This window comes from Oncorhynchus tshawytscha, linkage group LG16 (assembly GCF_018296145.1).
Source record: "Oncorhynchus tshawytscha isolate Ot180627B linkage group LG16, Otsh_v2.0, whole genome shotgun sequence".
In the NCBI taxonomy this organism is placed as follows: domain Eukaryota; kingdom Metazoa; phylum Chordata; class Actinopteri; order Salmoniformes; family Salmonidae; genus Oncorhynchus; species Oncorhynchus tshawytscha.
In genome coordinates this window covers 35065512-35209690 of record NC_056444.1, presented here as the reverse complement: position 1 = coordinate 35209690, position 144179 = coordinate 35065512, and the positions used below count along the sequence as shown (strand labels likewise).

The 144179-nt window shown below is 41.6% G+C and overlaps 1 protein-coding gene across 1 annotated transcript; it reads left to right on the top strand.

The window, feature by feature from the left end:
• The first annotated feature begins 32496 nt into the window (after window positions 1-32496).
• LOC112215610 (cadherin-10) lies at window positions 32497-92020 on the top strand. Its single transcript, XM_024374773.1, has 12 exons — window positions 32497-32667; window positions 39143-39502; window positions 58501-58795; window positions 65533-65652; window positions 67837-68004; window positions 68471-68658; window positions 76095-76354; window positions 81329-81465; window positions 87513-87634; window positions 87731-87839; window positions 88020-88268; window positions 90925-92020. The coding sequence occupies exons 2-12, from the start codon at window positions 39287-39289 to the stop codon at window positions 91416-91418; spliced, it is 2358 nt and encodes a 785-aa protein (XP_024230541.1). The 5' UTR covers window positions 32497-32667; window positions 39143-39286; the 3' UTR covers window positions 91419-92020.
• Window positions 92021-144179: the final 52159 nt, after the last annotated feature.

The following is a 144179-nucleotide window of genomic DNA, read 5'->3' as shown; positions in this document are numbered from 1 at the left end:
TCTGGAAGACTGAAACAGCTTTCCCTCAAGAATTTCCCTATATTTAGCGCCATCAATCATTCAATCACATTTATTTATAAACCCATTCTTACATCAGCTGATGTCACAAAGTGCTGTACAGAAACCCAGCCTAAAACCCCAAACAGCAAGCAATGCAGGTGTAGAAGCATGATGGCTAGGAAAAACACCCTAGAAAAGCCATAACCTAGGAAGAAACCTAGAGAGGAACCAGGCTATGAGGTGTGGCCAGTCCTCTTCTGTGGAGATTATAACAGAACAAGGCCATAGATGACCAGCAGGGTCAAATAATAATAATGGTTGTAGAGAGTGCAACAGGTCAGCACATCAGGAGTAGATGTCAATTGGCTTTTCATAGCCTATCATTCAGAGTATCGCTACCGCTCCTGCTGTCTCTATAGAGTTGAAAACAGCAGGCCTGGGACAGGTCAAGGTTCAGGTCAGGGTCCCATAGCCGTAGGCAGAACAGTTTAAACTAGAGCAGCAGCACGACCAGGTGGACTGGGGACAGCAAGAGTCATCAGGCCAGGTAGTCCAGAGGCATGGTCCTAGAGCTCAGGTCCTCTCAGATAGAGAGAGAGAGAGAGAGAGAGAGAAAGAAAGAGAGAGAAAAAGAAAGAATTAGAGAGAGAATATTTAAATTCACACAGGACACCGGATAAGACAGGAGAAATACTCCAGATATAACAGACTGACCATAGCCCCCCGACACAAACTATTGCAGCATAAATACTGGAGGCTGAGACAGGAGGGGTCAGGAGACACTGTGGCCCCGTCTGACGCTACCACCGGACAGGGACAAACAAGGCAGGGTATAAGCCCACCCACTTTGCCAAAGCACAGCCCCCACACCATTAGAGGGATATCCTCAACCACCAACTTACCATTCTGAGACAAGGCCGAGTATAGCCCACGAAGATCTCCCCCACGGGACAAACCCAAGGGGTGGCGCCAACCCGGACAGGAAGATCACGTCAGTGACTGAACCCACTCAAGTAACGCACCCCTCCTAGGGACGGCATGTAAGAGCACCAGTAAGACAGTGACTCAGCCCCTGTAATAGGGTTTGAGGCAGAGAATCCCAGTAGAGAGAGGGGAACCGTCCAAGCAGAGACAGCAAAGGCGGTTCATGCTCCAGTGCCTCTCCATTCACCTTCACACACCTGGGTCAGACTACACTCAATCATAGGACCTACTGAAGAGATGAGTCTTCAATAAAGACTTAAAGGTTGAGACCAAGTCTGCGTCTCTCACATGGATAGGCAGACCATTCCATAAAAATTGAGCTCTATAGGAGAAAGCCCTGTCTCCAGCTGTTTGCTTAGAAATTCTAGGGACAGCAAGGAAGCCTGAGTCTTGTGACCGTAACGTACGTGTAGGTATGTATGGCAGGACCAAATTGGAAAGATAGGTACGAGCAAGGCCATGTAATGCTTTGTAGGTTAGCAGTAAAACCTTGAAAGCAGCCCTTGCCTTAACAGGAAGCCAGTGTAGAGAGGCTAGCACTGGAGTAATATGATAAAAACATTTGGTTCTAGTCAAGATTCTAGCAGCCGTGTTTAGCACCAACTGAAGTTTATTTAGTGCTTTATCCAGGTAGCCGGAAAGTAAAGCATTGCAGTAGTTTAACCTATAAGTGACACAAGCATGGATACATTTTTCTACATAATTTCTGTACAGAAGGTTTAAGATTTTTTCAATAGATAGGAAAAAAGCTGTCCTTGAAACAGTCTTGATACGTTAGTCAAAAAAGAGATCAGGGTCCAGAGTAACACAGCTTTATTTGAGACAACTCTACAACCATCAATATGAATTGTCAGATTCAACAGAATATATCTTTGTTTCTTGGGACCTAGAACTAGCACCTCTGTTTTGTCCAAGTTTAAAAGTAGAACATTTGCTGCCATCCACTTCCTTATGTCTGAAAAACAGGATTCCAGGGAGTACAATTTTGGGGTTTCACCATGTATGATCGAACTGTACAGCTGTGTGTCATCCGCATAGCAGTGAAAGTTAACATTATGTTTCCGAATGACATCATCAAGAGGTAAAATATATAGTGAAAACAATATTGGTCCTGTAACGAAGCCTTGAGGAACACCGAAATCTCAGTTGTTTTGTCAGAAGACAAACCATCTACAGAGACAAACTGATATCTTTCCGACAGATAAGATCTAAACCAGGCCAGAACTTGTCTGTGTCGACAAATTTTGTTTTCCAATCTCTCCAAAAGAATGTGGTGATCGATGGTACCAAAAGCAGCACTAAGGTCTTGGAGCATGAGGACAGATGCAGAGCCTCGGTCTGATGCCATTAAAAGGTCATTTATCAACTTCACAAGTGCATTCTCAGTGATATGATGGGGTATAAAACCAGACTGAAGCGTTTCGAATACAATGTTTGTCTTCAGGTAGGCAGTGAGTTGCTGCGAAACAGCTTTTTCCCAAAAAATTGAGAGGAATGGGAGATTCATATAGGCCGATCATTTTTATATTTTCTGGATCAAGGTTTGGCTTTTTCAAGAGAGGCTTTATTACTGACACTTTTAGTGAGTTTGCTACACATCCGGTGGATAGAGAGCCATTTATTATGTTCAACATAGGAGGGCCAAGCACAGGAAGCAGCTTTCAGTAGTTTAGCTGGAATAGGCAGCTTGTTCCAGTATGCAGCTTGAGGGTTTTGAGGCCATGACTATTTTCATGAATGTGTCAGCAGATATAGTATTAAAAAACGGAAGTGTCTCCCTTGATCCTAGGTCCTGGCAGAGTTTTGCAGACTCGGGACAACTGAGCTTTGGAGGAATACTCAAATTTAAATTGAGTCTGTAATTTTCTTTCTAATGATCATCATCTTTTCGTCAAAGAAGTTCCTGAATTTATCACTGCTGTAGTGAAAGCCATCCTCTCTTGGGGAATGCTGCTTTTTAGTTAGCTTTAGATTGTTCTTATTTTCCTCAATTAAGTTGGAAAAATAGGATGATCGAGCAGGAGTGAGGGTTCTTCGATACTACATGGTACCGTCTTTCCAAGCAAGTCGGAAGACTTCCAGTTTGGTGTAGCGCCATTTACGTTCCTATTTTCTGGAAGCTGACTTCAGAGCTTGGGTATTTTCAGTATACCAGGGAGATAGTTTCTTATGACAAATGTTTTTTTGTTTTTAGATTAAATTGAGTTCCTCAGTTAGGTGGTTAAATGATTTGTGTACTCTGACATTCTTGGGTAGGTGGAGGGAGTCTGGAAGGGCATCTAGGAATCTTTGGGTTGTCCAAGAACTTATAACACGGCTTTTAATGATCCTTGTTTGGGGTCTGAGCAGATTATTTGTTGCGAATGAAAACGTAATAAAATAGTGGTCCGATAGTCCAGGATTATGAGGAAATACATTAAGATCCACAACATTCATTCCACTTGACAAATCTAGGTCCAGAGTATGATAGTGGCAGTGAGCAGGTCCGGAGACCTGTTGGACAAAACCCACTGAGTCTATGATGGCTCCGAAAGCCTTTTGGAGTGGGTCTGTGGACTTTTCCATGTAAATATTATCTGCCATGACTACAAGGTCCGATGGGAACTCAGTGAGGAATGCTGTATATTGCCCAGGACACCTGTAAACAGTAGTTATAAAAAGGTGATTGAGTAGGCTGCGTAGATTTCATGACAAGAAGCTCAAAAGATGAAAATGCAGTCGTTTTTATTTTTGGAAATTGAAATTTGCTGTCGTAAATGTTAACACCACCTCCGTCTTTACAGGATGTGCCGGGGATATGGTCACGAGTGTAACCAGGAGGTGAGGCCCCATTTAACACAGTAAATTCATCAGGCTTAACTTCTTGCATCGAGCAATCCCGTATCCGGGAGCGTAATCATAGCCTCAAGCTCATTACCATAACGCAACGTTAACTATTCATGAAAATCGCAAATTAAATGAAAGAAATATATTCACTCACAAGCGTAGCCTTTTGTTAACAACACTGTCATCTCAGATTTTCAAAATATGCTTTTCAACCATAGCTACACAAGCATTTGTGTAAGAGTATTGATAGCTAGCATAGCGTTAAGCCTAGCATTCAGCAGGCAACATTTTCACAAAAACAAGAAAAGCATTCAAATAAAATCATTTACCTTTGAAGAACTTCGGATGTTTTCAATGAGGAGACTCTCAGTTAGATAGCAAATGTCCAGTTTTTCCAAAAATATTATTTGTGTAGGAGAACTCGCTACGTTTAGTTCATCACGTTTGGCTAAGAAAAAACCCCGAAAATTCAGTCATTGCAACGCCAAACTTTTTCCCAAATTAACTCCATAATATCGACAGAAACATGGCAAACGTTGTTTAGAATCAATCCTCAAGGTGTTTTTCACATATCTATTCGATGATAAATCATTCGTGGCAGTTGGGTTTCTCCTCTGAAGCAAATGGAAAAATGCACGCAGCTGGAGATTACGCAATAATTTAGACAGAGGACACCAAGCGGGAACCTGGTAAATGTAGTCTCTTATGGTCAATCTTCCAATGATATGCCTACAAATACGTCACAATGCTGCAGACACCTTGGGGAAACGACAGAAAGTGTAGGCTCATTCCTGGCACATTCACAGCCATATAAGGAGACATTGGAACACTTTCAAAACACGCTTTCAAAATCTGGGGCTTTTCCTGTTTGAAATATCATCTTGGTTTCGCCTGTAGCATCAGTTCTGTGGCACTCACAGATAATATCTTTGCAGTTTTGGAAACGTCAGAGTGTTTCCTTTCCAAAGATGTCAATTATATGCATAGTCGAGCATCTTTTCGTGACAAAATATCTTGTTTAAAACGGGAATGTTTTTTTATCCAAAAATTAAAAGAGCGCCCCCTATATCGAAGAAGTTAAGCCATGTTTCTGTCAGGCCAATCACATCAATATTATGATCAGTGATTAGTTATTTGACTATAACTGCCCTGGAAGGGAGGGATCTAACATTAAGTAGCCTTATTTTGAGATGTGAGATATCACAATCTCTTTCAATAATGACAGGAATGGAGGAGGTCTTTATTCCAGTGAGTTTGCTAAGGCGAATACCACCATGTTTAGTTTTGCCCAATCTAGATCGAGGCACAGACATGGTCTCAACGGGGATAGCTGAGCTGACTACACTGACTGTGCTAGTGGCAGACTAAGCTGGCAGGCTGGCTAACAGCCTGCTGTCTGGCTGTTCGACAGGGGAGTTACAGGGGAGTTAGTGCCCTGTCTATGTTCGTAGATAAGATGAAAGCACCCCTCCAGCTAGGATGGAGTCCGTTACTCCTCAGCAGGCCAGGCATGGTCCATCCATCATTCCTTCAATTCTGACCAGTTTCCCAGTCCCTGCCAATTAAAAATATCCCCACAGCATGATGCTGCCACCACCATGCTTCACTGTGGGGATGGTGTTCTTGGGGAGATGGGATGTGTTGGGTTTGTGCCAGACAGGCTATGACAGGCTTTCCTTGAAAAAGTTCAATTTTAGTCTCATCTGACTAGAGTAACTTCTTCCATATGTTTGGGGAGTCTCCCACATGCCTTTTGGCGAACACCAAATGTGTTTGCTTACTCTGCAATGGTATTTTTCTGGCCACTCTTCCGTAAAGCCCAGCTCTCTGGCATGTACGGCTTAAAGTGGTCCTATGGACAGATACTACAATCTCCACTGTGGAGCTTTGCAGCTCCTTCAGGGTTATCTTTTGTCTCATTGTTGCCTCTGATTAACATGCCCTCCATCTCTGGCCTGTGAGTTTTGTGTGTGGCCCTCTCTTGACAGGTTTTTGTGGTGCCATATTCTTTCCATTTTTTTAATAATGGATTTAATGGTGCTCCGTGGGATGTTCAAAGTTTGATATTTACTTCTCTACAGCTTTGTCCATGACCTGTTTGGAGAGCTCCTTGGTCTTCATGATGCCGCTTGCTTGGTGGTGCCCCTTGCTTAGTGGTGTTGTAGACTCTGGGGCGTTTCAGAACAAGTGTAAATATACTGAGATCATGTGACACTTAGATTACACACAAGTGGACTTGTTTAATTCATTATGTGACTTCTGAAGGTAATTGGTTGCACCAGATCTTATTCAGGGGCTTCATAGCAAAGGGGGTGAATACATATGCATGCACCACTTTCAGTTTTACATTTTTTTAATGTTTTGCAACAAGTAATTGTTTTCATTTCACTTCACCAATTTGGACTATTTTGTGTATGTCCATTACATGAAATCCAAATAAAAATGGGGCTGAATACTTTACAAATCCACTGTATCTGCTAAATCAGTAGCAGAGAATAGGTTGAATTGAAGGAGGGATAAAGTATGATCATGGCAACAGAAGAATAGCAAAAGGACATCAAGGTAGTAGACAATGGATGCCATTGTGGAAATGTAGTTGTAAGGGAATAAGTCATTCTGGACATGCGTGTGCTAAATTATCAAAATGACAAGTGTGAATGTAAGGGTAATTTTGGAGGATGTGTATGACCATGGCAACAGAAAAATAGCAAGAGGACATAATGGAACTAGAGAATAGACTCATTGAGGAGATGTCGTCTTCAAGGTAATGTTGAAGTTATAAATCACTAATTGTAGCAGCGATAAGACAGCATGACTAGAATTTGATCAGCTTTCTAATCTTGCCAGTCCTTGAGGTGAGCGTAATCGTGGGAGATGAGGATGATTTTGCATATGCCACTAGCCCAGCATCCTTCAGCAAAGTTACTTCACCTTCTCAGTGCTAACTACCTGAAAAATATGGGATGCCAACGATGGATTTTATAAACTCATCTATTTGTATTTATTCTAAGTTATGGAGATCATTTCATATTACAAAATACCACAGAGTGAACAGATTGCTCATCTTAAACACTGATGTGGGAAATCAGTGCTAGAATGTATACTCATCTGACTCACTGTGTCCATTCAATTTTATATCCGGTTTTACACCTAATGTGACATGAAATTATTTGTGAAACAATATCATATGTAATGTCTTTCCAGATCTGTTGCTGTATTTCACTCATGGTCCAGTGAGGGGATGAGAGTTTTTTTCCCTCTTAGAAGTCATGCAGTCAACAGAGTATAAAATACATTATCACATCATTTTCAGATGATACAATTGTTTTTGTTTTTCTCATGATCGGCATGAGAACAAGGACTTCAGAATTCATTAACGTGTCATAGTATAAACAATCTGCTTCAATTTGTACCATTGCTACACCATTGCTCACATCCTCCTTGTGAAAACAGCCTATCCACACATGATTTGATTTATTTCATGCATGCTTGCAGTCCATGAGACTGAATTATTCTAAATGCACAGTTACATTGAAACTAAAGCTTCAAAAACACAGGATACACAAATACATCAGAAAAACTAAATACAGAAAGCAGTAAGGAGGCATGGATGCAGCCGAGGGACTGGGGATGTGTCCAAAATGGCACCCTTTTCCCTACATCATTGTGTTACTCACAATTTGTTGAAAGGGGGCCACTTTGGATTGAGATAGTCATTCAGAGGGCCGCACAGATCTTTAATTTGTTGTACTTTTTCTTCCAATATTATCAATTGAGATCAAATTCAGAGCAAGAGCACATGCAATTGATTTGATATACAACATAGCACAAATATATACACACACACACATCAAATAGATTACATCACATGTTTAAGACCCATATTTTGGGTTTCCTCAGTAGTTGAGGATGAGTGAAAATGTCCCTTCTGCTCATTGACTGAATTCATTCTAAATTGTGACTCACAGCCTGGATTCGGTCTTACGTAGCAAAATGTAAAATGGTGCTTTTTACATTGGATAAAAGTAGAGAAATGGTATATCATACACTGCATTTGAGGAACAATGGGAAATTCATTCTACTTTGAAAGTTGATCAACTTGTAAACTCACTTTTGAGAAAATCCCCTTTGAATATTTATGGTTTCTAGCGAAGAGCTCTTCTTTGTCTACACCCATTCAGCATCGTTCACACCCTCTTATTAAGCTTTAGACCCACCCATCTTGTTTCGCTCTCGGAGCACATACTTGATGCTCTGGCCAATGATTTGTTTACGTCGGAAAAACATGAAAACAGCCTAACCATCTCTGCTGGCAACAATTTCATTACACTTTTTTGCAGATGTTTACTGACACTGGCCATATTCAACTGGTGTTGTACACACGTCAGGTAATGTTAGCTAACGAGCCAGCCAGCTAACGTTAGCTAGTTAAACAACAATGAAGAAAGTGCCAACACTGCCCAATATTAGGCTCTATCTAGAAAAGCAACCAGCTCTGAGAAACGAATAATAACGTCCACTATGGAGACAGCCAGTTAACATTAGCTAGCTAGCTAACAGTACACTTTATCTTATGACATGTAGCTAGCTAGCTAGGTAAACAATTAACCTAGCTAGGTAAATAACGTTTAAGATCACACACACGTCACGTAATGTAAGCTAACGAGCCCGAAAACCTAACGTTAGCAAGTCAAACATCAAAGTGCCAACAATGCCTAACATTAGGCTCTAACTAGAAAAGCAAACAGCTCTTGGAAACTAATAATAACGTCCACTAGGGAGCCAGCCAGCTAACATTAGCTAGCTAGCTAACATTACAATTTTGCTTCAAATCAAATCAAATTTTATTTGTCACATACACATGGTTAGCAGATGTTAATGCGAGTGTAGCTAAATGCTTGTGCTTCTAGTTCCGACAATGCAGTAATAATCCAACAAGTAATCTAACTAACAATTCCAACAAAAAAAACTACTGTCTTATACACAGTGTAAGGGGATAAAGAATATGTACATAAAGATATATGAATGAGTGATGGTACAGAGCAGCTTAGGCAAGATACAGTAGATGGTATCGAGTACAGTATATACATATGAGATGAGTATGTAAACAAAGTGGCATAGTTAAAGTGGCTGGTGATACATGTATTACATAAGGATGCAGTAGATGATATAGAGTACAGTATATACGTATACATATGAGATGAATAATGTAGGGTATGTAAACATTATATTAGGTAGCATTGTTTAAAGTGGCTAGTGATATATTTTACATCATTTCCCATCAATTCCCATTATTAAAGTGGCTGGAGTTGAGTCAGTGTGTTGGCAGCAGCCACTCAATGTTAGTGGTGGCTGTTTAACAGTCTGATGGCCTTGAGATAGAAGCTGTTTTTCAGTCTCTCGGTCCCAGCTTTGATGCACCTGTACTGACCTCGCCTTCTGGATGATAGCGGGGTGAACAGGCAGTGGCTCGGGTGGTTGTTGTCCTTGATGATCTTTATGGCCTTCCTGTAACATCGGGTGGTGTAGGTGTCCTGGAGGGCAGGTAGTTTGCCCCCGGTGATGCGTTGTGCAGACCTCACTATCCTCTGGAGAGCCTTACGGTTGTGGGCGGAGCAGTTGCCGTACCAGGCGGTGATACAGCCCGCCAGGATGCTCTCGATTGTGCATCTGTAGAAGTTTGTGAGAGCTTTTGGTGACAAGCCGAATTTCTTCAGCCTCCTGAGGTTGAAGAGGCGCTGCTGCGCCTTCTTCACGATGCTGTCTGTGTGAGTGGACCAATTCAGTTTGTCTGTGATGTGTATGCTGAGGAACTTGAAACTTACTACCCTCTCCACTACTGTTCCATCGATGTGGATAGGGGGGAGTTCCCTCTGCTGTTTCCTGAAGTCCACTATCATCTCCTTAGTTTTGTTGACGTTGAGTGTGAGTTATTTTCCTGACACCACACTCCGAGGGCCCTCACCTCCTCCCTGTAGGCCGTCTCGTCGTTGTTGGTAATCAAGCCTACCACTGTTGTGTCGTCCGCAAACTTGATGATTGAGTTGGAGGCGTGCGTGGCCACGCAGTCGTGGGTGAACAGGGAGTACAGGAGAGGGCTCAGAACGCACCCTTGTGGGGCCCCAGTGTTGAGGATCAGCGGGGTGGAAATGTTGTTGCCTACCCTCACCACCTGGGGGCTGCCCGTCAGGAAGTCCAGTACCCAGTTGCACAGGGCGGGGTCGAGACCCAGGGTCTCGAGCTTGATGACGAGCTTGGAGGGTACTATGGTGTTGAATGCCGAGCTGTAGTCGATGAACAGCATTCTCACATAGGTATTCCTCTTGTCCAGATGGGTTAGGTCAGTGTGCAGTGTGGTTGAGATTGCATCATCTGTGGACCTAATTTGGGCGGTAAGCAAATTGGAGTGGGTCTAGGGTGTCAGGTAGGGTGGAGGTGATGTGGTCCTTGACTAGTCTCTCAAAGCACTTCATGATGACGGAAGTGAGTGCTACGGGGCTGTAGTCATTTAACTCAGTTACCTTAGCTTTCTTGGGAACAGGAACAATGGTGGCCCTCTTGGTGGCCCTCTTGAAGCATGTGGGAACAGCAGACTGGTATAGGGATTGATTGAATATGTCCGTGAACACACCGGCCAGCTGGTCTACGCATGCTCTGAGGGCGCGGCTGGGGATGCCGTCTGGGCCTGCAGCCTTGCGAGGGTTAACACGTTTAAATGTTTTACTCACCTCGGCTGCAGTGAAGGAGAGTTCGCATGTTTTCGTTGCAGGCCGTGTCAGTGGCACTGTATTGTCCTCAAAGCGGGCAAAAAAGTTACTTAGTCTGCCTGGGAGCAAGACATCCTGGTCCGTGACTGGGCTGGTTTTCTTCTTGTAGTCCGTGATTGACTGTAGACCCTGCCACATACGTCTTGCGTCTGAGCCGTTGAATTGAGATTCTACTTTGTCTCTGTACTGACGCTTAGCTTGTTTGATAGCCTTGCGGAGGGAATAGCTGCACTGTTTGTATTCGGTCATGTTACCAGTCACCTTGCCCTGATTAAAAGCAGTGGTTCGCGCTTTCAGTTTCATGCGAATGCTGCCATCAATCCACGGTTTCTGGTTAGGGAATGTTTTAATCGTTGCTATGGGAACGACATCTTCAACGCACTTTCTAATGAACTCGCACACCGAATCAGCGTATTCGTCAATGTTGTTATCTGATGCAATATATGCTTAAGACATATAGCTAGCTAGCTAGGTAAACAATGAATTTAACAAGGTAAACAACATTTAAGCTCACATACATCATGCAACGTTAGCTAACGAGCCTGCTAGCTAACATTATCTAGTTAAACAAAAATGAACAAAGTGGCAACAATGCCACAGTGCTGGGGGGTAACCAACCATGTACAATCTTAGCTAGCTAAACTTTAACTAGAAAATCAAATGGCTCTGGGAAACAAATAATGTCAGCTAGGGAGCTAGCCAGCTAACGTTTTCTAGCTAGTTAGCTAACAGTACGCTTTAGCTTGAAATGAAACCACTTTCTGTCAAAATTAGAAATGTGTAATATATGAAAATGTAGCTAGCTAACACTAGACTATCCTACCTGCATACATCAACATGCATCATGGATGTGTCTCCCTGTCAGGAATGCCATACCATGGTTGCCCTTAGTCTGAAGATGTAATCCGGAGACAGGTGTTTTCTCCATATTTTTAGATATCATACTCTAATTCCACTGATTTCAAAACTTCAAAATGTGTTTCTCAACGTGATTTTCGTATTTTCGTAGTACAGAACGATGATACAATTTCAATTCAATGTGTTTAGGGCTATGCGTCCTGCCAGCGGGACACCTGTGGACAACTTCCGGTGAAAATGGAAGGGCGTGCAATTCAAATAAATAATCATAAAAAATATGGAAATTAAACATTTAGGTACATACAAGTGTCTTATATCGGCTAAAAGCTTAAATTATTGATAATCTAACTACATCATCCTGTTTATAATAGGCTTTACAGCGAAAGCATGCCATGCGATTGTTTGAGGAAGGCGCCCCACATATTTTTCAACCAGCACAGGTTTCATAAATTCACAAATAGCGACTAAATATTAATTCACTTTTTGAAAATCTTACTATGATTTTCAATCCAAAGGGTCCCAGCTACAACATGTAGTGTCTTTATATCCTAAAAAAGTCTATTTAGTTGGCGCCATCAATTTGAGTAATCCACTCGTTCAACATGCAGAGAAAGGAATCCGAAAAACTACACCTGAACTTTGTTTCAACAAGTCAAAATACGTTTCTAATTATATCCAGGTATCCTAAAATGAAATTAAACTACAATATTTCATATGGAAAGAAGTATGTTCAATAGGAAAGCAAAATTAGCAGGCGCACAGATTTCCAAACGGGTGTCATCGTACTAAAACTCATACTTCTTCTTCATTATTCAAGTTAGAAGCCTGAAACCTTGAAAAGACTGTTGACGTCTAGTGGAAGCCATCGGAATTGTAATCTGGGAGCTGGAATTGCATATTCCCCATTGTATGCTTTCCATTGTAAGAGTATGCGCTCTCAAAAACAAAATAAATTGTGGTTGTTTTTTTTCTTTGGATTTTCTCCTACCATATCTATTGTGTTATAGTCTCCTCCATTATTTTAACATTAATACAAACTTCTGAATGTTTTCTTTCCAATGTTACCCATTATATGCATAACTTGACTTCAGGGCCTGAGCAACAGGCAGTTTACTTTGGGCATGTCAGTCAGGCAGAAATTGGGAAAAATAGACCCTAGCCTAGCTGTTAAGGCTGAATGGAAGCAAGTCCCAGCAGCAATGTTGCTACATCTAGTGGAAAGCCATCCCATAAGATCGGAGGATGTTAAATCAGCAAAGGGGTGGCCAACTCCATATTAATGCCCATGATTTTGTGATGAGTTGTTCAACTAGCAGGTGTCCACATACCTTTGGTCATGTACAGTGCCTTGCGACAGTATACATTTTGGTCATGTACACTGCCTTGCAAAAGTATCAAATCACAATCAAATAACATTTTATTGGTCACATACACATGGTTAGCAGATGTTAATGCAAGTGTAGAGAAATGCTTGTTTCTCCAGTTCCAACAGTGCAGTAACATCTAACAAGTAATTTAACAATTTCACAACAACTACCTCATACACACAAGTGTAAAGGGATTAATAAGAATATGTACATATAAATATATGGATGAGCGATGGCCGTGCGGCATAGGCAAGATGCAGTAGATGGTATAGAGTACAGTATATACATATGAGATGAGTAATGTAGGGTATGTACACATTATATAAAGTGGCATTGTTTAAAGTAACTAGTGATACATTTATTACATCCAATTATGAATTATTAAAGTGGCTAGAGATTTGAGTCAGTGTGTTGGCAGCAGCCACTCAATGTTAGTGATGGCTGTTTAACAGTCTGATGGCCTTGAGATAGAAGCTGTTTTTCAGTCTCTCGGTCCCAGCTTTGTTGCACCTGTACTGACCTCACCTTCTGGATGATAGCGGGGTGAACAGGCAGTGGCTTGGGAGGCTGTTGTCTTTGATGATCTTTTTGGCCTTCCTGTGACATTGGGTGGTGTAGGTGTCCTAGAGGGCAGGTAGTTTGCCCCTGGTGACACGTTGTGCAGACCTCACTACCCTCTGGAGAGCCTTATGGTTGTGGGCGGAGCAGTTGCGTACCAGGCTGTGATACAGCCCTACAAGATGCTCACGTAAAAGTTTGAGTGTTTTTGGGGACAATCCAAATTTCTTCAGCCTCCTGAGGTTAAAGAGGTGCTGTTGTGCCTTCTTCACCACGCTGTCTGTGTGGGTGGACCATTTGAATTTGTCCGTGATGTGTACGCCGAGGAACTTAAAACTTTCCACCCCCTCCACTACTGTCCCGTCAATGTGGATAGGGGGGCGATCCATCTGCTTTTTCCTGAACTATACAATCATCTCCTTTGTTTTGGTGACGTTGAGTGAGAGGTTATTTTCCTGACACTACACTCCGAGGGCCCTCATCTCCTCCCTGTAGGTCGTCTGGTCGTTGTTGGTAATCAAGCCTACCACTGTAGTGTCATGTGCAAACTTGATGATTGAGTTGGAGGCGTGCATGGCCACGCAGTCGTGGGTGAACAGGGAGTACAGGAGAGGGCTGAGAACGCACTCTTGTGGGCCCCAGTATCGAGGACCAGCGGGGTGGAGTTTTTTTCTACTCTCACCACCTGGGGACGGCCAGTCAGAGGGGGGTTAGAGCAAATTGGAGTGTATCTAGGGTATCAGGTAGGGTGGAGGTGATATGAACCTTGATAGTCATTTAGCTCAGTTACCTTAGCTTTCTTGGGAACAGGAACAACGGTGGCCCTCTCGAAGCATGTGGGTACAGCAGACTGAGATAGGGATTGATTGAATATGTCCGTAAACACCCGAGCCAACTATTCTGCGCATGCTCTGAGGACTCAGCTAGGGATTCCGTCTGGGCCAGCAGCCTTGCAAGGGTTAACACATTTAAATGTTTTACTCACATTGCCCATGGTGAAGGAGAGCCCACAGGCTTTGTCCTCAAAGCGAGACAAGATTTTGTTTAGTTTGTCTATGAGCAAGACGTCGGTGTCCGCGACGGGGATAGTTTTCTTTTTGTAATCCGTGATTGACTGTAGACCCTGCCACATACGTCTCATGTTTGAGCCGTTGAATTGTGACTCTACTTTGTCTCTATACTGACACTTAGCTTGTTTAATTGCCTTATGGAGGGAATAGCTACACTGTTTGAATTCGGTCATGTTTCCGGTTGCCTTGCCATTATTAAAAGCAATGGTTTGCCTTTCAGTTTTGGGCGAATGCTGCCATCAAACCACTGTTAGGGAAGGTTTTAATAGTCTCCGTGGGTACAACATCACGATGCACTTGCTAATTAACTCGCTCGCCGAGTCAGCTTATACATAAATGTTGTTATCTGAGGCTATCCGGAACATATCCCAGTCCACGTGATCGAAGCAATCTTGAGGCGTGGAATCCGATTGGTCGGACCAGCATTGAACAGACCTGAGCACGGGCGTTTCCTGAGTTTAGTTTCTGTCTATAGGCAGGGACCAACAAAATGGAGTCGAGGTCAGATTTTCCGAAAGGAGGGCTTTGTATGCATTGCGTAAGATAGAGTAGCAATGATCCAGAATGCTGCCAGCTCCAGTCGCGCATTCGATATGCTGATAAAATTTAGGGAGCCTTGTTTTCAGATTAGAATCTGAAAAAGAAATCCCCAGCTTCAGTAAATGCAGCCTCAGGATATATGGTTTCCAGTATACATAGTGTCCATTCAGGGCTCTATGTATAGAGCTGTCAAGGTGTTTGCTTGGGGGGGATATACACGGCCTTGATTATAACCGAAGAGCATTCTCATGGTAGATAATGCTGTCTGCATTTGATTGTAAGGAATTCTCGGTCAGGTGAACATTGAGAACCTTGAGTTCCTGTATGTTGTTATGATTATACCACAAATCGTTAATCATAAGGCATACACCCTCGATCTTCTTCTTACCAGAGAGATGTTTGTTTCTGTTGGTGCGATGCTTGAAGACACCGGTGGCTGTACCAAATCTGATAACATATCCCGAGTGAGCCATGTTTCTGTGAAAAAGAGAATGTTACAAAATCTGATGTCTCTCTGGAAGGCAACCCTTGCTCGAATTCCGTCTACCTTGCTGTCAAGAGACTGGACATTGGCGAGTAGCATACTCAGGAGTGGTGAGCGATGTGCATGTCTACAGAGCCAGACCAGGAGGCCGCTCCATCTGCCCCTTCTGCGACGCTATTGATTTGGGTCGGCTACTGGGATTAAATCCATTGTCCTGGGTGGTGGTCCAAATAGGATCCTTTTCGGGAAAGTTGTATTCCTGGTCGTAATATTGGTTAGTTGAAGTTGCTCTTATATCCAACAGTTCTTCCCGGCTGTATGTAATAAGACTTAATATTTCCTGGGGAAACAATGTAAAAATAATACATAATAAAATGAAATACTTACCTAAGAAAGCAAAACGAGGCGAGCATCTCTGTCGGCGCAATATTATTATCATCCCCTTGGCGTTTTTCCTATGTTGGCCTGATATGGTTCCCAATCAGAGACAGCTGTTTATCGTTATCTCTGATTGAGGATCATATGCAGGCAGCCCTGTTTCCCACTTTCTGGTGTCGGATCTTGTCTATGTGTAGTTGCCTGTCAGCACTTGTTTGTATAGCTTCACATTTGTTCAAAGGTTCAAATAGGAATGTACGCATACGACGCTGCGTCTTGATCCGATCTTTATAACGAACGTGTCAATATGTTTCAACACAGATCCCAAAAATGCTTGTACACAATTGAGAAACTGTAAATACTGTATAAATCACCACCCCACATATACAAAAAAGAGTTATGAATTGTTGTGGTGTACTCACTTTTGAGGACATAACTGAAGTACATGGTACAAACAAATATTATACAAATATTCCTATTCAACAAATGTGGGGCAATAGGGCTTGAAATTACTGAAAACCTTTTGAAAGATAGTAAAATATTTCACATTTCATATAACTGTAAAATAATGTAATCAAACTTAGTGATAGTACAATATTGGTCACTATTTATTTTAACCAACGACAGAATTTTCTTCTAAATGTCCACTGAGAGGGGCAGAGACACCATTCAAATGTGTGCAGACTCGTACCAACTTCAGCTTTAAGCACAAAGTGGTATAGTGCGTGTGTCACCAAGAGAAAGTGGTATTTTTTAAAAGTCTATGAAATTATTTAGTATTTTTTTCATGTTAAGAGCTCTAAATTTGGTTGAGAAAATCACAGCGAGATGGATTTGCTAGATTGCCACCATCCATATGCTGTTTCCTAGGCTCACTCGCTCAGAGGAAGAGAAAATCGATTCTTTGTTTGGATAAGCCAGAAAATGTGACACATCACTCCCTATGCAAATACGAAGTCTGAAACCTGACACTTCAAGTCAGCTCTGCTGAGACAGTGGGAGAGGAGAGCATACAGATGGGGCTTTCTTGAACTATAAGGCACAGGACCGTACGACGTTCACTTTGTACATCAAAAAGACAGTCGGAACTGGTCCAGAACAGCTTAAATGCAAGCAAAACTAAATGCATGCTCTTCAACCGATCTCTTCCCTCCACCCGCCCACACTTCTAGTATCACTAATCTTGACGGTTCTGACTTAGAATATATGAACAACTACAAATACCTAGGTGTCTGGTTAGACTGTAAACTCTCCTTCCCGACTCACATTAAGCATCTCCAATCCAAAATTAAATCTAGAATTGGCTTCCTATTTCGTAACAAAGCATCCTTCACTCATGCTGCCAAACATACCCTCGTAAAACTGACTATCCTACTGATCCTTGACTTCGGCAATGTCATTTACAAAATAGCCTCCAACACTCTACTCAGCAAACTGGATGTAGTCTATCACAGTGCCATCCGTTTTGTCACCAAAGCCCCATATACTACCCACCACTGCGACCAGTATGCTCTTGTTGGCTGGCCCTCGCTTCATATTCGTCGCCAAACCCACTGGCTCCATATCACCTGTAAGTCTTTGCTAGGTAAAGCCCCATCTCAGCCCACCCATCTCAGCTCACTGATCACCATAACAGCACCCACCCGTAGCACGTGCTCCAGCAGGTATATTTCACTGGTCACCCCCAAAGCCAACTCCTCATTTGGTCGCCTTTCCTTCTTGTTCTCTGCTGCCAATGATTGGAACGAATTGCAAAAATCACTGAAGCTGGAGACTTATATCTCCCTCACTAACTTTAAGCATCAGCTGTCAGAGCAGCTCCCCGATCATTGCACCTGTACATAGCCCATCTTTATATAGCCCACCCAACTACCCCATCCCCATGTTGTTCTTTTTTGTTCTTTCTCTACTTGCACATTCATCTTCGGCACATCTATCACTCCGGTGTTTAATTGTTAAATTGTAATTATTTTGCCTCTATGGCCTATTTATTGCCTTACCTCCCTAAACCTACTACATTTGCACACACTGTATATATACTTTTCTATTGTGTTTTTGACTGTACATTTGTTTATCCCATGTGTAACTCTGTGTTGTTTATGTTGCACTGCTTTGCTCTATCTTGGCCAGGTCGCAGTTGTACATGAGAACTTGTGGATTTAAAAACAAAAATGAAGAATTATATGCTGTAGCATTAAGATTTCCTTTCACTGGAAATAGGGGGTCTAGCCCGAACAATGAATAACAGCCCCAGACCATTTTTCCTACTCCACCAAACTTTAAAGTTGGCACTATGCATTGGGTTAGGTAGCATTCACTTGGCATCCACCAAACCCAGATTTGTCCATCGAACTTCCATATGGTGAAGCGTGATTCATCACTCCAGAGAACGTGTTTCAACTGCTCCAGAGTCCAATGGTGGCGTGCTTTACACCACTCCAGACGATACTTGGCATTGCGCATGGTGATATTAGGCTTGTGTGCAGCTGCTCGTCCATGGAAAGCCACTTCATAAAGCTCCCAACGAACAGTCATTGTGCTAATGTTAATTCCATAGTACGTTTGGAACTTGGTAGCGAGTGTTGCAACCGAAGACAGACTATTTTGTGTATGTCCATTACATGAAATCTGAATAAAAATCCATTTAAATTACAGGTTGTAATGCAACAAAATAGGAAAAACACCAAGGGGGGTGAATACTTTTGCAAGGCACTGTAGCCTATCACTTGTGCACCAGTGATCTCTGAAGAGGAAACGGCAATATGTAGGCTAGTCTAACAACATCACTCGCACTGGTCCTCTGAGATTATAATTCCAAGTTACACATAACAAATATTTAGGGTCTTATGACGGTATGCTTATTCAGCTACACCCGTTGCTGACTGGTGTAGAAAATCGAGCACACAGCCATGCAATCTTCATAGACAAACATTGCCAGTTGTTTCAACCAATAACCTTCAGAAGTCACATAATTAGTAAAAAATAAAGTCCACCTGTCTGCAGTCTAAGTTTCACATGATTTGTCACATGATCTCAGTATATAAAACACCTGTTCTGAAAGGCCCCAGACTGTACAACACCACTAAGCAAGGGGCACCACCAAGCAAGCAGTACTATGAAGACCAGGGTGCTCTCCAAAAAGGTCAGGGACAAAGTTGTGAAGAAGTACAGATCAGGGTTGGGTTATAAAAAATATCCAAAACTTTGAACATCACTCGGATCACCATTTAATCCATTATTAAAAAAGGAAATAATATGGCACAAACCTGCCAAGAGAGGGCCGCCCACAAAAACTCACGGACCAGGCAAGGAGGGCATTACTCAGAGAGGCAACAAAGAAACCAAAGATAACCCTGAAGGAGCAGCAAAGCTCCACAGTGGAGATTGGAGTATCTGTCATAGGATCACTTTAAGCCATACACTCCACAGAGCTGGGCTTTATGAAAGAGTGGCCAAGAAAGACATTTCTTAAACAAAAAAAATAAGAAAACACATTTGATGTTTGCCAAAAGGAATGAGGGAGACTCCCCAAACATATGGAAGAAGGTACTCGGGTCAGATGAGACGAAAATCACAGCATCATGCTGTGGGGATGTTTTTCATTGGCAGGGACTGGAAAACTGGTCCGAATTGAAGGAATGATGGATGGCGCTAAATACAGGGAAATTCTTGAGGGAAAGCTTTTTCAGCCTTCCAGATATTTGAGACTGGGACGGAGGTTCACCTTCCAGCAGGACAATTACCCTAAGCATACTGCTAAAGCAACACTTGAGGTGTTTAAGGGGAAACATTTAAATGTCTTGGAATGGCCTAGTCAAAGCCCAGACCTCAATCCAATTGAGAATATGTGGTATGACATAAAGATTGCTGTATACCAGTGGAACCCATCCAATTTGAAGGAGCTGGAGCAGTCTTGCCTTGAAAAATGGGCAAAAATCCCAGTGGCTAGATGTGCAAAGCTTATAGAGACATGCCCCAAGAGACTTGCATCTGTAATTGCTGCAAAAGGTGGCTCTACAAAGTATTGACTTTGGGGGGATGAATAGTTATGCATGCTCAAGTTTTCAGTTTTATTTGTCTTATTTCACATAACAAAATATTTTGCATCTTCAAAGTGGTAGGCATGTTCTAGGTTGTAAAGCAACAAAATAGGAAAAATGTCAAGTGGGGTGAATACTTTCGCAAGCCAGTGTACATTTTGTAATTTCACTGTATGTTCTAAAAGGTTTGTATAAATTTAAAGTGTGTAGGCTACTCCAGTGATAGGCTAATACATATCGGCTTACTGTAAAAAAAAAACACTGTGTCAAAACTCATTGGATCCCCCTCACCTATTGCACTATACAGCACAAACCCCACCACATCACCCACCAATATACTCCAGCCTAGACCACCCACTTTACCACTGCTTTGATCTCCCCTCAGCTCAAAGAAATCAGACAATTAAATGAGGAGCACTGCGCATTTCGGAAGGAGTTTCATCCCAGTGGCCAGCACTATAGGGGTGGTGTGGGATAGGAGGGAAGGAAAGGTATGTGTTTCACTGTCCCTGTTTGGTTCCTGTTGTGTTTTCTATATGTTTTGTTTAGGCCTATGTGATCTGTGAGAAGTGTTAAGATTTCCTCTTGTCGGACAAACATGAATCTGCATCAGAATTATTTTAACTTTAACGATGTCATGATTCAAAAGTTTAATGTTGGGATTATTTTCTCCTTCATGGCATAAGGAGTGATAGCTCATAAACTGAAGAGTATTTATAGGATAAGATTGTTTGGCTTCTTTCTCTCGTTGATATGTTTCACACTTTGCCAATATAAACCAAAACACACATTTGAGTGACACAGACATGGGAACATAATTACTATAATCTGGGATGTCATGGGTATATTCTCTTGTAAAGCAATAATATTAGGAAACAAGAATTTCAACCTACAGCTGTCAAATGGTTTGGTATAAATAGAAGCAAGCACCAACAGCTTGATAAAAAGTGTAAAACATGTGACTCAATTTCGTGAAACTAGGTGTATGTCGCGCGTCACCACTTCACAGAAGATACTATTGAACGTAAACGTTTTTATTTTTTATTGAATATTTAAAGCATACAATATACTTGCAGTGAAGCCGCTCAACAACTACATCACATCATGGGGCGGCAAGGTAGCCTAGTGGTTAGAGCGTTGGACTAGTAACCGGAAGGTTGCAAGTTCAAACCCCTGAGCTGACAAGGTACAAATCTGTTCTTCTGCCCCTGAACAGGCAGTTAACCCACTGTTCCTAGGCTGTCATTGAAAATAAGAATTTGTTCTTAACTGACTTGCCTAGTAAAATAATTTTTTTTAAACTAAATTAGTCATCTAACAGCCTCCCATCCAGAGTGACACACAGAAGCAACCAGGGTCAATGCCCTGCTCAAGGGCACGTCGACAGATCTTCCACCAGCCCTCCAAGATTCCCAATAAAGTTCCCCAAGAGCTGTCCCTCAACCATCCAAGACCCCCTCCCACAGCCCCCCCACCCCGAGAAAAATAAATAAATACAATAATTCCATTCCCCAAGACCCCCCTAAATCACCAATAACGAACAAAAGGAAAAAAAAGACAAAGGAAAACAGAAAACAACAATGCAAAAAACTAAAAACATCAAGGACCACAAAATAATTTTGCCACGACTTTGGAAGTATGCTTGGTGTCAATGTCTATTTGGAAGACCCATTTGCAACCAAGCTTCAACTTCCTGACTGATGTCTTGAGATGTTGCTTCAATATATCCACGTAATTTCCCACCACATGATGCCATCTATTTTGCGAAGTGCACCAGTCCCTCCTGCAGCAAAGCACCCACACAACATTTTGCTGCCACCCTCGTGCTTTACGGTTGGGATGGTGTTCTTCGGCTTGGAAGCATCCCGCTTTTTTCTCCAAACATAACGATGGTCATTTTGGCCAAACAGTTCTGTTTTCGTTTCATCAGAACAGATGCAAACCATAGTCTGTCTTTTTCATGGCAGTTTTGGAGCAGCGGCTTCTTCCTTGCTGAGCAGCCTTTCAGGTTTTGTTTTAATGTGGATATAGATACTTTTGTACCTCTTTCCTCCAGCATCTTTACAAGGTCCTTTGCAATGGTTCTGGGATTGATTTGCATTTTCGCACCAAAATATGTTAATCTCTAGGATACAGAACGCGTCTCCTTCCTGAGCGGTATAACAGCTTCTTGGTCCCATGGTGTTTATACTTGCTTACTATTGTTTGGACAGATTAATTTGGTACCTTCATGCATTTGGATATTGAACCAAACCAGGATGAATCAGGCTTGTGGAGGTCTACATCTTTTTACTGAGTTCTTGGCTGATTCCTTATCATTTTCTCATGATATCAAGCAAAGTGGAACTGAGTTTGAAGGTAGGCCTTGAAATACATCCATAGGTACACTTTCAATTGACTCAAATGATGTTAATTAGCCTATCAGAAGCTTCTAAAGCCATGACATGCTTTTCTGGAATTTTCCAATCTGTTTAAAGGCACAGTCATCTTATTGTATGTAAACTTCTAACCCACTGGAATTGTGATACAGTGAATTATAAGTGAAATAATCTGACTGTAAACAATTGTTGGAAAATTACTTGCGTCATGCGCAAAGTAGATGACCTAACCGGCTTGCCAAAGCTATAGTTTGTTAACAAGAAATGTGTGGAGTGGTTTAAAAAACAGTTTTAATGACTCCAACCTAAGTGTTTGTAAACTTCTGACTACAACTGTAGTCAGTGGATTAAATAAATAAGTCATCAGATGAATGAAAATAAATTCACAACCTTGTCACAACATAACTAATGGACTCAAACGCATTAAGAAGGAAAGAAATTCCACAAATTAACTTTTAACAAGGCATACCTGTTAATTGAAATTCATTCCATTTGACTACCTCATGAAGCTGCTTGGAGAATGCTAAGTGTGTACAAAGCTGTCATCAAGGCAAAGGGTGGCTACTTTGAAGAATCTAAAATATATTTAGATTGTTATAACACTTTTTAGGTTACTACATGATTCCATATGTGTCATTTCATCGTTTTGATTCCTTCACTATTATTAAACAATGTATAAAACAAGTTAAAATAAACAAAAACCATTGAATGAGTAGGTGTTTCCAAATGTTTGACTGGTACTGTATATGGGGACGTGTGTGTAGTGTTTAATCAAGTGTTGTTTTTTGTATCAGTTCATATACTGTACCATGTGCCACAGAATCGGAACATCAAATGTCTTCCTAATTATTTTGCAACGTGTATGGCGCAGCTGTCATTTCAGACAATTGTATCCTTAATACTGTATATTTCAGACAAACAAGTTTTCTACTTTCTCCCTCTTCCATCTGCCTCCATTTTTGTGGTAATGCAGCAATCAGTTGGTTGTAACTTTGGATTGAGCAAGCATTCCCATATATTTTCGATAGCTGCATATGTGACAAATGTGACATATTACACATCTCTTTATTTCAATTAATATTTTTTTAATCTATCAGTATATTTGAGTTTAACCATAATATTTGTTCTGGCTTTTCTGGAGGATAAAATTGAAATTAGCTATGTATGGTTTGTTTAAAACTTCTCTAGGGTAAGGGGCAGCATTCAGAATTGTGGATGAAAACCATGCCCAAATTAAACTGCTTGCTACTCGGGCCCAGAAGATATGATATGCATATAACTGGTAGATTTGGATAGAAAACACTCTAAAGTTTCCAAAACTGTGCCTGTGAGTATAACAGAATTAATTTGGCAGGCGAAAACCTGAGAAATATCCATTCAGGAAGTTTTTTTAAAATTTTGCCACTACAGTATCCATTAACTTAGGACTCAAATTGCAGTTCCTATGCCTTCCACTAGATGTCAACAGTCTTTGGAAATTGTTTCAGGCTTGTATTCTGAAAAATGAGGGAGTAAGAGCAGTCTGAATGAGTGGACCCTGCCGTGTCAAAGAGCTTTTTCATGCACAGTCCCGAAAGAGGGCCTTTCTTGTTAACCTTTTATATTGACGACCTTATTGTCCGGTTGAAATATTATTGATTTATTTAGGCTAAAAACAACCTGAGGGTTGAATATTAACATCTTTTGACATGTTTCTACGAACTTTACGGATACAACTTTTTTGTCTGCCTGTTTTGACTGCGTTTGAGCCTGTGGATTACTGGAGAAAACGCGCGAACAAATCTGAGGTTTTTGGATATAAAGAGACTTTATCGAACAAAAGGAACATTTATTGAGTAAATGAATGTCTTCTAAGTGTAACAATATGAAGATCATCAAATGTAAGGGATTAATTGTATCTCTATTTCTGACTTGTGTAACTCTTCTACTTGGCTGGTTACTGTTTGTAATGATTTGTCTGCTAGGCTATGTTCTCAAATAATCGTAAGGTATGCTTTCACCGTAAAGCATTTTTTAAAATCTGACACCGTGGTTGGATTCACAAGAAGTTCATCTTTAAACCTATGTAAAATATGTTTTGTTTTCTGAATTTTTATAATGAGTATTTCTGTATTTGAATTTGGCGCACTGCAATCTCACTGGGTGTTGGCCAGATGGGACGCTAGCATCCCACATACCCTAGAGAGGTTTAAGATGGATTGGGCAAGGATTGAAAATGAAACTTTGTTAAAAAAAAAATATTTTACTTTATTTAACCTGCTGAGTACCTGATAGCATTTCTATGTTGAAGATTTAAGAAAAATGCAATGCATTTTTCACAATTTTCAATCCATTTCACTTAGTTTTTGTAATACATTCTTGAATAAGTTCCTCCAATTATTTTCGATTTAACTTATTAAAAAGGCTAATTAACATTGGGATCCAAATGACTGTTCGGGACCTTTAAAGCGTAGGAAGCATGAGTCTTTATTCACCAAAGTAACAACACAGTGCGGTCATAGACTTTGCAACTTAGTTGTAGTCATGATCTGGTTACCTATAACTACAAACAAAGTTATGTTTTTGGGGCTTTACATATTTATGTGCTGCTGCACTCAACAATTTCGGAAAGGTTCTGACCAGAGAATATACAAAAGTCATGGCAGGGACTATTGTACAATCTGTATACTATTGCAAATCCATGTTATACTGTATGTAGTTATACACACACATACACATTGACAACGTCACACACAGACACGGAAACAGTCACACACACATACACATACACTGAAACACACAAACACATACAAATTAGAGAGGAGTATTTAAATGAATCTTCTAACTTAGATGTTATTAAGAGCAGTTGGAGGCCACGGAAGGAGTGTTGTATACAGAATGGTGTTGTCTGCGTAGAGGTGGATCAGAGAATCACCAGCAGCAAGAGCGATATCGTTGATGTATTCAGAGAAAAGAGTCGGCCTGAGAATTGAACCCTGTGGCACCTCCATAGACACTGCCAGAGGTCCAGACAACAGGCCCTCCGATTTGACACACTGAACTCTATCTGATAAGTAGTTGGTGAACCAGGAGAGGCAGTCATTTGAGAAACTAAGGCTGTTGATTCTGCTGACAAGAATGCGTCGATTGACAGAGTCGAAAGCCTTGGCCAGGTTGATGAATACGGCTGCATAGTATTGTCTTTTATCGATGGCGGTTATGATATCGTTTAGGACCTTGAGCATGGCTGTGGTTTACCCATGACCAGCTCTGAAACCAAATTGCATAGCGGAGAAGGTACGGTGGGATTCGAAATGGTCGGTGATCTGTTTGTTAACTTGGCTTTCGCAGACTTTAGAAAGGCAGGGTAGGATAGATATAGGTCTGTAACAATTTGGGTTTAGAGTGTCCCCCCCTTTGAAGAGGGGGATGACTGTGGCAGCTTTCCAATCTTTAGGCATCTCAGACGATACAAAAGAGCGGTTGAAAAGGCTAGTAATGACATTCTAGACAATTCTGTGCTTCCAACTTTGTTGCAACCGTTTGGGGAAGGCCCTTTCCTGTTTCAGCATGACAATGCCCCAGTGCACAATGTGAGGTCCATGCAGAAATTGTTTGTCAAGATCGGTGTGGAACAACTAGACTGGCCTGCACAGAGCCCTGACCTTAACCCCACTAAACGTCTTTGGAATGAATTGGAATGCCAACTGTGTGCCAGGACTAATCACCCAACATCAGTGCCCAACCTCACTAATGCTCTAGTGGCTGTATGGAAGCAAGTCCAAACAGCAATGTTCGAACTTCTAGTGGAAGGCCTTCCCAGAAGACTAGAGGCTGTTATCGCTGCAAAGGGGTGACCAACTCCGTATTAATAACCATGATTCTGGAATTAATGTTCAACAAGTAGGTGTCCATATACTTTTTGTCATGTAGTATATCCTTGCTGTCTCTGCCTGGCCGGTTCCCCTCTTTCCACTGGGATTCTCTGCCTCTAACCCTATTACAGGGGCTGAGTCACTGGCTTACTGGGGCTCTCTCATGCCGTCCCTGGAAGGGGTGCGTCACCTGAGTGGGTTGATTCACTGATGTGGTCATCCTGTCTGGGTTGGCGCCCCCCCTTGGGTTGTGCTATGGCGGAGATCTTTGTGGGCTATACTCAGCCTTGTCTCAGGATGGTAAGTTGGTGGTTGAAGATATCCCTCTAGTGGTGTGGGGGCTGTGCTTTGGCAAAGTGGGTGGGGTTATATCCTTCCTGTCTGGCCCTGTCCGGGGGTGTCCTCGGATGGGGCCACAGTGTCTCCTGACCCCTCCTGTCTCAGCCTCCAGTATTTACGCTGCAGTAGTTTATGTGTCGGGGGGCTAGGGTCAGTTTGTTATATCTGGAGTACTTCTCCTGTCCTATTCGGTGTCCTGTGTGCGTTCTCTAATTCTCTCCTTCTCTCTTTCTTTCTCTCTCTCGGAGGACCTGAGCCCTAGGACCATGCCCCAGGACTACCTGACATGATGACTCCTTGCTGTCCCCAGTCCACCTGGCCGTGCTGCTGCTCCAGTTTCAACTGTTCTGCCTTATTATTATTCGACCATTCTGGTCATTTATGAACATTTAAACATCTTGGTCATGTTCTGTTATAATCTCCACCCGGCACAGCCAGAAGAGGACTGGCCACCCCACATAGCCTGGTTCCTCTCTAGGTTTCTTCCTAGGTTTTGGCCTTTCTAGGGAGTTTTTCCTAGCTACCGTGCTTCTACACCTGCATTGCTTGCTGTTTGGGGTTTTAGGCTGGGTTTCACTTTGAGATATCAGCTGATGTACGAAGGGCTATATAAATAAATTTGATTTGATTTAGTGTACATCTGTTGGGCACAAATACCTTTCACAAAAAGTAGGGGGGGTAGATCAGAACACCAGTCAGTATCTGGTGTGGCCCTGATTTGCCTCATGCAGTGCGACACATCTCCTTCACTTAGAGTTGATCTGGCTGTTGATTGTGGCCTGTGGAATGTCAGCCACTCTTCTTCAATGACTGTGCAAAGTTGCTTGATATTGGCGTGAACTGGAATACAATGTCCTACACATCAATCCAGAGCATCTTAAACCACTCAATGGGTTACATGTCTGATGAGGATGCAGGCCGTTTAAAAACTGGGATATTTTCAGCTTCCGTGAATTGTGTACAGATCCTTGCGACATGGGGCATTGCATTATCATAAGGTGATGGCAGCGGATGAATGACACGACAATGGGCCTCAGGATCTCATCACGGTATCTATGTGCATTTAAATTGCCTTCGATAAAATGCAAACATTTTCCTTGTCCGTAGTTTATGCCTGCCCATACCATAACCCCACCCACCGCCACCATGGGGCACTCTGTTCACAATGTTGACATCAGCAAACCTCTCCCCACACGACACCATACACACTGTCTGCCATCTGCCCAATACAGTTGAAACTGTGATTCATCGGTGAAGAGCACACTTCTCCAGCGTGCCAGTGAAGGTGAGCATTTGCCCACTGATGTCGGTTCTAGACCCTGGTGAGGATGCTAAGTACACAGATGAGCTTCCCTGAGACGATTTCTGACATTTTGTGTAATAAAATTCAGTTGTGCAAACACAAAGTTTCATCAGCTGTCCCGGTGGCTGGTTTCTGACGATTCTGCAGGAGGAGGTCCTGGAATGGTGTGGTTACACGTTGTCTGCGATTGTGAGTCCAGTTGGACGTACTGCCAATTCTCCAAAATGACGGCTTATGATAGAGAAATAAGCATGAAATTCTCTGGTAACAGCTCTGGTGGACATTCCTGCAGTCAGCATGCCAATTGCACGCTCCCTCAAAACTTAAGACAGCTGCGGCTTTGTGTTGTGTGACAAAACTGCACATTTTAGAGTGGCCTTTTATTCTCCCCATTTATACGGTGTACCTGTGTAATGATCATTCTGTTTAATTAGCTTCTTGATTTGCCACATCATTAAGGTGGATGGATTATCTTGGTAAAGGAGAAATGCTTAGTAAAAGGGATGCAAACAAATTTGTGCACAACATTTGAGAAATACTTTTTGTGTGCATATGGAACATTTCTGGGATATTTTATTTTAACTCATGAAACACGGGACCAACACTTTTACATTTGCGTTTATATTGTTCGGTAAAATAAAACATTGCTATAGCCTACACAATAACACATATTATTTTACCAGGCTCACAACATTTCCCTTTCTTTCTGTGCCACCAAATGTTTGCATACTACTGATAAAGTTACAGGTTTAGCTAATACTATATGCAACAATATGGATCAATGTTGTCCAGAGGTTATATGGACACGGACATAAGTCATGCAGCTGAGAGCTGAGTGAACCGAATCATGCGAAAAACACTCTTTCATGCCATTTCAAGACAGCTATGACTGGAAGTGACGTTTTTGTAGCAGGTTAGGAAAACTTACACAGCAGGTTAGGATAATTAGGGTAGCAGGTTAGGAGAATTGGGTTAAGGTTATGAAAAGGGTTAGGGATTGTAAATGCTTTCCTAACCTGCTAAATAGCTGTATTGAAGTGGCGTGAAAAGAGTGTGTCCCTGAATCACATAGTTGTCACAGGGTTGTTACAACTAAGGAGGACACTATGTCCTGGTGTTGTTGCCGTTGATTCTCTCCTTATTGAGTAGACTATATCAAGGTGACATCGAGATGGCTACCAATACTAGTTATTTTTTGTGTAGGCTACTTTGGAGTATTATTCTGTGAGGAAAAAATAATTGGCCACGTTACTAGCTACTGTTGGTGACACTGTGATAGAGCCGCCCAGTGGAAGTGTCTTAGGTCGGCAGGCATCTCGATACAACACCGGTGCACCGGTCAGTTTAATGGCCCGCGAAGTGGTTTGTCTGTGGAATGCGGCCCTGTCAATCCCATTTTTTTATATGGATCATATATTTTGAACTGCTTAGAAACAAGACATTTTGTCTGTAGTAATGGTGAAATCAGAACGGTCATGAATCTGTGCTCAGTTTATTCTCTATGGCACTCAGAGGCTGCAGACCAGATTTTTTTTCTAGGTTGCACAGCATGATATTTACAAGCAATGTAGAGCAGGCTAGCTAAGAAAACATGCAGTAATTCAAATGTTGGCTAGCAATAACGTTATTTACTGTATAAACAAGTCAAGGTACCTACCCAGAAGATGCTGAAAATATTCTTCCATTTCACTGCAGCTCCAGGAAGATATTTACTAAAATAGTCTGAGCTACATGAGTCATCCAACAGCATGAAGGTGGTGCCTGAAACGGATCATTTGAATCTACAGTAGGCATAAGATATTACTGTAAAGAAATACAGTATGTTATAGTACATTTTACAGGAGACTTACCATTAAAGTTAATAACAATATTTTTCAGAATTTTACACATGATGCAGTGCAATCTACAGCATTAATGTTGGAAAACAGATTTACGGTATTTTACTGTGAATTCGACATTGTTTTACTATTGAAATTACAGAAAAGTCTTACAGTGTAGCTACCTGACTGTGTAAGCCGCGCTTCTCTGCAAACACACCTTTTGCGATGTTTATTACAAAGCGGTGTTATATATTCCCCTATATAGTGCCCTATGAGCATAAATAAAAAGTAGTGCGCTATAAATAAGGTGCCAACAATGGTCTGTAGATATTTCACTGAAAGCTCAGTTCGTTGTGTGGTTCTATATTTTCTCTACAGACCCTTTTTGTGTCCCAAATGGAACCCCTTTCCCTACATAGTGCACTACTTTTGATCAGAACCCTATGGGTCCTGGTCAAATAGGGAATCGAGTGCCATTGGCCCTTACACACTACCTCCTGGCATATACTCCTGGCGAGGTCTGATGAAAGATCACAGCTTCAATAAGGATCAGGGAGCTCTGTGGAGGTGAATGGGAGTGCAAGCTGATAGGATGCTGATAGGAGCAGACACAGCGCTGCTACCCAAATGGCACCCTATTCCCTTTATAGTGAACTACTTTTAATGTAGGCTCAGAGGGCTCTGGTCAAAAGTATTGCATTATATAGGGAATAGTGTGCCATTTGAGTTGTAGAGGACAATTGGAATAGCATCCCTGAAATGCACTTACTTGAGATAGCTGTTGCTGCCCCTGGAATAAAAAACGTTGATTAAATGCAACAAATACTCCTCACTACGTAGTAGTAAGTGAAGACACTGTACCAAGAGGCGTTAGAAGAATAGAGGGCAAGTGACATGGATTGGAAAAGAAAACTGTTTGCCAGGCAGTGGAATACTTTTACTAAGCTAGCTACTGATGTACTTAGAGCTATACTGTAAGTACTGCACCAAGGTGAGTGATTTGTTGGCGGTGTGTGAGAGAGTTTTGGTATATTGCAGGTTTTTTTTATTTTAAATGTTTTTGCATGTACATTGATTGATTCATTAATGTTACGCTGCTCAAATATCAGTCACATGTATTTTTCTAAACTTTTCCAATCTGTAACTTGGATTTATTGCACCCGTTACTTGTTGTTCCAGTTTAAATGTTTAATTAAGGTAGTCCCATATCTTAGTCTTCCCAACCCTGGCAGTCATTTTGAGTGCAGGTTGCAGGTGATTTATTTCCTCCAGATGTTGGATATCCCAACTCTGGCTGGATTCCAATAAGATGAGTTTCAGGGCACTGTATTAGGGTAAAACTATGCACATAAAATAAGGCCTTATGAAATACGCATTCTATTGTCTTAAATAATTCAATTTTAATTACAAGGTATTCAAGTAGAATCTCATTGGTGAAGGGCACAGACTGAAAATGAATGAATTCATCAACCATGTCTCTGTCACCAGTAAACATAGTAATGGGTGGTACTGGTAACAACATATTTAAGGATGTAAATGACAAGACAATTAAAACAACTATACTGTTTATGTACAAAATAGCTTGTTTATTACACTGGCTTGTTACATACACACACAAATGGGCACACATCGATACGACATGCTCAGGCACACTCACGTACACAGGCACACGTACGTACGTACGCACACACAGGCACACACACACACACAGACACACACACACACACACACACACACACACACACACACACACACACCCACACACACACACACACACAGTTACCCTATATATCTCTCATGACAGCAGAAACGACAGAACTGTAAATGATGAAGGATGTGGACTTGGCTTCACATCAGAGAAAGGCTACCTCAGTGCCTGTGTTAATTAGTTTAGCCTGTTTGCATTTTTATTTATTTATTTATTAGGTACAATTTGTCTGCATCTCAAGTGGCACCCTATTCCCAACATAGTGCACAATTTTTGGCCCATAGAGACGTTGAGTTAATCATCTATCCACACTGATAGTGGGAGATACAACTTGTGCTAGGATGAGGGCTAGTGGACTGACTGCAGATCCTGAGGGACATCCCATGCATTTCAAAGTTTCTCCATCACATCATTTATCAGCTCAAGATACATGTATGTGTATTGGCATGTAATGCCTTTTCTCTCTCACTCTCACTCTCTCTCCTCAGCATCAAACACCACTGTGATGGTATATTATCTCTCTCCATTTCCCTCTACTAAATTAAAATGCTGTATCACTTTCAAAAGGGAAATAAGGAAAATATATGATGGAGTGCTGCCTGCCTGGACAGACTTCCTGCTCGCACGCACTAAGTTTCATTGCTGGCCGGTTGGCCAAGTCACCAGGCGGCGATGGAGATGGAGGAACATCCTCCCTCTGAGAGGGTTATTTACAACTCATGCCTGGTTTCTCCTTCATTCCACTGTCATTGAAAGGAGATTAGATCGGGACGATTGCTTTAGACATCAAACATCACAGAGTCAATCCATAAGAGTAGCTTACTACATCCTAGCTTAGACTAGTGATCCTCCTCTCCACAAAGCTGCCTTTCCCCCTTTCTCCCTGCGTTCACATGGAGATCTTTCTGTGCCATCCAGGAGTCCACCCCCCTTCAGCCTCCTAACCTCCCCATCCTCAATTCTACTGCTGTTATAGTCAACTGTTGGGAGTAAGGTCACTCTCCTTTCCTTGTCCCCTTGTTGCCATTGCTCCTTTTTCTTTTCTCTCTTTTTTCTTCTCCGCTTCAGTCTTCCCGACATCCACAGCAAGATGTGATGCGAGGGGAGAGAGAGGCAGAGAGAGAGAAGTTGGAAAGACAGAGGGTGGGGGGAAGAGAAAAAAGAGAGGAAGGGGGTGGAGAAATAGAGGAAGGGAGAGGGAGAGTAGCAGGCTGGACAGAGACTTACGCTCACACTCGCTCTCGCAGCACTGTTGTCAGTCTTGGAATGTAAGTGCAGCCGAGAGGATTCAGAATAAGCGCCACCTCTAAGCACTGCTACGTGAGGAGTAGGGACACAGTAACACGACACTCAGAAACACAGATGGACACTACTAAGCTGTAAATACAAAAAGGTAAGGTTTCTGATTTTCTGTTCTCTGTTTTAAAGGATATTTTGTCTCACTTTTCTGGATGGTGTGGTGAAATAACCCACCTGCAAGAGATAGGTGCTGGATTGTTGCGAACAGGTAAAAATCAATGCATTACATGTTAACGTGCAGAATTCTTTACTTTGGACACCTGCCATGCTACAAATAACATATAATCAAGGGGTTGATATCTGGAACCTCTGTGTTGAATATTTTATGAAGTTTTAGTCCGACCAAATCTCTGTGGTCAACTTTCCTCTCCATCTCTGTAAAACCACTGCAGTCTTAGGAAACTCCAAAATAGAAAGTGCTAGAAGAAGGACAGTAGCTACATGTATTCAGATACTTTTCTTAAACAAAATCGGATGGACACAGTGCTCGTGTGACAGATTTACAGATGTGAAGGGCAGTAGCTACACACATTCAGATTCTTTTCCTAAACAAAATAGGACTGGCAATGTGTTTGCGCATGCAGGGGATATACAGATGTGAACGCTAACGGCAGTTTTCTTCCTCCAGTGTATCACTCTGATTAGAAGTGTTTAATGAACGGCCTTTCACCAATAAGCTAAGTGATATTCAGACTTATGTCAGCTGCCAGAGGGATTTGTGTGTGTGTGTTTGTGTGGTAGAGATGGCAAAATGTTACCTGTAATTAAGTGTGAGCAGAATTGATGGTGAGGCACTGTACTACTGATCCTCTCTCAGCTCAAATGCATGGAAGGGTGAAGGGGTTGATCATGGGGTTTTGAGCACTGCACTTAATGAGTATGTTAGGATGTCATATGTACCCTGAAGCAAAGAACGCACTTCTCTGTCCGTCCGTCTCTGTCTCCCTCTCTCTTTTTTCTCTCTCTCTCCCTCTCTTCCTCTCATTCTCTCTGCTGCTGTGTTTTGTGGGGCTTGGTGGAGACAGCTTTATAGTCACACAGGTGATTTATAAGGGTGCATTTTGTACTCGGTCGTTTGTGTAATGCCATTATTGTTTAACACAAATTAACCACTAACATGTTCCCTAAATTATTGTCAGATATGTAATGGCCTTTCAGTGTTGGAATGAAAAATAGCAAATCCCTGCCCTCCCACACACAAAAACTGCATGGCTCTCATACAAACACTAAACCAAATATTTTAACAGCCTCAAATGTAAACATAACGGATGATCCCTAAATTAACATGTTAGATATAGTTAGGAAGAAACCTCTGTAAAAAAGATATATCATGTGGGATGTCATTGTTCGAAATTGCTGGGATCCTGTAGTGAATTTTGTGTAGTGGGGCTCATTCAAAACACATCATTTAAAATATGATCAATAAACTCATAAATAGACTGGTAAAGAAAATTTGAATTAAATTATAATCTTCCCCTTAGTGTGTCACATTTGGATCAAAATTACAGATCTAACTATAACTATCTACAGTGATGATTTATTCAATGGGAATGATATTGTCTGTTTATGGCCTCACATATGTTAGAAGTCTACCCCCAGTCTACCCCCAGTTTTCAAGTTACAATGTGAAGAGAGCATTTCAAAATTGCGGCAGATTTCAGAGCATCTATAAAGGGCTGTCAAGCCTTGCCAAAGACTGCAGCCGGCAGCCGTGATGCTAGCGATTTTGGAAAGGTCTAGGGCTCCACCAAGTGGGCACTTTTACAGGTCTGCTGCTTTTTCACAGCTGCATCACCGCCCTACTGTTAGACTAGGCTTTGTGGTGGTCTGTGAGTGTGCAATCAGTAGGCAAGAGCCACGCAATCTGTAAATCACAAAACAGACAGTTATTATAAATATCCCTTGACCTCAATAGACCACAACTGCCTAAACCTCAAGTGCACATTTTTTGTATAAATGTTTAGATTTTCAAGAAGTACCACGTTTTGGTTTTTGTCAAATATGTATTCAAAACATCCACAGGGACATCATATAAACCAAATATAGAATATGTTGTATTTGACCCATTTTTTTTTAATGACGTAATGTCATAAACACAACATTCTCAAATTATGGGTCATGGGTCCCTTAGTGCCCTTCAATGAGTTTGTTGATGGCAAAGCAAGATACAGTATGTATGATATTAAGTTTGATTATTGCAGAGGGAGATGTGATCATCAGTGTCCACATTATTGTAAAGGTCTAGGGAGCAGTCGATTGTAAAATGGAATGGACCGAGCTGGGCTACAAGTGGTTATATATTCCCTATTAAGGCTGCTGTTGCAGACAGGTTTTTGGATTTCAGGAGAAACGCACCCAGGATACTCATACAGTATAAAGGGCAAGTGCAATTCCACTGACTATGTCTGTTAGGAGTCTAAAAACTTCTGTGTGTGTGTGTGTGTGTGTGTGTGTGTGTGTGTGTGTGTGTGTGTGTGTGTGTGTGTGTGTGTGTGTGTGTGAAATAGTGTTTATTCTACTAGCTTTTGCCAGAATGGACAACCACAAATTAAACGCTCTACTCAAAGACTTAACTTGTTAGAGCATATTTAACGATTTTGTCCTTTCATGCCTCTCTCTGTCTGTTTGCATGCCAAGCCTTTCAAGCTTTCTACCACCTAATCTAATCATAAACAACTTTTATATACTGTAGGCATTTAATGGACTAATCAAGTCTAGATAATTCAGTGAGCGGAGTCTATAGCATCTGGACAAGAAATCCAGTCAGTACACTCTGCTCATCCTTTAATGGAGGGTTTGGAGGAATTCTAAAAAGACACACTGGCCTAATGCTTAATAGGCATGGTGCATCAAAGCTTAATATCCAGAATGCTATTAAAACTCAAGGACAGCCTTGAATGATAATTAGAAAATGCAATCACGGGAATCAGCCCAGATTAATTTCCAGCCAATGTTTCCCGATTTCTGGGATGCTGCGCCCGCCTGCCGCCTGTCATATTCATGACAAACCCTGGGCACATATTGAAGTGATAACAGTACATCATCATCAGTTTATGGCTTACTGGTACCCCATGACATCCCCAATGTTCTTGGTTTCATTCTGTATCTGGGGTTATGGAGAGAGAACCACAATCGATATCAAATGTTCTTGGTTCATACATGTTATCGATCTTATGCTTTGTGAAAAATATGAATTTGTCCTCATGGATTGCCAATTTTTCTGAATTTAGGGATTTTGTATGGTCTGCTGTTTTACTGAGGTTAGACATCTGGAAAACTGGTAGATGGTGGTTTTGCTGACTCTAAATGACCATTAATGGTCTAGTCCCGCTTAATATTTTGAAGTCTTGACCTTGGATGACAGCTGAGACCGTACCAGTATTCCCAATCCTAACTGTCTCTCTCTGATATTGCCATAACCTTTTAACATTTGGATACAAGACATAACCTGTCTGTATGAGAGTTATGGTTTGATTCAGTACAGGCATTAGCTCAATCTCTCATGACATGAATTAAAGAGCTCTTTAAGACTCTTTAATATTTCATTTTTGGATCTCATTAGCTTAATTATTTGATTTGCATTCATGGGATAATATTAATTTACATGTGGCGGTGCTTCAGTTCCATCAATGAAAAACATAATACTAATTTGTTCACAGACAAAAATAGGGTCCTTTGTTCATTCAAATCTCATGCCTTCATTGATATTAGGGTTATTTTTGTTGAACAAAAGTGGGGGAATTATAAAATCGGTCTTTGTTTGTTCAAGGTCCCTCATTAGATACACAATGAAGGCCTTGCCACCAGCCTCTCACTAAATGGGCTCCACCTACCTGTATCCTCCTCTTGTTTCCAAACTGTCTTAAAAATACCCCACTATTTATATATATGTACAGTGGGGCAAAAAAGTATTTAGTCAGCCACCAATTGTGCAAGTTCTCCCACTTAAAGAGATGAGAGAGGCCTGTAATTTTCATCATAGGTACACTTCAACTATGACAGACAAAATGAGAAAAAAAATCCAGAAAATCACATTGTAGGATTTTTAATTAATTTATATGCAAATTATGGTGGAAAATAAGTATTCGGTCAATTACAAAAGTTTATCTCAATACTTTGTTATATACCCTTTGTTTTCAATGACAGAGGTCAAACGTTTTCTGTACGTCTTCACAAGGTTTTCACACACTGTTGCTGGTATTTTGGCACATTCCTCCATGCAGATCTCCTCTAGAGCAGTGATGTTTTGATGCTGTTGCTGGGCAACACAGACTCTTAACTCCCTCCAAAGATTTTCTATGGGGTTGAGATCTGGAGACTGGCTAGGCCACTCCAGGACCTTGAAATGCTTCTTATGAAGCCACTCCTTCATTGCCCGGGCGGTGTGTTTGGGATCCTTGTCATGCTGAAAGACCTAGCCACGTTTCATCTTCAATGCCCTTGCTGATGGAAGGAGGTTTTCACTCAAAATCTCACGATACATGGCCCTATTCATTCTTTCCTTTACACGGATCAGTCATCCTGGTCCCTTTGCAGAAAAACAGCCCCAAAGCATGATGTTTCCACCCCCATGCTTCACAGTAGGTATGGTGTTCAATGGATGCAATTCTTTGTCCTCCAAACATGACGAGTTGAGTTTATGGACATGTACTGGCTTAAGCAGGGGGACACGTCTGGCACTGCAGGATTTGAGTCCCTGGCGGCGTAGTGTGTTACAGATGGTAGGCTTTGTTACTTTGGTCCCAGCTCTCTGCAGGTCATTCACTAGGTCCCCCCAAGTGGTTCTGGGATTTTTGCTCACCGTTCTTGTGATCATTTTGACCCCACGGTGTGAGATCTTGCGTGGAGCCCAGGATCGAGGGAGATTATCAGTGGTCTTGTATGTCTTTCGTTTCCTAATAATTGCTCCCACAGTTGATTTCTTCAAACCAAGCTGCTTACCTATTGCAGATTCAGTCTTCCCAGCCTGGTGCAGGTCTACAATTTTGTTTCTGGTGTCCTTTGACAGCTCTTTGGTCTTGGCCATAGTGGAGTTTGGACTGTGACTGTTTGAGATTGTGAACAGGTGTCTTTTATACTGATAACCAGTTCAAACAGGTGCCATTAATACAGGTAACGAGTGGAGGAGCCTCTTAAAGAAGACGTTACAGGTCTGTGAGAGCCAGAAATCTTGCTTGTTTGTAGGTGACCAAATACTTATTTTCCACCATAATTTGCAAATAAATTCATTAAAAATCATACAATGTGATTTTCATCAAGTGTACCTATGATGAAAATTACAGGCCTCTCTCATCTTTTTAAGTGGGAGAACTTGCACAATTGGTGGCTGACTAAATATGTTTTTTGCCACACAATGTATATATATATGCAAAAAGTATTAAAAAAAAAAGTTCAAGTACCATGCTTGATGAGAATAATTGGCTTGCTGGCAGTGACTTCTAAAGGTACTGTATTATTGGCTTCATGGCATGTTCGATAGAGTACCTAGATGAAGTAAAGTCCCCATCAAGGCCTGACTTGATAGGTAATTTGGGGATTCATACATAATTTATGGTCTTTGGGAAGTTAATCCTAATAAATCTTGTCACCCATTTAGTGGGAGGCTAGTGGAAAGGCCATAGTGCCAGTGCCATCCTGACAAGCATTCATTGTGTATATAACGAGGGAACGTGAACAAACAAGGACCAGATTTTATAATTCCCCCACTTTTGTTCAACAATCTGAAAAAAGAACCCTAATGTCAACGAAGGAATTAGATTTGAACATACAAAAGACCCTGTTTTTTTCTGTGAACAAATTAGTATTATAGTTTCCATTGAGGGAACTGAAGCACCGCCACATGTAAATGAATAGTTTTGAAAGTTTTGAAAAACTGAGTTTAAATGTATTTGGCTAAGGTGTATGTAAACTTCCGACTTCTACTGTATATATGTAGCTAAGTAGCTAGCAAGCTAGCTAACTTCCTTTAATTTAATTCTAGCTGGCTGTATTTATTTACTTTATCGCTACCTTTTTGTTTCTAGAAATTATACACGTGTTGTCATTTCACAACTGTTTAATCAAACTAGCTAGCCAGCTGATAGCTAGCTAGCAAAAAAAACGATGAACTAAACCGCAAATCACGTCATCCAGCTAGCTAGCCAGCTAAATGGTTGTAAGTAGGAATGAGTCAGTAACTTATGTTTGCATGAACTAAAACTACTGTCACATGTTTTTTTTACTAGAACTAGCAGGTTTGAGCTAGCTTATCAGAGCAAATTCGAGATAAAATGGAAGACTGCCAGTTGAAACTAAAATTCCTTTACTAAGAGAATCAATGAACGCATTTGAACAAATGTGTAATTTCATCTTGCAGAGCATATCATTCATAATGTTTTATCTATGGAAAAAAACAGTAGCAATTAAAATAATGGCAACGCTAAACAGCTTAGAAGCCAATTTTCTCTTAATATTGGACACAGGCAGGCGATATTACCTTTGGGCAGATATTGAAACAAATTATGTCTACCTGAATTCAATATCATTGTTGTGTTATCTCTCTGATTCATCCTTGTTTTTCTTCTTCACAGGGATCAATAGGCTATCAAAGGGAAAAGGACTACAATGCATGATTTGGTGGCGTTGCATTCCAGCGTGCATCCTACCAGAAGCCAGAAGCTCATTACCATAACACATTAGTCATACAGAACTCCTTCCCCACGTGATTGGATACCATGATAACCAATCACTTCCAGATTATATTTATGGTCTCCATTCTGCGGCCAATCACTGCCCTGCCCATGGCACCTGGAAATACTGTGAATCTGTTGGGAACATCACCAGAGAAGGATGATGGAAAGATACTCCAGCGCGCCAAACGAGGATGGATGTGGAATCAATTCTTTCTTCTAGAGGAGTACACCGGGAATGACAACCAGTATGTTGGCAAGGTAAGGGTTTTATGTGCCGTTTTTAAGGGACATTCTTTGTAGGCTGCCTAGAGATGATCGATTATGTCATAGTACACTCAGTCAAAAGGACTGTTCCTGTTGTATTGACATACCTTTCAATAGTTAGGACATAGAAATTAGAGAGGAGTGCATCACCTGAGAACTCCCTTAATGTAAAGATCAGCTCCATCTCCCAGCAACCAGCAACTAATTCCAGTCTCTCATTCACACAACAATTCAAAAACAACAGTGGGAATAGAGAATTCTAAATGAAGAATCAATCACTCAAATTGGCGATTTAACATGACAGATAGAGGAGGAATAGATGTTCCCATTTGTGAGGGTTAACAACAGACAGCATTATCAAATTACATCATGAGGCTAGACAAAATCACTGACCCACTACCTCACATCGCCAACGGCCTGAGCCTCCTCTGTCATGTTGACACAGCTCTTTAACTGATAAGACAGCACAAAAACATAAATATTTCTCAGAGCTATAACCCCCTACTTTAGATCAGAAGAGCGACTTGTCAAGCCATCCATGTTAGTGCTAAAAAGAGAGCTAGTCACAGTGTTAGAGATGACGCTACATTTATCATCCTGAGGGAGGGGAACAAGGTGACTGTCGAAAGCCTATTTTCTCAGAGGAAGCTGGCTTTCATCACATGCCTCATCCTCAAGAGTAAACAAGTGTCACGGTACAGGGTGGAGTAGAAGGATATGACTACCAGCTTGGCAGATAGCATCGTCCTGACGCAATGGAGAGAGACAGGGGAACAACAAAAAGAAAAAGATGGAGGGAAAGGGGGTGTTGGAGAGAAATTATGAATCAATCAAGCCAGGCCAATGATATTTCACTTCACTGTGTTATACGTGATGAGGCAACAAAACAGTCCCGGCTATCCATTGAGGCTATCCACTGATGTTGTCAGTGACTGCTGCATTCTGGCTTTCTTCCTGACTCTGATGGTCTCTGGCTGGCATACTGGCAAGTTTCCTGGCATGACAGCAATCACATGCACTGGCCATCGACTCACCCGGTGTCCAATATCATTCACAATCAAACTGCCAGAATGACATGAGGCCGCAATAAATAAAGGGGAAGAAAAAAAACACCCACACGCTGGCTTTACTGAAGAAGCTAGTGTTGATTGCTATCGCTAATTCCATCAGCTTCACCCTGGAATTGTTGTCTGTGAGAAGGAGCGGTGAAAAGCCTGGGCATAAGGACAGGCACTTAAAGGCCCAGCACCAAGCTGGGCTTATTTATTTCACATCCAATCAAGTTTCACATGTGAAACGGCAAATGTTTTGCTGTGCCACAAAGTCTGTAGCGTTTTCAGAACTCAATATACAGATTCAATCCCTATAATACATCTCTGCACATAGCAAAAGAGTGCCATTTGCACTGCTATTTTAGTTATCAGTATCAATGATTTAATTGACCTATTTAAGCAATTTGAGGGTTTTCTGTATAGTTGTCTAATGTTGGTGGGGCATACTATTATATTTTCGATGTTAATCCTGAATCACTATGATATTATAATAGTTTTTCTTGAGTGTATTTTTAAGAAAGTCCAAAGTCTAGGAATACAGGTGAAATCAGTTATTGACACAGATATGGTGGCATAGCAGGAAGATCGGAAGACAGTGAACAAAGAGGTTGTCAGTTCAAATCCTAGATGAGGACATGTTGAATAATAATTACTGTATAAATAAATAAGAAACATTAAATAATATATGTAAAGTGTGTCTAATATGAAAGCGGTGTAAGGTTCTGGGCACATCCTAACAACTAATGGTTACTAAACCATTGTATCAGTGTTCATTTTGTCAACAATAACTATGACAAAAAAATATTGTCAACAACCTATTTTTCCTGACTAAAACTATGACGATGACATTTGTTTTGTCCAATCATAAGTATGCATGCATGCAGAATAATTGATGCAATCCTCTCAGTTGCAGAACTGATATCTTTCAGTTTTGTGATCTGATTCTGCCCAGCTCCAACACTGCTCTCAGACTGTCACGTGAGTCATTCGTCAGTCTTTTGAACTGATGCGGAGCCAAGACCCTTCACATGTAACTAACCTCAACCTGAAACAATAATGTTTACTCTCTCTTTCTTTCAAGTAGGCTATTTTTGTTTTGAGCACACTGGAATCTCTATTTCCCCATGTTTTCTGTTATTCATTCATCTGTGTTGGCGCCACGGTCTGCAAATGCTAGTTGTGGTTGTGTTTTTCCTACAGGAAAAACAAATGCTATTTGTTGAATATTAGTACATTAATACAGTACTTCTGGGATTTTTGGAAAGCTTAAATTCAATTCTCCCCTTTTCAAGGACACCCCTATAATTTAGCCCTCCTTGATGGTGATGGAGAAAATCAGAGCTGTTAATTGTTTAACCTGCAGCCAAGGCTTTATTATAGCCTAAATGGTTAATTATGGTTGGTATTGGTTAAAATCTGCCATAATATCAATGTTGCAAGCTAAGGTATAGAAGGGAATCTGCTTTAAAGTTCTACCTGTCTTCCTAGTAGCCTACTTGGTGTTGTGAACTGCTGACTGCTATTAACTTGCAGATGATTGTTGACACATCAACCAGGATTAAGGGACAGGGCAATTTGTGACTTATTGTTTTCATAATCAGTGGCTTTATTGGAGGGGGAGTGGTTTCTCCTCTCCTAGGAAATCAGCAATTAGTACCGGGAGGTGTGCTCTTCACCTTTTCAAGGCATTTAGCAATTAGTATTTGTACTTCAGTCTCCTCTGTTTTCTCAGCGGTGGTTGTGTCGCAAAACTAAGACCGTCAACGAAACAGTGATGGTTCTGCAGAGTTATTTGAGGAAGGAAAGAGAGAAAGGCTACACACCACTCTTACTTGAGTATCTTACCTAGTGATTTTCAGAATATCTAATTGTGCTCTTTTGTAACTTTTGCAACTGTCTGTTTTCTATCTCAGTTTTCTCCTCTACATGTAGACTTTTCAGACTCCCCCCCCCCTTGGCTGCAACCCTTCTAATTTAGTGTACCCTGCAAGCACAATCCATGTGGAATTCCTGGTCTCTGGCAGCGTTTAGCACTGCCGATCTGCGGTCAAGAACGCTAAATTAATCTCAGCCTATGCTGCATTTCAGTCCCTTGACTTTCGGGCTCTGAAGGAGACATGGATCACCCCAGAGAACACTGCTGCTCCAGCTGCTCTCTCTTCATATGACTATGTTTTCTGTCATTATCAGAGAGCATCTGGTCATTGCGGAGGTGGCACAGGGCTACTAATTTCTCCTAAGTGGAGATATTACATTATTTCCCTCTCTCACCTGTCCATCTCCTCATTTGATTTCCATGCTGTCACTGTCACCTGTCTACTCAAACTAACATTGTTCTTATCTATCACCCACCAGGTGTCTGTACCACATACTCTCACAACTGGTGTACCCCAGGGCTCGATTCTAGGCCCTCTTCTCTCTCTACACCAAGTCACTGAGCTCCGTCATATCCTCACTAGGTCTCTCCTATCATAGAATGTGGATGACACTAAGCCACTTTTCTCCTTCCCCCTTCTGACACTCAGAAGGTGATACACATCTCTGCATGCCTGGCAGATATCTCAGCTTGGATGTCGGCCCACCACCTCAAGCTCAACCACGACAAGACAGAGCTGCTCTTCCACCCGGTAAAGCCTGCTTACTCAAAGACATATCCATTACAGTTGTAACTCTACAGTGTCTCCCTCCCAGAGTGCAAAGAACCTTGGCGTGACCCTGGAAAACACCCTGTTGTTCTCTGAAAAAAATCAAAGCAGTGACTCACTCCTGCAAGTTGATGTTCTAAAACATCCGTATAGTTCGAACCAACCTCACACAGGTAGTGGAGCAGGTCCTAACCTAGGTGGAGTACTGCAACTCACTGTTAGTTGGGCTCCCCACTTGTGCCATCAAACCCCTGCAATTTATCCAGAATGCTGCAGCCTGCCTGGTGTTCAACCTTCCCAAGTGGTCTCATGTCACCCTGCTCCTCCGCACACTCCACCGGCTTCCAGTCGAAGCTCACATCCACTACAAGACTATGGTACTTGCTTATGGAGCAGCAAGAGTAACAGCCCCTCCCTACCTTCAAGCTATTCTCAAACCCTACACCCCAACCCGAGCACTTCGTTCTGCCACCTCTGGTCTCTTAGTACTATGAGAGGGCATCTCCCACTCAGCCCAGTCCAAGCTCTTTTCCATCCTGGCACTCCAATGGTGGAACCAGCTTCCCATAGCAACCAACCCCTAAAAAAGCATTTTGTGAATGAACACTAGAACTTGACTTTTCTTCACCCCTGACTAGCTTTGACTTTGCTGATAGCTACTTTATTGAGGATTTACTATGACTGTGATGTGGTTGTCCTATTTTAAGATGAATGCACTAACTGTAAGTCGCTCTGGATAAGAGCGTCTGGTAAATTACTAAAATGTAAAAGGTTAAAAGGCCTACTTGGACAAGGCTATCTGAATATGCACATGATGGAAGTTAGAGAGGTAGCCTATTATTTAAGAGAAAAAAATGCAAGGACTGTCATGTGACTAATTGCTGTGACTCAAACTAGACAAAGGCTGAAATGACGAAAATGTGACTAAAACCAAAAGGTATTTTAAGCCTAAAACTAAATCTAAAATAGCCGCCAAAATTAACACTGCATAATATATGACATGCTTTTAGGGCTCATTATACATACTGTATGTCATAAAGGATTATACTGATGACTACAGGGTGGAACTGTACATGGAACTGAAATGGCTTCTCTTCAAGGTGAACTATATACCGTGCATAGAATGGCCCATATTCACGAAGTGTCTCAAAGTAGGACTGCTGATATAAGATCAGTTTTTCCTTTGAGGTGATAATCAATTAATATAATTACATGGACGGGGGACCTGATACTAAATCAGCATTATGAAAATGGGCCATGTGTGTTTCTGTCAAACTCAACGAGACGCGCCTCTTGCCGTTGCTGATTCACTATCACCTGATCTTCAGCGAGCCATTTCCATTTCCATTAGCATGAGGGAGGGTATTTAACAAGCCAAGTCCTCATGGAGGGAGGCATACTTGTTCAGTATGGCTGTGAAGTGTGAACACTTGCAATGCAATGCAATGCAATCAGAAGGCTTGTGTCTGGAATTTCTTTCTGTAGGGGTGCAGTGACTCACATAAAAAGCTGTTCCATCCCAGCTATTGATGTGGACAAAACCCCTTTAACCTCTTGGTAGTCTGTGATGCTTTGTAAACAAACGCGGCCGCTCTCCAGTTCCCCTGAGCACTGTACTGATCATAGGAAAAATTGAAGAAACTGAAAAAACACTACTGAATGTGTATAATCCTGGAGAACAAGGACAACTAACAATAAAGAGAGAGAGAGAATATAATTATTCTGTATCCGTTTGGGGCTCTATTTTCCTATCTCCCCTCTGCAGCACTAAACAATGCTCACTAGAGACCTGACAAGAATTGCCAATGACTTTGCTGCTTTACTGACTATTCCTCTGTGTTTGTGCAAGGGGACTTCAAGCTAGAATCCTTCATTGAAACAATAAGAAAGCCTTCTCCCAGCCCTTGTTTATGCGAAGAAGCTAAGGGATGGGGCTAGAGAAATTTCATAGGGCTATGGATGCAAAGACTGACCATCCAGTATATCAAATGTATAGTGATAACCATGTTTTGAGGCTATACAGTTTTGCTTACACTTACATTGGTGTAAAACTAGCGTATATTTTGGGTTCTGATTGGGTACGACAGTTGAACTAAGCAAATGAGGCCTCTAAGTTATATCGCAGTAGTTGCTTTGGGACAAGTCTCTGAATGTCCTTCAACTCCAAGCCAGAGCTTGGAGTTGAACCCGATCGAACATTTCTGGAGAGACCTGAATATAGCTGTGCAGCATTTCTCCCCATCCAACATGACAGAGCTTGAGAGGATCTACAGAGAAGGATGGAATAATATTTTCCAAGCTTCAAGCGTCATACCCAAAAAGATTAAATGTTGTAATCGCTGCCAAAGGTGCTTCAACAAAGTTCTGAGTAAAGGGTCTGAAAAAAGGGTCTGAAAAGGGTCTAAAGGGTCTGAATGTAAAAAAGACAAATACTACAGTTAAAAAAAATGTCCTTGTTTTCAAAAGAAAAGCGAAAAAATGTATCCATTTAAATAACTAATTGATCAGAAAGTTTTTTTTCTTCACAATTTCTGACATTTAATCCTCGTAAAATGCCCTGTCTTAGGTCAGTTAGGATCACCATTTTATTTGAAGAATGTGAAATGTTAATAATAGTAGAGAAAATTATTTATTTCACCTTTTATTTCGTTAATCACATTCCCAGTGGGTCAGATGATTACATACTAATTGAGTGTATTTGGTAGAATTGCCTTTAAATTGTTTAACTTGGGTCAAACGTTTTGGGTAGCCTTCCACAAGTTTCCCACATTAAATTGGGTGAGTTTTGGCCCATTCCTCCTGACAAAGCTAGTGTAACTGAGTCAGGTTTGTAGGCCTCCTTGCTCACACACACTTTTAAAGTTCTGCCCACAAATTTTCTATAGGATTAAGGTCAGGGCTTTGTAATGGCCACTCCAATACCTTGACTTTGTTGTCGTTAACCTCTTGAGTGTAGCGGGCAGTGTTTGGATGAAAAACGCACCCAAATTAAACTGCCTATTTCTCAGGTCCAGAAGATAGAATATGCCTATATTTGGCAGATTAGGATAGAAAACACTAAAGTTTCCAAAACGGTCAAAATATTGTCTGTGAGTATAACAGGAAGTACTGTTTTTCTGAAACCTCCCTGTCCCATTGCATGCCTTCCCTCCATTTAAAGGGATATCAACCAGATTCCTTTCCCTATGGCTTCCACATGGTGTGAACAGTCTTTAGACATAGTTTCAGGCTTTTATTCTGGAAATTAGTGAGAATGATCACATTGCGTCAGTGGATAGCTGTGTCCCCCCAGAGTTTTGCATGCGCGAGCAGCTTGGAGCAGACCTTTTCTCTCTCTCTCCTATTGAAAAAGCTATCGTCCGGTTGAAATATTATTGATTATTTATTGTAAAAACAACCTGAGGATTGATTATAAAAACGTTTGACATGTTTCTATGAACTTTACAGGTACTATTTGGAATTTTCGTCTGCCCGTCATGTCCTGCACGATATATCCACCTAATATTAAATCATGATGCCATCTATCTTCTTATGTGCACCAGTTCCTCCTGCAGTAAAGCACCACCACAACATACATACAACATACAATTTATTTCTTAGGTCTTGGCTGATTTCTTTTGATTTTCCCATGAAAATCAAAATTTTGATTTTGATATTCCCATGATGTCAAGCAAAGAGGCACTGCGTTTGAAGGTAGTCCTTGAAATACATCCACAGGTACACCACCAATTCACTCAAATTATGTCAATTAGCCTATCGGAAGCTTCTAAAACCATGACATAATTTTCTGGAATTTTCCATGCTGTTTAAAGGCACAGTCAACTTGTTGTATGTAAACTTCTGACCCACTGGAATTGTGATACATTGAGTTATAAGTGAAATAATCTGTCTGTAAACAAGGTACAAGGTAAATGTCCTAAACAATTTGACAAAACTACAGTTTGTTAACAAGAAATGTGCGTAGTGGTTGAAAAACTAATTATAATGACTCCAACGTAAGTGTATGTAAACTTTCGACTTCAACTGTGAGTGTGTGTATATATATATATATATATTTATATATATACACAAACATTTCTAAACCTGTTTATGCTTTGTCAATATGAGGTATTGTTTGTAGATTGATCAGGATAAAAAAACATTAAATCAATTGTAGAATAAGCCAATCATTTGTTGTAACAAGGTAGGGTTGGTATAGAGAAGATATTTGGTAAAAGTCCATATTATGGCAAGAACAGCTCAAATAAGCTAAGATAAATGACAGTTCATCAATATTTTAAGACATGAATGTCAGTCAATGCGGAAAACGTCAAGAACTTTGAATGTTTCTTCAAGTGCAGTCATAAAAACCATCAAGCGCTATAATGAAACTGGCTCTTATGAGGACCGCCACAGGAAAGGAAGACCCAGTTACCTCTGCTGAAGAGGGTAAGTTCATTAGTTACCAGCCTGCGTGAATCAGGCCTTCACGGTCGAATTACTGAAAATAAACCACTTCTAAAGGACACCATTAAGAATAAGACACTTGCTTAGGTCAAGAAACACGAGCAATGGACATTAGACCGGTGGAAATCTGCCGTTTGGTCTAATGAGTCCAAATGTGATATTTTTGTCTTTGTGAGACGTAGAGTAGGTGAACGGATGATCTCTGCAATGTGTTGTTCCCACCCGTAAATTATGGAGGAGGAGGTGTGATGGCGTGGGGGTGCTTTGCTGGTGACACCCTCTGTGATTTAATTAGTAGTCAAGGCACACTTAAACAGCATGGCTCCCACAGCATTCTGCAGTGATACGCCATCTCATCTGGTTTGCATTTAGTGGGACTATAATTTGTTTTTCAACAGGACAATGACTCAACACACCTCCAGGCTCTGTAAGGGCTATTTTCCAAGAAGGAGAGAGATGGAGTGCTGCATCAGATGACCTGGTCTCCACAGTCACATGACCTCAACCCAAATGAGATGGTTTGGGATGAGTTGGACCACAAAGTGAAGGAAACACAGCCAACTAGTGCTCAGAATATGTCAGAACTCCTTCAAGACCTATATTCCTTATACAAACGCAGTATATTTTATATTAGTTATCTTGTAGTTTTTTTGTTCTACGCTTCAGCTCTACCCAACTCCTGCCATCTTTCTCTTTAATAATACAATCCATTTTTTATTTATTTGCTATGTATTTTTCAACTGTGCTGTGATGTTTCACAAAAGTTCTGAACCGTTCTATTCTCATAGTTTCCACAGATTGTATATTAAAGATTTTTTTTTGCAAAAAGTTATGATATTCTTGATTGATTTGACTATTACTTTTCATATCACCCAGCAGTGCTACAGTGGGGAGAACACGTATTTGATACACTGCCGATTTTGTAGGTTTTCTACTTAAAAAGCACGTAGAGGTCTGTCATTTTTATCATAGCTACACTTCATCTCACTTCATCATATTTGTTGTACTATTTGTTCTGTTTTTTTTCTGGTGGATTAAACTGAAATTGCAAACAACTTTTTATATGGCTTGTTTTAAAAATATAGATATTTTGGAGATTATATAATTTAAATAACCGAAAGTGAGAGGTTTTAATCTGAATAAAGGGAACAAGGCTATTCTTGAACATGGGGAGAATTTAATCTGCTAGAGAAACAGTTTGGATTTAAGTGTATCTTTTGTATAACTGAAGCCTTTAGTGAGAGGTCTAATGCTTTAATATTTAATCATTTCTGCCTTCTGAATTCATTTTCATTATATACATAGGCCTTTTACGACTAGGGGGCGATATTTTAATTTTTTGATGAAAAACATTCCTGTTTTAAACAAGATATATTTTCACGAAAAGATGCTCGACTATGCATATAATTGACAGCTTTGGATAGAAAACACTCTGATGTTTCCAAAACTGCAAAGATATTGTCTGTGAGTGCAACAGAACTGATGTTACAGGCGAAACCCAGATAAAAATCCAATCAGGAAGTGACGCATTTTTTAAAACCGCCTCATGCCAATGACTCCTTATATGGCTGTGAATGAGCTACGAATGAGTTTACGTTTTCTACGTATTCCCCAAGGTGTCTACAGCATTGTGACGTCTTTTTACGCATTTCTGTTGAAGAATAGCCGTAAGGAACCACATTTAGCAAGTGGTCACCTGATGTCTAGCCATTTTTCCAATTGCTTCTTATGAGAAACCAATTGCCTCGACGGATATATTATCGAATATATATGTTAAAAAAACCTTGAGGATTGATTCTAAACAACGTTTGCCATGTTTCTGTCGATATTATGGAGCTCATTTGGAAAAAAGTTTGGCGTTGTAGTGATAGCATTTTCCGGTCAATTTCTCAGCCAAGCATGTTGAACAAACGGGACGATTTTGCCTACAAAAATAATATTTTGGGAAAAAAGGAACATTTGCTTTCTAACTGGGAGCCTCCTGAGTGAAAACATCCGAAGTTCTTCAAAGGTAAATGATTTAATTTGATTACTTTTCTTATTTTCGTGAAAATGTTGCCTTCTGCCAGCAGACCCTAGCATAGCATTATGCCATGATGCACTTACACAAATGCTTGTCTAGAGTTGGCTGTAATGCATATTTTGAAAATCTGAGATGACAGTGTGATTAACAAAAATGCTAAGCTGTGTCTCAATATATTTCATTTGTGATTTTCATGAATAGGAACATTTTCTAGGGGGATTTATGTCCGCTGCGTTATGCTATTTGGTTTGAGGCTATGATTACGCTCCCGGATCCGGGATTGCTAGTCACAAGAAGTTTTACATTTTTTCTGGCCTGCTGTTCCAAATAAATTGAAATATTTTTCACACATATAATAAAAAAAATAAAAAAACAGGTCGCTAGGTATAGGCTGGCAAGGCCATAACCAAATAGGTAAACTCGGATATGACTGAAGAGTTAATCAATGTGATTTTTCCACAAATATACAGGTATTTTCCTTTTCATGGTAGCAAGATTATATATATTTTTGCTAATTTAAAAAAAAAAGTATTGTCATGATAATTTCTTTCCTTCTGGATATGAATGCCGAGCATGTCCACATCAACGTCAGACCATTTTATTGGTGAACTACACGGTAATGTAAAAGTTCAATTTTTTTGTGGTCCAATATGTCCAGGATGTATTGCTCCCAGACAGACTAAACAACTTCTTTGCTCACTTTGAGGACAATACAGTGCCGCTGACACAGCACACTACAAAAACCTGCGGACTCTCCTTCACTGCAGCCGACGTAAGTAAAACATTTAAGCGTGTTAACCCTCAAGGCTGCAGACCCAGACGGCATCCCCAGCCGTATCCTCAGAGCATGCGCAGACCAGTTGACTGGTGTGTTTACGGACATATTCAATCAATCCTTATCCCAGTCTGCTGTTCCAAAATGCTTCAAGAGGGCCACAAATGTTCCTGTTCCCAAGAAAGCTAAGGTAACTGAGCTAAATGACTACCGCCCCGTAGCACTCACTTCAGTCATCATGAAGTGCTTTGTGAGACTAGTCAAGGACCATATCACCTCCACCCTACCTGACACCCTAGTCCCACTCTAATTTGCTTACCGCCACAATAGGTCCAAGGACGACGCAATTGCAACCACACTGCACACTGCCCTAACCCATCTGGACAAGAGGAATACCTATGTGAGAATGCTGTTCATCGACTACAGCTCAGCATTTAACACCATAGTACCCTCCAAACTCGTCATAAAGCTCGAGACCCTGGGTATTGACCCCACCCTGTGCAACTGGGTACTGGACTTCCTGACGGGCCGCCCCCAGGTGGTGAGGGTAGGTAACAACATCTCCACCCCACTGATCATCAACACTGGGGCCCCACAAGGGTGCGTTCTGAGCCCTCTCCTGTACTCCCTGTTCACCCACGAATGCGTGGCCATGCATTTCTCCAACTCAATCATCAAGTTTGCAGACGAAACTACAGTGGTAGCCCTGATTAACAACAACGACGAGACGGCCTACAGGAAGGAGGTGAGGGCCTACAGGAAGGAGGTGAGGGCCCTCGGAGTGTGGTGTCAGCTGTATCATCGCCTGGTACGGTAATTGCTCTGCCCACAACCGCAAGGCTCTCCAGAGGGTAGTGAGGTCTGCACAACTTATCACCGGGGGCAAACTACCTGCCTTCCAGGACACCTACACCACCCGATGTCACAGGAAGGCCATAAGGTCATCAAGGACAACAACCACCCAAGCCACTGCCTGTTCAGCCTGCTGTCATCCAGAAGGCGAGGTCAGTACAGGTGCATCAAAGCAGGGACCGAGAGACTGAAAAACAGCTTCTATCTCAAGGCCATCAGACTGTTAAATAGCCGCTGCCAACATACTGACTCAACTCCAGCCACTTTAATAATTGAAAAATGTATGTAAAAAATTTATCACTAGCCACTTTAAACAATGCCACTTAATATAATGTTTACATACCCTACATTACTCATCTCTTATGTATATACTGTACTCTATACCATCTACTGCATCTTGCCATCTTTATGTAATACATGTATCACAAGCCACTTTAAACAATGCCACTTTTATATGTTTACATACCCTACGTTACTCATGTCATATGTATATACTGTACTCAACACCATCTACTGCATCTTGCCGTTCTGTACCGTCACTCATTCATATATTTTTATGTACATTTTCTTCATCCCTTTACACTTGTGTGTATAAGGTAGGTTAGATTACTTGTTGGTTATTACTGCATTGTCGGAACTAGAAGCACAATAATTTCTCTACACTCGCATTAACATCATCATTTATTTTTATTTGAATATTTACACTTATCATAATTTGGTTGTAATCGACCAAGACTTGGACAAAATACAATGTTAGTATGTTAGTTATCTGTGCCTACCTCAAATCGCATTCAATGCATCCATATTGAATTATATGTATTCTATTTTGTTGCCAAACTCATTAAACAATATTGCATTTCTGAAGGACAAGTTCATAAAAACTACAGTGTCTGCATAGCCTATGTGGGGCTTTAGGTCATAGATAGGAAATATCAGAGCAATTCATACTTTCATGTCACTTATTTTACTCATGGATCCATGGATTGACTCTATACTACTAGATTAATCAATAATACTGCACGAATTGCATGATTCGATTCCATACTGCTGCAAGAATTGACTGTATAATACTTAATTAATCAATTTCAAATTTTGCATGAATTGACTGTATAAATCTGCATAAATCACTGGACTCAATAATACTGCATGAATACATGCAGCACAGGGGTATATTGCCCACTCCACACTAGTGTGCCAGCCAGACAGTGTACTGTAAACAGCGGATTACACTGTGGCTTGTGAGATTGACCATAAACGGACCTCCAATAATTACCTTTTACTGTTTACCGTCTGAGCGTGTTGTGTATTTTCTGACTTGTCTAATTCAATAAGTGCTAGCAGGTATATAGTAAATACCCTAGTCCTGTGTTGTCTGACGACTGTCAAACTGCAATTAGCTGGCAGACCTGACAGCATGGCTCCATTGTATGGAGTTCTCTCTTCGCTTCCATTTGATGGTCTCCTCTTTGTTTTCTTTCTGTCAATTATCTCTCTCTTATTGGGGTTAACCATTGAGTCTGAGAAGCATACCATATGTCCCAAATATCCCTCGTCAGAAGTAGTCAAAATGTAGGGAACAGGGTGCCATTTGGGACACAAACAGACTGCAAGAGTCATCAGCGGAATGTGCAGTGGGAAAGTAAAGAACACTGGGTAAAAACAAAGTACTTTAGGAGATTCTGTACACAATTGAAGAGTAGCCACTGTACATTTTATGTTGAAATTATTATATTGGTTTATCGTATTCTTCAATGTTCAGCAATGAACATCAGGAGTAAAACTATTCAGACTGTAGCTGTATTCATAATCAGCCTCCCAAAATGGAACCTTATTCCTACGTTTCACCAGTGCTGTGCACTAAATATGGAATAGGCTCCATTTGCATATTTCTCACTTTCTTCCCAAAGTTGCATTGTTGTTGATCCTGGTTTTCAGATTGCAGAAAATAATGAGTTTCTCCCTCAGTGTGTTGATATTAATATTCATGAATATTATGATGCTGTGTCCCTCACTGCTTGTCACGTAGGATGTGATGGCCCATGAGATATAGTGCTAAATATAAGCCTATGACACTGTAGTATCAGCAGTGCAGTAATGAGCTTCAAGCCAGTCACTCATCATCGTTACTTGAAGTAATGCTAATTTATTTCAAGATGATGAATAGTCTAGAAAGAGGCACTTAGATGGTACACTGGACCAAGCTTAGCAGGAAGAAAAGTACAAGAATATACAGTATGTTGTATTGTGTTCTTGTGATGCAATGATTTCCCCTATTTGGGAGTGAGAGACACCTTTTCATTATAACATTGGAGGAAATACCTTCCTAGTGTATGATTCATGTTTTTGCTGGTCTTATAAATGCTATCCAGTTAGCTAATATTTAGAAAAACAAAAGTTTGTTAGGCTAGATACACATTTAAATGTAGGCGTAGAAGCATGATGTGTTCAGAATTCCATGATCTGAACTCAAATCAAATCTTGCAGATGTTATCACAGGTGCAGCGAAATGCTTCTGCTTCTAGCTCCATCAGTGAAGTAATACCGAACAACATAAAAAAACACACAAATAAATGATAAGAAAATAATGAAAATCAAGAAATATCTGAATGAGCAATGTCAGAGTCCAGAATATACACTGATCAAAAAAATTACGGGAACACTAAAATAACACATTCTAGATCTGAATGAATGAAATATTGTTATTAAATACTTTTTTCTTTACATAGTTTAATGTGCTGACAACAAAATCACGCAAAAATTATCAATGGAAATCAAATGTATCAACCCATGGAGGTCTGGATTTGGAGTCACACTCAAAATTAAAATGGAAAACCACACTACAGGCTGATCCAAATTTGATGTAATGTCCATAAAAAAAAGTCAAAATGAGGCTCAGTAGTATGTGTGGCCTCCACGTGCCTGTATGACCTCCCTACAACGTCTGGGCATGCTCCTGATGAGGTGGCGGATGGTCTCCTGAGGGATCTCCTCCCAGACCTGGACTAAAGCATCCGCCAACTCCTGGACAGTCTGTGGTGCAATGTGGCGTTGGTGGATGGAGCGAGACATGATGTCCCAGATGTGCTCAGTTGGATTCAGGTCTGGGGAACGGGCGGGCCAGTCCATAGCATCAATGCCTTCCTCTTGCAGGAACTGCTGACACACTCCAGCCACATGAGGTCTAGCATTAGGAGGAAGCCAGGGCCAACCGCACCAGCATATGGTCTCACAAGGGGTCTGAGGATCTCATCTCGGTACCTAATGGCAGTCAGGCTACCTCTGGCGAGCACATGGAGGGCTGTGCGGCCCCCCAAAGAAATGCCACCCCACACCATGACTGACCCACCGCCAAGAAGTCATGCTGGAGTATGTTGCAGGCAGCAGAACGTTCTCCACGGCATCTCCAGACTCTGTCACGTCTGTCACATGTGCTCAGTGTGAACCTGCTTTCATCTGTGAAGAGCACAGGGCGCCAGTAGCGAATTTGCCAATCTTGGTGTTCTCTGGCAAATGCCAAACGTCCTGCACGGTGTTGGGCTGTAAGCACAACCCCCACCTGTGGACGTTGGGCCCTCATACCACCCTCATGGAGTCTGTTTCTGACCGCCTGCTGGAGGTCTGGCAGTGCTCCTCCTGCTCCTCCTTGCACAAAGGTGGAGGTAGCGGGCAGTGCTCCTCCTGCTCCTCCTTGCACAAAGGCGGAGGTAGCGGTCCTGCTGCTGGGTTGTTGCCCTCCTACGGCCTCCTCCACGTCTCCTGATGTACTGGCCTGTCTCCTGGTAGCGCCTCCATGCTCTGGACACTACGCTGACAGACACAGCAAACCTTCTTGCCACATCTCGCATTGATGTGCCATCCTGGATGAGCTGCACTACCTGAGCCACTTGTGTGGGTTGTAGACTCCGTCTCATGCTACCACTAGAGTGAAAGCACCGCCAGCATTCAAAAGTGACCAAAACATCAGCCAGGAAGCATAGGAACTGAGAAGTGGTCTGTGGTCCCCACCTGCAGAACCACTCCTTTATTGGGGGTGTCTAGCTAATTGCCTATAATTTCCACCTGCTGTCTATTCCATTTGCACAACAGCACGTGACATTTATTTATTACACTATGAAATAACACATATGGAATCATGCAATAACCAAAAAAGTATTTAAAAAATGTAAATACAAGTCCATATTGTTGCAAGAACAGCTCAAATAAGCAAAAAGAAATGACAGTCCATCATTAATTTAAGACATAAAGGTCAGTCAATGCGGAAAATGTTAAGAACTTTGAAAGTTTCTTCAAGTGCAGATGCAAAAACCATTAAGCACTGTAAAGAAACTGGCTCTCATGAGGACCACCACAGGAAAGGAAGACCCAGAATTGCCTCTACTGCAGAAGATAAGTTAATTTGAGTTAATTGCACCTCAGATCGCATCCCAAATAAATGCTTCACAGAGTTCAAGTAACAGACACATCTCAACATCAACTGTTCAGAGGAAACTGCGTGAATCAGGCCTTCACGGTCAAATCTCTGCAAAGCAAACACTACTAAAGGACACCAATAAGAAGAGGATACTTGCTTCTGCCAAGAAACACGAGCAATGGACATTAGACCTGTGGATATCTGTCCTTTGTTCTGATGAGTCCAAATTTGAGATTTTCTGTTCCAAATGCTGTGTCTTTGAGATGCAGAGTAGGTGAACGGATGATCTTTGCATGTGTGGTTGCCACCATGAAGCATGGAGGAGAAGGTGTGATGGTGCTTTGCTGGTGATACTGTCGCTGATTTATTAAAAATTCAAGGCACACTTAACCAGCATGGCTATGACAGCATTCTGCAGCGATATGCCATCCCACCTGGTTTGCGACTAGTGGGACTTTCATCTGTTTTTCAACAGGACAATGACCCAACACACCTCCAGGCTCTGTACGGGCTATTTTACCAAGAAGGAGAATGACGGAGTGCTGCATCAGAAGACCTGGCCTCCACAATTGCATGACCTCAACCCAATTGAGATGGTTTGAGATGAGTTGGACCGCAGAGCGAAGGAAGAGCAGCATATGTGGGAACTCCCTCAAGACTGTTGGAAAAGCATTCCAGATGGAGCTGGTTGAGAGAATGCTTTGTTTAGAGCTTTTCTGGTTACTACAAGATTCCATATGTGTTATTTCATAGTTTGATGTCTTCACTATTATTCTACAATGTAGAAACATGTACAAATAAAGAAAAACCCTTAAATGAGTAGGTGTGTCCAAATGTTTGACTGGTACTGTATTTATATATATATATATATATATATATATATATATATATATATATATATATATATGGCGTGTATAGACAGTAAAGACAGTATATGAATAGAAAAGGTGTGTACATCAGTAGTGATATAGGATGAGCCTCGACTAGAATGCAGTATATACATATGCAATGGGTAAAACAGTATGTAAACATTATTAAAGTGACCAGTGCTCAATAACTATATACATAGGGCAGCAGTCTCTAGGGTGCAGTGTAGAGTAGTGGGTGGTAGCCTACTAGTAACAGTGACTAAATTCAGGGCAGGCTACTGGGCGGAGACCGGATAGTGGTGACTTCTAGATAGTAGAAGGGTGAATTGGATTTTTTTATTTTATTTTAAGGAAATCACAGGAAAGTAAGGGTTTTCCTGCAGCATTTTTTAAAACAATTCTATAGTTTACCATAGTTTACCATATAATTTTGTAGTAAACTGTAGCATACTGTGGAATACTATACTACCGTACACACTTTTGTATCCCTCACTATAGAATTTTGTAGGGTACTAGAAATTTCCTATAGGAATACTACAGTAGTATCCACAAAAGAAAACACTGTTGTAAAGACCACAGTAAAGTGTGCAAAACACTACAGTCACCAAAAACACATCACTTTTCTAACTATACTAAATACTACAGTAATAATTTGCATATACCCTGCCCCCTCCCCCCATATCCCAATTTGTGTCACCCATAAGTGAGAAACATGCCAAGTAGACCATACATTGTGTACACTACACATTATAGAAAAGTGCAGGAATGTTGAACTACTTGAATAGACCCTATTGTGAGCTAGCTACAGATTATGGAAATTGTGGACTTTGAATATTCCTCTAGGAGAAAGCTTGCACATAATAAAGCAATAACATTATAGTAAACACTACAGTACACTACAGTATTCATTCTATAGTTAACTGTAAATACTATTATAAATATAAATACTATAATCTTCAAAAACACTGGAGTGAATAGTATAGTATTTTTTTATGTGGGAGTATGTTGATGTGGGTGTTGTAACATAAAATACAGGACTCATAGGTTGTCCATTTAAAATTACCCACAGAATATGATTATTTTGATCAGACAGGGCACACCTTCGATATATCGATTTACAGTAACTACTACCAATTGGGGAGAAAAAGGGGTAAAATAATATATCGAAGGAAACACTGTACACCTAGCGACCCGGTCAGCATGCACTGCACCACCACAGGAGACACTAGTGCGTGATGAGACAAGGATATCCCTGATGGCCAAACGCTCCCTAACCCGGACGACACTTGTGCGCCAATTGTGCACCGCCCCATGGGCCTCCGGGTTGCGGCCGGCTGAGACACAGCCTGTGCTCGGACCCAGAATCTCTGGTGGCACGGCTAGCACTGCCTTAGACCACTGCGCCACCCGTGAGGCCCTTTTATGTTGCAATATATGGTCCATACAAGAACCAAATAAGATCCAAACAAGAACCATTGCCTTTCAGTCTCTGAGCTAACATGCTTGTGCTCGCATTCTTGGTTTTCCCTTTCTCAAATTGAGTAAATAAATTGTGAGGGATGGTAATCGTCAGCCCAGGGTATATAAACTCTGAAATTAAATGTTTGTGAATTGAATGTATGCAAGGCCAATATAGTGAGCAATAATCAAAATCTCAAGATAGTTGCTAAATGGCATATATTATTATTATTATTATTATAGCAAGCTTGGCTGTATATGAATATTTGTCCAGAGAGACTAATCCAAGGCAGATGTAAAAAGATGTTGAATTTAGTGTTGAATCTGTTATTTACATAAACCTGCCAACAGTACTTGCCATTTTAGTTTTTTGTACATTTCACATTTCCTGACTGATGCTGAATGCTCTCTCCATCTCAAAATAAATCTCTCACATGGTTTTTCCTTCTTTCTATCCACAGCTGCATTCCAATATGGACCGAGGGGAAGGTAACGTGAAGTACATTCTAACTGGAGACGGGGTGGGGAGCTTGTTTCTAATAGATGAGAACTCAGGTGACATTCACGCCACTAAGCGGTTGGACAGGGAGGAGAGGGCCATATACACACTCCACGCTAAGGTGGTTGACAAGAGGACCAACAAGACACTGGAGGCTGATACTGAATTTAACATCAAGATCCACGACATCAACGACAATGAGCCAAAGTTCTCAAAAGACATCTATTTCGCCAGTGTCCCAGAGATGTCAGATGTAGGTGAGTAAAAACAACTGCATTTTCTGAGTTGGTACTTTTGTGGTGCTGTATTTCCATGAAGAAATGTGAATGACAATTATTTTTTAAACTTAGTTAACAAAAGGCAGAGATAATGAACTGGAAATCAAGTCATGTAATTGACACCATAATATCCATATGGAATAGTGGAAGGTTGAATCTTTAGTGAAGGTTTTGCCTCATTGCACTGAACTTAATTAAGATAATATAGATGAACCAGTAGGCACAAATACAAAAAAGCCTTAAAAAGGCAAAAGGGCAAACTGGAATACATTTCCAATTATGAGCCCACAAATTAATAGAATGTGTAATTGCAAGTTAAATAAAAACCTATTTGCCAATATGGCAAATAATCGTCCTCTATCGTGTTCACATAATGATGGAATCATTAACTGATTCCAGAGAGAAGATGTTGAGGTTAAACAGTGACTGGATTTGTGGCTGGAATTGCTGGAATGTTTGAAAACATTGATGAAATTGTGGCTGGAATTGCTGGAATTGTTGGAAACATTTGATGAAAGTATTGAGCAGTGGAGCTCATATACAGAACAGTTTGAATATTTTGTTCTTGCATATTACATTGATGAGGACAAAATTGTGCCTAAATTATTTAGTGTTATGGGGCCAAAGAAATGTAATTTACTCCGCAGTCTGCTACAGGCAAGGTAACACAACGTGTGGAGATATTGTGGAAATACTGGAAGGACCATTTTCACCAAATCACTAGTTATTGCTGAAGGGTTCCACAGAAGGAGTCAGGAATAGGGAGACTCAGAGACACGTGTTTGCTGCTGCATTAAATAGTGCACTAAATTAAATCAGTGCACTGTGAGTTTGATGTTCTAAATGACAGCATTAGAGACAGACTAGTATGTGAGCTAAGGCATGAAGCTACACAAGAGACTATTGACTGAAAGTAATCGGACCTTTGCAAAAGCTATTACAGTCAGTGTGTCCAAAAAAGACGCTCAGACGAGCAAAAGACGCTCAACAGTTGGATTCATCAGGAAATGTGCACCAAGTTGCAACTGAAAATCAGGAGAGGGAAATCAAGGCACATGCTTCCACTTTGTCAAAGCAGGATATCAGGCGTCTACTTGCTGGCGTAAGGACATAGATTGATGAGCCTGTGGTAAAAAAAAGGGCCTTGTCGAACGAGCCTGCAGAAACAAAAAGAGCTCAGAGAAAATGTGTAAGACTGAAAACAAGAAAGAGATATTCCAACACAGGAAAAATAGACATGTTTAGGCTGTTGAGCAAGTAACCAATCAGAAGAGGAAGTCACACTGAATATACTGACTGTTGCTGGGGGGCTGCACGGCTACTATGTCTCTCCCTTACTAGAGGGGCAGCCGGTGCATATAGAGATTGACACGGGCAGCTGTATCTCTTGTGTCAGACACAGTTTGACAAAAAGACACTGGAACACCTTGCATTTCAGCCAGCACACATCATATTAAAGACTTACATGGGTGAATCTGTCGCCATGAGAGGCATCCCTGAGGTCACAGTTCAGATAAAGGGACAAACTGAAAAAATGCCAGCCTATATTGTGAAAGGAAACTGTCCATCACTACTGGGATGTTTGTGGTTAGAGAAAATCATGCTGGACTGGCCATCAGTGCATACAATGACACATGGAGACACAGGCCTATCTTAAAGAAACATGGAGAAGTATTTAATGGAGAGCTGGGTTTCATGAAATACTGTATATTAGAGTGAAACTCAGCATTAAGCCAGACAACAAACCAAAGTTTCTGAAAACACGACCGGTACCTTATGCTATCAGACCAAAAGTTGAGGCTGACTTGGACGCTCTAGTCCAGGGTTCCCCAACTGGTGGCCAGCAGGCAGGGTTTTGTTTGGTCCCCCAGATTTTCAGAGAAAAAAAATATATATACAACGCATATTTAAAAATATATATTGTTGGCCATAAAAAGCTGTAAAAACACCAGGAAATCACTCCCATGTGATTTTAATGATGATATTCTGTTACCCAGTACTCCCACACATAAGAGAGACATGTTTGTCTACAAATTTGGCAAGTTTTGAAGTCATTATGTTTTAGTCAAATATTTTATCTGTTTGAGCTTCTTGCGGTCAATTTGAAGTCGACAAATGTCTTATAATGTTCTAGCCCCCTGACTATCCACTCAAGAAATGTTTTTCTTCCCACAGCTGAATCTAGTTGACATTCCCTGCTCTAGTCAAAAACAAAGTCCTGGAGCCGGTCAGTGTGAGTGAACGGGCGACACCCATCGTACCAGTCCTTAACTAGGATGGTGGAATCAGGATATGTGGAGACTGTTGAAAGTCACAGTTAACCCTGTGTTGTCCGCTGAACAGTAGCTGCTACCATACATCAATATAGCCGGCAGTCAAAAGCAAAATAAACCACTACCAAGCCTAGTTTCGGATGCATGTGGAAGAAATGTCAAAAGAGCTGCTGACTGTTCTGACACAAAATGGGCTCTTCAGGTTTTGTCGTCTACCGTTCGGAATCACAAGAGCACTAGCGCTGTTCCAAAAGGAGATGGAACAGACCCTGAGTGGATTGCCAGAAGACCATTGCTACCTGGATGGCATCCTTGTTACTGGAAAGGAACAAAAAGGATCATCTCCAGAACTTGGATGCAACACTACAGAGATTGAAGGACTATGGACAGGCTTTCACAAGGCTTTGTCCAAGGTCAAGGCTATCTTGGATGCCCCAGCTCCTCAGAACGTAAGCCAACTACATTCTTCCTGGGGTTACTGAATAACTATGGACACTTTCTCCCAAGCTTAGCAGCGAAGCTGAAGCTGCTGTAACCGTTGCTTTGTCAGGACAAAACATGGAAATGGACAAAACAATGCGAGGAAGTGTTCATGAAAACCAAGAAAACACTCAGTAAATCTGCACTGACAAAACTTTGACCCGTCATTGCCCATCCAAATAGCTTGGGATTCTGGTCCCTATGGTGTGGGAGAAGTCGTGTCCCATGCCTTCCAGAAAAAATAAGCCTATCATTTTCGCATCGAGGACATTGAATAAAAGCAAAAATGAATTATGCGGTGATAGAATGAGAAACTCTAGGCATAGTTTTTGGAGTGCGTAAGTTCCACCACTATTGCCCCATGCACCAACATCCAACAAAATTAAAAAAAGATTAAAAAAGAAAAAGACAAAGAAAAACAGAAAACAGCAATGCAACAATAAAAGACATCAAGGACAACAAAAATCCTAACAGCAAGTCCGACTGAATATGTTTGAGTCCATGTATGGTACTATTTACGTGTGTGTTTGTGTCCATGTATGTGCACGTGTGTGCATTTGAATGAGAGTGGGTGTATATGCATGTGTACAAACAGCTGTGTGGCATCAGCCTCAGGAAAACAGGCATTAGCTGTAACACTGCCCCTCAGTGTCATTCAAACATACTTTTTATTTTGACTTAATTTTTTTACTTTTATCTTTGACCGTCATTCTATCCCGCACCCAGCAACTCCACTCTCACTTGTCTCAAATTCCACATCCCAACCCTCAGCTTCCCTCAGACCATCCCACCTATCTCTGCTGGCCACCCTCTTCTGATTTCTACGGAACACATATCTTTCAACTATGCTCTGATGTTTAACATACAATTTTAATCTATCTAGTTGAAGATAAATACTTTTACTAAGAGTATTAGTTACTGACCCAGTCTCTCCAGAGGTTTATTATTATTTCTAAAGGTACTGCATAGGTGTAAATATATATATTTGTTTTGCAAGAGATAGTACTTGTATAGCCTAAGAAAGTAGCATAAATGTGCAGAAAGTAGTTTTGAATGCATTTTATTGAAGGAAAACAATAACAGTCTTGAAATTTTGGGGCAAAATAGTGATATATTCTTATACACTGTACAATAAGGAATTCAACTACAAAATACTAGTCTTCTCCCATTTTTTTAACCATTGCCCCCACCCACAAGATGTATAAAAAACAACACTAAATAAGAAGAAAATAAGATAATAGATGCAAATCAAAAATGTGAAGAACATAAATCAATCGACTGTAATTAGCACATACAGGACAGTATGCAAGTGTGACTGCATGGACTTTGCAGATGCATTTCGCACATGTGCAGCACATAGTATTTGTTTTACAGTACTTATTTGGGGGGCAGAATTGTCATCTCTTCTTGCCTGCCCCAGCTGCAGCCTCAGGTGGATTAGGACAAGATTCAGCCCCCTGAACAGCTTTCACAAGCCCTGCAAAGGCTGCTGTATGGGGGAGGCGCTCCATCCTTTGAATGTGGGGAGTTACAGGTGCCTTTCTCAGCTGCTCCAGGAACACCCTCCTCTTGTTACGCTTATCTGGCATCCAGGTAGGGTTGATCTTGTTCCATATCACAAAGGCATTGTATGAGGACACATCAATGATGTTATGGAAGATGACCAGAGGCCAGCGGGCGGTCATCCTCCTGCAGCTGTAAGTTCCAATCACCTTGTCCAGGTTGTCCACGCCTCTTTTGTTGTGGTTGTAGTCCAGGATGATGGCTGGCTTCCTGGCTTCCTGTCCTCATGATCACTGATCTCAGCCGTTTTGTGCAGTGTGCTCAAGAGGACGACATTATTGTTCCTCTTTGGGAGGTAATAAACTAGAGTGGTGATGGGGGTGAAGGCAAACTTTGATGGGAAGGCCTCTCTCCCCCTTGTTGCGAGGATTGCAGGGGGGGCTTAGGCTTGTTCTTTCTAACTGTGCTAACCATGTTGATCTTCCTCTTCAGGAGCTGCTGGCTGAGTTCATGAGAGGTGAAGAAATTGTCACACGTGACATTGTACCCCCTCAGTCAATCTGTCACATTAAGCACAACCCGCATCCCCTGGTTCTTCCATGTGTAGACTTGCATCTTCCAAGCGTAGCTGGATTGTGCGTCACAGGCCACCCATATCTTGATCTCATACTTTGCTGGCTTGCTGGACATATACTGCCGGAAAGGACAGTGACCTTTTGACAAAAGAGATTTCTATCAGTAATTAATATTAGTGTCCCAGAAAACAATCACATAAATCAATTATATTACAGCAATACATAATATAATTAACAGATGAAATCACTTACATTACAGATATGAAAATACAAATGTACCTCTGAATGGAACCAGTTGCTCATCCACTGTTACTTCAGCCCCAGAGTTGTAGAGGTATGGCAGACGCTCCACCCACTTCTCCCAGACCACTCTTATGGTCGCCAGATTCTCTCGCAGGTCTTGACAAAGTGTGAAAGACTTTCAGTGGCATCGTGGCACGGAAAATCACCCTTCCAATCTCTGCATCCCAGAGACTGCATGTAGCCTCGCTTCAGGACCTATAGATACTCGTTAAGATCAGCAGCCCTATGTAGGCACGCAGGTCAATCTCAACCATCCTTTTCCAGTTGTCTCCATATTTACGGAAACCCTAAAAATGTGTAATCTCCAGGAGTATTTCTTCGATGGCTGGTGTGATGAATATGTAGAATATTCAGGCAATGTCTGTCACGTTCTGACCTTTATTTCCTTTGTTTTGTTTTTATTTAGTATGGTCAGGGCATGAGTTGGGGTTGGCAGTCTGTGTTTTTCTATGTTGGGGTTTTGAGTTCAGCCTAGTATGGTTCTCAATCAGAGGCAGGTGTCGTTAGTTGTCTCTGATTGAGAATCATACTTAGGTAGCCTGGGTTTCACTTTTAAGTTGTGGGTGTTTGTTTCCGTGTGAGTGTTTGTTGCCACACGGTACTGTTTCGGTTTTCGTTCATGTTCACCTTTATTGTTTTATATTTCATAGTGTACAGTTTACATCTTATAATAAACGTTATGGACACTTACCACGCTGAGCATTGGATCTTTGGATCTTACGATCCTTCTCGCTATTCCTCCTCAGAAGAGGAGGAGGAATGCCGTTACAATGTCCTGGACATGGGCTCCTGCATGTCTTGTGGGCCCTGGGGTCACCCTTATAACATTGTGTGATGCCATCCTGCCCTGGTTGTCATATGGTGACAAGGACCATGATGTTTTGCTGTTCTTTGGCAAACATTTCTCTCATTCAGCTTGGGGGATTTCTTCTTCATCTGAAGATGATGCATCATGCTCTGGGTTGTATTCTTCCCCATCTTCTTCTTCCTCTTCTAAATCATTGTTCTCTTGTTCCTCCTGGACATCTGAAAAAAATCAGATCTACGACCTGTTGGGCACTGAAACGTGCACATATGCCTTCAGCAAAGAGAGAACTGGGGGGACTGTAATCTGAACCACCTGTATAGCCTCTGACTGCATTACCCATTAGTAAACAATGCTTTCAATACATTTTTATTTTGTCAAATGTTGTTTATTTTGACTGAACTTGAGTCATGTGTGGGGAGAGGGGAGATGCTGCACAAGCACAATAAAGTTTTCGATTTGTCTGTGTTTAATCAGTAGCACGCAATCTCAATTTCTCATTGTGTGTGTGTGTGTGTGTGTGTGTGGTGTGTAAATTAGTTTATAACTGACAGGTAGATACACTTTTTCAAGCCCTAGCTAACAACACTGAACAAATGTAAAAGTAATATGCAACAATTTCAAATTATAGTTCATATAAGAAAATGTGTCAATTGAAGTAAATTAATTAGGCCTTAATCTATGGATTTCGCATGACTGTGTAAGGGCACAGACACTTGAGTTGGGTTGGGTTCCCCATTATGGATATGTGCATGATCTCTATCTTCTCCTCCACAGGCACGTCAGTTATACAAGTCACCGCGACAGATGCTGACGATCAAACATACGGGAACAGTGCCAAGCTTGTGTACAGTATTCTACAGGGTCAACCCTATTTCTCAGTGGATTCAGACAATGGTAAAATATTCCCAACAAGCAAAATGGGCATGCAAACACTTGAAATGAGGAATCTTGCGTGCCTATTATCTCTCTGCAAAAAAAAGACTCAGCAGCACTCAGTATGGGGTGTTTTTTTGTGAATGAGAAGTGAGTTGAGGTGAATCAAAGGTTTCCTCTCTTGTCTGAATCAAGCAATGATAATTTATTTGTGGGTTAATATCTGCCTGGAACTGTTGGTGTGGTGTAAATAGAGCTGAAGTCGGAAGTTTACATACACCTTAGCCAAAAACATTTAAACTCAGTTTTTCAAAATTCCTGACATTTAATCTGAGTAAAAATTCCATGCCTTATGTCAGTTAGGATCACCACTTTATTTTATGAATGTGAAATGTCAGAATAATAGTTGATTGAATGATTTATTTCAACTTTAGTTTCTTTCATCACATTCCCAGTGGGTCAGAAGTTTACATACATTAAATGAGTATTTGGTAGCATTGTTTAACTTGGGTCAAACGTTTCAGGTAGCCTCCCACAAGCTTCCCACAATAAATTGGGTCAACTTTGTCCCATTCCTCCTGACAGAGCTGGTGTAAATGAGTCAGGTTTGTAGGCCTCCTTGCTCGCACACAGTTTGCACAGTTCTGCCCGCAAATGTTCTATAAGATTGAGGTCAGGGCTTTGTGATGGCAACTGATGCAGCAAAGCACCCCCACAATATGATGCTGCCACCGCGTGCTTCATGGTTGGGATGGTATTCTTCGGCTTCAAATCAAAGCCTCCTCCTTTTTCTCCAACCATAATGATGGTCATTATGGCCAAACAGTTCTATTTTTGTTTCATCAGACCAGAGGACATTTCTCCGCATGTACAGTTGCAAACCATAGTCTGGCTTTTTATGGAGGTTTTGGAGCAGTGGCTCCTTCCTTGCTGAGCAGCCTTTCAGGTTATGTTGACATAGGACTAGTTTTACTGTGGATATAGATACTTTTGTAAATTTTTCCTCCAGCATCATCACAAGGTCCTTTGCTGTTGTTCTGGGATTGATTTGCACATTTCGCACCAGAGTACATAAATCTCTAGGAGACATAATCCGTCATCTTCCTGAGTGGTATGACGGCTGCGTGGTCCCATGGTGTTTACACTTGCATATTATTGTTTGTACAGATGAACGTGGTACCTTCAGGCGTTTGGAAATTGCTCCCAAGGATGAACCAGACTTGTGGAGGTCTACAATTGTTTTTCTGAGGTCTTGGCTGTTTTCTTTTGATTTTCCAATGTTGTCAAGCAAAGAGGCACTGAGTTTGAAGGTAGGCTTTGAAATACATCCACAGGTTCACCTCCAATTGACTCATATGATGTCAATTAGCCTATCAGAATCTTCTAAAGCCATGATATCATTTTCTGGAATTTTCCAAGCTGTTTAAAGGCACAGTCAAATCAAATCAAACCAAATTTATTTATATAGCCCTTCGTACATCAGCTGATATCTCAAAGTGCTGTACAGAAACCCAGCCTAAAACCCCAAACAGCAAGCAATGCAGGTGTAGACGCACGGTGGCTAGGAAAAACTCCCTAGAAATGCCAAAACCTAGGAAGAATCCTAGAGAGGAACCAGGCTATGTGGGGTGGCCACTCCTCTTCTGGCTGTGCCGGGTGGAGATTATAACAGAACATGGCCAAGATGTTCAAATGTTCATAAATGACCAGCATGGTCGAATAATAATAAGGCAGAACAGTTGAAACTGGAGCACTAGAAACTAGAAACTTTAGTCAACTTAGTGCATGTAAACTTCTGACCTACTGGAATTGTGATACAGTGAAATATTCTATCTGTAAACAATTGTATGAAAAAGTACTTGTCATGCACCAAGTAGATGTCCTAACCGACTTGCCAAACTATAGTTTGTTAACAAGAAATTTGTGGAGTGGTTGAAAAATATGTTTTAATGACTCCAACCTAATTGTATGTAAACTTCCGACTTCAGCTGTATGCATTGGTGTTCAGCTTTTGATGCCTTCATTTGATAACTCAACAAGATTTGTAATATGTTGTGTTCGTACTTATTACTGGCAATACAGATTATTGTTTATTCTAAATTAAGTAGATCTTGTCCTTGTAAATTATTTTTAACTCATGTTAAACCTGACCAATCATACACGTCATACTTATTTATACTGATAGTAGTCTATTTTCTTACTCAGGTACTATCAGGACAGCCCTGCCCAACATGGACAGGGAGACGAAGGAGAACTACCAGGTTGTGATCCAGGCTAAAGACATGGCTGGCCAGATGGGTGGACTATCAGGGACCACCACGGTCAGCATCACTCTCTCTGATGAGAACGACAGCCCACCCCGCTTTGCCAACCGTAAGACTCAATTCCGCTCTCCTTGTTGACCTGTTTTTCATTTAGGCGCACACAATGCTGTACTGTACAGTACATGTATGTGCTTTATAACTGTGCAAAACTGTTTGAACCAAGTAAACAAAGGTTATTCTAGCTTGTAGGCCTATCAACAATAACTTGTGATCTCTGTCTAGTCAATGTCGGATAAGGTTTTAAGACATAACCAATAAGCTTTTTCCTACCACTGTACTGAACCTTTAATGTCCTTTCAAAAAGCAGATGTTGTTCTATGCACTGTATGTAGCCTATGGTTAGGACTGGCATCATCGTCCCAAAGAGAACCATCTGTACGAAATAATCCATTCTGAAGGATTCCCACACCTAATGACAACGTTGCCAAACATTCCCACACAAGGAAAATTGCACAAAAAATGGCAGTGCTTATTCTGTTCTTTTTTTAAATCATAGTTTTTCCTCATCTCCCCAGATACATTTCGTCTGAGCACTCTGGAGTCAGCTGAAGTAGGAGCTGCCATAGGTCGGATCAAGGCTAACGATGCGGATGTGGGGCGGAATGCTGAGATGCAGTATAGCATCGTCGACCGAGACGGACAGGACATATTCACCATCATCACTGACCAAAACACACAGGAGGGCATTATCAGAGTGAAAAAGGTAGCCCCTAAACTCCTGAGTGCCACGCTCTCATGTTTTAATCGCCTATGACCCCACTGCTTCAAATCACAAGATACCACTTTGTGTGCAGACAGAGTGATCCTCTCTCTGAACTAAACCCGTCTTCTATTATTATCATCATCTTCACGAAGGTACTTCATTCTTTTCACTGTCAAGAGACCCTTATTCCTCCTTGGGATTTGAATAAAGAGTCTGAGACTTTTGAAATCCAGGTTTAGCTTTTCCTTTCTTAGCCAGGGCCATGCTTTTCAGAGCCTCGGCGAATTATGTAAATTGAATAACCTAAGTGGTCCGTACGTACTGAATACACAGGCTCAGATGAAAAATGATAGCAGTCCTTCATATCTGAAAGTGCAATAAAGATTATTCGACTTGACCACCAGTTATTGATACAGTACAGTCACAGTTATTTGAAGTACAACATGTCATCCCAGATGTATTACTTTTAACACAATCACCGTGTTGGCACAACATGATGTGTACATTTTTCAACACATTTTGTGTCAATTTCTGCAATTAATGTGTTAAAATCTGAAAACCATACAACCCACCCTAGATGTGTTAATTCACCAATCACATTGTGGATCCGAAGTCAACATGCATCTACTCTCTTAGAACAGATGTATTAAAAACGCCACAAATTGTGTTATGTTTTAACACATCTCTTTGTAGTTAGGGACGACGTGTTCCTTTTAACACAGTCACTGTGTTGTCACATTTAACACGTTGTGTAAATTTTTCAACACAATGATTATGTTAAAAGTAATGTGACATCCCTAACTGTACACAATGAGGTGTAAAAATGTTGTTTTTTACACAGACCGTGCATTCGAAAAGTATTCAGACCCCTTGACTTTTTTCAAATTTTGTTATGTTACAGCCTTATTCTAAAATTGATGAGAAGAATGCATGTTTTAATCCATCTACAAAAAATACCCACAAACAGGTTTTTAGAAATGTTTACTAATTTCTTAGAAATAAACAACTATAATATCACATTTACATAAGTATTCAGACCCTTTACTCAGTACTTTGTTGAAGCACCTTTGGCAGCGATTACAGCCTTGAGTCCTCTTGGGTATGGCCCTAAAAGCTTGGCACACCTGTATTTGGGGAGTTTCACTCATTCTTCACTGCAGACCCTGTCAAGCTCTGTGTGGTTGGATGGGGAGCGTCATTGGACAGCTATTTTCAAGTCTCTCCAGAGATGTTCGATCGTGTTCGGGCTCTGGCTGGGTCACTTAAGGACATTCAGAGACTTGTCCCAAAATCACTCCTGCATTGTCTTGGATGTGTGCTTCGTGTCATTGTCCTGTTGGAAGGTGAACATTGCCCCAGTCTGAGGTCCTGAGTTCTCCGAAGCAGGTTTCCATCAATGATCTCTCTGTACTTTGCTCCGTTCATCTTTCCCTCGATCCTGACTAGTCCCTGCTGCCACCACCATGCTTCATGCCGCTTGGCATTCAGGCCACAGAGTTCAATCTTACTTTCATCAGACCAGATAATCTTTTTTCTTGTGATCTCGGAGTCCTTTAGGTGCCTTTTGGCAAACCCCAAGTGAACTATCATGTACCTTTTACTGATGAGTGACTTCCGTCTGGCCACTCTACCATAAAGAGCTGATTGTTGGAGTGCTGCAGAGATTGTTGTTCTTCTGGAAGGTTCTCCCATCTCCACAGATGGACTCTGGAGCTCTGTCAGTAATGTACTTCTACCATAGACCATTTAAACAGCTTTACAGGTAACATGAGGCTGAAAGTAGGGGGGAGAAAACATTTCTTGTGGTAACTCTACAATTCACTTGAAAAGGCAAGACATACAAATTATGTTGGAGGCGTGGCTTAGTGCGGGCATGGCTTTCAGTGCACTACTTTTATGAGAGAAAACAAAATGTTTTCCGAGCTGCAGAGGGCTTTATTTGTCCACTAATACACTATATATACGCAAAGGTATGTGGACACCCCTTCAAATTGATGGATTTAGCTATTTTAGCCACACCCTTTGGTGACAGGTGTGTAAAATCGAGCACATAGCCATGCAATCTCCAGAGACAAACATTGGCAGTAGAATGGCCTTAATGAGGAGCTCAGTGACTTTCAGCGTGGCACAGTCATAGGATGCCACCTTTCCAACAAGTCAGTTTGTAACATTTCTGCACTGCTAGAGATGGCCCTGTCAACTGTAAGTGCTGTTGTTATGAAGTGGAAACGTCTAGGATCAACAACGGCTCAGCCGCAAAGTGGTAGGCCGCACAAGTGTTGATGTGTGTGAAGTGCTATAGCGTGTAGTGCATAAAAATTGTCTAACACTCACTACAGATTTCCAAACTGCCTCTGGAAGCAATGTCAGCACAACCACTGTTCGTTGGGAGTTTCATGAAATGGGTTTCCTTGGCCGAGCAGGCTGGAGATAAAATGTATGACAATGTTATGAGACAGGCACTTTTTGCATATTTTTTTATTTAACCTTTATTTAACTAGGCAAGTAAGTTAAGAACAAATTCCTATTTACAATGATGGCCTACCCGGCCAAACCTGGATGACACTGGTCCAATTGTGCTCCGCCCTATGGGACTCCCAATCACGACCGGATCTGATAAAGCCTGGAATCGAACCAGGGACTGTAGTTATGCCTCTTGCACCTGAGATGCAGTGCCTTACGCTTCGAACACACCGACAGTGTCATTGCGCAAAATAGCACGTAGCATCATCTGGATATGTATGCAATAAAAGTTTCACCTTCACCAACATTCACCTTCTGCTACCATTTCTGTCAAGCCGTCTATGCATTCAGTTTGACGCAAACTTTCGATAAATCTAACATATGCACCACACTGAACGCACTGCAACTGCCTCGACAACTCAATGCTGCAAGGGAAACGCAGTGTTTCATTGGAAATGAATGTAATTCTGGTGTACCAAAATGCAATGACTCTGTAAGTGTGTTCGAAGCATTAGACCACTGCGCCACTCGGGAGCCCATCATACAGTTTGCGCCATTCAAATAGACTTACACCTAAATGGCACCCAATCAAACCCAGAAATGTGCTGACATGTTAACAAACAACATATCCTAAAAACAGTATACTTTGAAGTAAAATGGTCAATATTTAATGGATAATCAGGCTACTCACAACTGCTCTCCAGGAGTTTCACCCCGTGGGATAAATTGTTGGTTTCACGTTTGTTTCCGTCAATTGTTGATGATCTGACACAGCGAGAAAAAAATTACTTCTACATTGCAAATAGGCTCAGGATAACTCCTGATGTACATTATCTGGGTAGCTGATATTCAGAGCTTGAACAGCCAAATTGATTGGTCACAGGAATCAACATCAACATCTTTTGGATGTCTTTTTTTGATCCTGTCCAAATTAGCATTCTTTTTTTGGTCCTGTCCAAACTAGCAGCCTTTTTTTGGTCCGGTCGGGACCAGCCTTGATTTGACCCAAACATAAACATCTACAGTATGTTTAGTTCAGATTTGGTCCAAACAGATAAATGACTTCTTTTCATCTTTCATTCAGAGCTGAAAATGTACATAATTTCAACATCCGGAAAATGCATATTTTCAACTTCGATTCAGAACCAAAAATGAACCTGATTTCAATGTCTGAAGACGTCTTTTCGACTTTCAATCAAAACCTAAATTGAACCTAACTTCAATTTCTGGAAAATGCGTATTTTAGAAATCTTTTTAACGTAATTTTACTTACTGAGACTTTTCTTGTTTTGCAAGATATGGCAATAATTTTGTCTCGCCTAGGGTGGCAGAAAAAAAGTCACCTTGTCCTAGAGATATTTACATGGTTATCAAAACGTCCCACCAGGGTTAGCCTACACGAAACAAAGCCTTTTATTTGAAGTGTTTCTAAAATCCCCTATGGGAAAAATTAATGGTGGAAAAACGATTGGAACCATTTCCTTGTTTGACCGCAAAGTTTTATGGGTATTATGACTCGTACTGTGGTACTCTATATTGGTCCATTAAAACAGGAGTTGCAAAGGTCCAGTGCACTTCTTTTGTGACTAACTTTTAATTAGATTTTTTGTATTATTATTTATTTTAGGGGGTGCAACAGCATCCTCAGCACCACTACTTCCTATTGCTATGGAATGAAAGCCAGGGTTAGAAACATTATGAGGAGACTACCTAAACTTAAACAACCATTTCAGTAACGGGTGCGAAGAAAATCTAACTGCTGGAATAATTCTAGAAAGAGAAATGTAATTGATCTTCATATCTGCAATGTGATTGGTCAATAATCTAACACATCTAGGGTGTGTTGTATGGTTTTCAGTTTTTACAAATTAATTGCAGTAATTGACACAAAGTATTTCGAAACATTTAAACAAATCATGTGGCGTCAACTTCACACAACATGTCATCCCTAACTAGATACAAGGATGTGTTAAAAAATACCACATTTTCTAAGACTGTAGGCATTGAGAATGAACAATATAAACCTGAATAGTGTATAAAGATACAGTGCCTTGCAAAATATAAATCCCCCTTGGCGTTTTTCCTAATTGTGGCATTACAACCTGTAATTGAAATTGATTTTTATTTGGATTTCATGTAATGGACATACACAAAATAGTCCAAATTGGTGAAGTGAAATGTTACAAAATTACTTCTTTCAAAAAATGAAACAAAACTGGTGCGTGCATGTGTATTAACCCTCTTTGCTATGAAACCCCCAAATAAGATCTGGTGCAACATATTACCTTCAAAAGTCACATTTGTTTTTAAAAAGTCCAACTGTGTGCAATATAAGTGTCACATGATCTGTCACAGGATCTCAGTATATATATGCCTGTTCTGAAAGGCCCCAGAGTCTGCAACACCACTAAGCAAGGGGTACCACCAAGCAAGCGGAACCATGAAGACCAAGGAGCTCTCCAAACAGGTCAGGGACAAAGTTGTGGAGAAATACAGATCAGGGTTGGGTTATAAAAAAATATCAGAAACACTGAACATCCCACAGAGCACCATTAAATCCATTATTATTTTTTAAGAATATGGCTCCACAACAAACCTGGCAAGAGAGGGCCGCCCACCAAAACTGATGACCAAGCAAGGAGGGCATTAATCAGAGATGCAACAAAGAGACCAAAGATAACCCTGAAGGAGTTGCAAAGCTCCACAGCGCAGATTGGAGTATCTGTCCATAGGACCACTTTAAGCCATACACTCCATAGAGCTGGGCTTTATGGAAGAGTGGCCAGGAAAAGCCATTGTTTAAGAAAAAAACAAGGAAACATGTTTGGTGTTCGCCAAAAGGCATGTGGGAGACTCCCCAAACATATGGAAGAAGGTACTGTGGTCAGATAAGACAAAAATGTAGCTTTTTGGCCATCAAGGAAAATGCTATGTCTGGCGCAAACCCAACACCTTTCATCACCCCGAGAACACTATCCCCACAGTGAAGCATGGTGGTGGCAGCATCATGCTTTGGGGATGTTTTTAATCGTCAGGAACTGGGAAACTGGTCATAATTGAAGGAATGATGGATGGAACTAAATACAGGGAATTCTTGAGGGAAACCTGTTTCAGTCTTCCAGAGATTTGAGACTGGGACGGCGGTTCACCTTCCAGCAGGACAATGACCATAAGCATACTGCTGAAGCAACACTCAAGTGGTTTAACTTCTTATGGCTTGGGGCAGTATTGAGTAGCTTGGATGAATAAGGTGCCCAGAGGTGCCCAGAGTATACTGGTCCCAGAGGTGCCCTGCTACCTGGTCCCAGAAGCTAATATATACATATCATTAGTATATATGTGGATAGAAAACACTCTGAAGTTTCTAAAACTGTTTGAATGTTTTCTGTGAGTATAACAGAACCCATATGGCAGGCAAAAACCTGAGAAAAAATCTAACCAGGAAGTGGGAAATCTGAGGTTGGTCATTTTTCTACTCATTCCTTATTGAAGATACAGTGGGATATTGGTGCACATGTTGCACTTCCTAAGGCTTCCACTAGATGTCAACAGTCTTCAGAACCTTGTTTGATGCTTCTACTGTGAAGGAGGGGGGAATGAGAGGGGAATGAGTCAGAGGTCTGCCAGAGAGCCACGAGCTGGTGACGCTCGTTCACTTGAGAGCGAGCTCTGTTCCATTGCCTTTCTACAGACAAAGGAATTCTCTGGTTGGAACATTATTGAAGATTTATGTTAAAAACATCTTAAAGATTGATTCTATACTTCGTTTGACATGTTTCTAAGGACTGTAACGAAAATGTGTCTTTTTGTCTGTTCCTAGTGAACGCGCTTCATGAATTTTGATATGTGAACTGAACTTGCTAAAAAAAGGAGCAATTTGGACATAAATGATGGACATTATTGAACAAAACAAACATTTATTGTGGAACTGGGATTCCTGGGAGTGCATTCTGATCAAGATCATCAAAGGTAAGTGAATATTTATGTTATTTCTGACTTCTGTTGACTCCAAAATGGTGGATATCTGCTTGGGTTGTTTTGGTCCCTGAGCGCCATACTGATTTTTTGCATGGTTTGCTCTTTACGTAAAGTTTTTTTTAAATCTGACACAGCGGTTGCATTAAGGAGAAGTGTATCTAAAGTTCCATGTATAACACTTGTATTTTCATTGACATTTATGATGAGTCATTTCTGTAAATTGATGTGGCTCTCTGCAAAATTATCAGATGTTTTTGGAACTACTGAACATAATGCGCCAACTTATACTGAGATTTTTTTTACATAAATATGATCTTTATCGAACAAAACATAGTCCTATGAGTGTCATCTGATGAAGACCATCAAAGGTTAGTGATTAATTCTATCTCTATTTCTGATTTTTGTGACTCCACTCTGGCTGGAAAAATGGCTTTGTTTTTCTGTGACTTGGCTCTGACCTAACATAATCGGTTGTGGTGCTTTCACTGTAAAGCCTATTTGAAATCGGACACTGTGGTGGGATTAACAAGAAGTGAAATGGTGTGAAATACTTGTATGTTTGAGGAATTTTAATTATGGGATTCCTGTTGTTTGAATTTGGCGCCCTGCATTTTCACTGGCTGTTGTCATATCGATCCCATTAGCGGGATCTCAGCCATAAGAAGTTTTAAGGGGAACAGCTAAATGTCTTGGAATAGCCTAGTCAAAGCCCAGACCTCATTCCAATTAAGAATCTGTGGTATGACTTAAAAGATTGCTGTACCTATCCAACTTGAAGGAGCTGGAGCAGTTTTGCCTTGAAGAATGGGCTAAAATCCCAGTGGCTAGATGTGCCAAGCTTATAGAGACGTACCCCAAGAGACTTGCAGCTGTAATTGCTGCAAAATGTGGCTCTACAAAGCATTGACTTTGAGGGTGAATAGTTATGCACAGTTAAGATAGTATATTCATTCTATTGAATAATTATTGTTTCTTCTGTTTCATTTTCTTCATAGCAACTGGATTATGAGAGAAAAAAGACATTCTCATTTAAAGTGGAGGTGACCAACACCTATCTGGATCCCAGGTTCATGTACAGTCCCAACCCTCCATTCAAAGATGACGCCATGGTGCGGGTGACAATAGAGGATGTGGACGAGCCGCCAGTGTTCAGCAGGAACCCTTACATCATCGAGGTGCATGAGGACACAGCCGCTGGTAGCTTTGTTGGTGTGGTGTCAGCCAAGGACCTCGATGCTGACAACAACCCAGTCAAGTAAGTGATTGTGTGATGAGGGTCACGCTGCTTGCTTAACAGTATAAAGCTAACAATTCAATGGCACATGTGGAGGAATGTCATGCAGAGGAGCGATGCTACTAATCCAACTCGGTTACACATATTATACTGAACTAATCTGTATCAGCATATTTTTTCATATATGCTGTTCATTCAGAGGATTAAGTTTACATACACCTTAGCCAAATACATTTAAACTCAGTTTTTCAAAATTAATACTTGTAAAAAATACCCTGTTTTAGGTCAGTTAGGATCACCACTTAATTTTATGAATGTGAAATGTCAGAATAATAGTAGAGTGATTAATTTCAGCTTTTATTTATGTCATCACATTCCCAGTGGGTGCAGAAGTTTACATAAACTCAATTAGTATTTGATAGCATTGCATTTAAATTGTTTAACTTGGGTCAAACATTATGGGTAGCCTTCTACAAGCTTCCCACAATAAGTTGGGTGAATTTTGGTCCATTCCTCCTGACAGAGCTGGTGTAACTGAGTCAGGTTTGTAGGCCTCCTTGGTCGCACACGCTTTTACAGTTCTACCCACACATTTTCTATATGATTGAGGTCAGGGCTTTGTGATGGCAACTCCAATACCTTGACTTTGTTGTCCCTTAAGCCATTTTCTCACAACTTTGGAAGTATGCTTGTGATCATTGTCCATTTGGAAGACCCATTTGTGACCAAGCTTTAACTTCCTGACTGATGTCTTGAGATGTTGCTTCAATATATCCACGTAATTTTCCTACCTCATGAAGCCATCTATTTTGTGAAGTGAACCAGTGCCTCCTGCAGCAAAGCACCCACACAACATGATGCTGCCACCCACGTGCTTCACAGTTGGGATGGTGTTCTTCGGCTTTGCAAGCCTCCCCCTTTTTCCTCCAAACATAACAATTTTTATAATGGCCAAACAGTTATATTTTTGTTTCATCCGACCAGAGGACATTTCTCCAAAAAGTATGATCTTTGTCCCCAACTGCAGTAGCAAACTGTAGTCTGGCTTTTTTATGGCGGTTTTGGAGCAGTGGCTTATTCCTTGCCGAGTAGCCTTTCAGGTTATGTCAGTATAGGACTCTCTTTTTACTGTGGATATAGATACTTTTGTACCTTTTTCCTCCAGCATCCTTTGCCGTCCTTTGCCGTTGTTCTGATTTGCACTTTTCTCACCAAAGTAAATTCATCTCTAGGAGACAGAATGCGTCTCCTTCCTGAGTGGTATGACGGCTGCGTGGTCCCATGGTGTTTATACTTGCATATTATTGTTTGTACAGATGAACGTGGTACCTTCAGGCATTTGGAAATTGCTCCCAAGGATGAACCAGACTTGTGGAGGTCTACAAATGTTTTTCTGAGGTCTTTGCTGATTCATTTTGATTTTCCCATGATGTCAAGCAAAGAGGCACTGAGTTTGAAGGTAGACCTTGAAATACATTGACAGGTACACCTCCAATTGACTCAAAGTATGCCAATTAGCTTATCAGAAGCTTCTAAAGCCATGACATAATTTTCTGGAATTTTCTGAGCTGTTTAAAGGCACAGTCAACTTAGTGTATGTAAACTTCTGACCCACTGGGATTGTGATACAGTGAATTATAAGTGAAATAATATGTCTGTAAACAATTGTTGGAAAAATTACGTGGGTCATGCAAAGTAGATGTCTTAACTGACTTGTCCAAACTACAGTTTGTTAAAAAGAAATGTTTGGAGTTTTTGGAAAAAAAATGTAATGACTCCAACCTAAGTGTATGTAATCTTCCGACTTCAACTGTATTTTAGAATCCTTTTCATTGACTACAGCTCAGCATTTAACACCATAGTGCCCAAAAAGCTTATCACTAAGCTAAGGACCCTGGGACTAAACACCTCCCTCTGCAACTGGATCCTGGACTTCCTGACGGGCCACCCCAGGTGGTAAGGATAGGCAACAACACATCTGCCACGCTGATCATCAACACTGGGGCCCTTCAGGGGTGCATGCTTATTCCCCTCCTGTTCTCCCTGTTCACCCACACTGTAGTGTGGTGCCAGGACAACAACCTCTCCCTTAATGTGAGCAAGACAAAGGAGCTGATCGTGGACTACAGGAAAAGGAGGGCTGAACAGGTCCCCATTAACATCGACAGGGTTGCAGTGGGGCGGGTCGAGAATTTCAAGTTCCTTGGTGTCCACATCACCATCAAACTATCATGGTCCAAACCCACCAAGACACTTGTGAAGAGAGCACGACAACACCTTTTCCCCCTCAGGAGACTGAAAAGATTTGGCATGTGTCCCCAGATCCTCAAAAAGGTCTACAACTGCACCATTGAGAGCATCCTGGCCCATTGCATCACCACCTGGTATGGTAACTGCTCGGCACCTGACCGTAAGGCGCTACAGAGGGTATTGCGAACGGCCCAGTACATCATTGAGGCCAAGCTTCCTGCCATCCAGGACATATATACTAGCCGGTGTCATAGGAAGGCCCAAAAAATTGTCAAAGACAATTTTCACAAGTCATAGACTGTTCTCTCTGCCACCGCACGACAAGTGGTACCGGAGCACCAAGTGTAGGTCCAAAAGGCTCCTTAACAGCTTCTACCCCCAAGCCATAAGACTGCTGAACAAATAATCAAATGGTCAACCGGACTATTTACATTGACATGATCTATGCATAGTCACTTAACCCCTACCTACTTGTAGAAATGACATTGACTAACCTGTAACCTCACACATTGACTCTGTACCGGTACCTCCTCTATATAACCTCGTTATTTTTACTTTTTATTTAGCTTTTTAATTTAGTTTATTTAGTAAATATTTTCCTAACTCTATTTCTTGAACTGCATTGTTGGTTAAGGGATTGTAAATAAGCATTTCACAGTAAGGTCTAAACCTATTGTATTTGGCGTATGTGACAAATAAAATTTGATTTCATTCTTTTTTGCATTCACTCTCTTGCACTGACTATGCACTCACTGGATTCTACCCAAACATTCACATATACTTAAATTCTGAGGATATACCCGCCCTATATCAGCTTTCGGGTCACCATAACAGCACCTACTCGTAGCACACGCTTCAGCAGGTATATCTCACTGGTCACCCCCAAAGCCAATTCCTTCTTTGGTCCCCTTTCCTTCCAGTTCTCTGCTGCCACTGACTGGATCGAACTGCAAAAATCACTGAAGCTGGAGATTCCCCCCTCCCTCACTAGCTTTAAGAACCAGCTGTCAGAGCAGCTCACAGATCACTGCACCTGTTCATAGCCCATCTGTATACAGCCCATCTATCGACCTCATCCCCATACTGTATTTATTTATTTTGCTCCTTTTGCACCACAGTATCTCTACTTGCACATCCATCTTTTTCACATCTACCATTCCAGTGTTTAATTGCCATATTGTAATTACTTTGCCACCATGGCCTATTTATAGCCTTAACTCCCTTTTTTGACCTAATTTGCACTCACTGTATATAGACTTTGTTTTCTTTTTTTCTGTATTATTGACTGTATCTTTTGTTCATTCCATGTGGAACTCTGTGCTGTTGTATGTGTCGAACAGCTATGCTTTATCTTGGCCAAGTCGCAGTTGCAAATGAGAACTTGTTCTCAACTAGCTTACCCGGATAAATGAAGGTGAACATTTTTTAAAAATACTTACACTCCAACACACGCACACACACACACACACACACACACACACACACACACACACACACACACACACACACACACACACACACACACACACACACAAAATGATTCCCCACACACACACACACACACACACACATCAAAATGATTCCCCACAGACACACACACACACACACACACACTTCACATACACTGCTGCTACTCTATGTATTATCTATCCTAATTGCCTAGTTATTTTCCCCCCACCTACATGAACATATTAACTTATTAACTCCCTGCACAATGATTCTGTACCGGTACTCCTTGTATATAGCCTTGTTATTGTTATCTATTGTGTTACTATTTTTATTTTTTACTCTTTGTACTTTTTTACTCTGCATTGTTGGGAAAAGGGCTCTTCAGTAGATTTGATGTTCTGCTGCTGAATAAAGCCGTTTGAGGTCATCTGATTGTTTTATGACCTAATGGATGGATATGGTGTAAGAATAAACACAGCAAGAGAAACAAATGATTATTGGTGTGGTATCAAGTCTATAACAACAATTCAAAGTTTCCTCTAATACGTTTTTTTGGGGGGTGGAAATATGGTTCGCTTGGCTAAATCTAATCCATCCGTGTCTCCGAGTGTCAGTGTGGAGTGAGGGAGAGAGGAAGGGAGGTTGGAAGAAAAGCAAATTATTCATGGGTCCCTCCTGGTGATTTCCCAGCGGAAGTTTGTGGCACTGTGAAGAGAATACAGACACTGTTTATATCCACATAATTATGTAAACTAGCCCAGTGCGGTAGCGGCACAAAGTCAAACTGAAAGAGCCTCATTTGCTCTATCAATTCACACTGCTCTGTTCTGTCATTCCACACATATCGTGCCTGTCTGTTTGTGTATTTTTCTGTCTGTGTATCTGTCTGTCTGTCTCCCTCATGGAGACAACCCGGTCTCTGCTTGTGCAGCATGGGAGGATTGTGTTGCAAATTATGAAATGTCAGTGGAATATGTAAGTTGACAGTGATAAATGAGACAGCAGTATATAAGGATTCAAAATTTCTTGACAAAAGAAACAGAAGGAGAGGAATGATATGTCCTGTGGGGACCAAAAATGTGTGATTTGTAATGTATTTTCTCATAGAGTCATGTGTTATTATTCTCTAATGTAATGGATCACAAGAAACAGGGACAGCCTTGTGCAAATAGCGTACTGTATGGGGAAATAAATAATGTCCAGATTCTTTAATTTGTTTAATGTGTAAATTATGCGTATATAAATAATATTGATATTTTTACACAATCAAAATTATGTATTTGTATTTCTCTGCAGATACTCCATTGACCGCCATACCGATCTGGAGAGACTATTCAACATTGATTCTGTAAATGGCACCATTACAACACTGAAAGCACTCGACAGGGAGATGTCCAAATGGCATAACATCTCTGTTGTTGCAACTGAAATAAGTAAGATTATAATCCCTTTTCTTTACCTTCTTTTGCAAAAAATGTCTATGCATGTGTCAGGCAGCCGAGGTCTAAATGTAATGTGGCCGAACTACGCCAACTAGGTGTGGTTAGAAGCCCAAGGAACTAAATTAGGATAAGACAACAAGACTTCCGCAGCCCAGTAGCGATTGCGTGCTCTAAAACGCAGAGAAAACTGGCCAGCGCCTTGTCCCACAGATATGTGCACCCTGGCACGTGTGCAAAGTTGGCAAAAGTTTTAAATGTATAAAATCAAGAAAAAAAAAGGTTAAAAAAAACAAGGGCATCTGTGCAATATTCAAGTAAAAACGGTGCAATGTGCAAATAACACTAAATCACCACATAACTAATATTAGCCACTATAGCTAACCAACCGAGCCCAGCAGCCAATCCTGCAAGGACCCATAGCCGGCACTATAATCGGTTCATCTTCCACTACATAGAATTGACAAAGTCTACTTACAATTTTCCTGGGTAGCTGGCTCCAACCGATCGGACCAGGATGTGTGTAGTTTGCCTTCATACACAAGTGCTGCTACACTTCAGGCTTCAGGATGGCTGGCTTGGTCAATCTGGCGTCGGCTCCGAGTGATATCCAGGCTTTCCACTCCAGTCGTTCCACATCCGCATATATACGGTCACAACCAGGATGGACAACCCCTGTCCCAACCCAATAGGTCCACATCAAAGAGCCACTTATCAGACCCAATTGTCTGATGGGATTCTCATTAGGAAGTTCAGTGTTCACGGCGGGAGAGAGTATTTGGAAGAAAACTAAAATAAACATGCAAATACAATGTCATGGATTCATCAATGTTTCAGTGTAGGATAATCAGTCTGCAAAAATGTGAGTCTTTCCAATTCCACAGTAAATCAACGTTTATTGTTCACAGCAGCATGGGACAACATAAAAAAAACATAGAATGGCAGTCTACTCCAGCCTCTGCCTCAACTATGGGTGTAGGTTCCTGTTCAGGTGCTCACCCCGTCCCTTTCTCTTCCTGTCTCGCACCCACACCCACTCACTTGGAAGTAGAGATAAAGCTTGTGTTTTGCAGTCATAGTACTTATTGTGTTGCTAAGCTGGGTCCTCCATTTTCTTTTTGACTGAGTCATAATCAAAAGGTCAGCCTTTGGTGACAGTCCCTAACCCACCCATTGGGGTTGTGCTTTGGCTGAGGGGGATCTACGCCTAACCCAACAGCTACTGTGAGTCTTAAGTGGCAACCAAACATGAATACCCTGGGACTTGCAATAGCTTGGGATGTGCTCTGGCCACCTACTCCGCTTCTCTGCCTCCAAAGTGTGCAACAACGTTTTGTTTATTCGCTCTACCCTGTCATTCCCTGTTGGATTATATTTGGTCGTACTACTCTTAGAAATGTCCTACATTTCACAGACTTGAGGCTTCAGGATGGCTGGCATCAAAGCTGACAAAAAATGTGTGCTCATATCAGAGTGGAAATGGGAGGGGCAACAAAAATGTCTCGACTACATGGGAACATACTGCTCCGACTTTGGTTTTTGCTGTCTGATCTCGAGTAGGGACAGCCCATGTATATCAGGTAAACATGTCAATCATGACCAATATGTTTTGATAAGTAACTAGGGGCATACTGAGGGAAGGGAAGTCTAGGGCAATCACTTCCAGGGGGAAGGACACTGGAATGGGGTTTAAGGGGGGACCTGGCATCTACTCTGTCTTTCTGCAGGCTACAGACAACACATCCTTGAAATTATGTTTTTACATTGGATAAAAGTAGAGACTCAGAGCTACAAAATGGTATATAACACACTACAGTTGAGGAACAACGGGAAAGTAATTTTGCTTTAATAGTTGATGAACTTGTAACCTTCAGCATCTCTTTAAGGGTTGATCCGAGAGTTCTGTACTAACAACAGCAGTCAAGCTGCTAGCTACTTCCAAAAACAAATGAGAGAACAGCTCACTGAACATTACTCGCCCTAAGAGAGCTGGTTAGGCTATTATGTTATCCAGCAGCATACCACCCTGCATACCAGTGCTGGCTTGCTTCTGAAGCTATGCAGGGTTTGTCCTGGTCAGTTCCTGGATGGGAGACCAGATGCTGCTGGAAGTGGTGTTGGAGGTCCAGTAGGAGGCACTCTTTCCTCTGGTCTAAAAAATATCCCATTGCCCCAGGCCTATGATTGAGGACACTGCTCTGTGTAGGGTGCCGTCTTTCGGATGGGACGTTAAACGGGTGTCCTAAATCTCTGCGGTCATTAAAGATCCCATGGCACTTATTGTAAGAGTAGGAGTATTAACCCTGGTGTCCTGGCTAAATTCCCAATCTGGCCATCAAACCATCATGGTCACCTAATAATCCCCAGTTTACAATTGGCTCATTTACTCCTCTCCCCTGTAACTATTCCCCAGGTTGTTGCTGCATATGAGAATGTGTTCTCAGTCAACTTACCTGGTAAAATAACAGATAAATAAAATCCAGAGCGTTGGTGACTGCAACTGTGCTGTCAGATTGTCCTCTCATAAATTCAGAACACTTTTCAATTGGAGCGTTCAGACTTAACAACGGCAGTTCAGAACCCAAGCTAACTGGCTAGTTACTTCCAGGCACAATGAGATAACACTGACCATTTTACTCGCCCCAGCAGATCTGCTTAGGCTGTTTTCATGTTATCCAGAGCATTGATGACTGTAACTGTGCTGCTAGCAACAATTGAATTACGCTTTTTTGCCAACGTTTACTGACACCGGCCATATTTAACGGGTGTTAAATGAACCATAATCCCAACTCATGACATTACTACCCCACATGCATCTGCAGGTAGCTAACCAACCAGGTTCAAGCTAGCAAACATTAGGCTATAACTAGTGGCTCTGAGATACGAATTACCAGAACATACATGTACCGTTAGCTAGCGAGCCAGCCAGCTAACGTTAGCTAGCAGTACACTTTAACTTGAAATGAAAAGACTATGTCAAAATGATAAACTTGCAATATCTGCAAATGTAGCTAGCAAGATTATCTTACCCATACATATTATGGGTGGAGGCGTCTCCTGTCAGATGCCATGGTTGCCCTTAGTTTGAAAATGTAATCCGGAGACAGGTGTTATCTCCATCTCCTTAGTTAACATACTCAAATTCCACTGACTTGAAAACTCTGTCCTCCAGAAAGTGGAGAGCACACACGTAACGTTAGCCAACGAGCCAGCCAGCTAACATTAGCTAGCTAACTTTAACTTGACATTAGGTTTATGCAGTTTTACTACACAATACATTTGATAAAAAGCCGTGTTAGACAGGATTACCTAGACTTCCTGATCAGCTCAAATAGACGGAAGTGTGCTATATGGCAGACCAATCCAAACTCATCTCTCGGCATGTCCAGACCTTCATTATCTCAGCCAATCATGGCTAGCGGGAAAGTTGCTGACTTTTTCTGTGGCTAAACCAACTAGGCTCATAATTTAACAATTTGATTCGTATGTACAGATGGTATACACGTTCACATGTTCTAGAGGGCATTTCTGCCAAAAAAACACATTTTGATAAAAATAAAGAAGTTTGCGTTCAAACGGCTCCCCTGTGAAGTATGGTAAAGAGATGAACTTTCAATTCTCTGTCATCAGCTCTGGTGGACATCCCTGCAGTCAGCATGCCAATTGCACGGTCCCTCAAAACTGTGGCGTTGTGTGACAAAACTGCACATTTTAGAGTGGCCTTTTATTGTCCCCAGCAAAAGGTACACCTGTGTAATGATCATACTGTTTAACCAGCTTCTTGATAAGCCACACCTGTCAGGTTGATGGATTATCTTGGCAAAGGAGAAATGTCGACTAACAGGGATGTAAACAAATATATGCACAATATTTGAGAGAAACATGATTTGCTACTATGGAAATGTTACCTCAACAGGGGTATATAAACCTGTTTGCCATACAGGCAATCTAAATAGGCAAATACCTTAGTGGCTCTGTTGCACTCCTCTGAGATCAAGCTGACCTGTTGCTTAGCTTTGCCCATTTAAAGCCCCTACTTGGATAAACTTTTTATTTTTTATTTTCCTTTAACGCCATTAATTCCTTAAATTTTTTCCTAAAAGCCCCTTAATATTCTCTTTCCATTAGCCATACTTGAAATCACCATTAGGACCTTTACACTTAGGCACCCAGCGTGACCTGGGGTAAAATGGCATCATCATATTTGTTTTCCTAAAACCTGTCTTTTGAGTAACTGAACACTGCTTCCAAAAACCCAATTGTCAGGCAGCTGAGGGCCACCTGGCCAGCCCCTTGTCTCACAGATTTGTGCGCTCCGGCAAGAATGTGCAAAACGATCAAGATTTTTAACTTTATAAAATAGGGAATCTATGCAATATTGAAGTAAAAATGGTGAAATGTGCAAATAACGCTAAATTACCACATAACTTAGCTAATATTAGCACTTTAGCCAACCAACCAAGACCTGCAGCAAGTCCAATGTGGAACTGCCGTCACTATAATTGGTGTATCTTCCACTTCATAAAATAGACTAAGTCTACTTAAAATCTTCCTGGGTAGTGGGCACCAACCCACCAATCCAATGCTACTGCAAAAAAACAAAAAATACTCTTCAATCTACACACAAAACAGGTTTTCATTTTTGGGGGAAAATGTATTAACAATAAAACACAGAATTATTGAGACCCTTTGCTATGAGACTCAAAATTGAGCTCTGGTCCATTCGTTTTCCATTGGTCATCTGTGAGATGTTTCTACAACTTGATTGAGCAATTGGGGGAGAAGGGCACTGATCAGGGAGGTGAACAAGAACCCGATGGTCATTCTGACAGAGCTCCAGAGTTCCTCTGTGGAGATGGGGGAACCTTCCAAAAGGGCAATAATCTCTGCTGCACTCCACCAAATCAGGCGGAAGAGTGGCCAGACTGAAGAGTGGCCAGACTGAAACCACTCCTCAGTAAAAGGCACAACAGTCTACTTGGAGTTTGCCAAAAGGCAACAAAAGGACTCTCAGACCACGAGAAACACGATTTTCTGTTCTGATGAAACCCAGATTCAACACATTGGCCTAAATGCCAAGCATCACGTCTGGAGGAGACCAGGCACCACTCATCATCTGGACATTACCATCCCTACGGTGAAGCATGGTGGTGGCAGCATCATGCTGTGGGGATGTTCTTCCATGGCAGGGACTGGGAGACTAGTCAGGGAAAGATGAACAGAGAAAGTACTGAGAGATCCTTGATCAAAACATGCTCCAGGACCTCAGACTGGGGGCGAAGGTTCACCTTCCAAGAGGACAACGACCCTAGAAAACGCAGGAGTGGCTTCAGGACAGGTCTCTGAATGTCCTTGAATGTCCTTGAGTGTCCCATTCAGAGCCCGGACTTGAACCCGATCAAACATTTCTGGAAGCACATGAAAATAGCTGTGCAGCGACACTCCCCATCCAACCTGACAGAGCTTGAGAGGATCTGCAGAGAAGAATGGGAGAAACTCCCAAAGTACAGGTGTGCATAGCTTGTAGCATCACACCCAAGAAGACTCAAGGCTGTAATCACTGCCAAAATTCAACATAGTACTGAGTGAAGGCTCTATATACCTATGTCAATGTGTTTTTTATATATAAATTTGCTAACATTTCTAAAAAACAGTTTTTGCTTTGTTATTATGGGGTATTATGTGTAGATTGATGAGGGGAAAAAACAAGTTTATCCTTTTTGAGAATAAGGATGAAACGTAACAAAATGTGAAGAATGTCAAGGTGTCGGAATACTTTCCTGTACGTTATTTTTTTGTTAACTTTCTAATGTTAACTTCAGGGATATTTCAATTTTACCCTACGAGCTCCGGACTACTGCTGTTTTTCTGTTCTACCTGATAATGAATTGCACCCACCTGGTGTCACTGGTCTAAATCATTCCCTGATTAGAGGGGAAGAAATTTTTAAAAAGCATTGTAACTGGCTTTGAGGTCCAGATATGAATTTGAGGGGGTCTACTCTATGGGCCAACTAACACATTTTCAAACTTCTTGTTTAGGTAACCCTCGCCAAACCACTCGAGTCCCAGTGTTCATACGGGTCCTGGACGTAAACGACAATGCACCTGAATTTGCCATGTATTATGAGACATTTGTCTGTGAAAATGTCAAATCTGGACAGGTACAGTAGATGTATGACATCATCATACTACAAATGGTGAAGAAAAGCCTGAAGAAACATGTGTTTTCCCATACCTTTTTGTTTCACTATCCACAGCTGATTCAGACAATAAGTGCGGTTGACACGGATGAGCCCCTTGTTGGACATAAGTTTGTCTTCAGTATGAGCTTCTCCAATCCAAATTTCACCATCATTGACAATGAAGGTAGCTAATGTTAGCCTTGTGCTTTTTATCTGGCCATTATCTGGTCTTAGTTGTGTGAGTTGTATTGACAATTTTACTTTTTTGTAACCTATGGAGCTGCAATGTCACAATGTTAAACATTAGAAACAACCTTAAATTTCTCATATCCCCTTTTCCTTCCCTCTGCGATCCACCCCTTAGATAACACAGCCAGGATCATCACCCGAAGGGGAGGATTTAGCCAGCGTGAGATGAACACATACCTACTGCCCGTGGTGATCTCAGACAATGACTACCCTATCCAGAGCAGCACCAGCACTTTGACTGTGAACGTGTGTGCCTGCGACAGCCGGGGGAACGTGCAATCCTGCAACACAGAGGCTCTGCTGTCTGCCGGGCTGAGCACTGGAGCTCTGGTGGCTATCCTGCTCTGTGTCATCATCCTCTTGAGTAAGTATCACTATCAATCACACTGCTAAAGTCAACCGTTGCATAACAAATTACACCCTATTCCCTGTTGTTACGAACCAGCTCGTAGCCAGTAACAAAGAGAGAGACAACGCAGAAATAAAGAAATGACAAACGTATTTATTAAACAAAGTAAACTATATCCAAATAACAATGGTGTGTGTGTATTCAGTAGTCAATCGTGTAAGTGAGTGGATGTGTTCAAAGATTGTGATAATGAGGGGTGTTGAGGGGTGTTCACGCATGCAAGAAATGCCACCCAAAAATGCCACAACAAAAAACACCAGTGTGTTTGAGGAGACTCTCCCACACAATCTATGGGGAGAAAGGTGTATTTATACCCGGGACCAGGTAGTGTCCCATTTCGCTGACAACCCTCCTGGCTCCACCCACCGACATCCTATTAGGGAAAACAAGAGCAAAGAGAGAGAATTCGGCAGACAGAGTGGGAGGATCATCACACTGTGTTGAGCCCGTAAGGCTTTGGTCAAATGTAGTGCACAATATAGTGAATATGGTGCCATTTGGGAGACGTCCAAATCAAACTGAGTCAGAGAACTTAAGTACTATTCTTAATTCTGAACATACAGTACTGTACAGTAGCACACAGCAATCCAAGTCACTTATTACAAAGCTGAAGCAATTATTCTAGGCTGTGTTGGACTCTACCACAATCAACTACACTGCACATTTAACGAACGGGTCTGTAGCCACAAATATCATGGAATATAATGTGATAACACCCTACGGAGCGAGAAAGGACTTCATTTGCACCCGGTAGGCACTGGCTAGCTCCTTCTTTTTCTCTGCTGTGAGTCCTTCGACAGCACTTAAATCCTCTGTGCTACTTCTGTGCTATTCTTTTGTGTTATTCCTTTCATCATCAAACTTCTTCAACTAAAGAAAGTTTAAAGTAGGGCCACTCACTGAGACATTACTTTGCTGGCTGCATGTGTAAATAGTGTGTTTCCTCATGAAAATGGTGCAGCAGGATGAAAGCTTTTATTATTGGTTATATCCACTTGACAAAAAGGTATTTGTGTTTTTCCCTGCTAAAGTAGGTCACATCCTATTTCCTGGCATCCTAAAGCACCACTTCAGCCTCCTTTGTGAGCTAATGCAGTATGTAAAAGCACAAAGTGCAAAACAGAAAGTGTGCATGTCTTTTTCCCCGGCAAAAAGCAAAAGATACGTAGTGCTTATGTTCAAGGGGATATCAATAAGTAATGGGCAAAAAGATGACTTTGAACCTGGTATTGCACTGGTATTGCCAAGCATAACCCCAGTGCCATCTAAACAGCATAATCCATGAGCCTATTAAGGATGTTGAAATATTCAATTATCCAATTAAAGGTCATGAGTGACTTAATAGCAACATAAATACCAATCCACTGAGTTTGTTTGTGTACTCTGCTTTGCGTTATGGCTAAGAACAGCCCTTAGCCCAGTGTTATTCATGATAATGCACAGGTTCTCATGTTTTATTGCTTAAATGAGTGTGTGTGCTATTCCTCCTCCTCACTCAATAATGCAGAGACCCAGCTCATCTGTTGATGTGTTCACCTGTTCATCTGTGCTCTCTTCCTTTCTCTTCCTGTTCCATGATCTCCACCCAACTTGAATCTTGCTCAAATCCTTGCCTAGCCACTGATCCCTCGCTAGCAAATTAACTATTGACGTTTCTTCCACTGCATGCTGTGCTTGTTCCTTCTCACAGTCCCCCTTCACTTGTCTGTCTGACACTGGAGAGAGCTCTACTGTAGCACTGGCTTCTGGCTCACTCAGATTGGTAGTGCTGAAGGTTGAACCCCATGTTCGACTCTTGAGTGAAATATCATGACATCTGCTCATTATCCGATGGTTTTCTCGCTTGAACCCCTCTGACAGGCTGTCTAATTCACCTCCACTACGCCTCTGACAGGCAGGCAGGCAGGCGGCGCTGAGCTGGAACAGTTTGCGCTCCTCCTCCACACTGCACCACACCCCTCCATGCCACCCCACACCACCCAACACTGGGGTATCAGTCAGAAAGGCCTGGTAACTGGGCCTCTAAAGAGCCACTCCTTCAGAGACCTTTGTAATTAACACCTGGGTGGAAGGCAGGTAGAGTACTACAGCACCTGCTGAGGGGTGGGAAAGAGGAGGAGGAGGGGGATGAGGAGGAGGCCCCAATGTAAGGGAATTGTTTTTCCTCTCGATTTGCTCCTTTTTCATGAAAATAATGAGCAACAACATAAATCCAATGTTCTCATAGTGCCACTGGATGCAAATTCCTCCTTCAGCTGGCAAGTTTGGATTGAAAGTCCTGCTCAGAAATTAAAATAGAATAAGATGCATTTAATTATGTGAGTAAGGGTAGTCTTGAGAATGAGAAAAACAAAGGGCTAATTCAAGTGCTACAGATTTTCTACAGTGAATTTGATGTTAAGGGGAAAAGCGAAAGAAAAGCTTGTTCTGCTCAATCTTTAATAAAAGGAGGTGAGTGCCCAAGGCAGTGCAGCGTATTTATCACTGATAGCAAATGTCTTTCTCTCCGGTGTATTCCTGAGTTTACTTAATGAATGACGGAGCACACTCCTCTTCTCTCCCATCTCATACTCAAGTTTTAAACTCTCTATCTGTCTGTCTGTGTGTGTAGTGATCGTGGTGCTGTTCGCTGCCCTGAGGAGGCAGCAGAGGAAGAAGGAGCCTCTGATCATCTCCAAAGAGGATGTGAGAGACAATGTTGTCAGCTACAACGATGAGGGGGGCGGAGAGGAGGACACCCAGGCCTTTGATATTGGCACACTGCGCAATCCAGAGGTGATGGATGCTAAGAAGCTGCGCAGGGACATCATCCCAGAGATGCTGTTTCCCTTCGGGAGGACATCACCTATAAAGGATAACGCCGACGTCAGAGACTTCATTCACGGGAGGCTCCATGAGAACGACTCGGACCCCACCGCGCCCCCGTATGACTCCCTTGCCACCTACGCCTACGAGGGGAGCGGCTCGCTAGCCGAGTCCCTCAGCTCGCTGGAGTCTGGAGCTACGGAGGGGGACCAGGAGTACGATTACCTAAGCAACTGGGGACCGGCGTTCAAAAAACTAGCGGATATGTATATAGGGAAGGACACGGAGAGAGAAACCTAGATTACAGTTAGGGCTGTACTACCGGAGCCCATCATCAATGACATGTACTGATAATCTCTCTCACACACTATCCTGCAACCGATCCATTGATTCATATGGCTGGTCAAGTAGAATTCATGAATTAAACATTAAACTCACTACTGGTGGTGATATTCCTCACAGTTTTACTGTTTTTGGTTATAATCAGTAAAGATGCCTTTGAATTGTAAGAAATGTTGTGAACAATGGTATGGACAATGTGTTTTGTAACTGAGGAGTGAGATAGTAGTCTTGTATACTATCAATGTTTATTGGAGAAAAAAAAATGCTTTTCCTGCAAAGTAAATTTGAAATAGATACATGTATGAACTGCTTTTCCATGATGGACATACTATATCCTATTCGCCATCTTTGTTTGGCAAGCAATGTTCATGTTAATGGTTGGTTAGGTTTATTCTGTGGATCCATTTCATCATATACTGTAGGTGTATGATGTAATAAGGACGTGTACGTTGTAGGGTAACTGTCACACACTGAATTCATGTTGTTTGAATGCCAAGTCATATTGTTTTATATTTATATTTTTATACTTCTTTTCTTAATAAAAAAATTAATAAACTTCACATTTTCATACATTTTTATTAGTAGTATTTTATGAATCACACAGTTAACGCCTTGGCCTCTATAAAATACAAGTTGATACATCATATCAGTGGAATTTGATAATATAGAGGTTCCACAATATTCAGCTGACAAAACACATTGTAAATGTAACGTTTTCACATCTGAAGTATGGGAAACTAGGCATGAGCTACAACCACCACCTCAATGTATTGTTAGCCACTATGGTGCAATGTAAATCAGATGGCAGTAACATATTAGCAATATGAGTATTGCTAGGGAGGTTCCACTTTACATATACTGTATGATCAATAACTCTCGACTTTCTCTTTGTGGACAAAAAAATAACATTATTTAATTTCTTTGCCCAGTTATGGATAATGTATCTGCATGCATATTTTGAGACGAGTGGAATGAAATCCAATACAGCCAGTGCTTTTGACCCAAAATGGCACAATATTCCCTTACATAGTGCACTACTTTTGACCAGATCCCTATGGGCCTAGGTCAAATGTAGGGTACTAATGTATATAGAGAATAGGGTGCCAATTGGGATGAATCCAATGTATAGCTCTCAGTTACAAACATAAATCACTCCATAAATCATCCCCTTACACCAGCCACAATCTGAAACTTTGAAGGATATCTGTGGGGTTGGTCATGGATAGTTTCACAATAGAATAATTTGTAATCCTATTGAAGTGCCATTGCTTATGAGGTGGCAGGTAGCCTAGTGGTTAGAGCGTTGGGTCAGTAACTGAAAGGTTCCTAGATCGAATCCCTGAGCTGACAAGGTAAAGATCTGTTGTTCTGCTGCTGAACAAGGCAGTTAACCCACTGTTGCTAGGCTGTCATTGTAAATAAGAATTTGTTCTTAAAAGACTTGCCTAGTTACATAAAGGTAAAATAAAAACATGGGTAGATAACATTCTCATCTTATGCTAATACTATTCCTCCAGCAAGATGGTATATTGATTTATGATACACATATCATACACATGTTGACTGCTATGGACCTTGTGGGAGTCTATAGTAATAGTATTCATTCAAATTTACATATAAACTCAGCAAAAAAATGTATGTCCTCTCACTGTCAACTGCATTTATTTTCAGCAAACTTAACATGTGTAAATATTTGTATGAACATAAGATTCAACAACTGAAAAATAAACTGAACAAGTTCCATAGACATGTTACTAACAGACATGGAATAATGTGACCCTCAAAAAAGGGGGGGGTTCAAAATCAAAAGCAACAGTCAGTATATGCTGTGGCCGCCAGCTGCATTAAGTACTGCAGTGCATCTCCTCCTCATGGACTGCACCAGATTTGCCAGTTCTTGCTGTGATATGTTACCCCACTCTTCCACCAAGGCACCTGCCTTACAACAAGCCTACAAACCCTCAATCCAGCCTCTCTCAGCCTATTGCGGACAGTCTGAGCACTGATAGAGGGATTGGTGTAACTCGGGCAGTTGTTGTTGCCATCCTGTACCTGTGTGATGTACAGATTTACCGATCCTGTGCAGGTATTGTTACACGTGATCTGCCACTGCGAGGACGATCAGCTGTCCATCCTGTCTCCCTGTAGGCGTCTCATAGTACGGACATAGCAATTTATTGCCCTGGGCTCATCTGCATTCCTCATGCCTCCTTGCAGCATGCCTAAGGCACATTCCCGCAGGGACCATGGGCATCTTTCTTTTGGTGTTTTTCAGAGTCAGTAGAAAGGCCTCTTTAGTGTCCTAAGTTTTCATAACTGTGACCTTAATTGCCTGCCGTCTGTAAGCTGTTAGTGTCTTAATGACCGTTCCACAGGTGCATGTTCATTCATTGTTAATGGTTCATTGAACAAGCGTGGGAAACAGAGTTTTAACCCTTTACAATGAAGATCTGTGAAGTAATTTGGATTTTTACAAATTATCTTTGAAAGACAGGGTCCTGAAAAAGGGACATTACTTTTTTGCTGAGTTTATAATGTGTTTCATTTACTTGTAAACACAGTGAGTAAAAATCAAGTAACAATCTACCTTTGCCTTTTAATTTGAACTGATGACTGCTAAATCCAGGAATGTATTATCTCTGTAGCACAATCTGAGGTGTAGGCTCAGGATAAAGAGGGGGACTCCATGACTCTACTGAGAGACCGGACCATACTAGAGTATGTTTGGGCAGAGAGCCAAGCCAAGGCGACTTCAAAGACTTAACACGGTGTAACGCTCAAAGAGTGATGGGTGTGGAGTCAGGCGCAGAGAGCAGAGGATTCGGGAAAAACGCTTTAATGTCCAACAGGAAAACGTACAATGGGTGACACCGAACACAGGCGTAAATACACATACCCAAGTACAAACTGGTACCTCACCTGCCAGCGGAAAAACCCAACGATAATCAATAACACCTCTTAACATAAACAGTAACAAGCCCGCACAAACGCAGGCGGGCTAACCAAACTTAAATAACCCCAACCCAAAAACCACAACAAGGAACAGGTGAAACCAATTAGACAAAACCAAACGAAAAGGAACAAAAGGGATCGGTGGCAGCTAGAAGGCCGGCGACAACGACCACCGAGCGCCACCCGAACGGGAAGGGGAGCCACCTTCGGTGATATTCGTGACACACGGTTACTGGCCATTACCTTAAGATTTGTACTAAGTCACAAATGGAACCCTATTCTCTATACTGTATAGTTTACCACATCAGGTCAAAAGTATTTGCACTACAAAAGGGAATAGGGTGAAATTTGGGACACAACCCTGGTAATATGGGGCACAATGAATTGTCCATGGCTTGATTTTCAAATAGCGATGGAAATCCACTCTCTGAAAATATGATTTTTTTTAACACATCTGTGTCTAATTAGGGATGACACATGTTGTGTTACTTTTAAGACAATCACCGTGTTGGCACAACATGATTTTAATAAATGTTTCAACACATTTCGTGTCAATTCCTGGAATTAATGTGTTAAAAGCTGAAAACCATACAGTATCAACCAGTCAAATTGCAGATCCAAAGTCATCATACATCTACTCTCTTAGAACATATGTTGTGTTTTTTATCTGTGTCTCTAGTCAGGGACGGTATGTTGTGTTGCATTTATGTACATTTTCAACCCAATCATTACGTTAAAAGTAACACGTGTCATCCATAACTAGACAAACAGATGTGTTAAAAAAATGTGTTGATTTTTACTCAATGTGTTGCATTCCACTTAAATCCACTTTAATTTTCTGCAAATGACTGAGGAAGACATGTAGAAATAAGTTGCCATTTAATTAATGAATACAGTGCAGCTCCACATACAAAATCTTACATGAAACAAATTCTGTACATGCGAGATATCATTAACGAAAGACTTCAAATGTGTTAGTGCTAGTTAGATATGCAGTCTAGGGAAACCAACTCAGACAATTGTTGTACCTGAGATAAGGACTCAATCATCAAGTTTGCAGACGACACTACAGTGGTAGGCTTGATTACCAACAACGACGAGATGGCCTACATGGAGGAGGTGAGGGCCCTCGGAGTGTGGTATCAGGAAAATAACCTCACACTCAATGTCAACGTCAACAAAACAAAGGATATGATCATGGACTTCACCCCCCAATTTACTCATCTCATATGTATATACTGTACTCTATACCTTCTACTGCATCTTGCCTATGCTGTTCGGCCATCGCTCATCCATATATTTATTTGTGCATATTCTTATTCATTCCTTTACACTTGTGTGTAAAAGGGAGTTGTTGTGAAATTGTTAAGATTACTTGTTAGATATTACTGCATGGTCGGAACTAGAAGCACAAGCATTTTGCTACACTCACACCAGCATCTGCTAACCATGTCTATGTGACCAAAAACATTTGATTTGATGAGGACGAAATGGTTACCATATCCAACAACAGTCCAGAGGCAATAAAAAAATCTCTACCGTAGAACAGTTAAAATAGTATAGCTCTTCCACTCACGGGTAAGCAATAATAACTAGCTTAAAGCCACACTCCCACTAAGCCAATCTCCAATATGATTTCACAATGTGCCTTTCCGGTGAATTGTAATTACCACCCATGACTATATTTATACTTGTTAGATGGTTGTTGAATTCACTCATTTCTAATTCAGTGGCTATCACCAAGTGAGTTCCTAAGTAAATGCTGTCATTAAAACTAAATGTCATGAACTGTTTTTCTGACGCCCAAGTCAAATAGCCTTTTTTTGTAAATATAATATCACCTATAATAAAAATAAAAAGGTATGCATCTGTTTGGCATGTCTCTTGTGATACAATTCACAGCAGCACTGACGGATGTGTTGACATTACTGTTTTAGAGTTTTGAACATCGTAGCCCCTTCTTTTGTTCCGTGCTGACTGAAGACCTAGCTAGCCAGTAAATAGATAACACCAGACACAGATGAAAGGGGTAAAACATTACACAAATAATTACACAAGTCAGTATTTATCATGATTTTAGTGACAAAGCAGATAAAAAAAGACAAAGATGAGATAAACTCCCAGCGTGTTGATGTTCTCCATTTCCACAGCCAGAATGATTTTGCAGTGCATGGTGATCGAACAGGTTTCCTGTTATTTTCATAACAGGTGTAGGGAAGGTGAAGTCTGTGAATTAAAAAAATAGTAATTATACTGATGTTTAACAAAACATGTACACAACAGATTTAATATCTTGGTTTTTGTGATAAATGTGGAGCGTTGGACTAGTAAGCGAAAGTTTCCACGATCGAATCCCCGAGCTGACAAGGTGAAAGTCTGCCGTTCTGCCAACGAGCAAGGCAGTTAACCCACTATTCCTAGGCCATCATTGAAAATAATAATTTGTTCGTAACTGACTTTCCTAGTTAAATAAAAAGGTAAAAATGTACATCATTCAAGGGACAAAAATTAAATTGATGATATCTTTTCATTTTTCAGTTGTGCCTGCACCTGCTGACCTTTGAAATCCAAATCCAAATGTTTCAGGTGGGCAGTTAGGCTCCTGCAAGAACCCCACCTCCTATGGGGTTCTTGGAACAACTCTTTGGGGGCAATTTTCAGTGACAAGAACCCTTGTTGAACCCCTATTTTTTTGTATACTGTACATACACAGTGAGTAGACAAGAGAATATGAAGTAACCAATGTTCAATGACTCTATCAGTGTTTCTCAAACGTTTTCACTCTGGCCTCACTAACATCACATTGTGCATTTTACTATTACAACTTTCAAGAGTAGGTTGAAATCCAAACTGAGGTCTTTAAAAAAGGGGGGAGCGGGAACCCCACACCCCTACTGCTTCCCAACTGTTTGGAAACCACTGCTCTATATATATGGGGAATTAGTCTCAAGGTGCAGGTAGGTGCAGGTAGCTAGTGATGGCTGTTCAACAGTCTGATGGCCTGGTGATAGAAGCTGTTTCTCAGGCTTGTGTTCCTGGCTCTGATGCGCCTGTACTGTCTCTGTCCACTAGATGGTAGCAGAGTGGAGGGAAGGCAGTGTGCCCCCGGTGATGCATTGGCCTGACCGCACCACACTCTGGAGAGCCATGCGGTTTAAGGCAGTACAGTTGCCATACCAGGCAGGGATGCAGCCCGACAGAATGTTCTCAGTGGTGTATCTGTAGAATGTGAGAGGGTCTTAGGGGTGTTGGACGTTGTAGTGCCTTCTTCACCACGGTGTCGGTGTGGGACCATTTCAGGTCCTCAGTGATTTCAGGTCCTCAGTGCATTGCGACCCCGTCGATGTGGATGGGGGCATGCTCCCTCTTCTGTCTCCTGTAGTCCAAGATCAGTTGCTTTGATTTGTTGAATTTGAGGGAGAGGTTATTCACCTGCCACCACTCCGTCAAGGCTCTAACCTCCCTGTAAACTGTCTCGTCATTGTTGGTATTCAGCACATATCCCTGGGGGGCCCTCGTGTTGAGGATCAGCGTGGAGGCGGTGTTGTTGCCTACTCTGACCACCTAGGTTCTAGCTGTCAGGGGTCGGCCTGTCAGGAAGTCTAGAACCCAGTTGCACAGTGAGGAGTTCAGTCTCTACGTCCTGAGCTTATAGTGACGAGCTTGGAGGGCACTATGGTGTTGCATGCGGAGCTGTAATCAATGTTGATGAACAGCTTAGGTATTCCTCTGTGTTATCCTCCCCTGTTTTATTCTCACAGTTTGAATATGCACTACCTTACGCAGCGTAAATAATAGACCACAAGCATGTTGAAATAACTACATCCAAATCTTTCTTTATTTGGGATGTTATTATACCCCCTGTGAAGTTGACGAGAACAAGCGATTGTCAGTTTCCATGTCACATTGTATAATACATCAGGTTCAAGAATGGCAGAGGGAAAGAATGTTTTCAGAGATGGGTAAGGACCCCTAGGCCATATTTATCAATAATTCAGGGAAAGGTTTGGCATGTGGACGGGATGTGACAGGCTGTGTCAGGTAAGGCGGACCACCTGAGGCATGGAGGGGTCCTATGGGGAGTGGGAATGGCTCTCTCCGTCAGTGGTTAATTAAACAATTACATCCCATTCCCTATTTAGTGCATTTAGTGCACTATTTAGTGCCATAGGACTCTGGTCGAAAGTAGTGCACTATTTAGAAAATAGGATGTCATTTGGGATGCAACCTTTGTTCCCCCTGTTAAGAGGTTGAACTCACACTTGAGTGGAGCTAAGAGGTGCGTTTAGCGATGCGTCCTGGAGGAGGAAATGAACAATGAATCAAGCGAGTCATCATGGAAGCCAATGGTCCTGTTAAACGCAAGACTCATCTGTTCATGAGAAAAAATACATTCTTAAAGACACTGCAGTGCTAGTCATTGGGAATGTTGAGTTATGGGCTTTTCTGAGGTTGGTTGGTTTTTAGAAGGACCAGTCAAGGTAAGAGAAGCGTTTGGTTTACAGGGGGAAGGGGGCATTTTTGCAAGCAAGGTGCACAAGCATTAGCTATCAGTTTTGTGGATAGTCTAATCTCTCCTTATTGCATTTTGCATTGACCATGGTTTTCAATATTCTGAGAATAGAACATTTTATTTTCTATTTGCAGTTCTGAGGTAGTCCTTTATACTTTCCACTGTCACATTTTAGGGATATGGCGCACTAGTAAAACATAGGCAACATATATTGCCTCTTGCCTAACGCTACCCCTCTAAACTTCACAGTGCCTTCTCAGTGCTTTTCATACCCCATGACTCAGCTAAGCCAATTTTCTAACACCCAGGGATGCACAGTCAGGATGAAGATACTCAGTGTCCTGATGAAAAATAGTCTCAGCAATTCTACGGTCACCTTCGGATTTTACGGTGCGAGAGAGCTGAAGACTGAATCTGTGCCAGGACAGGACACACCAGGGAGAAGATACTGAGCATCATCAGCTGGAACTCTGCTATACCTATCTATGGAGGACCATAGGTTTTTTACTATACTGTGTAATATATATATTATAAATCGTATTTTTTTACTATATGTTTTTAATATAAGAAGGTTAAACTCTACTAGTGCTCTGTTTCCTGAATCATAAAACCCAGGGAGAGGAACGCAGGGTCATTCCATCTCAAAAATGAACAATAGAGAGAATAGACAGAAACCTCAGGTAGCTCTGCTAAACCTTTCTGTTTTTAAGAAACAGATAAGATTAGCATTCGTGCAACATTATTTTGTTGAAATATAATTTGATATCTGAAAAATTAAGCTAATTGATTGCACACAAATTGGTCACTTCAATATATATGTTTCATATAATATTTCCATAAATACAGTACCTAACATCGGATTTGGACCAACATATTTTATAACAATGAGTTAGACATGAGGAATCTAAAGAAATGGTAGGAAATACCAAAATAAACTGCCTTAATAGGGCATTGGGGCCACCACGAGCCGCAGAACAGCTTCAATGAGCCTTGGCATAGATTCTACAAGTGTCTGGAACTCTATTAAAGGGATGTGAGACTATTCTTCCACAAGAAATTCCATAATTGGTGTTTTGTTGATGGTGGAAAATGCTGTCTCAGGTGCCACTCCAGTATCTCCCATAAGTGTTAAATCGGGTTGAGAAAAAGATTCTCACACACCACAACCGTTTAAACCTCCTATGCTGCTTTGCAACCTCTCTTTCAAAGTCACTGAGATCTCTTCCACTAGCCATGGTAGTTTGATTACAGTGCCTTTGGAAAGTATTCAGACCCCTTGACCTTTTCCACATTTTGTTACGTTACAGCCTTATTCTAAAATTCCTCGGCATTCTACACACAATACCTCCGAATGACAAAGCGAAAACAGGTTTGTAGAAAATTTTGCACATGTATTAACAAATAAAAAACAAATACCTGACATAAGTATTCAGACCCTTCGCTATGAGGCTCGAATTTGAGCTCAGGTGTTTCAGGTGTTTCCATTGATCATCCTTGAGATGTTTCTACAACTTGATTGGAGTCCACCTGTGGTAAATTCAATTGATTGGAAATGATTTGAATAGACACACACCTGTCTATATAAAGTCGCACAGTTGACAGTGCATGTCAGAAAAAGAAAAAAAAACAAGACATGAGGTGGAAGGAATTGTCCGTAGAGCTCCGAGACAGGATGGTGTCGAGGCTCAGATCTGGGGAAGGGTACCATCGACTGCCTCCAAGAACACAGTCTCCATTATTCTTAAATGGAAGAAGTTAGGAACCACCAAGACTCTTCCTAGAGCTGGCAACCTGGCTAAAGTGAGCAATCGTTGGAGAAGGGCCTTGGTCAGGGAGGTGACCAAGAACCCGATGGTCACTGACAGAGCTCTAGAGTTCCTCTGTGGAGATGGGAGAACCTTCCAGAAGGACAACCATCTCTGCAACATTCCACCAATCAGGCCTTTATGGTATAGGTATAGTGTCACGAATCTCGCCGAAGATGGTACCTCTTCTTGTTCGGGCGGCGCTCGGCGTCGCCGGCCTATTAGCTGCCATCGATTCCCTTTCTGTTTGTTTCTGTTTATTGGGTTTAATTGGGTACACCTGTTTTGAGTTAGTGTTTGTTTGTAGGCTATTTAAGGGCACTAGGCCCGCTGGGTAGTTGTGCGGGCTTGTTCTCTGTTATTTGGTTTTGGTGTATTAGTGTGATCTATATTTTACCGGACAGTTTTAGTCCTTTGTATTATGGACGGGTTGTTTCATGCGCTCTTGGGTTTTGCATGTCCGTGTCTCCACTGTCTTTGGATTAAAATATCCACGTACGCAATTACCTGCTCTCTGCGCTTGACTCCTCTACTCACCATTCATAGAAGTCGTAACATATAGGATGGTTGTAAAACTGAACATCCTACCGATCCTCGACTTTGGCGATGTCATTTACAAAATAATCTCCAATACCCTAATCAATAAATTGGATGCAGTCTATCACAGTGCCATCCATTTTACCGACAAAGCCCCATATACGACCCACCACTGCGACCTGTACGCTCTCGTTGGCTGGCCCTCGCTTCATACTCGTCACCAAACCCACTGGCTTCAGGTCATCTACAAGACCCTGCTAGGTAAAGTCCCCTCTTATCTCAGCTCGCTGGTCACCATAGCAGCACCCACCTGTAGCACGTGCTCTAGCAGGTTTATCTCTCTGGTCACCTCCAAAACCAATTCCTCCTTTGGCCACCTTTCCTTCCAGTTCTCTGCTGCCAATGACTGGAACGAACTACAAAAATCTCAAACTGGAAACATTCTCCCTCACTAGCTTTAAGCACCAGCTGTCAGAGCAGCTCACAGATTACTGCACCTGTACATAGGCCATCTATAATTTAGCCCAAATAACTACCTCTTCCCCTACTGTATTTATTTATTTTGCTCCTTTGCACCCCATTATTTCTCTCTCTACTTCCACTGCAAATCTACCATTCCAGCGTTTTACTTGCTATATTGTATTTACTTCGCCACCATGGCCTTGCCTTTACCTCCCTTATCTCGAAGACTTGATTCTGTAAGGTGCTTCAACTGAGTAAAGGGTCTGAATACTTACATAAATGTGATTTCATTTTATATACATACATACATAAACACATTTACAAACATTTCTAAAAAAAACTGTTTTTGCAGTGTCATTATGGGGTATTGACGAGGAGAAAAAACTATTAAATAAAATGTTAGAATAAGGCTGTAAAGTAACAAAATGTGGAAAATCTTTATACTTTCCAAAGGGCATATGTCGCAAATCACAACTTCACAGGAGATGCGTTTTTTGGCAAAAATGCCTTCTGGAACATTTTAACTTCCATGGAATATGTTCCGGTCAGCCTCAGAGAACAACAGCAACCTATGCACTGACTCGGTGAGTGCATTCATAACTACTTACGGATAGGGGGCAGTATTTTCACGTCCGGATGAAAAGCGTGCCCAAAGTAAACTGCCTATTACTCAGGCCCAGAAGCTAGGATTTGGATAGAAAACACTCTAACGTTTCTAAAACTGTTAAAATAATGTCTGTGAGTATAACAGAACTGATTTGGCAGGCGAAACCCCGAGGACAAACAATCCAGGGGGAAAAAAATTGAGGTCACTGTTTGTCATTGGGTTTCTATGGGAAGCCCTATTTAATAGGAATCTGATGCAGTTCCTATGGCTTCCACTAGATGTCAACAGTCTTTAGAAATTGTTCAACATTTTTCTTTTGAGAAATGAAGAAGTAGGGCTGTTCTTTGTAGGTGTCACTCTGAAGGGCTTTAGTCTTTTGGTGTGCGTGAACTGGAATGCGCTTCACGTTGTTTTTATCCGGTATTAGAAACAGTTTATTCAGTCTTCAATTTTATAGAATATTTACGTTTTAGGATACCTTAGGTTGGATTAGGAACATTGTTTGAAATGTTTGGACCATGTTACAGGTAACTTATTAGATACTTTGTAGTCATGTTGTAATTCAACGACTCAAACATGTTGTAATTCAACGACTCAAACATGAGACGTATGTGGTAGAGTCGACAGGAAATCACGTACTACAAAATGAAATGCAGCCATGTCACGGACACCAATACCACGCTTCCAGACAAACTAAACACCTTCTTTGCCCACTTTGAGGATAATACAGTGCCACCGTTGCTTCTCCGTGGCTGACGTGAGTAAAACATTTAAAGGTGTTAACCCTCGCAACACTGGGTGTTGACATTAGGTGCTGCAGGTGTCCTGGAGGTAGTTTGTCCCTGGTGATGCATTGGGCAGACCGCACCACCCTCTGGAGAGCCCTGCTGTTTCAGCCGGTGCAGTTGCCGTACCAGGCGGTGATACAGCCTGACAGGGTGCTCTCAATTGTGCATCTGTAAAAGTTTGTGAGAGTTTAAGGTGCCAAGCCAAATTTCTTCAGCCTTCTGAGGTTGAAGAGGCACTGTTGTGCCTTCTTCACCACACTGTCTGTGTGGGTGGACCATTTTAGATCAGTGTTGTGTATGCCACGGAACTTGCAGCTTTCCACCTGCTCTACTGCGATCCCATCGATGTGGAAATGGGTGTGCTCTTCTGCTGTTTCCTCAAGTACATGATCAGCTCATTTGTTTTGTTGACATTGAGTTAGAGGTTATTTTCCTGGCACCACACTCCCAGCGCCCTCACCTCTCTGTCGGCGGTCTCGTCGTTGTTGGTAATCAGGCTTACTACTGTTGTGTTGTCTGCAAACTTGATGATTGAGTTGGAGGAGTGACTTGCCACACAGTCATGGGTGAACAGGGAGTACAGGAGGGGGCTGAGCATGCACAGTTGTGGGGCCCCTGTGTTGAGGATCAGCGTAGTGTAGTTGTTGTCTCCTACCTTCACCAGCTGGGAGTGGCCCATCAGGAAATCCAGGAACCAGTTGCACAGGGTGGGGTTCAGACTCTGGTCCCCAAACTTAATGATGAGCTTGGAGGATACTATGGTGTTGAATGCTGAGCTATAGTCAATGAACAGCATCCTTACGTAGGTATTCCTCTTGTCGGAGTGTGCCGAGCAATGGCGATTGCATCGTCTGTTGCTCTATTGGGGTGGTATGCAAATTGAAGTGGGTCTAGGGTGTTAGGTAAGGTAGAGGTGATATGATATGATCCTCTAGCCTCTCAATGACAGAAGTGAGTGCTACCGGGCGATAGTCATTTAGTTCACTCACGCCGCCAAACTTACCCTAGTAAAACTGACTATCCTACCGATCCTCGACTTCAGCGATGTCATCTACAAAATAGCTTCCAATACTCTACTCAGCAAACTGGATGCAGTTTATCACAGTTCCATCAGTTTTGTTACTAAAGCACCTTATACCACCCACCACTGCGACCTGTATGCTCTAGTCGGCTGGCCCTCGCTACATATTCGTCGCCAGACCCACTGACTCCAGGTCATCTACAAGTCTATGCTAGGTAAAGCTCCGCCTTATCTCAGTTCACTGGTCACGATGGCAACACCCACCCGTAGCACGCGCTCCAGCAGATGTATCTCACTGATCACCCCTAAAGCCAGCACGTCATTTGGCCGCCTTTCCTTCCAGTTCTCTGCTGCCTAGTGACTGGAACGAATTGCAAAAATTGCTGAAGTTGGAGACTTTTTCTCCCTCACCAACTTTAAACATCTGCTATCTGAGCAGCTAAACGATCGCTGCATCTGTACATAGTCCATCGGTAAATAGCCCACCCAATATACCTACCTCATCCCCATACTGTTTTTATTTATTTACTTTTCTGCTCTTTTGCACACCAGTATCTCTACCTGCACATGGTCATCTGATCATGCATTTTGCACACAATGTATATAGACTCTTTAAAAAAAAATCTACTGTGTTATTGACTTGTTTATTGTATACTCCATGTGTAACTCTGTGTTGTTGTCTGTTCACACAGCTATGCTTTATCTTGGCCAGGTCGCAGTTGTAAATGAGAACTTGTTCTCAACTAGCCTACCTGGTTAAATAAAGGTGAAAAAAACATAACATCTGCAGGGCTATCACAATGTTAACAGAATATGTTAAATCGTTGGTAAGGGAGTGTCGAAATGTACACAATTGTTACCCGGAGGAAAATGGGAGAAGAGCCATGGTTTTTCAATTACAGTCAAGGGGAGGGTTTAGTGTTTTTTTATTTAGTCCAGAGGACAGTCATGTAATTTGTAATCGATTAAATGTCATATTGCTCAGTGTTTGAGAATTTGTTGCTCATTGTATATCGATGTGTGCCCGATGCTGCCCCTCAACCTGGATTATTTTCTGGGCACACAATATAAAGTGTGCCTAGTGTGGTCTCAATCAAATGATCCATAGGCTATACTGATGTAGTATTCAGTTTGAGAAGGAGGACGGTAGGTAAGCTTGCTACTGCTATAATTGATTTAAATAAAATCGAAACATTTCGCTTCCCATAATGAAGTTATTTATCAGTTATTGGCCTCACATGTCACGCCCTGGTCTTAGTATTTGTGTTTTCTTTATTTATTTGGCCAGGCCAGGGTGTGACATGGGTTTATTTTGTGGTGTGTTTTTGTATTGGGGTTTTTCGTAGGTTTTGGGATTGTGGCTTAGTGGGGTGTTCTAGCAAAGTCTATGGTTGCCTGAGGCGGTTCTCAATCAGAGGCAGGTGATTCTCGTTGTCTCTGATTGGAACCATATTTAGGCAGACATATTCTTTGAGTGTTTCGTGGGTGATTGTTCCTGTCTCTGTGTTTGTTGTCACCAAATAGGCTTAGTCACTTTGGTTTTTCTTTTTTCATTGTTTTGGAAGAGAAGAGAATGTGAGCCGGGTGCGCCATTCTCCTTGCGGAGATGGTGCTAAATCCATCAACACGGTCGGTCCCTGGGATTGGGCTGGCCAACACGATTCGGTTTGCTTGGAAGGAAAAGGAGTTGGAGCCTTTAGGACGGGAAACTTTTGGAAGGATAATATTGATGGGGATTCTAAAGCTGACGGTGAAGGACATGTTTTGTTTCCAAGGCAACTCGTTGGAGGGAGCATACGACGTGGCACTATATACAGAGGAGAAACACGATGATATCCTGAGAAGGGCAAGAGCAGTGGGAGGTGAGAGGCCGATGAGCCACTATGAAATAACAAGCCTGGCGAAGAACAACTTTAGGGTTGTAATTGTCAACATTTACAACCCATACGTTAAGGACGAAGAGGTGAGGGCCTTTCTGGGGAGATACATGGATAACGTCTCCTCAGCAAGGCACCTCAAAGACTCCCTTGGGTTTTGGAATGGGAGGAGAGGCTTCCAGGCCCTCCTCAGGGAGGACCCAAAGGGAAATGGTGGCTACCTCCATCCTCCTGCTATGTTCTCCCTAGGGGCTGACAGGGGGACGTTGTTTTATGCACGTCAGCCCCCATTTTGCAGGCGCTGTATGGCCTACGGCCACATATTCGCCTCGTGCAGCACAAGAAAATGCAGATTTTGTGGATCTGAGGAACACGAGGCGAGGGATTGTGACAAGCCTAAGGCGTGCCACGGGTGTGGCTCGTCAGCACACCTGTGGTGGGGGTGCCCGGCTCGTCAGAGGTCATATGCGTCTGCGGCTGGGGGGAGCAGGAGCGGGGGATGGGGGAAGAAGAGGAGGGGAAGGAAGCACGCCTCATGACCAGAGTACAGGTCCAGAGGGGAAGGCCGCAAGGAAGGAGGAGGAGCAAGAAGCGGCAGATGGAAGAGAGAAGGAAACAGAAGGCACGGGAGTAGGAGAACCAGGAAAAGCGGCGGAAGAAGGCAACCGAGTGGAGGAGCATGAGAGAGAAGAAAGCGAGGGAGGAGTGTTGGAGAAGGAGACGGTGGAAAAGCAAGTGGAGTGGGGGGAAAGTGCCCTGGTGGAAGAGATGAGGGGTATGGTGGAGGAGCTGGCGGGGGGGAGGGTGGTATCTCTCCACTGCCGCCATCACCAAAGAAGAGAATGAAGAGGAGGGTGCGATTGGCCGACAGTGAGAGGGAGGGGATGGTCAAGAGAGTGATGGGGGTGGGAGAAACCTCTGGGTTGCTGCTGGTTTCCCCAGGCCCTCAACTTCTGTTGGGTGGGGACACACCTAACAAGACTCAGGACTGGGTACAGGAGGAGGTGGGAGTTTTTTGTTTGGGGACTCAGCCTCCCGATTTTTTCCAAACCAGCTGCAGCACTGGGGAGGGGTGTGGGGGTAGACCCAGGGTGCAGGGCACCCCGGAGCCAAACACTATTCCTGCATCCTGGGTTGGTGAGATGGAGGAAGAGGGGGGATGTCGGGAGTACGGATGGTGTTCTCACCGGTAGATATGGAGCAGGGGAGCATCGGGTGAGTCTCCTGTTTTTTTTTTTTTTTCTGTCTGGGTTTAGAATTTGAGTATATTACATGTTTTTATTTTATTCTTTCATGGGGTCTAATTTTACTTTTGTTAGTTTAAATGTAAGGGATTTAAGGGATTTTGCAAGAGGAGGGCGGTTTTTAGTTATTTGGAGGGTGTGGGGTTTGATTTTTGTTTTTTACATGAGGTTCACCTGAGGGATGGAGGGGATGTTAGTATGTTTAAGAGGGAGTGGGACAAGGGGGAGTCGGTTTGGGGTATTGGGGGGGTGCACTCATCGGGGGTAGGGATTTTTTCTTTTTTCTTTAAGTCGGTTAGGGCCAGACAGAGTAGGAAGGTAATGCATGGCGTTAGGGAAGAAAATGGTACTATAGTTAGAGAACCAGAGGATATGGTCAGGGTGACAACTGATCATTTCCAAGGTTTATTTAAGGAAAGGGAAATAGATGTAGAGCAGGGAAATGTGTTTTTAGAACACTTGTCCAGGCGGTTGCCGGAGGACACTAGAGAAGTGATGGATGCCCAGATTTCACTAGAAGAGGTTGAGAGCGCTCTTAGGAGGATGGGAAAAGGGAAGGTGCCTGGGATGGATGGGCTGCCGGCTGAGTTTTATCTCAAGTTTTGGGGTATACTTGGACCAGTGGTCCTCGAAGTCTTGAAGGCCATCCTTGAGACGGGGGTCCCGGGGGGATCAATGGCTGTTGGTGTGCTGTCACTTTTATATAAGAAGGGGGAAGTAACAGACCTTGGCAACTGGCGGCCGTTGACCATGCTGTGTGTAGATTACAAGCTACTTGCAAAGGTTTTAGCAGACCGGTTGTGCACAGCCCTTCCCTACGTCGTCCATGAGGATCAGACGTGCGGGGTAGAGGGCCACTCTATTAGATGGAACCTACAGTTAATCAGGGACTCCATCGCTTGGGTTGAAGATAGAGGACTGCCTTTAATGGTAGCAGCGCTAGATCAGGCGAAAGCCTTTGATCGCGTGAATAGATCCTTTTTACTCAGAGTGTTAGGTCGATTAGGATTTGGGGAGAAGTTCATAGGATGGATTCGTACATTGTATGTCGGAGCGGGGTGCCGAGTTAGTGTAAATAGTCACTTGGGTGACATTTTTGACCTCTCGTCTGGGGTCAGGCAGGGGTGCCCAATCTCGGCTCTCCTCTTCATTCTGTACATGGAGCCTCTGGGGGCTGCCATTAGGGCAGACACAGGGGTGGAAGGCTTGTTGATCCCTGGAAGTGGTGGGCTGCGTGTTAAGATGACGCAGTACGCCGACGACACTTCCTTGCTGCTGTGCAAGGACTTGTGCCTGACAAGGTCCCTTGCCATCTTTGGGGATTTCACCCGAGCGTCGGGAGCGGTTCTGAACCATGCAAAGTCTTCCGTCAAGTTTTTCGGAAGATGGCGCGGTAGAACGGATGTGCCTGGGGGGTTATCTCTCTGTGAGGGGGCCCTGAGGATTCTCGGGGTCCATTTTGAGACCTCCGGCTCAGCGACGCTAAACTAGAACATGCGTATCGCAGTGGTACAGAGGAAGCTAGCAATGTGGAAGGCTAGGTATTTGTCTTTTTTGGGCAAAGTCCTGGTCCTAAAGGTGGATGTGTTGCCGTCTCTTTTGTATTTGGCGTACATCTACCCATTGCCGGCTTGTCTGAGGAGGCCTCTAGTGAGGCTTGTGTTTCAGTTCATGTGGAGTGTCAGGTGCGAGTGGGTCGCCAGGGCACGCATGCTCTGTCCCATCGGGGAGGGAGGTAGGGGGGTACCACATTTCCCCCTCAAGCTGGACACAATTAATTTCTTTCTTGTTAACGGAGCTTGCTCATCCAGTGATACACCCGTCCGGTTACCTCCTGCGGGTGTTCTTCTCGTATCAGGCGAGAAGCGTAATGGTGTGGTCTAACATGGGTCCTCGGGCGGAACAGCTGCCGTGGCACTTTGGTCATGCGGCCAAGTGGCTGCGTGCGCACCCTGAGGTTGAAGTTGCCCGAGTAGGTTTAGATCTCAGGCACCTGTACGAGGAGGTCAGAAAGGCAGGGAGTCCGGCGCCTGTAGTGGGCATCTCGGAAGGTGTCTGGGAGGGAGTGCAGGCGCGGGGTCTGGACAACAGGCTCAGGGACCTGAATTGGTTGAGCCTCCATAAGTGCTTGCCGGTACGTTCCATCATGTACCGGTATAGTTTGGTGTAATCCCCCACCTGTCCAAGATCCTCTTGTGGCAGGGAGGAGACTGTCTTTTGGGACTGTGCCTTTGCCGGAGTAGTATGGACTTGGGCACGGGTGTTGTTAGGTTTGGTAAGGGGGGATTTTGTATTGACGTGGGCCAGGTTAGAGAGAGGTGTAGGGAGAGCGAGAGGGACGGATAGGGACAGGTTTCTGCTCTGGCTTGTCATGAGTCTCTTTAAACGGGGGCTGTGGGAAGCCAGGCAGAACATGGTGAAGACAGGGAGAGATTGGGGGTGGAAGGGATAGTGAGGAGGGTGGAAGGAGATTTGAGGGGGAGGATGAAGAGGAGGAGAGGAAGTGGGGGCAGCATGCTGCTCGGGAGAGGTGGAAGGGGGGTTTAGGGCTGGGTGCCATTTAGATATGTAAGGGGATAGATTAGGGACTGGGAGATAGGGAAAGGTAGTTTGTAGGGTGACGGGGAGGGAAGATGCTCCCCTGAGGTTTTGTTTGGGGTTTTTGTTTAGTTAAATTAGTTAAATTAAAATACCATTATTTGAGTATGTATGAAAATGAGTTGTAAAGAATGAATGGTATTGAAGATAAATTCTTTTTTATAAAAATAAAAAAAAATAGGCTGTATAGGTTTTCACGTTCCGTTTGTTGTTTTTGTATTGTTCGCTTTTCTTCATTGTTAAACATGTAAATTACCACGCTGCATTTTGGTCCGACTCTCCTTCGACGGAAGAAAACCGTAACATCACAATAAGCCGTATTCAAGTAAATTTACATAACTTACATTACTATGAACCGTCAGGCACAGAGAGGCAGGGGTGCTGAAAGTAGGATAATTTGTGAAGGCCTAATTAATTTAAACCTCTTGGAACTCTAGGGACAGTATTGATTGTCATTTTTGGAGAAAAAAACTTTCCCGTTTTAAACGGGATATTTTGTCAGGAAAAGATGCCAGAATATGCATATAATTGACAGCTTTCGATAGAAAACACTAACGTTTCCAAAACTGTAAAGATATTGTCTGTGAGTATAACAGAACTAATGTTGCAAGCGAAAGCCTGAGAGAAATCCAATCCGGAAGTGCCCCAGGTTTTGAATGTGCTGCGTTCAAATGACTCCCTATATGGCTGTGAATGTACCATCAACGAGCTTACACTTTCTATGTATTCCCCAAGGTGTCTACAGCACTGTGACGTAGTTTTACACATTTCTGTTGAAGAATAGCCGTATGGGGGCACATTGCGTAAGTGGTCACATGGTGGCTCTGAGAGAGATTCTCGCGTAAAGTACAGAGGTAGCCATTACTCCAATCGGTCCTAGAGAAAAAGGAATTGTCCCGACGGATATGTTATCGAACAGATATTAGAAAAACACTTTGAGGATGGATTCTAAACTACGTTTGCCATGTTTCTGTCGATATTATGGAGATCATTTGGAACATTTTCGGCGTTGTGGTGACCGCAATTTCCGGGCAATTTCTCAGCCAAACGTGAAGAACAAACGGAGCTGTTTCGACCTACAAAAATAATATTTTGGGAAAAAGTTAACTGAAGGAGGCTTTGTTGCGGCATAGAAAGCCGACTCTTGATTTGATTTTAGATTGGAGATGTTTGATATGAGTCTGGAAGGAGAGTTTACAGTCTAGCCAGACACCTAGGTACTTATAGATGTCTACATATTCTAGGTCGGAACCATCCAGGGTGGTGATGCTAGTCGGGCGTACGGGTGCAGGAAGCGAATGGTTGAAAAGCTTGCATTTGGTTTTACTAGCGTTTAAGAGCAGTTGGAGGCAGCAGAAGGAGTGTTGTATGGCATTGAAGCTCGTTTGGAGGTTAGATAGCAAAGTGTCCAAGGAAGGGCCAGAAGTATACAGAATGGTGTCGTCTGCGTAGAGGTGGATCAGCGAATCGCCCGCAGCAAGAGCAACATCATTGATATAGACAGAGAAAAGAGTCGGCCCGAGAATTGAACCCTGTGGCACCCCCATAGAGACTGCCAGAGGACCGGACAACATGCCCTCCGATTTGACACACTGAACTCTGTCTGCAAAGTAGTTGGTGAACCAGGCAAGGCAGTCATTAGAAAAACCGAGTCTACTGAGTCTGCCGATAAGAATATGGTGATTGACAGAGTCGAAAGCCTTGGCCAGGTCGATTAAGACGGCTGCACAGTACTGTCTTTTATTGATGGCGGTTATGATATCGTTTAGTACCTTGAGCGTGACTGAGGTGTACCCGTGACCGGCTCGGAAACCAGATTGCACAGCGGAGAAGGTACGGTGGGATTCGAGATGGTCAGTGATCTGTTTGTTGACTTGGCTTTCGAAGACCTTAGATAGGCAGGATGGATATGGGTTTGTAACAGTTTGGGTCCAGGGTGTCTCCTCCTTTGAAGAGGGGGATGACTGCGGCAGCTTTCCAATCCTTGGGGATCTCAGACGATATGAAAGAGAGGTTGAACAGGCTGGTAATAGGGGTTGCGACAATGGCAGCGGATAGTTTCAGAAATAGAGGGTCCAGATTGTCAAGCCCAGCTGATTTGTATGGGTCCAGGTTTTGCAGCTCTTTCAGAACATCTGCTATCTGGATTTGGATAAAGGAGAAGCTGGGGAGGCTTGGGCGAGTAGCTGCGGGGGGGGGGGCGGAGCTGTTGGCCGAGCGGACCTGTTGGATGAAGGCATGGCCAGCCGTTGAGAAATGCTCAATTATCATGGATTTATCGGTGGTGACCGTGTTACCTAGCCTCAGTGCAGTTGGCAGCTGGGAGGAGGTGCTCTTGTTCTCCATGGACTTTACAGTGTCCCAGAACTTTTTGGAGTTGGAGCTAAAGGATGCAAATTTCTGCTTGAAAAAGCTAGCCTTTGCTTTCCTGACTGACTGTGTATATAGGTTCCTGACTTCCCTGAACAGTTGCATATCGCGGGGACTATTCAATGCTATTGCAGTCCGCCACAGGATGTTTTTGTGCAGGTCGAGGGCAGTCAGGTCTGGAGTGAACCACGGGCTGTATCTGTTCTTAGTTCTGCATTTTTTGAATGGAGCATGCTTATCTAAGATGGTGAGGAAGTTACTTTTGAAGAATTACCAGGCATCCTCAACTGACGGGATGAGGTCAATATCCTTTGAGGATACCCGGGCCAGGTCGATTAGAAAGGCCTGCTTGCAGAAGTGTTTTAGGGAGCGTTTGACAGTGATGAGGGGTGGTCGTTTGACTACGTAGCGGATACAGGCAATGAGGCAGTGATCGCTGAGATCCTGGTTGAAGACAGCGGAGGTGTATTTGGATGGCCAGTTGGTCAGGATAACGTCTATGAGGGTGCCCTTGTTTACAGATTTAGGGTTGTACCTGGTGGGTTCCTTGATGATTTGTGAGAGATTGAGGGCATCTAGCTTAGATTGTAGGACTGCCGGGGTGTTAAGCATATCCCAGTTTAGGTCACCTAACAGAACAAACTCTGAAGCTAGATGGGGGCGATCAATTCACAAATGGTGTCCAGGGCAAAGCTGGGAGCTGAGGGGGTCGGTAACAGGCGGCAACAGTGAGAGACTTATTTCTGGAGAGATTCATTTTTTTAAATTAGTAGTTCGAACTGTTTGGGTATGGACCTGGAAAGTATGACATTACTTTGCAGGCTCTCTCTGCAGTAGACTGCAACTCCTCCCCCTTTGGCAGTTCTATCTTGACGGAAAATGTTATAGTTGGGTATGGAAATCTCAGAATTTTTGGTGGCCTTCCTAAGCCAGGATTCAGACAAGGAAAGGACATCAGGGTTGGCAGAGTGTGCTAAAGCAGTGAGTAAAACAAACTTAGGGAGGAGGCTTCTGATGTTGACATGCATCAAACCAAGGCTTTTTCGATCACAGAAGTCAACAAATGAGGGTGCTTGGGGACATGCAGGGCCTGGGTTTACCTATACATCACCCGCAGAACAGAGGAGGAGTAGTATGAGGGTGCGGCTAAAGGCTATCAAAACTGGTCGCCTAGAGCGTTGGGGACAAAGAATAAAAGGAGCAGATTTCTGGGCATGGTAGAATATATTCAGGGCATAATGCGCAGACAGGGGTATGGTGGGGTGCGGGTACAGCGGAGGTAAGCCCAGGCACTGGGTGATGATAAGAGAGGTTGTATCTCTGGACATGCTGGTTGTAATGGGTGAGGGTATATCAGAGGTATGAAGAGTGGAACTAAGGGCTCCATTGTAAACTAAAACAATGATACAGTAACTAACCTGAACAACAGTATACAAGGCATATTGACATTGAGAGACATATAGCGAGGCATTAAGTAATCGCAGGTGTTGATTGGGAGAGCTAGCTAAAACAACAGGTGAGACAACAACAGCTAATCAGCTAACACAACAACAGCAGGTAAAATGGCGTTGACTAGGCAGAGAGGGTTGGATTGACTACACACAGAGCCTGAGTTCGCGGCTGAGGCCGACAGATAAAAAATAAATAAACAGAATGGAGTATCATAATTATTGGACAGTCCAACAGGCATCAGCTATGTGGCCAAGTGATCATAGTGTCCAGGGGGCAGTAGATGGAACAGGGAACCCGCCACTATGCTAGTAGGCGACAAGGCGTTTAAAGTTAGTAGCCCTCCGACGGAGGCCGGTTGAAGGCACAGCGTATTGAAGGCACAGTATTTATCAGCAGACCAGTCGTGGTGGTTCATTGGGGCGCCGTGTCGACAGAGAATCCAAGCCAAATGGCGAAAATGGTATTGTAGAATTTAGTTTGCTGGCCGGGAGATGCTCCTGGCTCACGGCTAACTGGTGCTAGCTTCGTGGCAGTGGTGTTAGCCACTATAGCCAATCGGTAGCAGCGGTGATCCGGTGCCAAGGTCCAAAGTTTACAGCAAGGATGGTGGAGGACGGTGGAGCATCGGGCTCTAGCCGTGTATGAGTGGGGTTCGGGTGAACAGCTGAGTTGGCCGGGAGGTGGGCCTCAGGGATAGCTTCGGTACTGGGTGCCACGGTGAGCTAGCTAGCTGCAAGCTGTGAGCTGTGAAGATCAGAAGTAGTTGTCCAGGGATTATGGCAGGAATCCGGCGTTGTTGTGGAGAGACATTCCGATACTGGTAGAGTATTATCCAGGCTAAGAACAGGGCTGGTATCTGTGCAGAAGGTAAAAGCCACAAGCAGTGGCTAACAATGACTGAATAGCTAATTATCTGGTTAGCTTCTGGAGGTTCTTGAATGTGTTCTGAAATTTAAAATAATAGCGATACCGTATCACATTGGGTGAGGCAGGTTACCGGAAGGTATAATCGAATTAAAAATCGAAAAGAGATGGAAAATAAAATTGAAATATATATACAAAAAATACAAAAGTACACGAGACACGAACAAAACATGTCTTCACTGCTATGCCATATTGAGAATAATCCTCATTCAGTGTAATTGAAAGTGGTAATTTCCCACAAATGAACCCTATTACATTATGAATCCCCTGTATTTGACACTGAGCTAATTCTATATCTGAAGTAACTGTATGAATCATATAGCCCTTGGAGTACTCTATTGCAATTCGATGGGCCCTAGTTAGAGTAGTCCACTAATATAGGGAATAAGGTGCCAATTGGGACGTATCTTTGGTTATGTCATGTACAAACATTACTAAAATCACCTGATTCTTTCAGGTATGTGCGAGTGGAAAGGACATGACGGTAAAAATAAATTAAAGACACTACTCTCCAATACAGAGGGACTATATCAATCGTGGGCACACAGTGGTTTGTTATAATTACAGGCATAAGAAACTTCTGAATAGGCATCTTAGTTACCAAACAAATTGGTGCCCATCTGGGCAATTTTCTTTGGGGGAAGATTGTAATTGCTGTTTTTGTATTGTGTGCTGCTCTCCATGCCGGAGTGATATGTATTCATCGCATTTCAGATGATTACGGAGACAATTACATGCCAATCATGCCATTCCCAGCTAAAGCTGGTTGCACATTATTTTGACAGGGAGGATGTCATGCTGAAAATGTATTAAAAAAAACAGGGGGAACAAGAAAATAAAGGGAATATAATATGAATGGGGGAGAGATGCAAATGGATGAATAATGAAATTGCTGTTAAAATAGCCAAAACATTGCTTGGCACAAATTACCATGCAACCTTCATATCTAGTCCCACAGCTGCAAATATCACTAGCTGGTCCAATAGCAAGAGCCCGTCATTGGCAAGTTGATGTCGGGCAGTTTGTTGCAGAATAATCAAAAACCTTAATTGTAAATTACTGGGTGTGTTTAGTTGAACACATATAGCCTATGCCTAACAGCCTGTCTTTTTCTTTGTTATGGTAAGGTAACACAATTATACTGTACTAATCTCAGTAATACTTGGTATTTCTATCAGATGATAGGCCTAACCACAGTTTACAGTGTGGGAATAACGGCTATAAGAACGGACCTATAAGAAAGGAAGCATTGCACAGTATGTGGCACAATCTTCTGGGAAGGACATGCTATTGCTTATTAGGGATAGCCCCTTTTTTTCAATTTTAAACTAAATGACATACCCAAACCTAACTGCCTGTTGCTCTGGCCCTGAAGCAAAGATATGCATATTCTTGGTACCATATGAAATGAAATCACGGGGGAAAGTGAATTGAATGTAGGAGAATACGACACAATAGATCTGGTAGAAGAAAATACAAAGAAACATTTTTTTTTCTACCACCATCTTTGAAATGCAAAAGAGAAAGGTCTCTGTTCTAACCATCACTCTAGTTGTATTTCCAATAGTGTCCACAAGATGGAGGCAGTGTATATGCAAAGTTTCAGATAACTCGAACTATGAGTGAACTACAAGACTTAGTGTGAAGTCCCCAGGTACATTTGGGCAATCGTGAAGGAGACATTCGCATTCATATTACATATCACTCTGAGATTGAGTTTTTGCGCTACAGAGTAAAGCTGCCATTGTTCCTCCCGCTGTTATTGAAAAACCTACACACTTGGTTGATATATTATCGAATATATATTTTAAAAACTACCTGAGGAATGATTATAAAAAACGTTTGACATGTTTCTGTGGACATTATGGAGACTGTTTGGAATTTCTGTCTGTGTTGTCATGACCACTCTTTCCTGTGGATTTCTGAACATAATGCGACAAACAAACGGAGGTATTTAGGTTATAAAAATAATCTTTATGGAACAAAAGGAACATTTGTTGGGTAACTGGGAGTCTTGTGAGTGAAAACATCCGAAGATCAAAGTTAAACGGTTAATTTGATTGCTTTTCTGATTTTCTTGACCAAGCTTCCTGATGCTAAGTGTACAAAATGCTTTGCTAGGCTATTGATAAACTTACACACACGCTTGGATTGCTTTCGCTGTAAAGCAGAATTTCAAAATTTGAGACGAAAGGTGGATTAACAAAAGGATAAACTGTGTTTTGCAATATTGCACTTGTGATTTCATGAATATGAATATTTTTTAGTAATATTATTTGAATGTTGCGCTATGCTATTCAGCGGTTGCTGACGAAAATGATCCTGCGACAGTGATGGGTAGCGTCAAGAAGTTAATGGCATTGATTATTCCGAGCAATGTAATTGGGAAAGTTCTCTAAAATTGTGTTTGCCTTGAGTTTTTGCATCTTTGTTTCATGTAAGATTTTGAATATGGAGAGCTGTATTAATTAAATAAATGGCAACTTTTCAACTCGCCTTCCCCAGTCATTTATAGAAGTGGAAAAAAAATATGTTTTAAAAACACCGATGTGTCTAGTTAGGGATGACAAACACATGACAAATCATGTGTTTATATGTGCCAATTTGTTGATTGTCTTAAACACAACATGCGTCATCTATAACTAGACACACATACAGTATGTGTTAAAAATAAGTTGTTTTTAACACATCTGTTTCAAAAGTGTAGATGCATGATGACTTCGGATACACAATGTGATTGGTCAATAATCTAACACATGTTGGATATATTAAAGCTTTTAATACATTAATTGCAGGAATTGACATGTGTTGGATAAAGTACACAAATGTGCCAACACAGTGATGTGTTAAAAGCAACACGTGTCACCCCTAACTAAACACACAGATGTGTTTGAGCATTTCTAATTATGCTAATCATTTACAAAATTGTTGATTTGGAGCTGTCAACCTGGGTACATGACCAATGGAAACAAATTAAGGTCATTAAGACCTGCCCAATAATGTCATATACTCATTGTTTAGGCTGTGGACTTGGTTTCTGGAAATATGTTAATAGAACATGCAGTGAGGCTGTTCAATATTTACTCAAGCATATTGATTGTCTGAGGAGTTTTGTGAAGGGGTCCTAGAGAAGAATGGTATGTTTTAGATTGGGCCAGTCAGCATAAATCCTGCAGAGTGGACCTTCGAGGCTCTGAATGACTGCATTTAAAGACATCAATGTCAGCAAAGATGGCAAGGAACACACATTCAAATAAAAAAAAACTATTTGGTAGAAAATAGCAGCATAGTACTGTATCAACTTTAGAGGGAAGCAAAGTTAATCTTAATGATAAAATGACCTGTTCAAGCAGGTTTGCAGTTAGTTTACCATACCCAAACAGCTAAAAACTTTAGGTTGGACTCCGTGGGCGAAAATGTGACTTGCATCACTGATCCAATTTGGATTAATGGTATCATTAATTTTATGAATAAATGAATGAATTTGATTTCATTAATCGAGTGTCAACAGTTCACCCATCCAAAAGCTAACTTGAACTGCTTACTTTGACATACATGCACATTACTACTACTACTATATCCTGGAATTACATTCCAGAATCAGACTTGACCTTTCCTTCAACCCATAAAAGAGAGCCCTTTTCCAAACAACAGACCAGAGAACACTTATGTCAGAGTACGAGTGCTCACAGCCTAAGGGAAAATGTCAACATCTATCCTGCCTCATCAAAACTCATACCGCCAGTGGTACACAAGAGACTCAAGTGTGTGGTGTGTGTGCATAGGTGCAGACCGAGTGTTAAGATCACAAATTCAAATGGGGATGAAAAAATTACCCCCCACACACATTAAATTCTGAGGTGCCTTTTTATGATACCAGTGTCATATTAGACTACACAATGACAAAGGGTTACCACCCTCTATAGCTAATGCCTGCAACTACACCTTCTGGCCATTACCAGCATATTGTGTTCCAGAGGTTGACTCTGATTCCATCTCTGACAGTAGTTAAGCTTCATTCTCATTAGTGTATCCAAATAGGGCCATTATGTGTTCAATTAACCAGGCCAGACAGAGCACAAACCACACAATATCACTCTGCACAGAGCTGGCAGAGCTGAGAGCCATCAATTATATAGACACTGAAAACAGTGGACAATAAGCTGTCATATGCCCCTCGGTATGCACCTTTCAAGGCCGTCCCCGCAATTGACTTGAGCCAGTGATTCTCTCCACCCCCCACCATTTTGAATCGAGCCAATAACCCTAACCACCCCCACCCCAACTCAAATCAAAGAGGCTATCAACCGTGCACAAAAGAACCTGCCACCCTTCTGTGTAAGCTATTTCATCATGAAGCCCACCTCCAACAGACCAAAGTGTTTGAGCCAAAATGAAGGAACAGATTGACTGGGGTACACAAAGAACTGCAGTGTTCTTCAGGCAACTAGCCAGTGAGAGCGAGAGGCAAATGAGAGTAAGGGAAAGAAGGGGTATGCATGGGGATAAAAAGGATTTGGTGGGAGAGCCAAACCGAGAGTAATAAAAGCCTGGAGGAGAGGAGAGGGGGGGAGAGAGTGGGGGAGAGAGAGAGAGAGAGAGAGAGAGAAGGGGACAATAGAGAGAAAGAGAATAAGAGAACGAGAGAGAGAAGATGGAGGGAGAGAGCTTAAATAATGAGAGACAGAGGGAGAGAGACAGAAGGGGGAGAGAGAAAGAGAGTTTGGTGTCTGCTGTGGGGAAGCCAAATGTCTGTGGGCCAGCAGCCAAGAGGAGAGGCCAGTCATGTGGACAGAAAGCCAAGACAATGTTGCCTTCCTGCCAGGATTTACTGCCAGATAAAGAGCTCTGCTGGTCTCCAATAGTTCTGAGGCCTCCATGTGTGTGTCCAAAATTGTATTCAGTAAGGTAATCTGATTAATTTGAAGTTTCCCTTTTATTTTTTTTATTTTTTTTATTGTACCTTTATTTAACTAGGCAAGTCAGTTAAGAACAAATTCTTATTTTCAATGACGGCCTAGGAACAGTGGGTTAGCATTTGCTATAAGCCTATTCTTTTCATGTTTTTGATGTCAACACTTTGATATCTTGAAAATGTAAGTCTGTTTAAGTCTATCAAAAGTGTACGCGTTTGAGCATGTGTCTATGGAACTGCGTTAGGCCTATGGAACATTTTTTTTAAACAGCACAAATTAGATTGAGCAATAAAAGCCCAACTCAATGTCTTCTTAAATAAAATAAAATGTTTTACCGTTTGAGGTACAACACCACGGAGGAGTTTAGAAGGCAGGAACTCCCTCAAACATTTATTCCATAGGCTGGAATCTGCACTATGCAGCTGTTGCAAGAGCGCATTTTTCATTGGCTGTCCATTGTTCGCAAAAACAATGGTTGTTAGGGTGTTTAAACTTTTTCAATTCTACCATTATTGGGTTAAAATACAAGTTTATTCAAGTTGAATAATCTTTGGATGTTTACAGCATTTGCACCATTGGAAGACATATCTTATACAGAACTCAATCAGGCTGAGCGCGTGCGCCATCAGGCATACATTTATTTTGTTCCCCCATACCAAACGTGATCATGACACGCAGGTTAAAATATCAAAACAAACTCTGAACCAATTGCAATAATTTGGGGACAGGTCAAAAAGCATTAAACAGTTATGGCAATATAGATTGCACTTGCATGCTAATTTGTCGTATTTAGCTAGCTTGCTGTTGCTAGCTAATTTGTCCTGGGATATAATGTAATTTCACCCCATTCCATACAAATGTGCGCAACCGCGACATTCAAACGAGGCTGCAAAGAAAACTAATCGGACTGTAGTGACTGTGTTGAGTTCAAAATCTGGGGTGTGAACTACGTTCCTAATTCAAGCATTGATCAACATGGTAATGGCTCTATAGTATTGGAGAAAAGTTGAAAAAACTGACCCTCCATTAGATCGTGACGTGTCATGCTGTAACACACAACACGCATAAAGCAACTATTTCTGTCTTACAATCTCTCTCCACAATGTGTAGCACTTCTCTCATCGTTTAAAACAAGAAATGGACAATGACGGGGGTAAGGTGGATATCTAGTCCTTTTTTGCATCATCACTGCAAGCGATCATGACTCTCAAAAGCCGCTGTTTACTTCTGAAGATCACTTTAGCACCGCCCTAAAAACCTGATTCAAATTCAACAAACCTTCAAATAGGTATGTAATGACACATTATATAAACTCTTTATAGTGTTTTATTTACATTATAGAGGTGAGAAGGTGATAAGTTGGACAGATTGAGTGAAAAAAAGCCATTTCCCCACACTACGTCTCTCCTTCTCACTATCGCGCGTTAGTTTCACTTCCCCATCCGCCATTTTTTTTAAATACCCGACGGAGCTCATTGCCTTCTTGAATCATGCAGAAACGGGCAGAAACGGGCAGCGTGGAGGTCGCGCTAAAATAAGGTCAATTGTACAGACCAAGGCGATGTACAAAAGTGAGTGAGTTTACGTTATGAACATTGAGTTGTTATTTTACCTGAAATACACAAGGTCCTCCGCCAATTAATCCACACATAAAACGGTCAACCCGAATCGTTTCTAGTCGTCTCTCCTCCTTCCAGGCTTTTTCTCCTCTCTACTGGGATTGGCAACTTTCATAAATTACGTGCATTACCGCCATCGACCTCGTTCGTCTTTTCAATCACCCACGTGGGTATAACCAATGAGGAGATTGCACATGGGTACTTGCTTCTATAAACCAATGAGGAGATGGGAGAGGCAGGACTTGCAGCGCAATCCGCATCACAAATAGAACTGACTTCTATTTTAGCCCTTGACAACACAGACGCTCTTGAGCAGTGTGGGTGCAATAATGAATAATATAGATTCCAAAATGTATTTTGCAATGCTTGCACACACGATGCGATCTGTGTCGTAAGGGTATTACTTACAATGTAGCCTACTCCAGCTCTTTTCCCATGATCCATCATACACATATGGTGTGTCATCATAGTGGTCTCTGGTCAGACTCGCTCAAGCAGAACAATTTCAAATGTACACCTTTTTATGTTGATTTGAATGTCATTGAGAAAATTAAAAAAGGTGTCAAATAATTGTTGCACAAACATCCTTTCTAAATTTGAAAGTAATCCTAGAAGTAAATATCTAGTTTTTAAAAAGTATCTGTAATTGGATTTAAAATATTTTTGTTGGTAACATAACTGATTACAATTTTTTTTATTGTGATCGATGCCTCCCAACCCAGAGTGTGTAGGCCTCGAGTCATGCATTAGGTCGCATTACCATGGGAACACGCTGGCGACTAGCAAAAAACAATTTGCTGGGTCAATTTTGATTCTACATACGGGAGTTGGGTCGATTGTTTAAATCATGATATTTCATTTAACTTTTTAAATAAATAAATAAATATATATATATATATATATATATATATATATAGAGATATTTTTAATTTTTTTTAAATTCATTTATTTAAAAAGTTAAATGAAATATCATGATTTAAATAAACTTTTAAATAAATAAATAATAAAAAAATAAAAAAATATATATATATATATATATATATATATATATATATATATATATATATATATATATATATATATATATATATATATATATACATACACACACACACACTACCAGTCAAAAGTTTGGACAAACCTACTCATTCAAGGGTTTTTCTTTATTTTTATTATTATTCTACATTGTAGAATAATAGTGAAGACATTGAAACTATGAAATAACACATTTTTTAGATTATTTTTTATTTCACCTTTATTTAACCAGGTAGGCCAGTTGAGAACTAGTTCTCATTTACAACTGCGACCTAGCCAAGAGAAAGCAAAGCAATGTGACAAAACAACAACACAGAGTTACACATGGGATAAACAAACGTACAGCCAATAACACAATAGAAACATATGGTGTCATGTGGTAAACAAAAAAGTGTTAACAAATCAAAATATATTTTAGAACTGAGATTCTTCAAAGTAGCCACGTTTTACTGTGGATATAGATACTTTTGTACCCGTTTCCTCTAGCATCTTCACAAGGTCCTTTGCTGTTGTTCTGGGATTGATTTGCACTTTTTGCACCAAAGTATCTTCATCTCTAGGAGACAGAATGCGTCTCCTTCCTGAGTGGTATGACGGCTGTGTGGTCCCATGGTGTTTATACTTGCGTAATATTGTTTGGACAGATGAACATGGTGTCTTCAGGCATTTGGAAATTTCTCCCAAGGATGAACCAGACTTGTGGAGGTCTACAATTTTTTTTCTGAGGTCTTGACAGATTTCTTTTAATTTAAGCATGATGTCAATGCAACGGTTGTCGTCGTCCTCTTCTGAGGAGAAGGAAATATCGGACCAATATGCAGCGTGGTAAGTGTTCGTCATATTTATTCAACCTCTAGCGTCGAGCAATCCCATATCCGGGAGCGTAATTATAGCCTCAAGCTCATTACCATAACGCAACGTTAACTATTCATGAAAATCGCAAATTAAATGAAAGAAATATATTCACTCACAAGCTTAGCATTTTGTTAACAACACTGTCATCTCAGATTTTCAAAATATGCTTTTCAACCATAGCTACACAAGCATTTGTGTAAGAGTATTGATTGCTAGCATAGCATTAAGCCTAGCATTCAGCAGGCAACATTTTCACAAAAACAAGAAAAGCATTCAAATAAAATCATTTACCTTTGAAGAACTTCGGATGGTTTTCAGACTCTCAGTTAGATAGCAAATGTTCATTTTTTCCAAAAAGATTATTTTTGTAGGAGAAATCGCTCCGTTTTGTTCATCACGTTTGGCTAACAAAAAAATCTGAAAATGCAGTCTCTACAACGCCAAACTTTTTACCAAATTAACTCCATAATATCGACAGAAACATGGCAAACGTTGTTTAGAATCAATCCTCAAGGTGTTTTTCACATACAGTACCTTGCGAAAGTATTCGGCCCCCTTGAACTTTGCAACCTTTTGCCACATTTCAAGCTTCAAACATAAAGATATAAAAGTATTTTTTTGTGAAGAATCAACAACAAGTGGGACACAATCATGAGGTGGAACGACATTTATTGGATATTTCAAACTTTTTTAACAAATCAAAAACTGAAAAATTGGGCGTGCAAAATTATTCAGCCCCCTTAAGTTAATATTTTGTAGCGCCACCTTTTGCTGCGATTACAGCTGTAAGTCGCTTGGGGTATGTCTCAATCAGTTTTGCACATCGAGAGACTGACATTTTTTCCCATTCCTCCTTGCAAAACAGCTCGAGCTCAGTGAGGTTGGATGGAGAGCATTTGTGAACAGCAGTTTTCAGTTCTTTCCACAGATTCTTGATTGGTTGATTAGATGTCCTAACCGACTTGCCAGAACTAGAGTTTGTTAACAAGTCATTTGTGGAGTGGTTGAAAAACTAGTTTTAAGAGTCACCCACATTGCACTAAGAGTAGTCTTCCATTTACTTGTCTATGTCAACTGTAGTTATTAAATCCCAGTTTCTCCACTGGGATTTCTACTTCTCAGGTGAGGCTGCTGTTCAGGTAAGGGTGATATCTGTACAAAACAAAACAGGCTCTTTTAAGAGTCACACATATTGAAAAATTAAGAACCAATCTTATTGATATTGTGTTGAGCAGTAAGCACGCTCAGGTGTATAACTCTGACTCCTTCCACTTCCAAAGAATAGGCAAGAGGACCAACCATGGAGAATAGCAAGACACTCCATTATTTCTATTTATGTAACTATGCTGTAATTTTTGTCCTTGTGTCTGTGCATGCTTTTCAATATAAAGTACTCTACAGCCACTCAGTGTGGACACCAGGTGAGGCCTAACACAGATTCCTGTTGGACATCGTCTCTTTAACTACCTTATTTTCTAAATAACAGTTTCTCTCCTTCACCCTTCTCCCTAAATCCTCTAGGTTATATCAGCTGTGTTGGTGAACCCTTCCCGCTTCTGAACTGCGTGACACATTTTTTAATAATTTTATTTCTCCTTTATTTAACCAGGTAAGCTAGTTGAGAACAAGTCTCATTTACAACTGCGACCTGGCCAAGATAAAGCAAAGCAGTGCGACACAAACAACAACACAGAGTTACACATGGAATAAACAAGTATACAGTCAATAACACAATAGAAAAAAATTAAGTCTATATACAGTGAATTTAAAGGGCACAGCATGATCAGATGTGGAAGGTCACTAGGTGGGGTAAACAGGAATTATTATTAAAGAGATGCTTTACATTGAAATACAGATAGATATATAGTAGTCCCATAGTTAATGATCCAAGGTCAGTTTTGCATTTCACCTCCTGGTGATTATAATGACTGATGGTGTTAGCATGATTAAGCCTGTTTTTTAAATTCTATCTGTCTCTTGTCTGCAGGTATGTTTTGAGGTGAGAGAGGATGCCAACCCCCAGTCCTGTCATCGACACCTTACCCACTCTAAGATAACCCCAAGCCAACAGGGGGCCGAAGGCTGGTAAGAAGACACCGCTAGAGACACTATTATGTCATTTTGATGACCTGAGAGAATATGAAGTAGCACTGTAATTCAGTAATGATATGCTGTCTTCCCTGCTCCTATGTGCTTATCTCTTTCCCTTTCTTTCTTTGAAACTCTCTCCCCACCTCCTCTTTTGTCCTTTTTATAATGCACATCAGATGTATATTGAAGTACAGATTGAACTTGTATAACGCATGTATTATTATTATTATTATTATATTTATAACACTTGGATAATGAACTTTTCACATTCTCTACTGGAATTGGTTTATGATAAAGGAATTCATATGTTTGAAGTAATGACTAAAGAATTCCACCCTGAAATGTATTTAACGGTGTGAAATGTATTAGAATTATAAGACTTTGTGAAATGTATTAGAATTATAAGACTATAATCCAATAATGTATGTGTGGGACAAGTTAAGAGGGAGAAATGTATGGTTGAGAAAACAGAGGCACGTAGACTACACATGACCTGGTTATGGCTCTGAAAAAGCTGACAACAGGAAAGAAGTCCCTTCCATGGCCTCTCTAATCTAGGGAGGAGAGGAACGGCGAGACACTGCCAAGGCTGGTAGAAAAGTGATAAAATTGTGTGTGTGTATGTGTGTAAGTAAGTAAGTAGGTGGGGGTGAGAGTTGTAAAATGACTGTGTTTGCATTTTTTGCTTCAGAACATTCTCTGAAAAAAGAACCAAACTTTTGCAGAAATCTGAGACTTTGCCTAATTCTTATTAACCCTAGCTTTACAACCTAGGGGGAATTGGTCAAAGCTATAGTGATTATCATCATTGGGATTGAAAATTCTCGTGACAGTTTACATTCTCTATTGGTTGAAATTATGTCTCATTTGATGAAATACTGCATCTATCCTGTGTCCTCAGATCAGTGCAGATTAAGGAAATTAGATATTGAGATGAACCTGTTTTAGAGTATTTACATAATGCATAAGAAGCGTAGTGTACTGTTTTTTTTCAATTCTGGTTCTGTATATATGAATTACAAATCAGCCTTTAACTAGTTAAATGATGTGTTCTAATCCATTGCAAACTTACAATGTTTAACCATTCATGTCCCAGGACCGGGATTGGTAAACACTGTTGAAGTGTAGAATTGTAAAACAGACATGCAAGCACAGCATCATTAAAAAAATAGAGTTTGATACTCCTGGTATTGGATATGACTAGCTGGCGTCCCACATTTCCCAGAGAGGTTTCAACAACAAACATTACAATTGCGTATCAAAATGCCCAGAAAGCTAGCTAGCTAGCATAGTAATTTGTCTCTACATTAACTAATATATGCATAAAGTTGGGAAATGCTGAACTTTTCCAATGCCTCCCACTCCACTTTCGTGCCACCCAATAGTCCCGTTCACTCAACGCTTTCGTTCCATTGAAAATGGTAAGCGGTGTTTCACCGTGTGGTGCCGCCCCAAGTGTAGAAGGGTCGTACATTGACTTGAGAATTATAAGGTTAGATGATTCAGGTAAATTATACCAACAACTGTTACCCCGTAAACAATGAAGTGTTCAATCAACATGGAAAATAATGATTGCATGTCAAAATATTTATTTATTTCTGCAATAAAGATATGTACTGTATGGGATATAAGAAACAAAAGCTACGTGTCGTGTCGTCATTTTTATATTATGTATATCGTGCAAAGTGAACATCAACGTTCATAAAATGACAAGGATATTTGATAGGCAGAGTTATTTTTTTACTGTGCGGCCCACGGTTCGGCCGTCACACTTAGCAGATTAGGATAGTTAAAGCAGCAGGTTAGCAAAACTAACATAGTGGGATAAGATATTTAACCAAGCAGGAAAATATTATTAACGTAGCAGGTTGGGTGAATTAACGTAGCAGGTTATGAGAATGAGGTTAACTTCTTGACGCTACCCATCCCGTTAAGCGGGATAATTGAAAATATGCTTTACAGCGAAAGCAATCCAAGCGTTCGTGTAAGTTTATCGATCGCTAGACAAACCATTATGAACACCTATCATCACAGTAGCTTTGTCACAAAAATCAGAAAAGCTATAAAATGAATCGCTTACCTTTGATGATCTTCGGATGTTTTCACTCACGAGACTCCCAGTTACACAATAAATCTTCCTTTTGTTCCAAGATTATTTTTATATCCAAAATACCTCCATTTGTTTGGCGCGTTATGTTCAGAAATCCACAGGTTCGAGCGGTCACGACAACGCAGACGAAAATTCCAAAAAGTATCCGTAATGTCCACAGAAACATATCAAAGTTTATGATCAATCCTCAGGTTGTTTTTAAAATATATAATCAATAATATATCAAACAGCACTGTCTCATTTTAAGTAGGAGAGGGACAGACAATGGCTGCCTAAGTTCTGTTGCGCAAGCAAAACTCATGTGAACACCTGACGCGATGTTATCTTTCTCGCTCATTTTTCTAAATAAAAGCCTGAAACTATGTCTAAAGACTGTTGACACCTTGAGGAAAAGGAATCTGGTTGATATCCCTTTAAATGGAGCGAAGACAGGCTATGGAACATGGAGCTTTCAAAATAGAAGCCACGTCCTGGTTTGATTTTCCTCAGGCTTCGCCTGCAATATCAGTTCCGTTATACTCACAGACAATATTTTTGACAGTTTTGGAAACTTGAGTTTTTTCTATCCTAATCGGTCAATTATATGCATATTCTAGCATATGGGCCTGAGAAATAGGCCGTTTATATTGGGAATGTTATTTTTCCAAACATAAAAATAGTGCCCCCTAGCTGAAAGAGGGTAAGGTTAGGAAAAGGCGTAGCTATAATGCTACAGTGATCGTCACTGGCTTCTATACCCACAAAGTCATAAACCCTGCCAATTTCTAAAATGTCTAACCCTATACCTAATAATAAAAACATTCCTAACCTTACATTTTTGTAGCTACTTTTGACATTGTGGCTGTGGAATCTGTGGGTGTATAAGCTAGTGATGACCTGCAACAGTCAACCCGTAGAAGGTGTAAGTAGCCAGGAGCCAACAGAAAGAGAAGGAAGAGGGGGCTTAGATTCCATGAGTGGTTCTTCCCTGGAGTTTCTCTGGATGCGGGTCGCAGTCGGATCCTTCTCCCTGAATATGCTACAATACAAACTCAGCAAAAAAAGAAAAATCCTCTCATTGTCAACTGTGTTTATTTTCAGCATGTGTAAATATTTGTATGAACATAACAAGATTCAACCACTGAGACATAAACTGAACAAGTTCCACAGACATGTGACTAACAGATATTGAATAATGTGTCCCTGAACAAAGGTGGGGTCAAAATCAAAAGCAACAGTCAGTATCTGGTGTAGCCACCAGCTGCATTAAGTACTGCAGTGCATCTCCTCCTCATGGACTGCACCACTTTTGCCAGTTCTTGCTTTGAGATGTTACCCCACTCTTCCACCAAGGCACCTACATGTTCCCGGACATTTCTAGGGGGAATGGCCCTAGCCCTCACCCTCCAATCCAACAGGTCCCAGACGTGCTCAATGGGATTGAGATCCAGGCTCTTTGCTGGCCATGGCAAAACACTGACATTCCTGTCTTGCATGAAATCACGCACAGAACGAGCAGTATGGCTGGTGGCATTGTCATGCTGGATGGTCGTGTCAGGATGAGCCTGCAGGAAGGGGACCACATGAGGGAGGAGGATGTCTTCCCTGTAACGCAGAGCTTTGAGATTGCCTGCAAAGGCAACAAGCTCAGTCCAATGATGCAGTGACACACTGCCACAGACCATGACGCACCCTCCACCTCCAAATCGATTCCGCTCTAGAGAACATGGCCTCGGTGTAGCGCTCATTACTTTGACGATAAACAGGAATCCCACCATCACCCCTGGTAAGACAAAACTGCGACTCTTCAGTGAAGAGCACTTTTTGCCAGTCTTGTCTAGTCCAGCAACGGTGGGTTTGTGCCCATAGGCGACGTTGTTGCCGGTGATGTCTGGTGAGGACCTGCCTTACAACAGGCCTACAAGCACTCAGTCCAGCCTCTCTCAGCCTATTGCGGACAGTCTGAAAACTGATGGAGGGATGGAAGATTGCTCCGATCACGTGGACTGGGATATTTTCCCCATACCGTCGGACAATAACATTGATGAATACGCTGATTCAGTGAGCGAGTTAATTAGAAAGTGTATCAGTGATGTAGTACTGTCACAGGCCAGCTCATAGCCTGTGGCAAAAATGAGGGGACACAAACAACAGGTATAGGCCAATCAAAATATTCTTTATTATAAACCAAACTATTAACCTTAAACAAAGAAAAGGAATGAGGTGTGAAAGTATCCTAATGTAGTGTATGTAAAGTGCAGGGATGTGTGAATCTGTGTATGTGAATGGCTGAGTGAAAACTATGCAAAACTACAAAGTAACAAACAAAACAGGATCATACCTGGAGGAGCAGAGAGAGAAAGAAAGAGAGAGACGAAGCAGTTTAAATACCCTGAGCCCAGGTGACTCCAATCACTAATGACCCTCCTCTGCCTGCAGGAGGAACCGCCCTTGCACTGCAGAGGGGCCGTGACAGTACCCACAGTGTCTATTAAAACATTCCCCAAACAGAAACCGTGGATTAATGGCAGCATTCGCACAAAACTGAAAGAGGCAACCACAGCTTTTAATCAGAGAAAGGTGACTGGAAACATGACCAAATACAAACAGTGTAGCTATTCCCTCCGCAAGGCAATCAAACAAGCTAAACGTCAGTATAGAGACAAAGTAGAGTTGCAATTCAACGGCTCAGACATAAGAGGTTTGTGGCAGGTTCTACAGTCAATCACGGACTACAAAAGGAAAACGAGCCGAGTCTCGGACCACGATGTCTTGCTCCCAGGCAAACCAAACAACTTCTTTGCTCGCTTTGAGGGCAATACAGTGCCACTGACACAGCCCGCTACCAAAACCTGCGGGCTCTCCTTCACTGCAGCCAACGTGAGTAAAATACTTAAACGTGTTAACCCTCGCAAGGCTGCCGGCCCAGACGGTATCCCAGCCTCATCCTCAGAGCATGCGCAGACCAGCTGGCTGGTGTGTTTATGGAAATATTAAATTAATCCTTATCCCAGTCTGCTGTTCCCACATGCTTCAAGAGGGCCACCAAAGTTCCTGTTCCCAAGAAAGCGAAGGTAACTGAGCTAAATGACAACCTCCCCATAGCACTCACTTCCTTCATCATGAAGTGATTTGAGAGACTAGTCAAGGATCATATCACCTCCACCCTACCTGACACCCTAGACCCACTCCAATTTGCTTACCGCCCCAATAGGTCCACAGACGACGCAATCACAATCACACAGCACACTGCCCTAACCCATCTGGACAAGAAGAATACCTATGTACGAATGCTGTTCAACGACTACAACTCAGCATTTAACACCATAGTACCCTCCAAACTCGTCATCAAGCTCGAGACCCTGGGTCTTGACCCCGCCCTCTGCAACTGGGTCTTAGACTTCCTTACAGGCCGCCTCAAGGTGGTGAGGGTAGGTAACAACATCTTCCCCCCACTGATCATCAACACTGGGGCCCCACAAGGGTGCGTTCTCAGCCCTCTCCTGTACTCCCTGTTCACCCATGATTGCGTGGCCATGCACACCGCCAACTCAATCATCAAGTTTGCAGACGACACAACAGTGGTAGGCTTGATTACCAACAACGATGAGACGGCCTACAGGGAGGAGCCCTCGGAGTGTGGTGTCAGGAAAATATCCTCACACTCAATGTCAACAAAACAATGGAGATGATTGTGGACTACAGGAAACAGCAGAGGGAGCAGCCCCCTATCCACATTGACGGGACAGTAGTAGAGAAGGTGGAAAGTTTTAAGTTCATCGGCGTACACATCATGGACAAACTGAATTGGTCCACCCACACAAATAGCGTAGTGAAGAAGGCGCAGAAGTGCCTCTCAGGAGGCTGAAGAAATTTGGCATGTCACCGAAAAGACTCAAACCTTTACAAATGCACAATCGAGAGCATCCTGTCAGGCTGTGTCACCGCCTGGTACGGTACTGCTCCACCCACAACCGTATGGCTCTCCAGAGGGTAGTGCGGTCTGCACAACGCATCACCGGGGGCAAACTACCCGCCCTCCATGACACCTACACCACCCGATGTCACAGGAAGGCCAAAAAGATAATCAAGGACAACAACCACATGAGCCACTGTCTGTTCACCCCACTATCATCCAGAAGGTGAGGTCAGTACAGGTGCATGAAAGCGGGTACCGAGAGACTGAAAGACAGCTTCTATCTCAAGGCCATCAGACTGAACCTCTTGGGGATCGGGCTGAATACTGCCCCCTTTGGAGGAAGTGCGTGCCCATAGTAAACAGAAAACAAATTTGTCCAAAATTTCTAATATATGCATATAATAATTATTATTGAATAGAAAACACTCTAAAGTTTCTAAAACCGTTTAAATTATGTCTGTATGTAAAGCAGAACTCTCAGGGCAGCCATTCTCCCAAACTCTCTCTTGGCAACAGAAAAGTTGGGACAACTTTGACGTCATCGCCCCCACCCTTCCCAACCAGCTACGGATCCAGGAACAGTTTCTATGTGTTCAGCGCGATGGCTGCTTTCAAATGGGGCATTCATTGTGAGAATCTCTCGCGCCCTCGTCCTTTGGCGGGCTAAAACGTTCGGGTCACGCGAAAATACATGCACTCTATTGCGCGCGTCTGAATTGGAGCTCCCTCTTTTTCCATGAAACACCAATTGATGTCGGTTTGTCTGTTCGCGCTGATCATTGTTTTACATGATTAAAACATCCTAAAGCTCGATTATGCACTTAGTTTGACCAGTTTAGTCGACATATAATATGTAATTTTGAAGTTTTGATGCGCAAGAGTGCGGGACATTTTGGTCATTTTGTCATTTTGGGTGCATTTCAGCTGAAGCTGTTAGCATATGATAATACAGAGACACACAACTTGAAACCAAACAATGTATTGGGTAAGTATAACTCCTTCCACGTCTTCTGATCGAAGAACATCAAAGGTAAGGGAATATTTATGTGGTTATTTTGGGTTTCTGTGGACGCCAAACGTAGAGAAGACATACTGCTAATATCGGAGCGCCGTCTCATTTTATAGCCTAGTGAATGAATTCTGTAACATTAAAAATAAATGTAACACAGCGGTTGCATTAAGAAGAAGTGTATTTTATGTAACTATATGTAGAACATGTATATTTAGTCATGTGTATTTCTTGTTATCTGACGTTATCTGTCGGAGCTATCATCATTTCTCCAGACATTTGAGTAGCATTTTTTGAAAATGTCGTCATTGTAAACAGAGATTTATGGATATAAATGGCATATTATTGAAAAAAACATAAATGTACTGTGTAACATGTCCTATTACTGTCATCTGATGAAGATTTTCAAAAGGTTAGTGAATGATTTATTTTTTAATCCTGCTTTTATAATTTTATATTTTCTGGGACAAAATGGCTGCCTCTTGTCTTTGTTTCGGTGGTGGTCTAATATAAATGTGTGGTGTGTTTTCGCCGTAAAACATTTTAGAAATCTGACTTGCTGGGTGGATGAACAAGGTGTTTATCTTTCATTTGAGCTATTGGACTTGTTAATGTGTGGAGGTTAAATATTTCTAAGAATATTTTTTGCATTTTGCGTTATGGTAATGAGCTTGAGCCTGTAGTCACGATCCCGGATCCGGGATGGGTAGCATCAAGAGGTTTTAAACAGCCACCACTAACATTGAGTGGCTGCTGCCAACATACTGACTCATCTCTAGCCACTTCAATAATGAAAATATTGATGTAATAAATGTATCACTAGCCACTTTAAACAATGCAACTTTATATAATCAAAACAATGATGGATATTAAACATTTCGGTACATACAAGTGTCTTATATCGGTTAAAAGCTTTAAACTCAGAATTCTTCCTTGTTGGGGAAGAAACAAGCCTGAAACCTTGAACAAAGACTGTAGACGTCTAGTGGAAGCCATAGGTAGTGCAATCTAGGAGCTGGATTTGGATATGACCCTATACGTTCCATTGTAAAAGCATGGGCTCTCAATTTTTTAAAATTCTGGTTGGCTTTTCTTTGGATTTTCTCCTACCATATCAATTGTGTTATAGTCTCATACATTATTTTAACATTTCTACAATTATATGCATATCCTGGCTTCTTGGCCTGAGTAACAGGCAGTTTAGGCCTGTCAGTCAGGCAGAAATTCTGAAAAAAGGACCCTAGCCCCAATTACAGTGCTGTGACTTAGTATTTGCCCTCTTCTTGATATCTTTTTTTTGCACATTTGTCACATTTAAATGTTTCAGATCATCAAACAAATGTTAATGTTACACAAAGATAACCCAAGTAAACACAATATGCAGTTTAAGTGATCATTTTATTTAAGGGAAAAAAGCTAACCGAACCTTCACGGCCCTATGTGAAAATGTAATGGCCCTCTAAACCTAATAACTGGGTGTGCCACCCTCAGCAGCAACAACTGCAATCAAGCGTTTGCGATAACTGGCAATGAGACTTTCACATTGCTGTGGAGGAATTTTGGCCCACTCTTCTTTGCAGAATTGTTTTAATTCAGCCACATTGGAGGGTTTTTGAGCATGAACCGCCATTTTACGGTCACACCACATCATCTCAATCAGATTCAAGTCCGGACTATGACAAGGCCACTCCAAAACCTTCATTTAGTTTTTTTTAAGCCATTCAGAGATGGACTTCCTGGTGTGTTTTGGATCATTGTCCTGCTGCAGAACACAAGTGCGCTTCAGCTTGAGGTCACAAAATGATGGCCAGACATTCTCCTTCAGGATTTTTTGGTAGAGAGCAAAATTCATGGTTCCATCAATCACAGCAAGTCGTCCAGGTCCTGAAGCAGCAAAGCAGCCCCAGACCATCACACTACCACCACCATATTTGACTGTTGGTATGATGTTCTTTTTCTGAAATGCTCTGTTACTTTTACACCAGATGTAACAGGATGCACACCTTCCAAAAAGTTCAACTTTTGGCTCATCAGTCCATAGAATATTTTCCCAAAAGTCTTGGGGATCATCAAGATGTTTTTTGCCAAAAGTGAGATGAGCCTTTGTTATTTTTATCAACAGTGGTTTTCGCCATGGATGCCATTTTTACCCCGTCTCTTTTTTTAATGGTTAAATCATGAACACTGACCTTAACTGAGGCAAATGAGGCCTGCAGTTCTTTAGATGTTGTTGTGGGTTCTTTTGTGACCTCTTGGATGAGTTGTCGCTGCACTCTTGGGGTAATTTTGGTAGGCTGGCTACTCCTGGGAAGGTTAACCACTATAATACCCTTTCCAGACTGATAGATTTCAATTACTTTGTTTCTCATCTGTTCCTGAATTTCTTTGGATCGTGGCATGATGTCTTGCTTTTTGAGATCTTTTGGCCTACTTCACTTTGTCAGACAGGTTCTATTTAAGTGATTTCTTGATTCAACAGGTCTGGCAGTAATCAGGCCTGGGTGTGGCTAGTGAAATTTAACTCAGCTTTCCAAAAAATTTGATTAACCACAGCAAATTCATGATTTAACAAGGGGGGGGTGCAATTACTTTGTGAGATAGGGCCATAAAGGTTCGAATAGGTTTTTTCCCTTAATAAATAAAATGATCCCTTAGAAACTGAATGTTGTGTTTACTTGGGTTATCTTTGTGTAATACAAACATTTGTTTGATTATCTGACACGTTTAAGTGTGATAAATGTGCAAAGAAATAAGAAATAAGAAATACTTTTTCACAGCACTGTATATGCATATCCTGGCTTCTGGGCCTGAGTAACAGGCAGTTTACCTGGGGCACGTCAGTAAGACAGGAAGTCCTGAAAAAGGGCTGTTTCTTTTTTTGCTGAGTTTTTTTATTTAGAAAATGTGAGTAATAATTATGTGATGAATATGCTAACAGGTGTGGTTACAGATAGGCTACTCTTATTCTTGCTGAAAGGAGTTATACACATGTTATATAATTATCCCTTTCATATTGGCAGAAAGTGTGCATTGGCAGTTTAGGATGCACATGTCGGTCTTCACCTCTGAATCCCTATTTTGAATAGGAGAAGAGAATATGGACATTTTACACTGCTGCCCCTTGTAACCATACCATAATTACATGCAGATTCCCCCCAAGTCCAAGTCCAACTACCCTGTCACTAAAACCAATAGGGTAAGAGAGGGGAGGAAATGAGAAAATGAAACCAAGGTAGGATAGAAAGAAATTAAATGGATCTAGGAAAGTATCAAAGGAAGCTAAGAAACAATGAAAAGACAGGGAGTTAGGATAGAATGAGGATACAAGGGATCAAGAAGAGTCTTTGAGGAAATTCCTACTTAGGCTAATGCAACTCCGACTGAGACTGACTCAACTGCTGACTCAACTCCTTGTGGGAATATGGAGAGGTGGAGATTAAAGAATAGAGAGAGGTCGGCCGGCCTGACTGCATCAATATCCTGTCTGTTGAGGTGGGAGAAAGAAGAGCGAGACAGGGGGTGGGGGATTAGAGAATACCGTTTAGAGATAGAGACATATATGTCTGTCTGTCTGTAAGTCTCATCTTTTCCCATTGATTTGAGTGTATTGACTTAAGCATCAATTGGTTGACATCTTTTTCTATTGACTGAAAATGTATTGACACAAGGGGTCAACTCTCTATTCTGGGCCAACCTGATCCTAGGGCTAGGTCTAGGATTTTCAACCGTGATTGTTTATGTTATTTATTCTGCTTTCATAATATTACAATATTAAAAGCAACCTTTAGTGAGAAGAAAACAAGGGAAATGATGCTGATAAACTCCTTTGTCTTTGCTTGCATCCCAGCAGTTCACCATGATAAACACTGGATGGCAGTCAATGACAGGTCAAAAAAGAAATACATAAGATTTGTCCATTGACAACTGTAATGTAACTTAATGAACAAGGCATACCCTTCTTTACTCACTGTTTCTTTTTTTTCTCCTAGTTTACCATTTCATATCCTCTATGTGTTTTCCATTGGTACATTTATACTGAAGTTTATACATATTGTATTTTCCTAATATAAGGCATTGGCTTACCGGTTTCACACCAAGAGGAATATTTGTATTTTGTTGATTTACGATCCCCATTAGCTCTTCCTAGCATCCAGCAAAAAACAGTTATACAATTGTATAAACATTACAATACATTGACAACAGATTTCACAACACATTAAGTGTGTGCCCTCAGGCCTCTACTCTACTACCACATATCTACAACACAAAATCGAGGACCAGATAAAGACACATTTCATGGGAGGTTACAGAACACTTACGTTACAGAACACTTTATCAGAGTCAAATCATACTGCACAAACATTTTACACCATAGTACACAAGATACTACACAACATAGGCCACAGAATAGTATATTTATTTTCCAAAACTGTTTACCATGCCTGAAACTGCTTGCATGTATTCACATAAGTGATTATAGATCAAATTGATCAAAACTTTATGCTTAACCTACACTCTTAAAAATAAAGGTGCAAGTTGGAAGATAATAAGGCTCTTGAGAGCAATACCATAGCCAACCCCTCATTTGGCCGCCTTTCCTTCCAGTTCTCTGCTGCCAATGACTGGAACGAATTGCAAAAATCGCAGAAGTTGGAGACTTATATCTCACTTTAAGCATCAGCTATCTGAGCAGCTTACCGATCGTTTCAGCTGTACACAGCCCAGCTGTAAATAGCCCATCCAACTACCTACCTCATCCCCATATTGTTTTTATTTACTTTTTTGCTCTTTTGCACACCAGTATTTCTACTTGCACATCATCTGCACATCTAACACTCCAGTGTTAATTTGCTAAATTGTAATTAGTTTGCAACTATGGCCTATTTATTGCCCTACCTCCTTACACCATTTGCACACACTGTATATAGATATTTCTATTGTGTTATTGACTGTACTTTTGTTTATCCCGCGTGTACCTGTTGTTTTTGTCACACTGCTTTGGCCAGGTCGCAGTTGTAAATGAGAACTTGTTCTAAAATGGTGCACAAGGTGAATTAAAAAAAATAAAAATCATATGTTGTCATTACAATACAATGCTTTAACACAATACATATATTTCTTAAGGCCTTCTTTTGAGCGCCTAGTTTTAGCCTAAATCAGTGGCCGGAAACTCATAATTTTTGGGACACATCAGGCCTGCAAGTCACATTATGCTGGCTTGCAAATTGATGTGCAATTCCTATTGGAATCCAGCCAGAGTGGGGATATCCAACATTTGGAAGTTCCATCACAACCTGGATTAGCCACACACTTAATTCCAGATGACTACCAAGGTTGGGAAGACTAAAATATGAGAATTCCTTAAACATCTATCCTGGAAAAAAACATTTCAGTAATGGGTGCATGTAACAGATTGGAATTAGTTTAAAAAATGTATGTTATTTAAATCAATGCAAAAACATAGACATTGTAAGAAATGATTCTAAAAATCAACCTGCAATAGAGCATGCTGGGAAATATGATAATGATGGGTATGGTTTTAGTTCAACTCTGGTTATTAAGACCAACACTGCTTTTTATTAAACCACTGAGTAATAATTTAACTATTTACAGTGTTATATAACTCTTAAATCAACACTAGAAATATTACACTGAAAAATATGCACTTGTTAACACTGACAAATTTGCTGTGTGCTACGAAAGTGACACCTCTGTAGGCTTTTATACACAAGAACCTTTCAGAATTCTGATGAACCGTAGATGCCACATCAATAACCCCACACTTAACTCAAAAGTGATTTGTCAGGCAAGAGTTCTTCAATGAGCATGCTAGTAGATACCCATACACTTCCAGTTAATGTGCTAACTCTAGTTAGCAGTGGCTCAGGAAACTACCTCTAACTTCCTTAATACCAGACACAGAAAAATATAAATGGTATTCATCTGACTCTGGAGAAGTAGATAAAGGGCCCCATTGCCAAAATCCTGAAGTATCCCTTTAAGACCTGAGGAAGAACCATTTAAGAACCTTTATTTTTTTCAGTGTATTTTTTTCAGTGTGCCCCACATTTACAAACCTCCTTCCACTAAACTACTAGTTGTGATCATGCATGTCTCAGTGTAAGATTAATATTTCATCAATGCCGAACATTTGGACAACCTTTCCTTTTTATGCATAAGTCCAACTACAAAGCAAGGAGACTCTGATATCATCTGACATGGTTTCTCCAATCTAAATCCCTGCTCTATGTATTAACCTGACTCCTGCTTTGCCTCTGTGGAGGACAGAGCTGATATCATCAACAACCTCTCTCTGGTTGTTGACGGGTGCCATTGAGTCTGGGCCTTTCCAATACAACTCATATGTTTTATATTTATAACCTCCTATACGCTTTACTGTGAGAGCCTATGATGCATTATTTATGCCAGCCAAGACGATATATTGAATTTTAAAACATACTGACACATTAGATAAGATATTGTCGACCCCAGCTAAAGAGAACAGCATGAAATTGTAGAATTTATTTAACCTTCATGGAAAGATGAATCTTTAATTCAGTTTGTGCTAGAGATTAAACCATTGATTTAACACAATATTACAGATGAATACATTGGATACATTGGAACAGACAATCTAACACATTCCATCACTTTCCTTTGATTTGAATGTATGACACAAACCTGTATTTCCTCGCTGTCAGGTGTAACATTCAACACTAATGGGCCATGAATATGTCAATACAAAACACTTACTACGTGGCACCTTATTCCCTATATAGTCCACTACCTATAGGGTACCATTTGGAATGCAGACACACTGTACAAGTGGGGCCTTGGTATCGGCTATATTTAGCCTGTGCTTCAGATTGCAGAAAAGGTTTGAGGAAAGTAGAATGTCCTTAATATGTCACCCCAAAAGAACCTGGCTGAGTCAGACTCTGTCAATATTACATCAGGATCAGCACTTTTGAAGAAGTGGTACATTAGAGACTACATGGCTTCTCTACCTAAATCACAGAAGACTGTGGAGGCACAGATCTGTGCTGTCTTGTAAGAGTTTGCTGTAGTGACGGATGTATTGCAGGCCTGGTTTGAGATGGACAGGACGAGACACTGTATCTCTGTTTTAAGATGGACGGACAGGAAAATACACTTTTATGGCAGAATATCTATATCGTTTACATACTGTGAATATGAGTAAAGATAATGTCAATATGATATGATATTACAGTATATGTCAATATGATGTCCGATATGAGATGATATATCAACTTTGACCTTGGCACATGTCATATCTTATTAATACAAAAAAATATGTTTTAAGTGAAATATTAGCATTTGTCTGAAGGAAATTAAAAATCTAATTTGACCTATGCACTAACCATGCTTTTCAGCATAAGCAGCTTGACTGCAAGAGTACTGTGTGTTTATTGATCTACTGTACTTCAACAACATGTACTCACATTGGATGGGTTGATTAGGGTTCAAACCTTCTCTCAAACAGGCTAATACATACTCTTATAGTATGTTTACCCCATTAATGTACTTGCTAATGTACAACATAATCCCATTCCACTCATTTAAACATTATGGGGAGGTTTTAGCTGACACAGATTAAGTTCAGACCTGTTTCTAGTCCAGGGCTATGTTTAGTCTGTGTCTGCAAAAGCGCTCCTTAACTTCTTGCGACTAGGTGGCGCTATTAAACATTTTTGGATGAAAAACGTTCCCGTTTTAAACAAGATATTTTGTCACGAAAAGATGCTCGACTATGCATATAATTGACAGCTTTGGAAAGAAAACACTGACGTTTCCAAAACTGCAAAGATATTGTCTGTGAGTGCCACAGAACTGATGTTACAGGCGAAACCCAGATAAAAATCAAACCAGGAAGTGCCGCATTTTTTGAAACCACCTCATGCCAATGACTCCTTATATGGCTGTGAATGAGCTACGAATGAACTTACGTTTTCCACGTATTCCCCAAGGTGTCTACAGCATTGTGACGTCTTTTTAGGCATTTCCATTGAAGAATGGCCGTAAGGGACCATATAAAGCATGTGGTCACATGGTGTCTCCCGCAGAAAATCTTGCGTAAAATACTGAGGTAGCCATTTTTCCAATCGCTTCTTATGAGAAACCAATTGCCTTGACGGATATGTTATCGAAACCTCCCCCAGTCTTGTTCTTCTTCTATGGAATTAGAGGAACACCAAAGATACCACCTTTTTTCACGTGGACAAAAGGAAAACCTAAGTGAGAATTCTGTTCATTGACTACAGCTCAGCGTTCAACACCATAGTGCCCATCACATAGTGCCCATCACCTCATCACTAAGCTAAGGACACTGGGACTAAACACCTCCCTCTGCAACTGAACCCTGGACTTCCAGATGGGCTGCCCCCAGGTCATAAGGGTAGGCAACAACACATCTATCACGCTGATTCTCAACACGAGGTGCCCCTCAGGGGTGCGTGCTTAGTTTCCCTCCTGTGCTCCCTGTTCACTCATAACTGCATGGCCATGAAGGACTCCAACACCATCATGCTGACTACACAACAGTGGTAGGCCTGATCGCCGACAACGATGAGACAGCCAATAGGGAGGAGGTCAGAGGCCTGGCAGTGTGTTGCCAGGACAACACACCTCTCCCTCAATGTGACCAAGACAACGGAACTGATGATGGACTACAGAAAAAGGAGGGCCGAACAAGTCCCTCAGGAGACTGAAAAGATTTGGCATGGGTCCCCAGATAATGAAAATGTTCTACAGCTGCACCATCGAGAGCATCCTGTGACCGGTAGCATCACCACCTGGTAATAATGAATTTATTTGCAAATTATGGTGGAAAATAAGTATTTGGTCACCTACAAACAAGCAAGTTGTCTGGCTCTCACAGACCTGTAACTTCTTCTTTAAACCTCTTGGAACTTCCACTCCCGGATCTGGGAGAATTGTCATCAACTGACGCTAATTAGCATAACGCAACGGACAAAAAAATATTACTAGAAAATATTCATATTCATGAAATCACAAGTGAAATATATTGAAACACAGCTTAGCCTTTTGTTAATCACCCTGTCATCTCATATTTTGAAATTATGCTTTACAGCCAAAGCAAGACAAGCATTTGTGTAAGTTTATTGATAACCTAGCATAGCATTATGCCTAGCTAGCAGCAGGCAGCTTGGTCACGAAAATCAGAAAAGCAATCAAATTAAATAGTTTACCTTTGATGAGCTTCGGATGTTTTCACTCACGAGACTCCCAGTTAGACAGCAAATGTTCATTTTGTCCCATAAAGATTATTTTTATAGCGTAAACACCTCCGTTTGTACTTTACGTTTGGTTGAGAAATCCACCGGAAACTGCAGTCATGACAACGCCGGAAAATATTCCAAATTAGATCCATAATATCGACAGAAACATGGCAAACACTGTTTATAATCAATCCTCAAGATGTTTTTCAAATATCTATTCGATAAAACATCAACCGGGACAGGTGGCTTCTTAGTAGGAAAGAGAGAAACAATGGCCGCATGTGTCTTTTACGCACAAAACACTCTGAGAGCCTCCAGCTGACCACTGACGCAATGTTGTCATTCAGGCTCATTTTCAAAATAAACTATGTATTGTGACACTAGACACATTAGGGAAGCCATAGACACAGGAATCTGGTTGATATCTCATTCACTGCTCAATAGGGACGCATAGGAACGCTTTCTAAATAAGAGTCCCTTCCTGATTGGATTTTTCTCAGGCTGTCGCCTGCAATATCAGTTCTGTTATGCATATTCTAGCATCTTGTCCTGTCAAAATAGCCCGTTTACTTAAATGAAAATAGTGCCTCCTAGTTTCAACAGATTAAGATGCTCCTCTGTCCTCCACTCGTTACCTGTATTAATGGCACCTGTTTGAACTTGTTATCAGTATAAAAGACACCTGTCCACAACCTCAAACAGTCACACTCCAAACTCCACTATGGCCAAGACCAAAGAGCTGTCAAAGGACACCAGAAACAAAATTGTAGACCTGCACCAGGTTTGGAAGACAATCTGCAATAGGTAAGCAGCCTGGTTTGAAGAAATCAACTGTGGGAGCCATTATTAGGAAATGGAAGACATACAAGACCACTGATAATCTCCCTCGATCTGGGGCTCCACGCAAGATCTCACCCCGTCGGGTCAAAATGATCACAAGAACGGTGAGCAAAAATCCCAGAACCACACGGGGGGACCTAGTGAATGACCTGCAGAGAGCTGGGACCAAAGTAACAAAGCCTACCATCAGTAACACACTATGCCTCCAGGGACTCAAATCCTGCAGTGCCAGACGTGTCCCCCTGCTTAAGCCAGTACATGTCCAGGCCTGTCTGAAGTTTGCTAGAGAGCATTTGGATGATCCAGAAGAAGATTGGGAGAATGTCATATGGTCAGATGAAACCAAAATATAACTTTTTGGTAAAAACTCAACTCGTCGTGTTTGGAGGACAAAGAATGCTGAGTTGCATCCAAAGAACACCATACCTACTGTGAAGCATGGGGTGGAAACATCATGCTTTGGGGCTGTTTTTCTGCAAAGGGACTAGGACGACTGATCCGTGTAAAGGAAAGAATGAAAGGGGCCATGTATCGTGAGATTTTGAGTGAAAACCTCCTTCCATCAGCAACACACCGCCCGGGCAACGAAAGAGTGGCTTCGTAAGAAGCATTTCAAGGTCCTGGAGTGGCCTAGCCAGTCTTCAAATCTCAACCACATAGAAAATCTCTGGAGGGAGTTGAAAGTCTGTGTTGCTCAGCAACAGCCCCAAAACATCACTGATCTAGAGGAGATCTGCATGGAGGAATGGGCCAAAAATAAATGAAATGAAATAATAAGTATTTAGTCAATAACAAAAGTCTCAATACTTTCTCAATACTTTGTTATATACCCTGTGTTGGCAATGACAGAGGTCAAACGTTTTCTGTAAGTCTTCACAAGTAACCCAGCAGTCATAAAAAAATCAAAATGTTAGATATTCCTACTCTGGCTGGATTCCAATAGGAATTACAAATCACGTTGACAGCCAGCATGAGGTTAAACTAGGCCCTCAAATTAAGGCCTCATGAAATATGTGTTGTATTGTGTTAAAGGTCCTTTCTCTCTCATGGCTAACTACCAAGAAGTTTGTAAAGAGATGCTGAGTGGGCGGGGAACTTATATTCATGATCCAGGAACTAGCTAACACCAGACACAAATGAAAGGGGAAATAGGGTAAACTTCAAACACATATTTGCTGAAACATAACAGTCAAATTTTGGCACCAGTAGAGTAGCTATCTAGCTATATAAACCCTGACCCTCTGCAAATGTATCCAAGTATTTGACATGGGGAAGGGGTCCAGTAACTTTATAATCAAACTCTTTAAATGTAGAAGCAACAGTAATTTTATCACATTTCATGAGATACATGATTTTGAATGTTCATGACTGTTAAATCATTTCATTTTTAATGATAACATATTTTCTTATGATCTCACTTGGTGAAGGCCAAAACACTGGAATTGAACGAATGCAGCAAACATGTCTCGTTCAAGTCACTTGAAACACACTTGAAATGCAAATAAAGCTTTTACACACAAGCATTTAGTGAATTTAACACTGAAAAGTGTGGACCTGTATAGACACTGGACCAGTGTTAAATTAAACAATCTCAGTTTTGATTTAACGCTTGATAATTTGCTGTGAAAATTACATCTCAAAGTTCAACAGAGAACCAAGGATTTGTTCAGTTTTTTTACTCTAACGTGTATAAATGGTGCGTGTTTGTCTGCCAAATAATATACAAATAGATGTTCTAGAGCTAATTTAGGGTCAGGCATGCAGCTGATAGAGGAGAAGTCAGAGTAATACATATCAAGGGGACAAAAAAACAATATTCATAATTATACAGGGATCAATGTTAATCTGTATCTCTAATACATGCAACATGACAGTAATCACAGAGATCATTAGCAAAAACACTACAGGACATGTACTTGTGGGGGCTATTTGTCAG

Excerpts from the sequence above, each read along its gene's own strand:
- LOC112215610 (XM_024374773.1), top strand. The coding sequence starts at position 39,287 with ATGATAACCAATCACTTCCAGATTATATTTATGGTCTCCATTCTGCGG. Across the intron at positions 39,503-58,500 it reads ACAACCAGTATGTTGGCAAG|CTGCATTCCAATATGGACCG; the intron begins GTAAGGGTTTTA and ends TTCTATCCACAG. Across the intron at positions 87,840-88,019 it reads CACCATCATTGACAATGAAG|ATAACACAGCCAGGATCATC; the intron begins GTAGCTAATGTT and ends TCCACCCCTTAG.